Source organism: Schistocerca nitens, chromosome 6, assembly GCF_023898315.1.
Source record: "Schistocerca nitens isolate TAMUIC-IGC-003100 chromosome 6, iqSchNite1.1, whole genome shotgun sequence".
Taxonomy (NCBI): domain Eukaryota; kingdom Metazoa; phylum Arthropoda; class Insecta; order Orthoptera; family Acrididae; genus Schistocerca; species Schistocerca nitens.
In genome coordinates this window covers 405,070,329-405,176,714 of record NC_064619.1, presented here as the reverse complement: position 1 = coordinate 405,176,714, position 106,386 = coordinate 405,070,329, and the positions used below count along the sequence as shown (strand labels likewise).

Here is a 106,386-nt window from a genome sequence, read left to right as displayed (position 1 = left end):
GATAGTATCTCCATTGCTATCGTGCAGAGGAGGCATTGATTGTTTCTTGCCGCTAACATACTTCACATACGACAAGAACCACTTTGTATTTTCTGCCAGGTTTCGAGACATAGTTTCGTTGTGGAAACTGTTATATGCATCTCGCATTGAAGTCCGCACTGAATTTCGAGCTTCTGTAACAGATTTCCAATCTTGTGGATTATGCGTCTGTTTAAATTTGGCATGTTTGTTTCCTTGTTTCTGCAACAGTGTTCTAACCCGTTTTGTGTACCAAGGAGGATCAGCTCCGTCGTTTGTTAATTTATTTGGTATGAATCTCTCAATTGCTGCCAATACAATTTCTTTGAATTTAAGCCACATCTGGTCTACAATTATATTATTAATTTGGAATAAGTGGAGATTGTCTCTCAGGAAGGCACCAAGTGAGTTTTTACCTGCTTTTTTGAATAGGTATATTTTTCGAAGATTTGGAGATTACAGTATTCAATCTCGCTACGACAACCCTGTGTTCACTAATCCCTGAATCGGTTTTTATGCTCGTTATTAACTCAGGATTATTTGTTGCTAAGAGGTAAAGTGTGTTTTCACAACTGTTGTCCATGTCTCGGAGCCAGAAGCGTGATACAGTGGTTTGAGGAGTATTATAGTGAACTCACGTTGATGTCTCAGCAATTCGCCTGATGTAAATCTTATGGAACCCACCTGGTCACTATTGGGCGCTATCACTGTATACGCAAATCAGCATCCCGTTGTTTATGTGAATTACATGACACGTGCATAGACAACTAATGCCACATATTTTCACAAACCTACCAACAAACTGTAGGATTCATGATGTGCAGCATTAGTAATGTCTTTCCTTCCAAAGATGGTCAAACTAGCTATTAAGCAGGTGGTCATAATGTTTTGGCTCATCAGTGTATATCTACATCCATACTCTGAAAAACACTGTGAAGTGCATGGGAGAGGATACATACTTACTGTACCAGTTATTAGGGCTTCTTCCTGTTCCATTCACCTATGGAGTACGGGAAGAATGACTGTCATTGCCTCTGTGCACATTAACTAATAAAATCGTAGTCTCACGATCCATATGGGAGATCAAACCTAGTGGTGTTGTTGCAACATTGCAAAAAGTGGTAGTAATTACTGTGCCATAAATATGTAAGATGCTTAGGAGCTGAAGGTGTCATTGAACTGTCTACAATAATCTACAATGCACAAAAAAGTATCACTTTTTCAAAACCACAGAAAAAGTGCCGACACCATTTCTCTGTAATGGTGCTGAAGTGTGGCGCCCTGTGACATCACCCTAGGGCTTGGCAGTGTTTCGAACAACAAGGTGTAGGCATATGTTAAAAAAACCCACAGCTCAGAAGATCATGTGAGGTGTTAAGTGGGTTAATTATGCCACGTTGGCCCCAAATTTCACCAGTGTTATACCCAACGCCGTCGTGGACTTGCCACGCGATGGGAAGGTCGTCACACTCCCTCTTACACACATTTCACTCTTTTTTCTGACGCCTCTGGGATGAAGGTCAGAACCGCGGCACCCAGCATTGAAATCACGCAGTTTTCTTATGGGTAGCCGAGGAAGGCATTTCAGACTCATCACTGCTCGTAATTGACACTAAAAGACCTTAGGAGGTGACATAAAGGTCATCAATGTAACCACCCATTCCCTTGAGGAGTTGATTCCCACACATTTCATTGTCGAACCATTCCATTGAGGAGTTGATTCCCACACATTTTATTGTCGAAAACGTCATTCGCAGAGTGTGGGCAATAGGACGACATTCTTGACAACGTTCGATACTGCTGACCCCCCCTGAACGATTCTATACTACTCTAAGGACATGGTGAGGTTGCAACCCTACTGAAGGTGATCTGACTATCGTGGACTGTAGTTCGACCGCAATGTTTGCCCTAGTATACGGGGTGGAACCACTAGAGACCATTCAAGACCTTTTTGATGAAACTTGAACATGATCTGAAGCTGCAAGGGTGTTTATGCTTTTCCAGTCCTCCTGTTTTGCATCCTACTGTGGCGTGATCATGGAGGGATGTAACATTGACATGTGCGTGAATAAAACAGCAAATGATCCTGTCAGAGACTTTGAACGGATTGCCTGCTCTCAGGTGCTAGAGCCGCCGAGAGACACCACTCGTGTCGAAGTCTTTGACAGGACATTTTTAACGCGCTTAACTAATGTCTGTCAGTGGCACTGAGGGTGTTTGCGAACTGGGGTCTCTTACAGGTATTATTTGCACTTTAATTCGAACTCATGTCAATGTTGCATGTCTCCACGATCAAGCTACAGAAGGGTGCTAAATGGGTTGAAAATGAGTTGAAATGAGTTGAAAAAGCATAAAAATCATTTGCTACCTTGGGTCACTTTCAAATTTCGTCAAATGTTTTTGAACTGTCCCTAGTGGTTCCACCCCGTACGAAGGGCAGTCGAAAAGTTCCTTGCCAGAGATAGTTACCGTAACGTCTCGCACAAACAACAACACCTACTTTTATGGTGACCCTTTGTGGGTATGCAAGTCAAATTACGCGGCTCAAGCTTCGTTAGTTTTGCCGCTAGTACGCGTTGTATACCGTAGTGCAAGCAAAATGGCGAATATCGAGAGAATCAAGAACTGTGCTGGGACTGAATATTTTCATTTGAAGGGAATGACTCCCAAGAAAACTGTGGAGGACAAGCGGAATGCACTTAAGGACAGTACTCCGTCTTATGCAACAGTGAAAAACGGGATGTCCGACTTCAAACGTGGAAGAACGGGTGTGGAAGATGCGCCATAGAGCGGAAGGCTTGTCACTGTTGCCACTGATGAAACAGTGACTTCAATTCACGACACGATTTTACAAGATCGTCGAACAACGTTGCAGCACATTGAAGCCACAATTGGAGCCTCCCATGGGCGTGCTCATGAAGTTGTTGTGGATATTTGGAAAATTCAGGAAGTTTCATATCGGTGGGTCCCGAAAGACTTGAATGCAGATCAGAGCTGGGAGTGTGTGCAGTGTTGTGAAGAAATCGTCCGCCAATTGAAAGGGGATGAAGATGGCTTTCTTGCAAGGTATGTGACAATGGACGACAAGTGGGTTCACCATTTTGATATTGAAACAAAAAAACAGTCACAATAATGGAAACATCTTTCATCCCCCACACCAAAAAAATTCTGGATGCAAAAATCAGTCGGTAAGGTGATGGCACCGATCTTCAGAGATGCAGACGGAGTAATTATGGTGGGTTAGTTGCAAAAGAGTGTAACTGTCAGTGTATCATACTATTGTACCCTCTTGCTCCGTTTGAGAGAAGAGACTGCGGGTTCAAATTGTTAAGACGTTCACCATATTCTTCAGATTTGGCTCCACCAGACATTCTTCTTTTCCCAAACCTAAAAAAAGACTTCAAAGGACGACAATTTGACAATGATGATGCAGTGACTGATGCTGTGCACACTTGATTGGACTCGAAAACGAAGATCTTTTATTTGAATGGTTTGCAGAAGGTATTTGAGCATGCCTGCAATTGTATTAGTATACACAGGTATTATACTGAAAAATAAATTGGTATTATGAAATTTCTGTCATTCTTTAATTGTTAGGCTAGAAACTTTTCGATCCCTCCCTCTCCCTCCCCCCACCATATACAAGAGCAAAAATTGAGGTTGCATTACACTCCAAAGGGGTCAGATCGCATTCAGTGGGGTTGCAGTTTCACAAAGTCTTTAGACTAGGGTTGATTCGTCTATGTGGTGTAAAGCTGCGTCGAATGTTGTCAAGAATGCCGTCCTATAGATCATCGCAATGCGAGCTGTCGTTTTTGACAGCGAAATGTGTGGGAATCAACAGCCCAAGGACAGGGGTGGTTTCATTGATGCCCTTTATGTCGTATCCTGAGAGCTTTTCGTTTCAGTCACGAGAGGTGGTATGTCTGAAATGTTTTCATCGGCCACCCATAAGAAGGCTGCATGTTTTCAACGCTGGATGTCACTCTTCTGACGTTTACTGCAGAGATGCTACAGAAGGGGTGAAATGTGGGTAATATGGGTATGTGGCGACCTTCCTATCGTGTAGCTCGTCCATGATGGCGTTATGCAGAATTGTGGTGAAATTTGGTGGCAATGTGATATAATTAATTCATCTTATACTCCACATAAACTTCTGAGTTGTGGTCTTTATTCCGCTTACGTCGACTCCTTGCTGTTTGAAACGTCACCGAGCCCTAGGGTGACGTCACGCAATTGGCCACGCTTTTGCACCATTACAGTAGAAGGTTTTAGACACCTTTGAGCCAAATTTCAAACCTATGCATCACAGTGGGGGACAATTACAGGGTTTCAAAAAAGTGATACTTCTTTTTGCACAGTGTATACATGGAAAAGCAACATATTATAATTGTGGGTACATACAGACATATGTTTCTAGCTGATCTCTATCAACTGCTTGTAGAGATAGACAGTAAATATTATGGGAAAAATGACTGGATGAATATAATAATAGCTGATGACATTAATATTGACACACTGTCCAATAATTCCGCCACAAAAAGTTTGCATTTCTTATTACATGAATTCCATTTAAATTTACTAAGGAACTCTCTAGAGAGAAAGGTGACACTATGATATTCTCACTCACACAGATAAGTTTACTTATAAGACAGCTGTCCTCAAAATTGCAATCTCTGACCATCATGCCCTGGAATTTTTAATTTCTGTCTAATATAAACCCTCTATAAAGTAAAATGAAAAGACATATAACAAAAACACATAACAAATAGAACACTACATAATGAGAATTCGAAAAACCTCAGCCACATTTTAGGAGATGTAGCATGGATGGAAATTTTTGATAGCAAGTTCTTCTACTGTTTTAACATCATAGGCCCAGTAAAAATAATAACATTGAAAAATAATCAAAATATGTAGGAAAGTACTTGGATATATGGGGAAATTGTACAAGAAAGGGAAATTTTAACACTATTCCATTATAAAATAATAGAAAAATATAAAAATGTTGAGCTGAAAGGACCATTTAGTAGACATGAGGACTATTATAAGGACTTATTAGTACTCACAAGAAGCAAACATGTAGTTCACACATTATACACTCCTGGAAATGGAAAAAAGAACACATTGACACCGGTGTGTCAGACCCACCATACTTGCTCCGGACACTGCGAGAGGGCTGTACAAGCAATGATCACACGCACGGCACAGCGGACACACCAGGAACCGCGGTGTTGGCCGTCGAATGGCGCTAGCTGCGCAGCATTTGTGCACCGCCGCCGTCAGTGTCAGCCAGTTTGCCGTGGCATACGGAGCTCCATCGCAGTCTGTAACACTGGTAGCATGCCGCGACAGCGTGGACGTGAACCGTATGTGCAGTTGACGGACGTTGAGCGAGGGCGTACAGTGTTCATGCGGGAGGCCGGGTGGACGTACCGCCGAATTGCTCAACACGTGGGGCGTGAGGTCTCCACAGTACATCGATGTTGTCGCCAGTGGTCGGCGGAAGGTGCACGTGCCCGTCGACCTGGGACCGGACCGCAGCGACGCACGGATGCACGCCAAGACCGTAGGATCAAAATGGTTCAAATGGCTCTGAGCACTATGGGACTCAACTGCTGTGGTCATAAGTCCCCTAGAACTTAGAACTACTTAAACCTAACTAACCTAAGGACATCACACACATCCATGCCCGAGGCAGGATTCGAACCTGCGACCGTAGCGGTCGTGCGGTTCCAGACTGTAGCGCCTTTAACCGCTCGGCCACTCCGGCCGGCCCGTAGGATCCTACGCAGTGCCGTAGGGGACCGCACCGCCACTTCCCAGCAAATTAGGGACACTGTTGCTCCTGGGATATCGGCGAGGACCATTCTCAACCGTCTCCATGAAGCTGGGCTACGGTCCCGCACACCGTTAGGCCGTCTTACGCTCACGCCCCAACATCGTGCAGCCCGCCTCCAGTGGTGTCGCGACAGGCGTGAATGGAGGGACGAATGGAGACGTGTCGTCTTCAGCGATGAGAGTCGCTTCTGCCTTGGTGCCAATGATGGTCGTATGCGTGTTTGGCGCCGTGCAGGTGAGCGCCACAATCAGGACTGCATACGACCGAGGCACACAGGGCCAACACCCGGCATCATGGTGTGGGGAGCGATCTCCTACACTGGCCGTACACCACTGGTGATCGTCGAGGGGACACTGAATAGTGCACGGTACATCCAAACCGTCATCGAACCCATCGTTCTACCATTCCTAGACCGGCAAGGGAACTTGCTGTTCCAACAGGACAATGCACGTCCGCATGTATCCCGTGCCACCCAACGTGCTCTAGAAGGTGTAAGTCAACTACCCTGGCCAGCAAGATCTCCGGATCTGTCCCCCATTGAGCATGTTTGGGACTGGATGAAGCGTCGTCTCACGCGGTCTGCACGTCCAGCACGAACGCTGGTCCAACTGAGGCGCCAGGTGGAAATGGCATGGCAAGCTGTTCCACAGGACTACATCCAGCATCTCTACGATCGTCTCCATGGGAGAATAGCAGCCTGCATTGCTGCGAAAGGTGGATATACACTGTACTAGTGCCGACATTGTGCATGCTCTGTTGCCTGTGTCTATGTGCCTGTGGTTCTGTCAGTGTGATCATGTGATGTATCTGACCCCAGGAATGTGTCAATAAAGTTTCCCCTTCCTCGGACAATGAATTCACGGTGTTCTTATTTCAATTTCCAGGAGTGTATAATGGAAACAATGTTACTGCTAGCATTTAGAATGTTATAAATAGCTTTTGAATTAGAAGGGTAACTTCATTAATGACCTCACAATAAACCACAGTCGTACTATATTAGAATACCAACAGAATATTTCAAATATCTTTAATGACTATTTCTCTTTTGTTGGTAAATCTATCAACTATAAGTTCAGTAACCATAAATATAACTTTACAAGTAGAGATTGTACATACAGCAAGTAACTCACCCCAACAGACAGCACTGAAACAGAAAGGGTAATAAGGGCATTATGAAATTCTAAGTCTATGAGATACGATGTGCTATATTATCATACTCAAATCTTGCACTGACAATATATAGTGTTGTAACATTAGGAAGTTTTACTGACCCATTGAAAAGAACCCAGGTAACTCCTACCTTCAAGAAATGTGACACTCAGGACATAGGAAACTATAGACTAAATTCTGTCTTTCCTGACATATGTCGAAACAAACATAATCTAATCTTTGAAAATCCGAATGATTTCATTAAAAACACACAGTTTATTATAGGATAATAATTGCTATCAAGAACAATGAATATATTACAATCATATTTCTTGACCTTTAAGGGACATTTGATTGTATCTCCATAACAATACTACTCGAGAAATTATGGGACATAGCCATCAGATCATTGTTCATGATCCAAAAAATCTTATCTAACTATACTGCTATGGATGGTGAGTGGCACACAGAGATCTAGCATTGCCAATATGAAATACAGGGTTCACCAGGGCTTGGTACCAGTACCCCAACTTTTCTTGCATTGTGCAAGTGACATAACATACTGCTTCCGAAATTCAAAGATAACTCTGCACCCTGATAATATATCTATTGTGTGCAAGCATGAAGATTATGAGCAGTGAGAAATATTATGCAATCATATCACAAATGGAACAGTTCAGAGCTTCAATGAAAGTCATCTCAGCCTCAGCACCAAGAGAAAAGCAGTAATAGATTTTAACCTCACAAGACAGACAGATTTTAAAATTTAGTTGTGCATTGGAACTAACAGTGACATAAAAAAGACTATGTAATATGCTGGGAATAAAAGTATAAGATACACTTCAGTAGGATAAGCATGTTCACCCTCTGGCTAACGAAAAAGCAGAAACATATATTTGCAATAAACATGATTAGCAAATATGCAATGAAACACATATGCTATGGACAGTTTAACTTGCATTGATGTCAACCAATGTAAATGATAGGAGTACGGGGTACCATAAAACAAGCCTTTAAGCATTTAAAAGTACAGAGGAAGACTCCGTTAATAGAAACTGGAAAGTACAGTGATACCCATGGGAAACGTTAATTTAAAACAAAATATGGCAGACATTCTAATTAAAAGAAACTAATTAACACATTGTCCCCTGTTTATTAAGAAAGCATGCTTTACAAATATCTATTAACTTGTTAGTGTATTTTGTGTATAAGAGCACTTAGTTATTTTAGTAATTTGTTAATTTTTCTATATTAGTGAATCTTTGACAGATCCTGAATTTTGTTTTTTGTTTCGCATGACAGTCTGTAACATGAAGACTCTCACAGAAACTTATGCAACAGTTTCATGCATATGCGTTCTAGGTTTTTACGCAGTGGTACAGATTAGTCTAGAATATGATCCCCTATTTTTAATTAGGAACCTGATACACAGGTGGGACAAATGACAATCTTTGTAATTACCGTTAACTTCCTGACATCTATGATTTCGATGCTGTACCATGTTGCAAACGTAACTAGACTTAAAGAACGCCCTATTTAATACCGTAATATTATTATTTTACACAAAATTACGAATTATATATGGTTATAGAAGACATGATGTTTTTAACCAACTTAAAAATATTCACGCCATATGTACAAAAGTTTTGACTGGAATAACCTGTTCAACTTTTGTCAAAGATTCAGAGAGAATGTTACTAATACGGTTCACAAAGGAATGAAGATGTAAATTGACTTTTTCTATACTAATGAAATATACGTCTATAATTTTCTATATAAAATGTTTTTCTGTCTAAATTATACTTTTATGAAACTTGTAACACATTTACAGTAAAAAAACTATCATATTTATAATTTTTGACAGTTATGCCTAATTTAGTCTGATTTTAGTTTGTGTTAAGTCAACATGGAGTTTGTGTTAGTTGTTGCCAGAAATGTGTATAGTAATGTGTTTATATCAGTGTAATAAATGAAGGTTAATCTAAAAAAGTCTTAGGTTAATCATTGCAACAACCACATATCCAGACGAGTGATTGAGTTACACTTGCCAAGTTCAGCAAATTTTATTGATATTTTATTTGTGCATTTGCCATCCGAACTTCTATTTTTCACTGATGTGTACTGGCAGTTGCTCTAGTTGAAACACCTGTAGTTTTACAAAGTGCACTATTGGCAATGATTATGATGTTTATAACTACGATAATTTTCTAATGGTCAATCTCACAAATGATGCAGTTGAGCTGGTGTTGTAAGTAATTGTTAACAACCTAATACATAGAAGGGAGAACTGATAGAGATACTCAGAGTACCATCCACCACGCACTGTCAGGTGGCTTGCAGAGTATGGGTGTAGATGTAGATACTAAATTTTGAAGCACATTTATGTACAATTTAATAATGATAATTTGGAAAAAATTGAGCATCTACAAGATTAATTACAAACTCAAAATTGAAGAAATGATCTGAAGTGGTGCAAAGTATGCTGCCAACTGTTTTCAAAAATTAAAACGAATATCTGAAATAGAAAAAGTGTAACACTAACGGAATGGAGCTAGGACACTGAAATAATTGAGTATAAAAACTTTTATTTTCCTTTTGTTATGGTTGTTGTACAAAAACATTGTGTGTTACGAAATTTTTATCATGATGCTTCGAACTATTAGCATATTCTATAATGTCGAAAATGAATACAGATTTAAGACAGAACAGTAGGAAAAACAGTTTTGGGCTAGAAATAAATATGGAACATTTTGGTAAAGAAAGTGATGAAATAAGTAAGGAATTGAGTGATAAAATACACAGAATGTAACCAGTTTTATAACTGACTGTTCTAAAAGCGTTTTAAACCTGTTTTCATGTGGGATATTTGTTTTAGAGACAGTACTTCAAACTTGAAAAGCTAGTCTATTTGGGAGCGTTCATCAAAATTTTGTGTTCAGCAGAAATTAGACTGGTGGAGTCATATACAAATAAAGTTTGCAATCAGCTTAAAAACAATAGGAGATACGTTTCCAGTGTCTGCATGAGTGATGTAGATTTACACAATACTTTAGAATCAGGTAAGGAATTATATAGCTTTGAAGTACCAACCTATACTGTTCAGAAATTACGTTATAAAATACATAAAAAAAACTTATGGCAGTACTAAAGATGTCACTGTCATCCAGAATAGTCGCAGTTCTGATGTAAAACATATTGGTTTTGACCTGTCATGTGTCTTGAATGAGAGGGTAACAGTGTTTTGTAAGTTTATTGATTAATTGTTTTCTTGATCTGTTTCATCGTTTTTGTATATAGTACAAACTGGTATTAGACAAGTCAATTTTTGTAAGATGATGAGATGAGACAACATGAATTAATGAGATGGTTATGAATTGTATATCTAATACAATATAAATAAGTTTACATGCATAAAACTGTAAGAAAATGTATGCATACAGATTATGTCTTCGTGCTCTTCTCAAGAAATTATCATAGTTTCATAGTTAAAAATCAGGAGGATTTTTACTAATTTTTACAAAACTGTGTTGATCATGGCTTACAATTTTTTTATAATCATTAAAAAAGCAGAATAGCATTTACAGTTTTGTGCCATCTTCATGACTATAGTTTACAGCTTTTGCATTTGATCAAAATACACAAATTTAAAGATTGGATAATATTTAAAGGTTATATGACATACACTAAAGCTCATTAGTTTACTGACATAAATATTCTAAAGTATCTCATTCAGATTTTGGAAGCAGCTAGCTTCACTAGGTTGCACACAGTTTAAGATTGTATATATTCATCAACATTATAATACAGTTTATTTAAAATATACATTTTAGAGCTATTTTAAAATGCTGTAAATTTTTTTGCGTCTTAAAGTGGTGCAGTAACTTGCTGGAAATTATTTTCCCTGCTAGTAGAGGCCCATCCTGTCTACGTTTTTGCATATTCACTAAGCTGATACATTTTTATCATATATTGTACTAATGAACTGTTTCATTTTTTTTTACAATAGTTGGTCTTCAGTGTCTGTTATTTTCTTAATGGAACATGAAACTTCCAGAATGTATAAGCGAGGTACCAATAGAAGAATTTCTAATTTCTTTAACAGTGGCCTGCATGAGCTTCTACTAGTTACATTTCCTATCGTCCTTCAATTCCTTTTTGGACAAAAAAGCAGCTTCTGATGACAGGTGAGTTGCCCCAAAACATTATGACATATCTCAACAGCGATTCAACTTGTGTGTAATATGTAACAGCAGGTGTCACATAATTTCTTATTGATGAAGCTTAGATGTTTGTCCCACTTTAGGTTCCCCTGAATCCATATTCAAAGAAATTTAGTGCTGTTTACAGTTTATAATTGTTTGCAAGATAACATCATGATTGGTCTTCAGGGGTGTATGCTTTTAGTCACATGTAAATGTTGTCTTTTCTGCATTTATAATAATATTCTTTATGGAGAACTTATCACTTATGTGTAACATACATACTTTGATTTCATTCTCTAGTTCCTCTACAGTCTTCTCTTTTATCAAAATGTTTGTGTCATCTCCAAATTTTATACATACCTGGGAAGTGGTTTCTGACTTTAAGTCGTTTATTAACAGCAGTAACAAGATTGGACCTAGGATGGAACGTTGGGGTGCAACATATTCAATATTCTGTTACCTTGACTGATGATAATGTATATTGTTTTCTTCTTGATATTTAAGTCCACTATTTGTTGTCTGTTGCTCAGAATTGTATCCATTTGTGTCTCAGTCCCCTGACATAATTGTTCCAATTTTGAGAGTAGTAGTTTATGGTTTATGACATCAGAACCTTTGGTGAGGTCCAAAAATATGTCAGGTAAGTGTTGTTTATAGTCTACTGAGGTCAGGGCCTAATTTACGAAATCAAAGATGGCTATTTCTGTGGATCTACATTTATGGAAGCTATGGTGTGATTTTAAGAAGAGGTTAATTTCTTCTATAAAATGATCAGAATCTTATTAAATATTTTAGAAAAGCCAGACAGTAGAGAGCTCTGCCCGCCCCATTTGAAGGAACTTTCCAGGCAACAAGACCATTGTGTGTGTGAGAGAGAGAGAGAGAGATAGAGAGAGAGAGACAGTAGAGAGACTGGTATGTAATTTTTTATTTCTTTGACACTTTTTAAATAGAGGCCTCACTTTTGCTATTTTCAACTATTCAGAAAAACTCTCAGTAACCAGTGAGGAATTACAATCATCTGCAAAGGGTTTTGTTTACTGCTGAGGATTTCTGTAAAGTACCATCAGGGATGTTATCAATGGCAGATTTTAGTCCTCTAATGACATTTGATACTACTCTCTCATTGACTGGATATAAAAAAAGTCACTTATTTAAACTGTCTGGAAATTGTTCTTTCCTAGCATTGGGTGTATGTATTCCAAGATACTACTCCAAGTGGGTGTAAAATGAATATGCGCAATGGAAATACTGAAAGTGAAAATGAAGAAATGGTCCTGTTTGACTACTTGAAGTAGATCTTAGGATCTCTTAATGGTGATTATCTCCTCCTTCTTGCACTTTAACATATAACTTACACCATAAACATAAATGAATGATTAAGGGAACTATTAACTACAAAATGGTAAATGCTGTTTGCGCTTATACATTTATTGTAGATTAACACCCCTTTATATTACAAATGTTTATATATCAATGTCCAATGGACATAAAGAAATGCAAATGAATTTCTTAACCAATAAAATTGATCAGTTGCCCAAATCTGCCCCTTTTATGTCCACGTGATCTAATATAAATAACGTGAGACGACTGACATCATCTATGTACCAAACAATAGAAGACACTACTTTCAAAGATAATCTACAGTGGTGTGCAACCTCAGTGGAAATAAAATTTACGTAATCGCAGCTGTTTAGCTTTATAGGCCTAATAAGCAAAAGCAATTAGCAATATCACTGTATGTATTGCATCCGTTGCATCGGAGTGATAGTTCTCGTACACATCTGCAATGACAGAAGAACTACAGCCACAAAACATAAAAAAGTCATTCAAAGACTAGGATGGCACAAGACGGTCATCTGACTAGTATAATCTAATACTGTTTCCTCCTCTCTGTGTTCTACAGACAAGAAACGCGAACTCCCAGCCACAAGGACAGAGTACAGATAACGTCTCAACATGGGTATAGGCAGAAGAAGTGCTCTCAATCACTGAACATGGCATACTCAACGACGACTCCAAACCCAGAGGCGAAGTCCAGAATCGTATAAGTTCGCAACAGTACAGTGCCTAACCGTTCTAACTATAAAAATCTCCTGAGAACAAAGACAGCAAGTCCGTCTGTACCATCAAAAGCGGATACTGAGCGACCGTCCAATGTGAGCGCTCAAAACGGAAGACCTCGCCTCTCCACCGCTGGCTTCCCACCAAAACTCTGTTCCCCTCCCTCACAACTGCAGAGGGCGAATCATATTCTCGAAACCACAGAATATTCTCCATCTCTACAGTTTCTTCCCAACGCTGACCAACCATATTTTAGTCTTTTGTCGTCCAGTGCGGACAGTTTGCGAAGAAATACCTATACTCACACAATGGTACGCTTCTCAGAGTAAAAATCCTCGGAAATAACCCAGCCTGCTTGATTTCCAAGGTAATGCTTCCTCGTTCCTCTATGCTGCATCCAAGATTTTCAGAGTTTCCAAAGTATTATCCGGTTATCCTTCTGGCCCCACTAGAACACCGGCCAGCCACCACTGTATTGTGCTTCCACGCTCAGGTGCCCAGACCATCCGTCTTGGCACTTCTTGTGTGAAGCAGGACCAACACCCAGGCTTTCCCACCCAAGGCTTGAGTTACGCCTGCTGTTTCATATTCACTGGCGTTCCGACTCTACTGGTATAGGCAATCACTCATTACGTCATTTTGATAATAAAGACGCTCTGTCACCTTTCATGCAATAAGCATTAATAATTATTTACAAGGTGTACATGAAAATGTCAGTCTTCTTTAAATATTCAGATATACGATGTACAACCTATCAAACGATACATAATTCCAGTTGTGAATCACGGCAAACTATGTAGATGAGTGCTTGAAAGTTGCGAAATTATAGCCACCTTACAATACTTCCACCTAAAGCACTATTTTGTACAAGGATGGGGTAATTCTTATAGTAATGTCTCATCCAGTACAAAATATTATAACCATCAATTGTCTGTACAAGTGAACTAATAAGAATATGAGGGCAGAGGAACAATTGAATCGTGATATATTCTTCTACAGTCATTCTGCGTTCATTAATGGTCTTACTGGCATAAATTTATTTACTACATGTTTATTTTAATCTGTCTGCTCCTTATGTTTGGAACATTGTTTTGTGACATAACAACTGGAATATACAATAACACACAAAGTAACCCATGTTATCAAAGGAAATTTAACATTACACATTTTTTTGCTCTTTCAAAAATGGCAGTTCCCATCTTTCTTTAGACTTAAGGGCCATGCTCTCTGTCATTCATCCATCCTTAAGAGATAGATTGAAGCAAGAAATATTAACGTAAAATATCCTAATCTTTTCAAAGTGGTTGTCCAATAAATTACATGTGAAACTTCCTAGCTGATTAAAACTGTGGCCGGACCGAAACTCGAACTCGGGACCTTTGCCTTTCATGGGCAAGTGCTCTACCATCTGAGCTACCCAAGCACGACTCACGCCCCGTCCTCACACCTTTAATTCCGCCAGTACCTCGTCTCCTACCTTCCAAACTTCACAGAAGTGCACACTCAGCTATAGAGTGAAAAATTTCATTCTAGAAACATCCCCCATGCTGTGGCTAAGCCATCTCTCCGCAATATCCTTTCTTCCAGCAGTGCTAGTTCTACAAGATTCGCAGGAGAGCTTCTGTGAAGTTTGGAAGGCGGGAGACGAGGTACTGGCCGAATTAAAGCTGTGAGGGTGGGGCGTGAGTCATGCTTGGATAGCTCAGATTGTAGAGCACTTGCCCGCGAAAGGAAAAGGTCTCGAGTTCGAGTCTCGGTCTGGCACACAGTTTTAATCTGTCAGGATGTTTCATATCAGCACACACTCCGATGTAGAGTGAAAATTTCATTCTAGAAATTACATGTGCTTCATTTAGCCATTAATGTGCAAAACAAGCAGCTATGTCAATTATTCTAGAGGTTATCTATTGGTCATTGTACAATTACATAAAATTATGTGAAACAGCTTGTGTAATTTTTTCTTGGTCATATTTATGCTCTTGGCTTACATTTAGAAACATCGGTTCACAAAATCATTGTCGAAGTCTAGTGTTCCCTAACGTGTATACTCTTTAAACATTTCAAAAATCTAATGTTCTAAAGCGTTATTTGACAAACTGCATTTACATTAACTGTGAAAACTAATATTTATAATAACAGTTCAGATCAACTGCCAATTTCAACTAATGTTCTTGTTCACAGTGTATACAAATGTAGTACATTAAAACATTAAATCCATAGCATCTTTATCAAAGAAAATGACAAACAATAATTTTACATAAAGAAAAACACAAATAAAATTCTGCAAATGCACAAATATTTAAAAACAGTGAAGGACATAGCATCATTATCTAAGAGAATGACATACAATAATTTTTCATGAGTAAATACACAAATGTTTTCTTAAGACTACCCTGAAAAATAAGTAAAAGGTGCTTACAAAAACGATAATTATCGGAAACTGTTAGTTTGTGGATGTAACAGTTCAGCGTTCATTACATTATACACCTTTTTTGTCAAGAATCACACATTGATTCGGATTTCACAACATGGTTTCATCTTAATTTGTGAATGGGGATGGAAGCTACAGTTTTTGTGAAGTTTAGGAAGTGAAGATTGATTGAGATCGGTCTTGGTGGCTTTGCAAATCGGTCTTTGGACCCGAAGCCCATTGTTGATGCCATTAGGTTACAAGTCTCTCGCAGAGTTGATGATATGGAAGGATCCTTGGAATATACAGCAAGGTAAATTGGTGTATGTTTTGATACAGTCCAGTTATCGTCGAATTTCCACACAGTATGAGGGATGTACAGTCAGGTAGTATATTTATAGGTCACCTAAAATTCTTGTGCATTAGCTAAGGGAAGTGTAGTGGTACCTAGTCTTCAGTTCTTCATGTTTCTTCTTTTTTCTATGTTTGTATTCCTACTCTTCTGTTCTTCATGTCATTTCTTTATCTTGACATAAATATTACATTTTGGATAAGGATATCTATAATTCTGGACAGGTAGGTTATCTGTTTGGTGCATTATACATAGAACTTGAGTTGTTGTGTGTGACTCAGATTCCTCAGGAGTCAGTGCCAGGTGACTGCTACAGATTATGATGTTTATCAGTCTCTGTCTGGCAGAGAACAGCAGAAGGAAAAGCAAATAGACTTCACAGTTCCGTACAGCTACTAGCAATTGCACTCTAGGCTTAACTGACTGTCTTATGTATGCAATTTGTTTAACTTGTCTCCATAATGTAGTACAACAGTGGAGACAAGTCATTAGTGGGCCGTTTCAACACCCATCTTGACCCGACCCAGCAGGGATATTGCGGATGGCCGTTTGCTACCTACTCTGTTATTGCTGCGTGAGGTCTTCATTAGCCGTGTTTGAATAGCACAGCTATTTACCCACATCTGCGACATGGCTTTGTCTTAATGACGGCATCCCTTGCAAACCCTATGCTGCCTGATGTTTTCATTTAGCCGTGTTTGAATAGCCCAGCTGTTTCCCCACATCAGCGACATGGCTTTGTCTTAGCGACGGCGTCCCTTGCATCTGCTATTCTTTGCAGCTATGCTGTTAACCTCCTGTTCCATCCGCACATCATGTTGTTGCTTCCAGTGTGTCTCAAAAAAAATTCTTTTTCCGACACCTAATCCCATTAATACATACAATTAGTTTCCAATTTACACAAATACCATACAATACATAACACAAAATCATTGACATGTTTCAGTTATGAAATATGAATTTTTAAGATGCTTTCATTAGTGAGGTCATTTATCTTTACATTTATTATTGTTCTACTTGTACAATCAGCCAAGACACTCACTTATTTACTCTTATTATTCTGATCAAAATTTCATGTACAAAGTTAATATTAATTATAAAGGAACATATTCCTCAACCTGGGTAATTTAATTATTAATTATCTGTCGGCACCTGTGTAACTATAAAAAATACATGTTCATTAGTTATCCATACAACAGTAGAATTATAATCCTCACCAGATCCCAATGTTAATAATTGAAAATATTATTTCTTAAACTACTCGTTAAGCTACTGGTCAGTAGGATGTTTACACTAGTCTAAAGCACAACCCCTATTCAAAGTACTACACTGTTGTTGGGTATCACAAGATCGTCCGCTCTCATGGATCTTGGTTTTGTCATGAATATCATCAATGAAGTGCATGTCTGCACAAAACATACTTGAATGAATGATTAGGCGGGCCTCTTCTTCATTCCTATGGACAATCAAAAAATACATAGCAAGTTTAGTACAAAATTACTGATAATTTCCTTAATCACACTGACACATACCTTCTTTCATGTTTTTACATAGTAATACCTTATCTGTCTCTGTTCTTTTTCTGGAGCTACAGCCATTACCTTTATGTGTCATTAACTCTTCCTGTTAGTTTATTATAGATACTTTTTATTTTACTAGTGGTACCTGCAAATATAAAGATTTTAGTATGTTATATAAAATCACTGCTCATCAACACAGCTGCCATGCCCTTATGTATGACTCACACTGTCATGTGGTTTGAACAAATAGTATTTCTTACTAAAGTAATTTGCGGACCTCACATCCTACAGTTTCTTACTTTCCTTTATTAATTTTTACATGTCTATATCCTCCTGTTGCACTTCAATTTCCTGTCGCTATAACACTCAAACAATATTTCGGTGCCCCCATACAGTATTCCGCTGTACTGGCCACCATGTACACAATTATTCTGTCTCTCTGAACAGTACAAAAATACAACGTTTCCATATACAAATAACGGTGCGCCCTCGCGTAGCCATGTGGAGTAGGCCACCTAGTGATCTCTTGTTTCTCTGAATGGAGACAAATCATACTTGGACAGCACACCTGCGTGTCACTACAAACCACTACTAGCAAGTCACTCATTTGTGACCCCATTGCTAAACATAGAAAATAGACACTCATTTCATGAAGTAGTTCTAAAATTTTTTTAAACTGCTGTCGTTCTCTGCTAATACATTTCACATCAATTGGGTAAAAAATTTACCTATTCACAGATCTTTACGAAATTTTTGCAGTAACATACGTTTCTCATTTTTACTTTATTCCATCATGGACAGACAGTACATGTTAAACTTTAAACACCTTTTAATGTGTATGCTCAGCTTTCTGAGCACATAGTTATAGCCTACACAAAGAAACATACCCTAATATTCTCACCCTCGACATCCTGCCCTTTTTTATGCACTGTAGTACCTCTTTTAACATGATAATAGCACAGAAAATATTGATAAATATACATATCCCTTCAGTGTAATAACTTAACCTAATTGCTAACTATATACAATATACTCTACTTTCGTCATACAAGCTCATTTTAATACTTCCTACTTATTCTGTAAATGGCTTGAGATGGCTCACATGATGGAGCCCTAAAGAGTTTCCTGATTTGACAGACTCAATTTCAACTGCATTTGTGTGCGCTAGTCTTCTTATACATACAGGGCCGTTGTGTCTCTTGAAGAACTTTCGACATAGCTTCATTTGTTAATTGGACAACCTATAAGACTTAACTAAGACTTTTTGTCCAACTAAAAATTCCTTTACGTGCGCCTTTTGGTCAGTGCGCACATTGCGCTTCTCTCCAGCGACCCAAATATTGCGCAAAGCCTCCTACACCATAACTTTATGTTGTCGGCGCGTCCTTTGTGGAAAAATAAATTACCCAAATCTTTCATCATTGTTTCCGCAGGGTTCCAACTCAGATGGAATCTACTGATAAATATGGACGTTATTTTATACCTTCTTAGTGTTCTTTTCCATACCTCAGATTTATATTGAGGTCCATATCTGGATAATACAATCCACACTTCCCACTTAGTTTATGAAATCTCTGCACAAGTCTCTACCCACAGTTGCATCAGTTGCCATTTTTAGTGGTGTCAACATCACAAATTTGGATGTCAGCTCCAGTACTACCAATATATATTGATGGCCCCACGGTGTGTTGAGTAATGGTCCCATTAAATCGCTGGTATATGCTTTAGTTTCTCAGGAATAATCTGACATACATTAGCCTGGGTCTCTACAGTTGTGGATTTCGCCTTTTGGTAGTTTTTACAGATGGCTATTACTTTCCTTATATGTTTCTCCATGTTTTTAAAATAGCAGACACTCCTCATTTTCATAAAAGATTTTCATGGACCGAAATGTGTGTAACTTAGGTATATATACCATATAAGCTTATTTATTAACTCATTTGGTATGCCCACCACCCACAACGAATCATTAACGTTTGTCGTATAAAACAGAATCCCTTTTCTCAAGACGTAGTGCTGTCTTATGCGGGCCTGCATCCGATCCTTCAGTTTTTTCTATATTTTGACTAAATCTGGGTTCTTGTCCTGTTCATTTTGAATATTCTGCATCGTTACATTGACGAAGTTTTCAAATGCAACCGCTTTGAGGTAGAACAACGAAACGTGCTCTTGATCTAGTGCTTCAGCTGTCTCTTCTGTTATACCAATAGGTGAGTGGGACAGGGCGCCAGCAATTTCGTTTGTTGGACCAGGTGCATAGACTGTTGAAAACTGGTATTCTTGAAGACAGGTACCCACCTCGCTAGCCTTCCATGTGGAAGTTTGGCGGTGAGGAGAAATTCTAGGGCCCTATGGCCCATATAGACTTTTATTTTTCTACCAAACAGAAAGTATCTAAACTTTTTAAATCCCCATACCATTGCCATGGCCCCAAGTTCGGTCACAGAGTAATTCCTTTCACTTTTGGATAGTACCCTGCTACCAAAGGCGATTGTTCTGTGTCCTAATTTGCCATCTTGTTCAAACTCCTGAAACAACATAACTCCCAAACTGGTCTTCGCGCTGTCAGTGGCCATACAAAAATCCTGTGATAAGTCAGGATGTGATAAAATAGGAACATTGAAGAGTGCCGCCTTCAAATTATTGATTTCTCGTCGTGCACACTCGTCCCACGCCCAGGGTGTTCCTTTTCCTGTCAGTTGGCAGAGTCGTGGACTAGCTAATGTTTCTACATAGATAAACTTTTTATAAAAATTTATTATCCCTAGAAACCCTCTCAGTTGTTTTCTGGTTGTAGAAGTGTCAAACTTTGCAATTGCTCACATCCTCTTTGGGTCAGGACTAATCCCTTCTCCTGTTATCACATGTCCCAGAAAGCTAACCCTACTGCTCCCAAAACAAGAGTTATCAATATTTGCAGTCCCACATACCTTTTCAAACTGCCTAACACTTCCCCTAAGAGTTTGTTATATCTATCCCAAGTATTTTCTGCTATCAGTATATCGTCTACATAACACATGAGCTTCTGCTTTAACTGGTTCAAATGGCTCTAAGCACTATGGGACTTAATCTTTTAACTCCTCAGTCAATATTTTGCTAAAACCTCTGATAAATGCAGCTGAAGATATATTCAATCCAAAAGAGAGCCTTTTGAATTGAAAACACCTTCCGAAGGCAATAAATTCCGTGTATTTTCGGCAGTCAGGATCGAGCTCTATCTGCCAAAAGCTCTATCGTAAATCAAGTGAGGAAAACACCGAAACCCCGTGAAATCCTTGAAGGCGCTCCTCAAGCCTTTCAGGGTGATCTGTCTCTGGCCCAGTAATGGTATTTATTTGGCGTGAGTCTAACACCAGTCGAATTCCGCTGTCCTTTTCTTCTACTATGCGTAGTAGACTATTATACTCAGATCTCGTGGCCTCAATTACACTTTCGTCCTCCATTCTTCGTAGTTCACCTAGGACCCTCTCCTGGGATGACCATGGGATGGCATAAGGAGCCACCCGTTTGGCTTGTAAGTAACTGCAAGCATATCACCTTGCTGTCGGTGACCTGTGAACGTGTCTTGACCATGAGTATTAAAGAATTTGCTACAGCCGCAACAGTATTCTTGGAGCAGGGCAAGAGCACTTAGAGGAAGAGGAGGATGGTTGTAATAGCGAGTTCAGAGTGAGATATGGTTGGAAATGGCACCTAGACAGTGTGTTGTAGGAAGTCAATCTTACTTTGGATGTCGCTAGGATTCTGAAGGTTGGAATCATGGCTCTCGATTAAGGTATGAATGTGGGCACAGTATGCATCCCAGTCTGCATGGGAATAATCCTGGATATGTGGGTGTTGATGATTAGGAGTGGTGCGAGTTGGGTTGGGTACACTGTACGAGATATGAAGAAGGGCAGGTAGGTGATCACTCTGAGTTGGATCTAAGACTTCTACTGTGGTGCACCTCAAGAGGTTGGGAGAGACAATAATGATATTGGGGTGGTATCTGTGTCAGAGTGGGTGTGCACAGAGAAAATGATATCATGACCATTGAGGATGTTGCTAAACTGACACCACCGCCATTGTTCGACGTTGTGCGGGATTGAAGGTTAAGGCCAGATGTCATTATGTATGTGGTAAAGGTTTGGTCTACATTGGTCAGGTAATCTTAGGGGATGCGATGCGTAAGGTGGATGTAGATATTGGCAAGGGCTACTGTTAGTTTTGGGAGAAAGATGGTGAGGATGAGGTGCTCAGTTGGATCACTGCGGAGTGGTTGGGGAGTAGAAGAGATATTTCAGAGATGGGCGATGGCTATTCCACCATGGGCAATAGGACAGGGATTATCAGTGAGATGTAAGATGTAAGGAGACATGCTGATGGAATGGTCAGGATCGAGAGATGTTTCGTTGAGGAGGAGGAAGGCGTGGATTTTATGTGTTGGAAGGTATGGATAAGAAGATGTTTATTAAAATGGAGGGAACGGATATTTTGGTAGTGGATGCTGTATTCTGCTGCCCTATTTTCAGTAAAACAAGGAGTTTGAGGGGTACGTTAGACTAGTGTTTCGAGACGACTGGAAATGAAATGCACTTGATTTTGGGAGTTTGTGATGTAGGTATTGAGATGGAAGATGGTGCCTATGGCGAGGGTTATTTGTTGTAGGATGTGGGGGTCTTTCAAAAGGATGAATGTTCTGGAGGATTAATGCTATTAAACGGATTATATATTTGACAGTGGGTGGAGGATGGAGGGAGTTGTTTCTCTTCATAAGGGGGTGGTGAGTTCAGGCCTTTGCAGAGAGGACTTGGATTTTTCGAGTGGTGTTTTTGAAGGTTGTTTAGCTTGCAAAGATCTTAGCATCGTGCACTAACATTTTATCTACACCGTCTTCCGACAGAATCAGTAGATTTCATTTAAACACTGTATTTCTAGATGGTCATTAGCAGAGCGTTTACAAGTAAAAGATGAAGTCGGTAAAATTTAGTTTGGGAACCAACTTCGTTTGTTTCAGTACACCCTTTTCTACAGAAAACTTTAGAAGTATAACAACTACACTGAAGAGCCAAAGAAACTGGTACACCTGCCTAATACTGTGTAGAACCCCCGCGAGCACACAGAAGTGCCGCAACACGACGTGGCATGGACTCGAATAAATGTCTTAAGTAGTGTTGGAGGGAACTGACATCATGAATCCTGCAGGGCTGTCCATAAATCCGTAACAGTACATGGGGGTGGTGATCTCTTCTGAACAGTACGTAGCAAGGCATTCCAGATATGCTCAATAATGTTCATGTCTGGGGTGTTTGGTGGCCAGTGGAAGAGTATTCCTGCATCAATTCTGTAGCAGTTCGGGCGTGTGTGGTGTCGCATTGTCCTGCTGGGATTGTCCAAGTCCGTCGGAATTCACAATGGACATAAATGTATGCATGTGATCAGACATGATGTTTATGTATGTGTCACCTTTTAGAGTTGTATCTGGACATATCAGGAGTCCCGTATCACTCCAGTTGCACATACCCCACACCATTAAGCAGCCTCCACCTGTTTTAACAGCCCCCTGCTGAAATGCAGGGCCCATGGATTCATGAGATTGTTTCCATACCCACACACGTCCATCCACTTGATACAATTGAAAAAGAGAATTTGCGACCAGACAAGATGTTTCCAGTTGTCAATAGTCCAATGTCAGCGTTGATAGGCCCAAGCGAGGCGTAAAGCTTTGTTTGTACAGTCATCAAGGGTACACGTGTGGACCTTCAGCTCCGAAAGCCTATATTGATGATGTTTTGTTGAATGGTTCACATGCTGACACATGTTGATGGCCCAGTAGTGAAATCTACAGCAATTTGCGGAAGGGCTGCACTTCTGTCACGTTGAACAATTCTCTTCCATCATCGTTGGTCCCGTTCTTGCAAGATCTTTTTCTGACCGCAGCGATGTCGAAGATTTGATGTTTTACTGGATTCCTAATATTCACGGTACACTCGTGAAATGGTCGTTTAGGAAAATCTCCCCTTTACCGCCTCAAAGAGGCTGTGTCCAATCGCTTGTGCATAGACTGTAACACCATATTCAAACTCACCTAAATCTTGATAACCTGCTATTGTAGCAGCAGTAGCCAATCTAACAATTGTACCATACACTTGTTGTCTTATATAGGTGTTGCCAACCGCAGTGCCATATTCTGCCTGTTTACACTTCTCTGTATTTGAATACCCTTGCCTAGACCAGTTTCTTTGGCGCTTTAGTGTATGTAAGGGAAAAACGTTCTACTAAAATATTACAGTATTCTCGATCGCATGTATTGTTAGTTTGACATTCAAAGCGAAAACTCTGTTGCACCGAGCTGGAAGAAACCACCCCCCCCCCCCCTAGAGTGTATATTATGCCCTAAGCCATGCAGGCAGTCGAATATGTAATGAAGTTTTTGGTTGACCATAAGTTTATTAAAACAACAGCCAATATAGTACCTTGTCTTCCTCATAAATCAGATTACTCTGCTTAATATAGGTACAAATAGAGCCAAATGTTGCAAAGTTATGAAGTAGACTCCACTTACATTTTTCTTAGTTTATCTGTGATGTATGCGCATAACTACATCAATACACTTGGAGACTTGCCTATTCTCTAAGATGTATTTTTTGAATTTACCTTGCAGTTTTAGTTTTTATGACGAAACATGCGTTAAATATAGAAAAGGGCTGAAAGTATACATTAGGCTTTGTTACAGGTCAGTCTCACCAGAACCAAGATTTAAGGGGAGTGTGGGGGGGGGGGGGGGGGGGGAGGTGAGAGTGTGGTTGTCCAACGTAGCACTTTAGCCCCATGATTAATCTTCTATATTTCGATTTCTAAGACTCAATATCAGATTAATTTACCCCTTGCACATTATATCTTATCTACATGGTCATTAGAAGTTATAATTTAAAATATGTAATTACCTGTTGTAGATCCAAACTTTAAAAAATGGCTATCCTTATATAAAATCACACTGTAGTGATAATGGAAAATTAACTTGCTGCAAAGTGCTGCTTATCAAATAAGTTTATGAGCTGCTACAGCGTGTTTCAAAAATGACCGGTATATTTGAAACGGCAATAAAAACTAAACGAGCAGCGATAGAAATACACCGTTTGTTGCAATATGCTTGGGACAACAGTACATTTTCAGGCAGACAAACTTTCGAAATTACAGTAGTTACAATTTTCAACAACAGATGGCGCTGCGGTCTGGGAAACTCTATAGTACGATATTTTCCACATATCCACCAAGCGTAGCAATAATATGGCGTTGTCTCTGAATGAAATTACCCGAAACCTTTGACAACGTGTCTGGCGGAATGGCTTCACATGCAGATGAGATGTACTGCTTCAGCTGTTCAATTGTTTCTGGATTCTGGCGGTACACCTGGTCTTTCAAGTGTCCCCACAGAAAGAAGTCACAGGGGTTCATGTCTAGCGAATAGGGAGGCCAATCCACGCCGCCTCCTGTATGTTTCGGATAGCCCAAAGCAATCACACGATCATCGAAATATTCATTCAGGAAATTAAAGACGTCGGCCGTGCGATGTGGCCGGGCACCATCTTGCATAAACCACGAGGTGTTCGCAGTGTCATCTAAGGCAGTTTGTACCGCCACAAATTCACGAAGAATGTCCAGATAGCGTGATGCAGTAATCGTTTCGGATCTGAAAAATGGGCCAATGATTCCTTTGGAAGAAATGGCGGCCCAGACCAGTACTTTTTGAGGATGCAGGGACGATGGGACTGCAACATGGGGCTTTTCGGTTCCCCATATGCGCCAGTTCTGTTTATTGACGAAGCCGTCCAGGTAAAAATAAGCTTCGTCAGTAAACCAAATGCTGCCCACATGCATATCGCCGTCATCAATCCTGTGCACTATATCGTTAGCGAATGTCTCTCGTGCAGCAATGGTAGCGGCGCTGAGGGGTTGCTGCGTTTGAATTTTGTATGGATAGAGGTGTGAACTCTGGCGCATGAGACGATACGTGGACGTTGGCGTCATTTGGACCACAGCTGCAACACGGCGAACTGAAACCCGAGGCCACCGTTGGATCACCTGGTGCACTAGCTGCGCGTTGCCCTCTGTGGTTGCCGTACGCGGTCGCCCTACCTTTCCAGCACGTTCATCCGTCACGTTCCCAGTCCGTTGAAATTTTTCAAACAGATCCTTTATTGTATCGCTTTTCGGACCTTTGGTTACATTAAACCTCCGTTGAAAACTTCGTCTTGTTGCAACAACACTGTGTTCTAGGCGGTGGAATTCCAACACCAGAAAAATCCTCTGTTCTAAGGAATAAACCATGTTGTCTACAGCACACTTGCACATTGTGAACAGCACACGCTTACAGCAGAAAGACGACGTACAGAATGGCGCACCCACAGACTGTGTTGTCTTCTATATCTTTCACATCACTTGCAGCGCCATCTGTTGTTGAAAATTGTAACTACTGTAATTTCGAAAGTTTGTCCGCCTGAAAATGTACTGTTGACCCAAGCATATTGCAACAAACGGTGTATTTCTATCGCTGCTCGTTTAGTTTTTATTGCCGTTTCAAATATACCGGTCATTTTTGAAACACCCTGTATGTAGTCATAGTGTTGTTTATTCTTTGTTTTTACTTTTGGTTTGCTACGTGTAACCAGTGATGTATTTTACAGATTGTCTCTGTAGTTGCACTTCGTAAATGTTTGAATAAATTTTGTTAAATACCCAACATTTAGTGGTGACTCTGACGTGATCACCCCGCCTAACGAGTTAAACGACCACATCGACTACAGTGTATGCGTAAACCTTCTGTAAACATATAACAACTGCACAAGCCGCACTGTGTACTTCTCACACAACTTACAGAGGAGCCATACTGTACTCATGTCGGAACCAGGACCACAAGCAAGATGCCAACGATGCCAGCAGTCAGCCACATATCCGTGAAACTGCCTCTCTTGTGGCAACAAAGCCCAATACTTCGGTTTGCTCAATTGGAGAGCCAGTTTGTGTTGGTGAATGTCACCGCCAATGAGACGAAGTACAGCTATGTCGTTGTGGCACTAAATGAAGAGATGGCTAGTGGAGTACAGGATATCCTAGCCATGTCCCCACCCCTGGAACGGTAGCAACAATTAAAAGTGCACTAATCAAATGCCTGTCATGGTCTGAGACCAAGAGACTGAAGAAACTGTTGCGAACAGAAGAGCTCCATGATCGCAAGTCGTCGCAATAATTACGTCGTCTGTGCACTTTGGCAAATAGTGCAGTCAGTGATGACATACTGAGGAGCATCTGGATGTCACACCCCTCTGTAGAAGCACAAAAGATATAGTTTCTGCAGGAGATTTAGATGTGCTTGCACGGACAGCCAAATGTATAGTGGAAATGTGTCCATGTGCAAATGTAGGAGTTGTCGTACCACAACCAGAGTCCTGCCACAGCAACATTTGCATCAGTATAGGCAGAGTTTACAGCATAGGTCGCAGATCTGTATGCGAGTACCAACCGATGTCGACGACGTATCTCACCAAAGGGTCATAGCCGCTCACCATGAACCATGAGGGTATGCTGGTACCACAGACGATTCAGTATGGAGGCCAAGGAGTGTAACTTGCCATGTGAAATGGGAAGCAACGACAAGGGCCCAATGGTGATGGCAACTGACTCAGATAACAGCCGCTGCCTTTTCGTCGCCTAGCAATACATGAAAGAGCTGTTCTTGGTAGACACTGGAGCAGATGTGTCAGTTTACCTGCCTAAATGTCTACCTCGCTGTAGTCGTGACGACTGTCACCTGTTTGCCACTAATGGCTCCACCATTCAAACACATGGACAGGTGCTTCATAGTCGCTGATGTAGTGCATCCGATATAAGGAGCAGACTTCTTGTCATACTTTGGACTACTTCCAAACCTCAGACACCGCTGTCTTCTGGACACGAAACCCAACCTAAGCAGCAAGGGTCGATTTCATCATAATGACTGTGCCAGAATACGAACAGCAATGGGTGATTCACTGTATATCGCACTATTTCAGCAGTATTCAGAGATTATGTGGCAGTTACCCAGACTTGCCCCAGTACAACACAATATGGTGCACTATGTATTAACAACTTCTGGTCCACTGATCCACGCACAACCAAGGCATTTGAAAACAGTAAGTTTGAAGCAGCAAAATGGGAGTTTGCCTTCATGGTGGTACAGGAAATCTGCTGACCATCTAGTAGCAGCTTGTCTTCGCTCCTCCACTTCATACTAAAGAAAATGGATGGCACTCCAAGTGATGTGATCAAGGCCTCGGACTTTGTTACGAAACTGCGGTCGCACATATAGCAACTGCGCCCGGTGGCACCGAGAGAATGGCAGTCCCATCATTCATTTGTATTCCGCAAGTTGTCACATACGAGTGCAGGCGCCACGCAGCAGAGGTCAACCAGCGGTGCTAGTGACGCTGTAAGAAGCGAAAGTAAGTGGTTACGAGGTCAGGGCGTCGTGTGCAGTTCAACCGACGGTACTGTTGACACTGGGAGGGCGAGAGGGGAGGGTGAATCTTACAGTGATAATGGAATTTTATCTTGCTGCATAGTGCCGCTTCTGAAAGAAATGTATGAGACGTTATGTAGTCATAGTGTTCTATGTTCTCTGGTTTTACTAACGGTTGTTACGTGTAGCCAGAAGTGTATTTTACTCATTGTCTCTATAGTGGCGCTTCGTAAATGTTGTAATAAATCTTGTCAAATCCTCGACAATGCCAAGATTGGTTCACAGAATAATTTGTGCTCTATACTTAGCATATAAAGGGCAACTATTATAATTTGAAATTATAATTTAAAACGTAGTATATGTTCTCAGGGAATTACAGATTTTTCCTGCAGTAAACAATACCTTCTAATATGAAAGCATACTTCACTTAGGTTCCAGAAAGCAACAAAAACAGTCATTGGTGTAATGCCTATTGCAACTGTCAAAAAAAGAATCATAAAAAAAATCGAACATACCTCCCAACTAGCAACGAAGTTTTCCATTATAAAGAAAGCTTACGATCTTACGGTGCTTACGTTTCGGAAACGTTACAAAGTATGATGCGGGTCTTTGGTAGCTTCTCCATCGTCACAAAATTCTTGGATTATCGTATAGATGAAACAATCTTTATTACCCAAGTAAGCAAATACATCATTGTACACAAAACACAGCACAGTTACAGAATACATTCTGTAAGAATAATTACATCTATCTTCAATCTTTTTTCTCGATATGTGCGTCTTTTTTTTCTCTGAGCACGCGGCAGCGATGATTCCGAAAAGAAACTCAGCAACTGTATAGCTCACAAAACCGTACACGAACTCTCTCGCTTTCCAAAAAAGCGCAGAATGACCTCTCGTCCCCGCCATAGGAGCTACTAGTACGGCGTGGCACTGCAGGCAGTGCTGAATAACGTGTCACAGTCTCTCTATGTATTCCCTGTCTCCTTTTGTTGTGGTGTTACCCGTAAAGATAGGACGTCTACACTCTGTTTTTGTGCATATCTTGTGGAAGATCATTGGTCAGTGTTTACCTGAGGTTACTGTTTGACGTATTTTGTTGTTGTTGTTGTTGTGAGAAGCAGAAGAGGAGGGAAAAGGTGTCAGCTGATCGAATAATATGTGTATGAAAAGGTACGAGTAAAATGGATTATTAACGAAATTGAAGAGGAAGCATAAGACCCGAATTTACGTTTTGTTTACGAGCTGTTGCTCTCTACCTGTTGACTGTTCGGTAGCTGGTTAAGTTTGAATCCAAGTTACTGTTATCCAAAGAGGTACTTATTTTATAAAAATGAACTGATTATGTGTTGTCCATTGGCGAAAGTGAATGATTTGAAATTAGGTTTACTGATGAGAACTATATTCAAAACGTATACCGATTTGAGACTTTACCTTTGTTGCTTTTACAAGTATATTTTCCAAATCAGCGTACCTTAACCGATGTCTTATGCATCAACACCAGGCAACCTCAGATCCAGATAGACCCTTTTATGGTGGCACGGACGACCACATCTGAAATAATTTATAGATACCGTCACAATATTTTGGTACTATAATCAGTAGGCTGCTATGCAGCAGCATGTGTAATATTCGAAACATTTGCAACTAATGAAAACCTGGAACAAAATAGAGGTAAATTAATGAGCAGTTTTACCATTCCGTCATTTTTGAGACATACATGGGTTGGTGCTGTGGTCGAACACCATCCAAGAAAGGCATTTGTGTTGATTTTGAGTTTTGTTGTCGGTACCGCTGTGAACATGTTGGGGTATACAATAGCCATTGTACCCTGTGTTATTTCTGTCATATTAGTCGGTCTACGGAACAACGCGAGCCATCGATATATTCTTGTATTAATAAGAAAGACGTTATACGTTGTGTACGTGGCGCCTTTTTACGTTGTAAATGAAATTGTATTTACGGTTGTATGTTTTGTTTATAATACATTGGTTAATCTAGTAGGTGGTGGCTTTAATTTTGTTTGCTGGACCTACATAGGTCTGTTGGATATAGATAACCATTGAGAAGGACGACGTTTTGGATTTTTTTTAATTTTACGGTACTCGAAAGACATTTCTTATGAGTCTGCAATGACATATGGTATAATATTTTGGGGGTAACTCTTCAAGTCAAACAAAAGTTTTCAGAGTCCAAAAGCGTATAATACGTATTATTTGTGGAGTAAATTCACGGACGTCCTGTAGAAACCTCTTCAAAGAACTGGGTATACTAACTACTGCCTCTCAGTATATTTACTCATTAATGAAATTTGTCCTAAAAAATATATCTCTTTTTCCAACAAACATCTCAGTTCATACATACAATACCAGGAACAAAAATGATCTGCACAAGGACTTAAAAGCACTTACTTTAGTTCAAAAAGGGGTCCATTACTCAGGAACACTCATCTTCAATAATTTGCCAGTAAACATAGAAAATTTAGTTACAAACAAAGATCAGTTTAAAAGGAGCCTGAAAGACTTACTAGTGGCCAACTCCTTCTACTCCATTGACGAATTTTTTAATAGAAACAAATGATGTGTTGTATATATTCATACTATTAGTATTGTTATTTCAGTATTAGTATTTGACATGTTCCACATCCACGAGGATCTCCTCAGCACGGATCTATGGAACGAAAACTAATCTAATCTAATCTAACGTCATCGCTCCATGAACGAGGTATCACATTGTTAAGCAGTTCACAATAGTTCCTCTATCTTCTATCGATTGTGTTGTAGATGGCGATATCATGGTGGATTAATTGGCTTGTTCGATCCCGCTTTGCGGACTCACAACGAAACTGTCACCTTTTAGACTATTCAAGGCCTCTGGCTACACTGCACTGGAGAGGAGTATGTTACCTTATTATAAGATTTGTGCGAGCAATGTCAAAGAAAGTAGGCCCATGGTAGATTTACTGTTGAGATAAGGCCTATAGTTACTCAACTGAAAATTCCTGTTGAATCATTAAGTATAACCAAACAGTAGTACAATTTTGTGATGAACATTCACGTTCTTGGCTCTGTGAAAATATATGCGTTCTTCTGAAGTTTAAGTCTATTCACTGCATTTTTATGTATGAAATCAGGTACGCATGTATGCGTATTTTTTCAAAAATCAGTTTGACAAGAGAAAATAGAATACTTGCTTTAAATTAGATAAAAGTAAAGAAGAGAGCATATGCACCTGCAGATGATGTACCAGTATGCCCATTTGGAAAATAGGCTGTCAGAATGTATCAAAGAAATAAGTGCAAATTAAGGGAAAAATTGTGGTGGCTGAGTGTGCATAAGAAAGAAATGAAATGAACACCCACTCAGTTACTAATTGCTACCATTTTAATGTAAGGGTACTAGTCACCACTGCAATTTAGAAAATAAATAGCTAAAAATATATATACACATAGAAAATGTAAGTATACTTTTTGAAGATAGAACAGGTGATAGGCATATGATTTCTTTGCAAAAGCATTACAGCATTGTTATGTGAAAAGGTGTTGTAATTATCCCTGTTCATTATGAACCCCTTACTGCGAATTCTCTTCAAGTAATGCTTGATTATGTTATACGCAGTACTTACAAACAACGTTTCAGCTGCCTGATTAAACCGATGTATTTTAGTAATCTTTTTCTTCATGTTGGGCAGTTTATTATATAGCTTTATTCCCTGATGGAAAATGCTGTTGAGTTATTTGTTTGTCCAAGCAAGCTCTAGCTCCATGATTCTGTATATAACGATACGTACAATAGATTAATAGATGTACTCACTTGGTTCCGTTAGTATACTCAATTTTTTTAAAACAGTTCTGTACAATGAGTCTGACTACTACTACATGTAGTTATTATTCATATGGTGTGGTTCTGCAGTTTGAAAATTGTATCCATGTTTTATGCCTTTAGTCCCCAGCAAAGAATCACCTTAGCTGAGAACTGAATGTTTGAAAATAAATAGTTGACTACTCCTGTTGGGGGGTGTGTAAGTTGTGGAGTGACCAGTTTTAGCATAGACAGATGTCTCACTTGAAAATATTGGGGTCAATCCATATGAAGTGGTCCAATGATGGTTGCTTGGCCATTTTTAAATATTTTAATTTTTTATGTATGATCGCCCTATATTTGAGAAGTTCAAAACAGTTTTTTAAAATAACTTATCTTTCACCTTTACTGGATGGCGGCCATTTTTATTTGTAGGCGTGCGACGATTTTTCAATCTTGAGACATTAGCACAAATTTGAATATCTCTGCACTGGGTTGAGTTACAGCATTTCAATTGATGAATTTTTCTCGGGTTATCAGCAGAGTGGTGGTATCATCTTGTCGCAGTGTTTCAATGAGTTTCGAATCCATCATCTTCTGGCGAAGTGTTGGGATGCTGTGTTCTGCATATCTATATAGCTGCTTGGCCGTAATCCCCTTCTGTAGGCTGGCCAATCCCGCTCCTCCTGAAGGGGGTACTGCATTGTTGGTGGTGGGGGACCGCGGCCCGGTGTCGAGACCCGGTGGCTATCGAATCTGTCTGCAGATGCCACTGCCTTCAGATCAGAGTGTTCCTGACATGTCTTATCAATTGCAGGATTCCACGCTTCACTGAACTGAAAACCACTATCCCTGTTTATTAAATTGTTGTGCAGACATATCTCCACTGCCTCTTTGGAGATCGAGTCCCAGAAACTGCAGACGCTGCACAGCTTCTTCATTTTTTTCAAATTCAAAGGTGTGCCCCTCGATAATGCTATGTTCTGCTACCACGGACTTGTTTATCTGTCCTAGTCGTACGTTCCTGATGTGTTCAGTACAGCCTTTGGAGATACATTGTTGTGTCTGCTCGATATATTCCATCCCACAATTACACTCAATACTGTAAATGCCCAGTGTCTGCAACCTCAGCTGGTCTTTGGTTGAGCCAAGTATATCTTTAACTTTTTGCGGTGCCCGAAACATGGTCCTTATTTTGTGCTTCTTTAATATTCTTGCAATCTTGGCTGTCGACGGTCCAGCAAACGGCAGAAACGCCACACGTTTTGCTTCATCTTCTTCTGGTTTCTCCTCCCGCCTCTTGTCTGCAGGCAAGGTGAGTATTATTTGTGTCTTGATGTAGCCGTTCTTTCAGAAGGTTTCCCGCAGATGTGCTAACTCATGCGGCAAACTCTTGCTGTCACAGATTGACCTGGATCTTTGTACCAAGGTCTTTCGTACCGAGTTATGTTCTGATGGATGAAGGCAGCTCCAAGCATAACCGGGAAGAACGTAGCATTATCAAGGGACACACTTTTGAATTCGAGAAAACGAAGAAGCTGTGGAGCGGTGCAGTTTCTGGGACTCGATCTACAAAGAGGCAGTGGAGATATGTCTGCACAACAATTTAATAAACAGGGATAGCGGTTTTTAGCTCAGCGTAGTGTGGAATCCCGCAATTGACAAAATATGTCAGGCACGCTCCGATCTGAAGGCAGCGACGTCTGCAGACAGATTGGCCGTGGTCTCCCACCACCACCGACGCGGTACCCCCTTCTGGAGGAACGTGATTGGGTGGCCTACAGAAGCCAAGCAGTTATATAGATACGCAAAACACAGCAACCTGACACCCATCTAAAACCGGGAATAAAAGTGACAGTTCCCAACTATGTTAGCTACCGTAAATACAGGCCAACCCAAGGCGGAGGAGTGGCCATATACATAAAAAGAGAGATCCCCCCTGCCACCAGGTATTCTTATCAGCTACCAAGAAAATCGAAGCAGTGGCGGTCGAAGTAACCACTGCCACTGGACCCCTAATAAGTTTTGCAATCTACCGAGCCCCCCAAGACAAGATAGGTGAGGGAGACATTACTGCTCTAGGGCAAATTGAAGGCAAACTCATAATAGGAGGAGACTTCAATGCCAAACAACCCGATTGGAACTCTAGAGTAACTCCAGAGCAGGCGCCAAACTGCAACAACTAGCGTGCAACCACCACTTTGAAACCTGAGGTGTGGTCGAGTCCACACATTTTCCAAAAAATGGAGGTAGACACAACATGTTAGACTAGCAATCACTAGGAAGATCACGGGTTTTGTGGCCGCAATGACAATCAACACAATGTCCTCTGACCACAACCCAGTGATTCTAGAGGTCGATGTGGGAGAATGAGTAGCACTGCCACGGTACCAGACATCTTACAAATGTACAGACTGGGAGCAATACTGAGAAACTGTCACCTCTGATATTGCTCGCACTCCGCCACCTACTGCTGAAACAGTAGAACAAGCACTACGAGACCTAACGGGTACCATCTTGCAGGCAGCAGAAGAAGCCATCATCATCCCCCCCCCCCCCCACACCACCATAAAGGGATGGACCGCCCTCACAAATACAGCTCCCGAAACACTTGCTGGCTCAAATTCAACATAAGAACAGAGTGGCAAAACAGTGGAAGATCACCAGAAATCAGACCCCCAGGAGGCCGCTCAATCGTCTGCAGAGAGAGCTGAAGGTAGCACTCAATGAGCACAGAAACCAGCAATGGCAAAACCACATCGGAGCTCTCAAAGTAGACGATCACACACTATGGCAAGCAACCAAGCAATTCACAAAAAGACGTGCTAGGATGCCGCCACTGCACGGCGAGCGGGGTCCGGCCTACAGCCATACTGAAAAGGCCAACGTCCTCGCCGACTCCTTCAAGAAGCAGTTTCAAGCAGCAGAACCCCAGGATGAAGTACATGAAGATTTAGTCCGTCGTCAACTGACTGTCTTTCTCAACGCGAAGGAGGACCCAGAGGATGAACTCACACTTTCTGCCCCCGAAGATGTGGCAAAGGTAAGTAGGTCCCTCCCCACAAAAAAGCCACCAATCAGTTAGGACTAGTTAAAAACCTCCCATCCTTGGCAATCACACACCTCGTGAATGTCTTCAACGAGATTACTCGTTCCCGCGAGTTCCCAGCTTGCTGGCTACAGGCCGTTTAGCCTCTTGCCAACTCTCAGCAAGATATACGAGTGCCTCCTGCTAATGCCCATACAGGAACATTTTACCACAGAGCAACTTCTGCCGGATTTTCAATTCGGATTCCAGCAGAACCACTCTGCCCCACAACAGATCATGAGAATGGTTGAAGCAGCCACAGAGGCTTCTGCGGGATAGTGCTACTAGATGTAGCAAAAGCCATCAACTCAGTATGGCACAGAGGGCTACTCTACAAGTTGTACACACGAGGGTTCCCCAGGAGCATAGTTAAGCAGATCAAAAGCTATCTCGCAGATAGGACTTTCTCTGTCAAAGTAGAAGCCGCCACCTCCACCAAAAGGCGAATCCGTGCTGGGGTGCCACAGGGATTGGTCCTGGGGCCCATTTTGTACAGTCTGTACACTGCGGACACACCTATGGCCCCCCTGGTGCACACCGCACAGTACGCAGATGACACAGCCTTCTACACACTAAATGCGAACAAGGACCAGGTCATCCATAGGCTACAAAGGGTTTTAGATGACACAGTCACTTGCGCCCATCGCTGGCGCACTACCAACTCTGAAAAGACACAGGCTATGCTGATCATCCAGAGACTCGAAAGGTGCAGACCACCTCAATGCCCCCCCGCCCTTCCACCATCACCTAAACTGAACCCAACTCCCCTGGCGCAAAACCGCCAAGTACCTTGGCGTAACCTTGGACTCTCATCTTACATGGAAACCCCACCGAGACGAGGTCCACAGGAAGGTGTATGTGCCAGAATATACATCCTATACCCAGTCCTCAACTCAACCAGCTCCGTTTCCTGCTGTGTAGGTGTGAATGTATATGAGGCCCTGATACGGCCAGTAATGGAATATATGGAATATGCATGCCCTGTCTGGGGATACGTGGCGAAACAGCACCTGGACAAACTCCAGAGGCTGCAGAACTGCGCCCTCAGGAGGGCATTGCATCTACCTGTCGGATTCCATACTGATGATCTGCATGCCGCAGCTGAAATCCCGCTCCTGAAAGAGTGTGTCCAAGACCTGCCAAGGGCCTTCTATGAAGGCTCTTCCAGATCAGGAAAACTCCTCATCCACTCCCTAGGTCAGTATGACGTGTCCCGCGTCAAGCACAAACACCCAATGATGATCTTCGCTGACTGAGTCGAAGAGAAAATCCCCATATCCAATCCCTAATCCTTCACCCTACCCCATAATATCAATCATCCGCCAACCTCAGGCAAGTACCAGACACACACAGAACATTCATCACATTACGCAGACACCCAAAAATTACAGAAATAACCACACATACAAGTAAACACATGGAGTAAAAGCTGAAAGGCTACAAACTCCCCCACACACTTCCCCAAAGAGAGGAACACCGAGAAATACTGCAATCCCGTATAAAACATTGCAATTGACATGATTGTTTTTAGAAAAGTGTCCTCTACAACATTGTCTATTATACAAAATACCCTAAATTCAAAAATAACCAGTCAAAATGATCTCCAAGTTTGGTATCCAAATTTTAAAAAATCAATTTTTTAGGCCCAAAAATAACGAACAAGAAGTGATTTATGAGTCTATTTTTTTCCTATAGTTAGATGTCATACACCACTAGCCTTATATACAGCAAGAACACCTACAGATGTTTCCTTAATTTTTTATGAATTTTTGAAATTTGAAAATTTTCATATTTTGTGAAGTTTGAGGTTAGTTATCTCAGGTGGGATGGAATATAAAAATATGATTTTTGCACAGTTTGTACACCTATATGATAGCAACGTACTGTAAAAATTTCATCATTGATATCTGTGAACAAAGATATGAATTTTTGAAAATGAGGAAATAATTCACATTACTCTACACCTGATCTTACAGCTGTTGCCTATTTAAATGGTTTATTGTTTCGTTGTAATAAAATTTAATTGTGACATATATTTAGTTAACACTATCACCCAGTATTCATTTGGTTTGTTTATTTTTAATAATGCAATATTAAACAATAGGAGCTTTTGCTTTTGTTCTATGGTAATAAAAATGCCCATTTACATTTAGGTTTATTGTCATTAAAGAAGTACATTATTGCTGGGTGTGGCATTGTTGTAGTCTGTCTGTCCTGAAACCCTGTTAGAGTGGATGTACATACTTTACCGAGAGTGTAGAATGTGTTATGTGCTTTGTTCTGTGTAATTTGTAATTAATTTTGAGAGATTAACTGGAATGCAATAACATGGATGAACAGTGCTCTGTTGGACAGATAGCAAGTGAAGTGTGTCACAAAACAGTTTAAGGTTCAGTTTCAAAAAACTTGAAAAATATGAATGACTTTGACGAAGTTAGGCAAACTTTGTTTAAATTTCGAGTAAGTTCTTCTGTATCAGCAGTGTGTGAGTATCATAAGAAGAAATATATTCTGAAATACAACCACATTTTTGGAAGAAAGTGCTGTGATCCACTTAAAGTTCATCAAAAGCCCATTAATAAAGGTTTGAGGGAAATAAAACTTGAACATTTGTCCTTGTTATGTGAGAGTGAAACAGCTTCCCAAGTGAAACATAATGTGATTCCTGGAAATTCCCTGTGCCCAAATTGTTACTCAAAAATATTTGTTGTGAATCCAGAACCAGAATCATGTAACCTTGTTAATGACATTTATATTCCTAATGAGGAAGCTGTTCGCATATTGGATTTTGCTTGTTCTAAGTTAGACATATCTCCTGCTTCGAAAACAATAAAATTAAATAGCAGGAAAAGAAAAGCAGCTATTGAAAATAAGGTACAACAAATTTCAGACAAAATTAGAAAAGACTTGGAATCATGCTTTTTAATAATACAGATACCAACATTATTTCTAAAGAAGCATCATCTGACACTGAATATTTAAGCTTAATAGAGAAATTAAATATTGAGTGTTCAGTGGCATATAAAGAGGAAAAAGTTAAAATTTTAAGTTTGCTCCCTGACTCATGGTCAAAAGAAAAAATAATTCATGAATTCAATGTTTCTCATCGTTTGGTTAAACTAACCCGAAAATTAATGAAAGAGCAAGGCTTTCTTTAGTTTTAGGAAAGAAGAAAGGAGTAGGTATAAGTGAAAAAACAATTAAAAAGGTCCAGCAGTTTTTTGAAGATGATGAAAACAGTAGAATGTGCCCAGGTTGCAAAGATAGCAGAAGAGTTGTTGTAAATGGAGTTAAAGTAACAAAGCAGAAACGACTAGTGCTGTCCAATTTAAATGAACTTTATGTAGATTACAAAAATTCTCATCCTGATTGCAAAATTGTAAGGTCAAAATTTTGTGACCTCTGTTCTAAGTGGTGTATTTTGGCTGGATCCTCAGGGACATACTCCGTATGTCAAACTGATGATTGTGGGTGGAAAACTCAGTGATCTTAACTAAATAGAGTTACTGGATTTAATGGTCTGTGACACTAACAGTTATGACTCCATGATGAGTTTGTGTAATAAGTGCCCTGGTAAGGAAACTGTTATTGAATTGTGTCACGAATATGATGAGGAAATGCCAGACAGTACTACCTTCAAACAGTGGGTCACAACTGACAGGGCAGAAATGATAACAGTAGTTAAATCTCAGGAAGAGTACTTGGAATCTTTAATTGATAACTTACAAAAACTCAAAAGTCACCACTATGTTTCTAAAATTTAAGTTTCTGAAGGACAAAAAAGCACAACTTCATGAAACTGAATGCATAGTGCTAGCTGATTTTGCAGAAAAGTTTACATTTTTGATTCAAGATGCAATACAAGGGTACCACTGGGTCAGTGACCAGGCAACAGTGCATCCATTTACTCTCTACCTTAAAAATGAGAAAGCCGCACGGGATTAGCTGAGCGGTCTAAGGCACTGCAGTCGTGGACTGTGCGGTTGGTCCCAGCGGAGGTTCGAGTCCTCCCTCGGGCATGGATGTGTGCGTTTGTCCTTAGGATAATTTAGGTTAAGTAGTGTGTAAGCTTATGGACTGATGACCTTAGCAGTTAAGTCCCATAAGTTTTCACACACATTTTTTTTTTTTTTTTAATGAGAAAGATGAAGTTTGCAGTTCTTCTATTTGCATTCTAAGCGACTACTTGCAGCACAACACTTCAGGCTGTACACGTGTTTCAAAAGTATGTAATAAATTACATAAAAGGAAAGTTTGCCAAGGTTGAGAAACTGTTATACTTTTCAGATGGAAGTGGTAGTCAGTATAAGAACAAAAAGAATTTTTCAAATCTGTGCAACCACAAAGTAGACTTTGGGTTGGAGGCTGAATGCCACTTTTTTGCATCTTGCAATGGTAAAAATGCATGTGATGGAGTAGGAGGTACAACAACATGTGAAGTAAGTAAAGCCAGCCTACAAAGACCTACCACAGACCAAATTCCCAGTACAGGACATGTATGTCTTTTGCAAGGATAATATTAAAGGCATTACCTATTTTCTGAATAAGAAAGAAGAAGTGGTTCTGCATATGAAAACAACACTTCAAACCAGATTTGAAAACTGTATAGCAATAAAAAGAACAAGGCATTTCCACAAATTCCTTGGCATTGCAGAAACCTTAGTTCAATGCTATGAAACATAGGAAACCGAAATTTATAAGGATCATTGTGTCAGTAAAATTACATCTCTGTCTTTAATGTTGAATGATGTAGTGGCATGTGTGTATGATGGACAGTGGTGGCTTGCAAAGGTTGAAAGAATGAGTTTGGAAAACAAAGATGTTTCTGTGCATTCTTACTACCCTGCTGGCCCAAGAACATCTTTCAAGAAATCTACTAGTGACAAAGTTTGAATACCGATGAAAAATGTTTTAAGGAAACTTTCAGTGCTTGAACTTACCACAGCAACTGGGAGGTCTTATTCTATATCACAGAAGCTATCTGAAGAAATAAGTGTTCTTAACATTCACCACCAGGTGTGGGAACAGTCGCATCTCGAAAGATGTTAATTGAAAATATTTATTTTAAGTATGTCAAAATATATTTAAATGTTAATTTCAGTGATTTTTCCACTTTTTGTATATAATTCAGTACCTTACTTCAATAATTATTGATTATATCCCACCAATATCACACATGAATAGGCAACAGCCATAAGACCAGTTGTAATGTAAATTATCTCCTCATTTTCAAAAATTCATATCTTTGTTCACAGTCAGATATCAATGTTGAAATTTTTGCAGTACGTGCTACCATATAGGTGTACAAACTGTGCAAAAATCATATTTTTATATTCCATCCCACCTGAGATAACTAACCCCAAACTTTACAAAAAATTAAAATTTTTAAATTTCAAAAATTCATAAAAAATTAAGGAAACAGTTGTAAGTATTTTTGCTGTATACGAGGCTAGTAGTGTATGATACCTAACTATAGGAAAAAAATAGACTCTCATAAATCACTCCTTGTTTGTTATTTTTGGGCCTATAAATGGATTTTTGAAAATTTGGGTACCAACTTTGGTGGTCATTTAGACTGGTTATTTTTTAATTTAGGGTATTTTGTGTAATAGACAATGTTGTAGAGGACACTTTTCTAGAAACAATCATGTCAGTTGCAATGTTGTAACTTAACCCAGTGCAGAGATAGTCATATTTTTGCTAACATCTCTAAACTGAAACATCGTCACACACTTACAAACAAAAATGGCTACCATTCAGTAAAGGTGAAATGTAAATATTTTGAAAAACTGTTTTGAACTTCTCAATTATAGGGTAATCACACATAAAAAATTAAAATATTTAAGATTGGTCAATAAACCAACTTAATTTTTATTGGACCATTGATGTTTTATTTGGATTTTTTTTTTTTTTTTGTACCATGCATATTTTTTGAGATGGTTCGTGGTTCCAAATTAAAACAAGCATCTTGCACATTAAGAACAGAATTGGACTTAATACACTACCCTGAGGAAAACCTATATGTTTCTTGTCTAACAACTGCTTTACTAAAAATGTATCATCAGCAGATATGTGAACTATCTGTACCTTGTGCACCCAGTTCTCCAAGTAATACTGAATCCAGTCATTTGCTATTTTTCTAGCGCTTCTGGCTCGGTTAATAGTATTTTATGGTCAGCAGTGTCAGAAGCCTTGGACAAGTATAAGAAAATACCTGTAAGACAGCCATCCTTGTCAAGAGCTTCAAATACCATTTTTGTGAACTCTGTAATGACAGACTTCTCCCACTTCAGAAACTAGATTGTGTTTCATTAATAGGTTGTGTTTATTCATGCAGTTCATTAGTCAGTCTTTCATGATGGATTCAGTTATTCTTGAGGATGCAGACAACAGTGAAACTGGCCTGCAGTTTTCAGTACTATCAACATTACATTACTTTAGTAAGGGCACAACTCGTGCATGCTTTAGGTACTCTGGAAAAATACCTGAACTAAAAGGCTCATCTGTTATCTTTATTAATAGGGCTTGTATGCTCTCTAGGCATGCCTTCAGCATAGAGACCAGGAACTATCTGTGTCTGCTGACTTTTTATTTTTTAATGTCTCTATTGTCTTCCTGACTTCAAGATATGTTGCAGAGAACATCATTGTAATTGTTGTGTAAGTCACTGTGGGTGCTGTGTGTGTTTCACATGTAGGAAGGTTTTGTTACTACAAAATTTACTAATTCCTGGAGATTTTCAGTTATTCTACTACCATCTTTGATTAGTACTTCATTACATTTGAGTCTTTCTTTTCCAGTTCCTTGCTTTATGATGTGGCGCAATTTTTTGCTTTTATTTCTGCATTATATATTATTTTGTTGTTGAATGATATTTTTGCAGCAAGCAGCACCATTTTTTATACCTGGATGATAATCTATGAATCATGGATTAGTGTAGTGCTTGTAAAGAATTGAGAAATTTAAATGTCTGGGAGGACTTTCTAATAGCTGCAGCTGTCTATTATTTTCCTAGGCTGCTGCTGTAGAAGTGGCTTCTTTTGGAAATATCTCCTGAAAAATTAATCCAAACAATATGTAGAATGTAGAGAACTTACCATGTACATGGTTTTCCATTTACAGTTCATCCCAGATTTGATTTGCCAATGCTCTAAAAAAATATATGTATTTTATGTTCCAAGATGAACGGTTTTGCGGGTTTTACGAAGCCAATCTTTAGGTTTATTATCTGACAGCAAAGATCAGAAATGCCAAGATATCTTAAAAATACTTACAGTTTTCCCTATTGATATCTATAAGTACATGGTCCACTGATGCTGAAATTTCTGGTACCCTAGTTGCGGTGCTTACCATTTGTGCCACACCAAAAGTACTGAAAATGTTTAGGAAGTTATTACTAATTCCAGCCTCAACACCTGTGTTAATGTCCATGTTGCTAAATGCTATTATGTTTTGGGGTTGAGACATTTTCCAGGATTCAGTTAATTTGCTAAAAATGTCCACATTACTACAAGATGAGTGGTACACATATAGAGAGATTCACTCCTTAAAGATGTCTGGCTTTGTTATTTTATTGCTGCTAGTTCAAAATGTCTGTCTACTCTAATTGCAATCAGATTTTCTCCAGCTTTAAAATATGTACCATCTGTAGTATACATACATGATCCCCCTCCTTAAGTTAGTTCTACAGCAGCAGCTTGCATATTCAGGTGATGACAGCACTATATGCCACGGTTCATTATCTCTAAACCAGTGCTCCCTAATGCATACCATCTTGCTGTTCAAAGACTGCAATTCAACTTCAAGCTGGTGTACTTATGTTGAATAGACTGCACATTTTGATGAAGAATAGATAATTCCAAGCAAATTTCTATGATGTTTGTGCACTCTGGCCTGGTACATTCTTTTTTCTGTGTACACAATGAAGTAATCTGTAAACAGTTTGAGATACTTTTCATGGAGTGGAATGTGGTGTCATGGTTATTCTGAAAATGATCTGGAGCTCTTTTTCATGGAAACAGCTATTTTACTATTGTGGAGCCACACCCACATGCTGCACTCCGCCTGGTTCCCCTTCCCAGTCCTGTTACGGTGGAGACCATGCTTAATGTAGCCCCATCTCTGAATAGTCACCACTGACACCAGTGCAATGTGCGTCTGGTCAGCACTCATCAGTGCCATCTCCAGCCCCTCATTGATTCACCATACAGCAGTGCCAAGATGAGGCCAGTAATGTCACCAAACAGTTCAGCCATGCTCACATTGGTGCCACCAGTTAGTGAAGCTATTTACTCATGTCTCCACCTACATCGTAAGCCCTGTCCCTATCCAAGCTGTTCGGTTCCCCACCAATGTCACTACCTAATGGCTATAAACCCATGATCTCCTGATGTAGCCCAGCACGTGGTTTCAAAATGTTGGTGACATGATGCTCCTCCCCTAACTTACCTTGTAGTTAAGGCCTTCAACAGTTCCATTACTGATACTTAGAAGCAGTAGTATCTTTTTCTTAACATTTGTGCTTTTCCTATTCTTTCTACTCATGGGTAGAGTCTTCTGCACATTCCCTACTCCTACACCATCTCCTGGCTCACCTCCTCTGAACTCCAGCAACTGGAAACTGTTGCTGGTAGGCAACAAACACTGTCAGACCGCATCCTCCTCCTGCAAGCCCTCGTCCCAGCTGCAAGTTTTGAACCCCCCCTCTCCTGTTATGAGTACTTTCCTTCAGCCTCACTAGCTGTCTCCTAGCTTGGTCCAAATGTGCCTGAAGGACACAGATCTCCCTTCCCTGCTCCTCTGTTAACTTGTTCCTGCTGCATATTTTGCTGTTCCAGAAGAGGGTCTCGGTGCCCTCCATAGAGTTCTCCCCACTGCATTCTCCACAGTGAAGCCATTTACTATAGCTCCCACAATGCATCCCACTACTTACTTTCATAAGAAAACTTCCACAGTTTCCACTCCTGGTCAAATAAAAAGTCTATAGGAAAGCTAAAAAAACTGTAATATGTGAAACTAAAGTAATATTTTGAGATTTATTATGTTCGTTTCACTATAAAAAGAATTTAACCTCAATTAATGTGTTGAGTTTGCTACTCGTGCAAGTTCAATACCGTCAGATGTATGTAAACAAAAATGTTAGACAGAAGTCACACCTAAAAGAATGTCAAAACAACATGATTTCCAAAACATAACTCAGAGATGTCAAATCTTCACTTGTGGGACAAGAAAAAAGTGACTAGTGCATCTGTTCATAGCAAAAGGTATGTATAAAAATACAGGCAGATTTGCAGTTTGTTAAGAGTGTTGCATTTAGTATGTAAACAAAGTCAGATGTAGGTGTCGAGCATAAGAGATTCACTGTACAGGAAAACCATTAATATACCCATCACTGAATAAGCTACAGAAGGTATTCAGAACGCAAAACAGATGGAAAAAAGAAGGAAAAATACAACCCAGGAACATGATCAAAACTTGTGTTTTGATGAACTCTATAATCACACTTTTCACTTGGCCACCATCTTTTAACCATATGTTTCATGCTTAACAGTGCAAGAAATGGCCGCTTCTACCCACCTCTTACGCCAAATCAAATCAGATTGTAGGATATGTTGTACTGCTCGTTAAACCAAGAAAATTTAATGTGAGTGTGACTGAAAATGTGTACTTTCTTGATAAAGGGCACAAGGAAAGGGTTCCATGAGATGGACAATGTATAACTTCGTGCCCATTTACCCTAAGCAGCTATGATGATGTTTCAAAGGTCATCACAGGTTCTTGTTGCATGGCCAGTATAGTTGTATCATATCGACTATTCCTACCTCAACATACATATGGTACTCTGCAAACCGTTGTGAAATGCATGGAATAGGGTACTTAATATGGTACCACATGTTAGGATTTCTTCTGACAAGTAAACCTTTCCTCCTCTGATAACATTTTACCAGAAACCCTTATATTTTCTGAAAGCTTATGTCACAAGTAGAAATCTTAGGGGCAGAGGGACAAGCGTTTAGGAGCAAATATAGGACCCACGAAGCATCAGTAAAGTGTTGGAAATATGAAACCACAAGTTGCTAAAATGCTAATTTCACGTATTTATATAAACAAACAATATGATAAGAAACTTCCTGGCAGATTAAAACTGTGTGCCCGACCGAGACTCGAACTCAGGACCTTTGCCTTTCGCGGGCAAGTGCTCTACCATCTGAGCTACCGAAGCACGACTCACGCCCGGCCTCACAGCTTTACTTCTGCCAGTATCTCGTCTCCTACCTTCCAAACTTTACAGAAGCTCTCCTGCGAACCTTGCAGAACTAGCACTCCTGAAAGAAAGGATATTGCGGAGACATGGCTTAGCCACAGCCTGGGGGATGTTTCCAGAAGTAAAGCTGTGAGGCCGGGCGTGAGTCGTGCTTCGGTAGCTCAGATGGTAGAGCACTTGCCCGCGAAAGGCAAAGGTCCCGAGTTCGAGTCTCGGTCGGGCACACAGTTTTAATCTGCCAGGAAGTTTCATATCAGTGCACACTCCGCTGCAGAGTGAAAATCTCATTCTGGAATATGATAAGAAGTTGGAGATCTCAATATAAAGGAAGAAACAGCTCATTGAAAAGAAACAATATATGTTGAGGTGTTGCAAAGTGACTTAGTATTGATTTCGGAGAAAATCTATTACAAGTGATGGTCAAAGTGCAATTCATCAAATAAACAGTGAGATGGACAGAGAGACAGTTCACAATGGGCACATTTTACAAAAGTGATAGCCTCACACCCATCATTTTTTAATTAATTGAAGCAGTAATCCATTGGCGCAATCCGCATTCCAGGTTCGTTGTCCAAGTATCTACCCTTATAATAAGCACAATTCATCAAGTTCTTGAAATGAGGAGTGATGAACTGATATAGGGAAAAGGACTGCAGGGCCAGAAAACTCTGTACATCCTTCACGTACCAGTTCCTTCTGTAGAACTTTACCATCAGGTACTTTGGAAGCAGACAATGCATGATCTTTGTTAGAACACCATGAATCAACTAAAGGCAGAATTTTCTTCCTGTCATCAGGCATACTTGGCCAAAACATGTCATGATAGAACCGTTTGATGTCTGCTTTTGACATGTTCACTATTTTTCCAGCATACATTCAGAGAATCTGCCAGCATTGCATGTGGGAATTATCCAGATTGCTCAGATACAAGTACATTAATTGGCTACAGTATTTTGCCTTCCATTGAAATCACAGGCATAATCATTAAACCGTGCTGTGTTGCAGAGACTTATCCAACAACAGTGCGAACAACTGTTGGTCCTTTGGTTTGCAGTGTTCAATGCCCATATAAATCTTTGTCAAATCTGCTCCAGACAGCATTGAAGATGTGTCGGTGGAAAGTTTTCTGTGAAAATGAGGTTGTGTCTCTCCGTAACAAAATCATCGCGTGCCTATGACAGATTTGCCTCCTTATCCTGCCAGTCACTGTCGACTGTGTGGTTTATTACTCTGTCAACAAAGTTATTCTGCTACTTGAAGCAATAGACCCCGTAAACAGAAGCTATGAAATTGATTGTATTTTGCGGATTCATCGCTGTCTTGAGTTCCATGGATCACAGTCGCAATGTCCGGTTGTGAATAATTGTTCCTTCTGTTTCTTTCTCTTTGAGTTTCTGAAGGAAAATTTTTGGATCAATGGAGTATTCATTTTTTTCTCCAAATTGCACAGAATGTTGATGTTCATAATTTTCATGAACTGATTCATTACTGACGCGACAGATGTTTTGTTCAAGGTTCACCTGTTGTAGTATCTGTGGTACAGTACACTAAAGTGTGCTGCTTGTAAGCAGTCCAATCCTCTAAACGCTTGGTCCTCTGACCCTAAGATTTCACAGCTATTCTATTTGTTCCATAAGCTTTCAGAAAATATATGAGTTTCTGGAAAACCCATTTCGGAGAGAAGGTTTACTTGATAGAGGACTTTGTGTACTGCAAGGCTTCCCTTAAGCAGTCTGCCCCAATACAGAAAGTCCTATGTATTAAAATAATGCTTCAATGAATTATTTAAGTATCATGAACATTATAATAATATAGATAGAGACAGATGGTCTGGCCAGTACTTACCTTAGCTCAGTACAGCTGACTGTCACACATAACTTACAAAAATAAATAAAACCTATTTTTCAGAAAATTGTTCCTTCATTGGGTAGGAGTGAGGGGGGAGGGAGGAAAAAAAATGGGAAAAGAAGGGTAAGTGGATGCAGCTCACCTAGGTTATGAGTTAACAAGGGAGAGATGAGCAGAGGTAGAGTAAAGAGCATCAAAGGGAAGTCAAATGTAGCACATCATAAGTTCTGTTCCAGGTTCAAAGCATAGGAGATAGATACTAAGGAGTAAAGAGGTATATGTGAGATGAATAATACTAAGTAAGAAGAGAAAGATAATAAAATAAACAATGAAAAGTGAAAAAGTACACACACACACACACACATATATATATATATATATATATATATATATATATATATATATATATATATATATATATATATATATATATATATATTAGAGGGAAACATTCCACGTAGGAAAAATATATCTAAAAACAAAGATGATGTGACTTACCAAATGAAAGTCCTGGCAGGTCGACAGACACACAAACATACATACAAAATTCAAGCTTTCACAACAAACTGTTGCCTCATCAGGAAAGAGGGAAGGAGAAGGAAAGACGAAAGGATGTGGGTTTTAAGGGAGAGGGTAAGGAGTCATTCCAATCCCGGGAGCGGAAAGACTTACCTTAGGGGGAAAAAATGGCGGGTATACACTCGCACACACACACATATCCATCCACACATATACAGACACAAGCAGACACATTTAAAGACCAATGTGTCTGCTTGTGTCTGTATATGTGTGGATGGATATGTGTGTGTGTGCGAGTGTATACCCGTCCTTTTTTCCCCCTAAGGTAAGTCTTTCCGCTCCCGGGATTGGAATGACTCCTTACCCTCTCCCTTAAAACCCACATCCTTTCGTCTTTCCCTCTCCTTCCCTCTTTCCTGATGAGGCAACAGTTTGTTGCGAAAGCTTGAATTTTGTGTGTATGTTTGTGTTTGTTTGTGTGTCTGTCGACCTGCCAGGACTTTCATTTGGTAAGTCACATCATCTTTGTGTGTATATATATATATATATATATATATATATATATATATATATATATATATATATATATATATATATGTGTGTGTGTGTCTGTGTGTGTGACTTACCAAATGAAAGTGCTGCCAGGACTTTCATTTGGTAAGTCACATCATCTTTGTTTATATATATATATATATATATATATATATATATATATATATATATATATATATGTGTGTGTGACTTACCAAATGAAAGTGCTGGCAGGTCGACAGGTGTTTGTTTGTGTGTCTGTCGACCTGCCAGCACTTTCATTTGGTAAGTCACATCATCATTGTTTTTAGATATATTATTCCTACGTGGAATGTTTCCCTCTATTATATATATAATGAAAGTGCTGGCAGGTCGACAGACACACAAACATACACACAAAATTCAAGCTTTCGCAACAAACTGTTGCCTCCTCAGGAAAGAGGGAAGGAGAGGGAAAGACGAAAGGATGTGGGTTTTAAGGGAGAGGGTAAGGAGTCATTCCAATCCCGGGAGCGGAAAGACTTACCTTAGGGGGAAAAAAGGACGGGTATACACTCGCACACACACACATATCCAACCACACATATACAGACACAAGCAGACATATTTAAAGACAAAGAGTTTGGGCAGAGATGTCAGTCGAGGCAGAAGTGCAGAGGCAAAGATGTTGTTGAATGACAGGTGAGGTGTGAGTGGCGGCAACTTGAAATTAGTGGAGATTGAGGCCTGGTGGATAACGGGAAGAGAGGATATATTGAAGAGCAAGTTCCCATCTCCGGAGTTCGGATAGGTTGGTGTTAGTGGGAAGTATCCAGATAACCTGGACGGTGTAACACTGTGCCAAGAGGTGCTGGCCGTGTACCAAGGCATGTTTAGCCACAGGGTGATCCTCATTACCAACAAACTCTGTCTGCCTGTGTACATTCATGCGAATGGACAGTTTGTTGCTGGTCATTCCCACATAGAATGCGTCACAGTGTAGGCAGGTCAGTTGGTAGATCACGTGGGTGCTTTCACACGTGGCTCTGCCTTTGATCGTGTACACCTTCCGGGTTACGGGACTGGAGTAGGTGGTGGTGGGAGGGTGCATGGGACAGGTTTTACACCGGGGGCGGTTACAAGGGTAGGAGCCAGAGGTAGGGAAGGTGGTTTGGGGATTTCATAGTGATGAACTAAGAGGTTACGAAGGTTAGGTGTACGGCGGAAAGACACTCTTGGTGGAGTGGGGAGGATTTAATGAAGGATGGATCTCATTTCAGGGCAGGATTTGAGGAAGTCGTATCCCTGCTGGAGAGCCACATTCAGAATCTGATCCAGTCCCGGAAAGTATCCTGTCACAAGTGGGGCACTTTTGTGGTTCTTCTGTGGGAGGTTCTGGGTTTGAGAGGATGAGGAAGTGGCTCTGGTTATTTGTTTCTCTACCAGGTCGGGAGGGTAGTTGCGGGATGCGAAAGCTGTTGTCAGGTTGTTGGTGTAATGCTTCAGGGATTCCGGACTGGAGCAGATTCGTTTGCCACGAAGACCTAGGCTGTAGGGAAGGGACCGTTTGATGTGGAATGGGTGGCAGCTGTCGTAATGGAGGTACTGTTGCTTGTTGGTGGGTTTGATGTGGACGGACGTGTGAAGCTGGCCATTGGACAGGTGGAGGTCAACATCAAGGAAAGTGGCATGGGATTTGGAGTAGGACCAGGTGAATCTGATGGAACCAAAGGAGTTGAGGTTGGAGAGGAAATTCTGGAGTTCTTCTTCACTGTGAGTCCAGATCATGAAGATGTCATCAATAAATCTGTACCAAACTTTGGGTTGGCAGGCCTGGGTAACAAAGAAGGCTTCCTTTAAGCGACCCATGAATAGGTTGGCGTACGAAGGGGCCATCCTGGTACCCATGGCTGTTCCCTTTAATTGTTGGTATGTCTGGCCTTCAAAAGTGAAGAAGTTGTGGGTCAGGATGAAGCTGGCTAAGGTAATGAGGAAAGAGGTTTTAGTTAGGGTGGCAGGTGATCGGCGTGAAAGGAAGTGCTCCATCGCAGCGAGGCCCTGGACGTGCGGAATATTTGTGTATAAGGAAGTGGCATCAATGGTTACAAGGATGGTTTCTGGGGGTAACAGATTGGGTAAGGATTCCAGGTGTTCGAGAAAGTGGTTGGTGTCTTTGATGAAGGATGGGAGACTGCACGTAATGGGTTGAAGGTGTTGATCTACGTAGGCAGAGATACGTTCTGTGGGGGCTTGGTAACCAACTACAATGGGGCGGCCGGGATGATTGAGTTTGTGAATTTTAGGAAGAAGGTAGCAGGTAGGTGTGCGGGGTGTCGGTGGGGTCAGGAGGTTGATGGAGTCAGGTGAAAGGTTTTGTAGGGGGCCTAAGGTTCTGAGGATTCCTTGAAGCTCCGCCTGGACATCAGGAATGGGATTACCTTGGCAAACTTTGTATGTGGTGTTGTCTGAAAGCTGACGCAGTCCCTCAGCCACATACTCCCGACGATCAAGTACCTCGGTCGTGGAACCCTTGTCCGCCGGAAGAATGACGATGGACTGGTCAGCCTTCAGATCACGGATAGCCTGGGCTTCAGCAGTGGTGATGTTGGGAGAAGGATTAAGGTTTTTTTAAGAAGGATTGAGAGGCAAGGCTGGAAGTCAGAAATTCCTGGAAGGTTTGGAGAGGGTGATTTTGAGGAAGAGGAGGTGGGTCCCGCTGTGACGGAGGACGGAACTGTTGCAGGCAGGGTTCAATTTGGATAGTGTCTTGGGGAGTTGGATCATTAGGGGTAGGATTAGGATCATTTTTCTTCGTGGCAAAGTGATACTTCCAGCAGAGAGTACGAGTGTAGGACAGTAAATCTTTGACGAGGGCTGTTTGGTTGAATCTGGGAGTGGGGCTGAAGGTGAGGCCTTTGGATAGGACAGAGGTTTCGGATTGGGAGAAAGGTTTGGAGGAAAGGTTAGCTACTGAATTAGGGTGTTGTGGTGCCAGATTGTGTTGATTGGAATTTTGAGGTTTTGGAGGGAGTGGAGCTGGAAGTGGGAGACTGAGTAGATGGGAGAGACTGGGTTTGTGTGTAATGAGATGTGGTTGAGGTTTGCTGGAAAGGTTGTGAAGGGTGAGTGAGTTGCCTTTCCGGAGGTGGGAAACCAGGAGATTGGATAGTTTTTTGAGGTGAAGGGTGGCATGCTGTTCTAATTTGCGGTTGGCCTGTAGGAGGATGCTCTGAATAGCCGGTGTGGATGTGGGAGAGGAAAGATTGAGGACTTTTATTAAGGATAGGAGTTGACAGGTGTGTTCATTGGCTGAGTTGATGTGTAGGTGAAGGATTAGGTGGGTGAGGGCAATGGATTGTTCAGTTTGGAACTGGTATAGGGACTGATGGAAAGAAGGGTTGCAGCCAGAGATGGGAACTTTAACTGTGAGGCCTTTGGGGGTTATGCCAAATGTCAGACAAACCTGAGAAAATTAAATATGCGAGCGTAATCTGGCTAGGGTGAAGGCATGTTTATGGAGGGAATGTAAATAAAACTTAATGGGGTCGTTGTGGGGGTGTTGTGAGGGTGACATGGTATTAGAAGGTGGAAAGTGTAACATGAGGTTGAAATGAAAATGAAAGATAAAAATATATGGGGAGAGATAAGGGTGAACTAGAAAGTAACTGGAGATCTGGCATGAAAAAAGGCGAAAAAGTGTTGGTTAAGTTGATCCTGTGGTGAACTTGGGTTGGTAGACAGTGGTGTGCATGAAGGTTAGGTGGTTGTGTTGCCGCTAAAACACATTAAAGGACGGAGAAATTTGGGAAAATTTCGAAAAAACGTGTAAATGTATTAAAGGAGTGGTGTTGTGGTGAAAGATTACGAAAATGGGGCTAACAATTGTAATAATGACGTTAAAACCTGTGGGGAGCGGCTACAAATGATCAGTGATGTGCGAAAAACGGAAGTGGAAATAAAGTGAAAGTTATTAGAACTAGTAGATCAACACCTTCAACCCATTACGTGCAGTCTCCCATCCTTCATCAAAGACACCAACCACTTTCTCGAACGCCTGGAATCCTTACCCAATCCGTTACCCCCAGAAACCATCCTTGTAACCATTGATGCCACTTCCTTATACACAAATATTCCGCACGTCCAGGGCCTCGCTGCGATGGAGCACTTCCTTTCACGCCGATCACCTGCCACCCTACCTAAAACCTCTTTCCTCATTACCTTAGCCAGCTTCATCCTGACCCACAACTTCTTCACTTTTGAAGGCCAGACATACCAACAATTAAAGGGAACAGCCATGGGTACCAGGATGGCCCCTTCGTACGCCAACCTATTCATGGGTCGCTTAAAGGAAGCCTTCTTGGTTACCCAGGCCTGCCAACCCAAAGTTTGATACAGATTTATTGATGACATCTTCATGATCTGGACTCACAGTGAAGAAGAACTCCAGAATTTCCTCTCCAACCTCAACTCCTTTGGTTCCATCAGATTCACCTGGTCCTACTCCAAATCCCATGCCACTTTCCTTGACGTTGACCTCTACCTGTCCAATGGCCAGCTTCACACGTCCGTCCACATCAAACCCACCAACAAGCAACAGTACCTCCATTACGACAGCTGCCACCCATTCCACATCAAACGGTCCCTTCCCTACAGCCTAGGTCTTCGTGGCAAACGAATCTGCTCCAGTCCGGAATCCCTGAAGCATTACACCAACAACCTGACAACAGCTTTCGCATCCCGCAACTACCCTCCCGACCTGGTAGAGAAACAAATAACCAGAGCCACTTCCTCATCCTCTCAAACCCAGAACCTCCCACAGAAGAACCACAAAAGTGCCCCACTTGTGACAGGATACTTTCCGGGACTGGATCAGATTCTGAATGTGGCTCTCCAGCAGGGATACGACTTCCTCAAATCCTGCCCTGAAATGAGATCCATCCTTCATGAAATCCTCCCCACTCCACCAAGAGTGTCTTTCCGCCGTACACCTAACCTTCTTAACCTCTTAGTTCATCCCTATGAAATCCCCAAACCACCTTCCCTACCCTCTGGCTCCTACCCTTGTAACCGCCCCCGGTGTAAAACGTGTCCCATGCACCCTCCCACCACCACCTACTCCAGTCCCGTAACCCGGAAGGTGTACACGATCAAAGGCAGAGCCACGTGTGAAAGCACCCACGTGATCTACCAACTGACCTGCCTACACTGTGACGCATTCTATGTGGGAATGACCAGCAACAAACTGTCCATTCGCATGAATGTACACAGGCAGACAGTGTTTGTTGGTAATGAGGATCACCCTGTGGCTAAACATGCCTTGGTACACGGCCAGCACCTCTTGGCACAGTGTTACACCGTCCAGGTTATCTGGATACTTCCCACTAACACCAACCTATCCGAACTCCGGAGATGGGAACTTGCTCTTCAATATATCCTCTCTTCCCGTTATCCACCAGGCCTCAATCTCCACTAATTTCAAGTTGCCGCCACTCACACCTCACCTGTCATTCAACAACATCTTTGCCTCTGCACTTCTGCCTCGACTGACATCTCTGCCCAAACTCTTTGTCTTTAAATATGTCTGCTTGTGTCTGTATATGTGTGGTTGGATATGTGTGTGTGTGCGAGTGTATACCCGTCCTTTTTTCCCCCTAAGGTAAGTCTTTCCGCTCCCGGGATTGGAATGACTCCTTACCCTCTCCCTTAAAACCCACATCCTTTCGTCTTTCCCTCTCCTTCCCTCTTTCCTGATGAGGCAACAGTTTGTTGCGAAAGCTTGAATTTTGTGTGTATGTTTGTGTTTGTTTGTGTGTCTGTCGACCTGCCAGCACTTTCATTTGGTAAGGCACATCATCTTTGTTTTTAGATATATTTTTCCTACGTGGAATGTTTCCCTCTATTATAACTATATATATATATATATATATATATATATATATAAGATGATGTGACTTACCAAATGAAAGTATATATAAAGTTGGGAAGTTACATCATCTTTGTTTTTAGATATATTTTCCCCACGTGGAATGTTTCCCTCTATATATATATATATATATGTGTGTGTGTGTGTGGAGAGGGAAAAGTATGTAAAAAGTTCCGAGAGACTGGTGTTTGGTGGGAGGATCCAAATGGGTCGTTTGGTGTACTAGGTGCTTAGATCCCTGTAGTTATAATGGAGGGCATGCTTTGCCACTGGGTATTGAGCCTGCCTCAGGTGAACAGTTTTTGTATGTGCACTTGCGTATATACCTGTGTGTGTATGTCTTCTTCACTTTGAAGCTGGCATAGTACTTACAATGCACTTTCCTTTGGCACCTTTTACTCCAGCTATGCTTACCTCCCCTTGTTGCCTCATAACCTAGGTTATGAGTGACCTGCACCCACTCCCCTTCTTTTCATGTTTTTCCCTCTCTCCTCCTCCTTCCTGATAAAAGAACAAGTTTCTGAAAGCTAGTTTTCATTTATTTTCATTGGTTTTGTGTGACTGTCAGCTGTACTGAGCTAAGATAATACTGGCCAACCCATCTGCCTTTTTCTATATTTGTCACATTTCTTTGAGATTTTCCTTTTAACCAAACATTATTATAATATTAAGTACAGACTTGCTTTCTTATTTATATATGACACTGAGGATACAAAAACTTCACGCTTCTAATGCTTATAGGAATAGGCCTGAATTTAATCCCGTAAAAGTTTAAGAGCTTCCCACATCCCATACCAATTGCATATGGAGCATGGAAAGAACGATTGCGTAAATACCTGTGTGTGCTTTATCTAGTCTAATCTTGTCTTCTCTGCCCGTACAAGAGTGATACATAGAGGGTCGAAAAATAGCTCTAGTTTCTTCACTGGACACTGGTTTTTGAAATTGTGTCAGCAAGCTTATTTGGAATATGTGACAGCTATCTTCAAATGTCTGCCGATATTGGCTTTTCAACATTTCCAGGACTCTCCCAAGGGAATCAAATGAACCTGTGACCATTCATGCTGCTCTTCTTTGCACATGTTCAGTATTTCCTGTTAATCATATGTTATATGGTAGAGACAGGAAAATTTCAGGAAAACAATAATGCAAAAGGGGGGGAGGGGGATTTTAATGAAGTAGCGCAAAATTGGTGATTGTTATGAAATTTTGAAAACTTTGGCATTTTCCCGTAAAAAAATATTATAAACCTGAAGACAGCAGTTTTGTAAATATTCGTAAAATTAGATTTTGACTTACTTCTTCTTTGAGGTTGAGGGTCAAGTATTATCTTAGATGGCAGCTTGTTTCCCACATAGTGAACTATGATGTGATGTCTGACAAAAATACTGGTATCATACTTCATACTTTATTGCTGCAACAGTTTTAATCACCAATGTCACAATTTCTGACACTTTTGCCCAACAAATCATACAAAAAGACATATGTTTTGTAGAGATCTTTAATGTGATGTATCAATTAAATTGCATAGCTTCATAGCATGCAAATATAAATAAGAACACTCCCAAATATAGCACTTTATTTCGCAAACTTGCAAGTGAACATGGCATCTGCACAGTTTGCTTCTATCAGCCAAAGTACAGGATAAATGACGCCATGCAAATAGCAGTCATTGTACACAAGTGATGGAAGAACTGAAATCATGCTGCATGAGTAGTACAATTGATCACTTCTTATGGACTCATGTTCATTGGTTTCGTCAACATGCAACCAACTTATGACCTTTCTTCAAAACCTAGACCTTGTGCTTTGCAACTCATCAGGCTTTCTTCACAATCTACATTCACAAAATGGTAAAAATAATGTTGACTAAATATTTTAAAAAAAACATTCTCAGTGATATGTTCTCCTGCAGAAACACATTTGCATGACATCATGTGTCCTGTGGTATGATTAGGTGATAGAAGCAAACCGAGCAGGTGCCATATTGATTTATATGTTTGTGAAGCTCGAGTGCCATATTTGGTGATTTTCGTATTTGTACTTGCGTACTATGAAAATATATAGTTTAATTGATACATCAAATTAATTATCTCTCCAAAATGCGTTATTTTTGTATAATTTGTTGCGCAGAAATATTCGGAAATGTGACATCTGTGACGTCACTGAATAAAGCTGTTACTTCTGTTCTGAATTAAGAGATTCCTTCATTATTGTGGGGAAAGGAATTTTGGTATTAAAAGCAACAAGTTTCTGAAAAACATGTTGCGAATACTTCAGGCAGAGGTGAAGGAAAAACTGAAAAACACCTTCAGATTAGACCAACAGCTCTTACAGCCACATATCCATTCAGGTCTGTTTTCACAGCCCTAAATTCTTGTTACAACTATAGAATGATAATGATTAAATTTGTTAATACCGGCATGGCAAAGAGGACATTAAGTGTAACTGGAATGGGAGGTCCTTAGTCATGTAGATATTGTAAACAGATACAAATTCATTAGTCATTTGGTGGAAAACAGCTTTCCATACTAGCGGGATATGTGAATGTTGGAAAATGTCTTGTGTTGTGCTGAATTCAAATATAGAATGCATGCAGGTGTTTTCACACTATAGTGTGGTGTTGAAATATCGCCAGCATGATGTTTCAGAAAAATGCTTCGTTATGAAACACTTCCCAACTGTGTGCGATTGCAGAGTTATTTTTCCTTTAAATGATCAGATGTAATGTGTTTAACTAAATAATTTTGTCCTTCAATTTAAATAAAGGTGATGAAAATAAGTATAACATAATTGATAGGTATATTTTCACTTTCGCCATAACAATGAAAACAAGTAAGACAAAAAAAAGGAAAATATGGTACTTCAAAAATAAGCAGTTGGAAGCTGCTACAGAAGATGGCAAAGAATTGCACCAATAGTGGCAGCTAACAACACTAAAATTGATTGAAAAACACAAATTTTGTTAAAAAAAATACTGAACTTGACGGAAAAAATAACACTGAAATTGGCCATAAAATAGAATATTTTTTCTCTATTCCTGGGTATGCGTCCCCCTAACTTGAACAATATTCTAAGATGGGATATACAAATGTTGTGTCACCTCCACCATACATATCTGCCGAGTTTGATTCTTTCCATGATATTGTTACTTGAGAAAATCATTCTCATTACATTTTGTAAACCATCTTTGCGTTGTTACAGATGTGTGTATATGGGAGGCTGGTCCTGTTGGAAACAGAATTCCCTAAGGAAGGAAGATTAGGTCATCTAGAGACAAAGCACAAGCTCAAAATCTGGAAGGAAGTAGGCTGTGCTCCTTCAAAACAACCATTGAAGCATTTGCCTTAAGCAGTTTACAGAAATCAGGGAAAACTTAAATCTGGTGGCGGGATGGGAAGATGAATAGCTGCCTCCCTGAAAATAAGTCCGGTGTCTTACCACTGCACTACCTTGCTTTCTAGATGTCCCCTAGGATATAATTGTCACACTGATGAGAACATAATGTTATCCATGAGTCCACTGGGCATCAGCAAGCCAACAATTTTTTCTTTGAAACCTTCACAGTAATTAGAGATCCAGGCTCACATGGTCTCTGTGAAATGGCTGACAGATATTTGTGGAGGTGAAGTGGATGTTTTAAATCTAGTGCACTCAAACCAAGAGACTGAAATACGAGAGCTATTCAGAAAGTAGGGAACGTGTCCTTCTGACGCCACTAGGCATGCGTTGACCTCATATATTTTGGGATGTGCGTGCTCAGCAGCTCAGTCAGCATCCATCCGTGACAGTGGGAACATCTCTGCGCGTCTGGTTTTTTGGATATTCAAATTTGAAATGTGTACTGCAATCGAAAATCCCACCAGTTGCGAGGTGCGTCTGTGATATGGTTATTGTTGGCAAAAATCCTAAAACCTATAGAAATTTATTGTGAACAATGCGAAGTGTACGGAAACAACATAATGGGTGAAAGTTCTGCACGGAAATGTTGCATTCGGTTTAAAAATGGCCGAACCAACATTCATGATGAAGAGAAGAGTGGACGCCCGAGCATTGTGACTGACGATCTCATTGCTGAAGTTGATGATACAATTCGTGAAAACTGCCCCTTCACAATAACAGAGCTTTCGCTTTCTTTTTCCACAAGTTTCACGGACTTTGTTGTTTGAAAGTGTCATTCAAAAGCTAGCCTATCACAAATTTTGTGCACAACGGGTGCCCAAAATGCTTACAGAGCGCCATAAAGAACAGCGAATAGGGGCAACGTTGACATTTCTGGAGGCCTACCACAAACATGGTGATTCATTGCTGGATCGAATCATAACCGGTGATGAGACTTGAGTAAAACACGTCAATTGCGAGGCAAAATTACAGTCCATGGACTTGGGGCACACAAGGTCCCCCCTATAAACCAAGAAAATGTTTGCTAACCTTGTCAGCAAAGAAGGTGATGGCGACAGTGTTTTGGGATAGGCAAGGTGTGCTTCTTATTGATCTTCTCAAACATGGAGCAACCATAAATTCTGCCCAGTGCTGTCAAACTATGCACAGCCTTAGAACAGCAGTTCAAAACAAATGCCGAGATAAGCTGACTTCCAAAATTTTGTTTTTGCACGACAACGCCCGACCTCACATGGCAAACTGCACTAAAGAACTCCTTAGTTCATTTAAATGGGAAATTTTCCCTCATCCACGTTACAGCTGCAATCTTGCACCAAGCAACTTCCACTTGTTTCGCAAGATGAAGAACTGGCTTGCAACGCAGCACTTTGATGACGAAGCGGAACTCCAGGTGGGCGTGACTTTCTGACTGAAGTCTCAGGTGGCAGAATTTTATGATGAAGGTCTTTCAAAGCTTGTCCACCACCTCAATGTGTTTGGTGACCATGTGGAAAAGTAGTATGTCAGTCGCTCTTTCAGATGTATATAATAAAATGCATTTCTTGTACTTAGTTTTTTTTTTTTTTTTAGTGGCAAATTGTTCCCTATTTTCTGAATAGCCCTCGTACAAGAGACTTTACAGTTTGTAAATTACCTTAAAGTTGTATTTTGGTGTCTACCTAAAGATCAACCATGTGGTTTTTTCGGAAGTGTATATTTAGTATGACTGAAGTAGAGGGTCATTTTTTCCTTCCTTGCAACTCCATTAGGCCATTGAAGGTACAGACTTTTCATTTAACTGTCTTAATATTTCTTCTTCTTCTTCTTTTGTTTCACCCTCTTTGGGGAACATTGAATCAATCATTTCTTTGTGCGTTGTTCTTTTCTTAGGGCCCAGTATTTCTTCATACTTTCTGATCTTCTTTTCCTCTTCTTCCGAGATGAAGGGTTTGGGCTTTTGTGTGGATTTGTCTTGGAATGTTTTCATCTTTAGTAATTAATTTAGCTGTTCGGTCCATAAGTGAATTTTCTGGAATCTTTAATTCTACTAGGTCTTTCTCAGTTTCTTTAAACCAGTTGGGTTTCGTTTTGCGGTTATGGAAAAATTCGAAGATTTGTGTTAATCTGTTGGAATTCATTGTGAGAAGATGATCATAAAAATGTATTCTCCTTTTACACATAGTATCTGAAAGTTTTTCAGTTTTCTTTTAGAGTGTTTCATTTTTGATGTACATAATCATATTGCCTGGAAATTTTGATCCTATGATTTTTCAAAAAAAAATTTCTTTCTGTTTAGTGTTTCTGCTGCATACAGCGCTTCTGGCTTAATCACTGTCTTGTAATGTGTGATTTTGGACCACCATGAAAGGGATTTTTTGTTGTAAGTATTTTTTGTTTGTTGGAAGGCCAATTCAAGTTTATATTTTCTGGATTCCATTGCTTTGCTTTCCCCAGCATTCCAACTAATTCATTCTCTGAGATATTTGAATTCTTTTACTATTTCAATCTTTTGTTCTTGAACTTTGAGGTATTTACATGAATGCTTGATGTTTGTCAATATCTTAGTTTTTTCAAAGGAGATGTGAAGACCTATTTTAGTTGCTTGTTTCCTTAGTTCAAGGATTTGCTCCCATGCTTCTTCTATTGTTTCAGGAAACAGGGCTATATCATCTGCAAAAGCAGTGCAATTTACTTTAAGTTTCTTCTTTTTGCAACCCAGTCTTATACCACTCTTAATATTTGTATTCCATTCTCTGACTACTTTCTCAAGTTCACAATTGAACAACAACAGTGAGAGCCCATCCCCCTGTCGCACTGCTCTTTCTATTTCAAAGCGTTCCAATAATTTGCCTATAAATTTAACTTTCGAAAATGTGTTTGTAAGGGTCGCTCTTATAATATTAGTTGTTTTTTTATCCAAACCCATTTCTTCCAGGACTGATGATAAGGATTCTCTGTCAGTCGAATCATATGCTATTTTGAAATAAATGAAGAAGATTGCGTATGACTTTGCCCGTGCTTTTTGGTATGCCATGATGTTTTAAGGTTTAGTACTTGTTCTGAACGTGATCTACCCTTTCTAGAACCTCCCTGGTATTCCCCCATTTGTGAGTCCAATTGCGGCTCTGTCCTGTTCAAAAGAACTTAGAAAGAATCTTGTATATTATATCCAGCAGTGATACTCCTCTGTAATTGTTGGGGGTCTGCCTTCAAACATTTTTTATTGTATGATGAAAGTGTTTTTGATTGTAGATTCTGCATGTAAGTGAAAGCGAACTGTTGAATTTATGAGCAGTATTTTTATAAGCAAACCATGTTGGTGTTATTTGGTGTACTGCCCATGGAGACACAATTTCAATATAACCTTTGTCATGATGATGTACTCAGTGTTGAATTTTATGTTCACAGCTTAAATTTGATAATGAAGCTGGATGTTAAAGTGACAAATTGGCAAGGTGACATATATTTTTGTAAGGTATGAACATCACAAACCCTATAACTGACTGAAAAGATATTAGATTTACAGTGATTTTCTGACTGTACAGTTAGATTCTTGTGTTTTCTCATCAATTTACTAGCTTGGTAGTCCTTCTAAAGGTGGCTGGCACAGCATGGAATTTAACTGAGTGGGATTGTTACAACTCACAAATCCAACTTTATTAGTGTGTGTGTGTGTGTGTGTGTGTGTGTGTGTGTGTGTGTCCTCATTAACATATCTGACAGTCTGACCCAAAGCTTAGTCTGCATAGCTGTGGCGGAAGATGAATTCATGCTGGAAGTGGGTAACATGAATACTGTATGCAATAAAGATACATTATTTTGTAATTAATAAGCAACGATTTATTTGCAGGGTCCACAGCATCCTTCATTAGAACATAACCATCTATAATTGGTTCAAATGCTGTTAAACAATAAAATTTGTACTTTTCTTATCCGGCATCTTGGCAGTTGATACTAAATTACTTTGTGTTTGATGTTTCAGTGAGTTGAGTGGTAGGGGCCAGCCGCCGTCCAGTTGTAGTTCTTTGGAGCACCACATGGTTGCTGTGATGCTTATTCTGTAGGTACGTGCAGCACCTTGTGAAACATAGCTGGCTGCAGGCCGGCAGTACTGCCCTCCCCTTGCAATCTGTCAATCACAGTGTAATCTTAAAGCGAGTATAAACTCACAAATTGTGAGAACTTTTAGACAAATAATGGAAACACTTCCGGGAAAGAGATATTCAGCCTAAGGACAGAGAGTCAGTTCCACTTCCGCCCCAAGCTTCCATTAAAATGATATCTTCCAGTCTGTATTCAAGGATTTTCCAAGGTGGCAGACTTGATTGTGCAGGGCAACATTAGCCTCTGACTGGTAAAGATCGTGTACTGTCACTTAGTATACATTTTTTTCCCCCTGCTGACAGGGAGCCTTATGGTCTCCACACAGTTGCATTAGTGTTGAAGGTACATACCTCAGAAACTTTGATGGGATGTCAACAGTTCTGTGGATAACTATCAAAACCAAAGAGCTGATGGTTGATTTGCTTACAAGAAATGAAGTTAACAACCACCTCCAATTGTATGCGAAAGAGGAATACAACAAGCTGAAAGTGTCAGAGAAGAAACACTTGTCCTTGAATGGTTGGATTACTTTGAACAGGTTGAAAATGTTGCCATGGTGAAAAATATATGAGGTGTGATCAAAAAGTAGTGGGAATTTTTATTTTTCTTAAATAAACTTTATTTATTCATCAACGTGTCAGCACTTTTTCCAATCTTGGAAGCACCTCTGGAACTCACTTTTTGTTACAGTGTTCGCATCCTTCAACGATTCTGTTTTTCTCTAATCAGTCATGGGAAAATAACGTCCTCTGATGGTTCTCTTCAGCTGCGGGAATGAAAAGAAGTCACAGGGGGTCATATCCAGTGAATATGATGACTGAGGCAATGTAATGTTTTTTTTTTATTTTTTGCCAAAATATCACAAATGAGTATCGAGGTGTGAGTGGGAGCATTACTGTGATGCAATTTCTGCAAGTAGTTTTGCATAAATTCTGGTCGTATTCTTTGGATTACTTCACGCAAATGGTGCATAACTTCCAGGTAGGTTTCTTTTTCCCCCAGGCATTTTCCACTGGGACGGTTGGATCTTGGTTTCAACATCATACCCATACACCCATGTTCTGTTACCTATTATAACCTTTGTTAGAAGCTCTGGATCATTGTCAGCTTCATTCCGCAATTCGGTCAAAATTCAGCAGCTGTGGATCAAAGTTATTGCTACCTGTATCATGCCCAATACATTTGAAAAAATTGCTTGTCGTGAGCCAGAGGATATGCTGACATCATCAGCAACCTCTCTGATTGTGATTCTGCAATTTTTCAGATGATTTTCTTTACTTCTTTCACATTGTCATTGGTAGTTGGTGTGCTAGGGCATCCAGGGTGGTCGTCACATTCAACATCTTGTTGACCCTCTTTGAAATGTTTATACCACTCACTCTACCGAGCGAGGTGGCGCAGTGGTTAGCACACTGGACTCGCATTCGGGACGACGATGGTTCAATCCCGTCTCTGGCCATCCTGATTTAGGTTTTCCGTGATTTCCCTAAATCGTTTCAGGCAAATGCCGGGATGGTTCCTTTGAAAGGGCACGCCGATTTCCTTCCCAATCCTCCCCTAACCCGAGCTTGCGCTCCATCTCTAATGACCTCATTGTCGACGGGACGTTAAACACTAACCACCACCACCACTCACTCTTGTTTTATTCATAGTAGATCCATCAAAAACCACAGTCAACATTAATGCATGCTGCACTTTGTTGCATTTTTCAAGCAAAATTTAATGCAGATTCTCTGAACCGTCTTTTTGAAAAGTTAAAATTTGCCAAATACTCAAAAACACACATAACTTTGACTGTCAACAACAAACTAAATATTCAAATCAGCTGAAAATGCAAACATACATCAGGAACACGTGTGCTAACAAGATAAAATAACAATGAAAGTTGGATATATAGCAACCACAAAATTAAAAAAAAAAATCCATTACTTTTTTATCACACCTTGTAAATAGTCCTACCACTCAGAATGAGATTTTCGCTCTGCAGTGGAGTGTGCGCTGATATGAAACTTCCTGGCAGATGAAAACTGTGTGCCCGACAGAGACTCGAACTCGGGACCTTTTCCTTTCACGGGCAAGTGCTCTACCATCTGAGCTACCGAAGCACGACTCACGCCCGGTCCTCACAGCTTTACTTCTGCCAGTATCTCATCTCCTACCTTTCAAACTTTACAGAAGCTCACCTGCGAACCTTGCAGAGTCTCGGTCGGGCACACAGATTTAATCTGCCAGGAAGTTTCAGTCCTACCATTCATTTAAAATCAGTAAAAAGAAAGACTGTTGCATTTGTTGAATTGAAATATGTTATAACTGGTATTGGAGTGATTCACATGGTTGTTCAAGGAAAGACGGTATTTTCCTGCCACTGACTTGACACAACACAAAATCCTGACTGGAGACACACAGCCAGTAGCTCAGAATACTATACCATCTATAGTCGATAGAAGGGAAAATATAAAGCAGCAGCTAAACAGTAGCATAATCTGGCCTTCTCCTATCCTTTGGGCGCAGACCATTGTCATTTTACGTACATAGAGAATCAGAGGGGAAAATACCTATTGCTTATATGTCTACATGCGAGAGGAAACAAAGTTATCATGCCAGATATTTATGCGATACTACGACTAGACAAGGTGGGCAACTGCTTAGGGAATTACAAGCATTTTTTCACCTTATATATGAGCTTAGGATAGAGCCAGAATGGTTTTCTTGGTGCTGTGCAGGTTGTGTGAATGTCTTAGATTGCCTTTTGGACTAAGGAATTCTTCCACTACATTTTAGCGGTTTACTGATTTGTACAATATGTGTCTCAGGTATCTTGATGACATCATTGTTTTTCTCAGTCAGTTGAGGAACAAACATTCTGTCTTGTCCACAGTTTGCGAATTTGAGCTTGAAATTAGAGAAATACTCAATCCCAAAGTTGCAAACTCTGTATCTTGGTCACATTATAAATGCTGCAGGTTTTAAACCAAATCCGTATGTTACAATTGATGATTAAGAAATATAAAAGAGCTGCAATTTTGTGTGTGTGTGTGTGTGTGTGTGTGTGTGTGTGTGTGTGTGTGTGTGTGTGTGTGTGTGTAGGGGGGGGGGAGATCAATAAATAAGTAAAAACAACTTCCATGCTGTAAAATGTAAACTTTCATGGCCGGAAGAGCTACAATTAATAAAATGTTCCGGGCTGTTATGCCGGGGTCAAATGAATTGCACCTTAAGAGCCCAAGGTGAAATCCATTCAACCATGGCGTAATAGCTCGGAACATTTTATTAACTGTAATTTAATTTCAGTGCTGTAAAAAATATAAAATCACTGAGCATACATAGCATGTGAATAAACTATTATTGCATTGCTGAAGTATTGCTGACCTAGCAACAAAGTAACCAGTTATTGGTCAAGTCTTAAAACATAATAAAAACACTTTCTCAATAAATATATTTAAGATTTCTTTAAGTTAGTTTTGTTGTGTGCAGCATCTAAAATAATCTTTTCCAAACTACCATGCTTGCATGCTGTGATACGTTTTTTATGATAACCAACCAGTTTTGTGAAAAGTAGACTTGTAAATATGTTAAGAAAATATGATCACCTCAAATCTTTCATTTTTATACCTGTCTGATAAAAACATTATCACATCATTTTCTTTTTACAGTTTTATTGTGTGTTTTCTAGATTTCATTTAAATCTGCAGTGAGCAATTTATCATCTACATCTACACGACTACTCTGCAATTCACATTTAAGTGCTTGGCAGAGGGTTCATCGAACCACAATCATACTATCTCTCTACCATTCCACTCCCGAACAGCGTGCGGGAAAAACGAACACCTAAACCTTTCTGTTCGAGCTCTGATTTCTCTTATTTTATTTTGATGATCATTCCTACCTATGTAGGTTGGGCTCAACAAAATATTTTCGCATTCGGAAGAGAAAGTTGGTGACTGAAATTTCGTAAATAGATCTCGCCGCGACGAAAAACGTCTTTGCTTTAATGACTTCCATCCCAACTCGCGTATCATATCTGCCACACTCTCTCCCCTATTACGTGATAATACAAAACGAGCTGCCCTTTTTTGCAACCTTTCGATGTCCTCCGTCAATCCCACCTGGTAAGGATCCCACACCGCGCAGCAATATTCTAACAGAGGACGAACAAGTGACTTTGTCCTGGCAGAATATTTTTAATGCATTTAAGTGGTTTGTGCATTTACAAGAGTGTCCACTCACTTGTTACAGCATCTCCCTTCTTCTTCTTCTTCTTCTTCTTCCTCCTTTATGTTCATGGAGCTTCATACTGATGATTAGAATGTATGCATTTAAAAAGCCAGAATTTGAAGTTTCAGTAAATGCTGTAACTTTGAAAAGTTAAGTGCATATTCATCATGTTTCTCAGCGGTTTCCATCTTTCCATACTCAAACCTAACACCTCCGATTTGTGTATACTCGGTTCTCCATTTACACAATCGCCCAAAATATGGTCTAGTTAGAATCCTTCAGATTGTTTTTCCTGGTACTCCCTCAAACTAAAGACTGTGCCCAGTAATTGGAAGAAAGCACAGGTCACACCTGTATGCAAAAAGTGTAGCAGAAGTGATCCACAAAATTACCACACACTCTCATTGGCATCCATCTGTTGAATAATCCTAATCCTAGAACATGTTTACAGGTCAACGTAGTGAGGCATCTCAAGTAGAATGACCTCCTCCATGCCAACCAGCACAGTTTCTGATAATGTCGCTCATGGAAAATCTAACTTGGGCTTTTCTCACATGACATTTGTAAAAGCAAGGATCAAGTCAATCTGCTGGATGTGGTATATCGTGACTTCTGAAAAAAAATTTAACTCAATACCAGAGCGAAGTTTATTAACAAAAGTATGATTATATGGAGTATCAAACAAAATTTGACTCCCATTGAGGATTTCTATATGGTGCAAAGATTGGCAACTTGTTTTAATCATTCAGAAATGCAAAATTGTGCACTTCACAAAATGCAGAAAAGTATCATACGAGAGCAACATCAGTGAGCTACAGTTGGACTCAGTCAGCTCCTACAAATATCTGACTGTAACAATTTTCGGGAATATGAAATGGAACAGTCACTGAGGCTCAGCTGTAGATAATACAGGTGGCAGTACTTAGTTCATTGGTAGGATACTGAGAAATTGCAGTTGGTCTGTAAAGTGAACGGCATACAAATCACTTGTGCATCCCATTATAGAACATTACTCAAATGTAAGGCACACATAACAAATAATAACAGGAGATACTGAGCGTGCACAAAGAAATATGGTGTGAATGGTCACAGGATTGTATGACTCAAGAGAGAGTGTCCCAGAAATGTTGAAAAATCTGAATTGACAGACCCTTGAAGATAGACACCAATTATCTTGGGAAACTGAACTTCAAGTTTCAAGAATTAGTTTTAAGTGAAGGATCTAGAGATATTTTCAGCTTCCTACCAATCATCTCTCTGGGGTTTGTGATGGTAAGATTAAACTATTTACAGCACTCATAGTCATCTTTCCTGCATTTCATATGTTATTGAAATGAGAAGAACCCCTAATTTGGGATATTATTGTGAGTAACGTCTGCCATTCACTTCGTAGTGGTTTGCATACTATTATGTAAAATTATGGCCATTGATGTTTATCATTACCACTTGCGATGCTCTCTTATGGGAGGATCAAGACACAAATCCCTGGCTAGTCATCCTGTTTTGTGTGATCTGTAGTTTCTCTAAATTCCCAGAATTCCTTTAAAAAATCGCATGGTCAGTTTCCTTTCTCATTCTTGATCAGTTTGAGGCTCAAATTCTATCTCTAATGATTTTGTAGTGGACAGAATGTTAAATTCCAATGTTTCTCTTTCCTTCCTTTCCCTGCTACTGTTAAGAGCTTGATTATAATTTCTTTCTGTTTTTTTTAATTATTTACTACAGCAACATTTTTTTTTTTTTTAAATTTGAAAGAGTCTTTTCTCCATTATATTTCCATTGCTTGTTTTACAGTAATATGAGATGTGTAGATTCAGTGACCATTGCAGCAATCCTGTTCTTATTTTTCATCACAATTCTCTTCAGTGATTGTCCATCACGATCACACACATACACACACACACACACACACACACACACACACACACACACACACACTTTTGTCCATATTGTGGCTTAGCATATGGTGTTTTTCCATTTCACTTGTATGTGGTATGAATCTTAGATACAATGCTTTGTGAAACACCAAACACTTTGGCTCCCTTGGTTACAGAAGAATGTGCCATACAAGAACCAACTGTGTTTGAATTTCCTTTTCTCCATTATAATGCACTCCAACATATTGAGGACATAGCACAGGTACCGAGCGAGGTGGCGCAGTGGTTAGACACTGGACTCGCATTCGGGAGGACGACGGTTCAATCCCACGTCCGGCCATCCTGATTTAGGTTTTCCGTGATTTCCCTAAATCACTCCAGGCAAATGCCGGGATGGTTCCTCTGAAAGGGCACGGCCGACTTCCTTCCCCATCCTTCCCTAATCCGAGGAGACCAATAACCACACTGTCTGGTCTCCTTCCCCAAAACAACCAACCATAGCACAGGTGCTGTTTGTGGTAAAATATAAGGCACGACCTGCAGGTTTGGGTAGCATCTACATCTACATCTACATCCATACTCCGCAAGCCACCTGACGGTGTGTGGCGGAGGGTACCTTGAGTACCTCTTTCGGTTCTCCCTTCTATTCCAGTCTCGTATTGTTTGTGGAAAGAAGGATTGTCGGTATGCCTCTGTGTGGGCTCTAATCTCTCTGATTTTATCCTCATGGTCTCTTCGCGAGATATACGCAGGAGTGAGCAATATACTGCTTGACTCCTCGATGAAGGTATGTTCTCGAAACTTCAACAAAAGCCCGTAACGAGCTGCTGAGCATCTCTCCTGCAGAGTCTTCCACTGCATTCTGCATTTATGTCCCAGCATGCATTTCTCACACTGTTTCCATTTTTCATCCACCCTCTTTATATTTGGAGATTCATATTCCATACAAATTATGCAAGGTTGTGATGGTTAAGGTACTGTACTGCCTTTTGGGATTAAGTCACTGTACTACAATTTGGGAAGAGTAGGATTCACATCCCTGTTTATCCATTCAGATTTGTGTCTCCTGAATCACTAAGGCGAATGCTGGGATAGTTCCTTTGAGGATACTGTCTTTTCCTCCCTAATTCATGTGCCATTCAATTTTGTGCTCATTTCTAATGACCATATTCTCCCCAGAATGTTAAATGCTGTTCTTACTGTGCAGACATTCTCAGCTTAGCTTATTTCAGTTTGAAACCGTTGTTTAATCTGTATAGCCTTAGTGATGTCTCTAACATTGTGAGATGAAACTTTTGCCACAGAAACTTGCCTTGGACCTCGGCATAATGCCCATAAAACAAGAATCCTTATTTATTATATTTAGATCTCAGATTCACATGCTCATCTCACATTATTCTCAATCAGCCTTCTTTATCAAGAAGAAAAAAACTGTTATGTGTAATATACATTTCTATTTATCATATAGGCCTATCATAATTTTGACTGTAAATGTCTACTGCTATTTTCCAAAGCCACTTTAAATGATTTCATGTGTATTATATTTTACATTTAACTACCCCCAATTGTCTTTTATAATTTATGTAACTGTTTTCCTGATTACTTAGGTAGCCCCAACGATTGACAGTCAGTGCAAAGATGCCAACGGTAATAGTTGTTGATGTGTCATTGTCGATGACAAGGCCTGTTGCTTTGCCTGAGAGTGGTGAAGTATATACCAGACATAACCTCGCAATTCATGGAATAAACACATTATTGGACTACCTAGCTGTCCATAGTAAACTTGAATTTGTAGCATTGGTAAGAATTATGAACAGAAGTATTGATAATTCATTTTTGCATGACATTTAAGTATATATTGTTATGTATTTACTTTTGTAAGTTGCTTATTAAATTCAGTGCATAAGGCAGTTTTGAAACAGTGCTGTATGATTTACATAATATAAGTTGTTTTAAAGTTCCCAGTTGTTAATTCTTTATTTCTGCCTTGTGTTATGAAGCATATTTGAAGAGTGTGTCTTTAGAGGAATAATTGTTCTGATGGTTTTCATGTTATCGAATGGAAGATAATTGGACTGAATCTTAATGCTTAAGGATTATAAGTTCCATATCATATAAGGTTGTTGGAAGTGATGTTAGGTTTCATGTTCAAACAGTTCACATCATTCCAACTAATAAACTGCTCATCATGATCGATTGCATCAAATGGACATGAAAGTGTGTTAAGCAGCTAATAGCTGTTGACACTACACAAACATTGAGATCACTATAAATTTCTTAGTAAGCTTTAATTTATTGATTTCTTTCTTTCAACATTGTCTGCCAAAATGTAGAGATGACTCCACGCTTCTGTTCTGTCTTTGTGCTTTTCTTATGATAGAAGCGGGCAAAGGATGCTGTATCTTAAGGAGAGAAGTAGAAAGGACTTAAGAGAGATGAAGTGGAAAGAATGGATTACCAGCAGAGTTGTTTAAGAACCTTGGGGGTAGTGGTATGAATGAGTTAATTTAGCCTTGTAATAAGATATATGAAAAAGGTGGATGGCCTGATAAATTTCTCTTCACAGTGATGATACCGATGGAGAAGAAAAGCAATGCCAATAAAAGTGAGGATTTTTAGAACCATGAGTTTGATTTCTCAAGGAGAAATAGTTCTACTAAGAGTGATGAGTATAAGACTTCATGAAAGACTGGATAAAGGTATTGCAGAGGAACAGCATGAATTTAGAAGAGGTAAAGGTATAAGAGATGCAGTTTGGCTGTTGGGAATTATAGGTGAGAGATACATTGAAGGAAGAAGAAAAGTTTTTACTGTTTTCATTGACTTGAAGAAAGCCTTTGATAGAGTACAGTGGACTAAATTAATGGACATTCTAAGAATGAAATCGATTGGAAGGATAGAAGGCTGATTAAGAATCTATACCTAAAACAAAAAATACAAGTACAGCTTGGGAATGAGACAGCAGGGGAAAGCACAATTGCGAGGGTAGTGAGACATTTAATAAGGAGGCTTCTATGTGGGTGCATCGACAGGGACCTGTGAAAGAAATAGTGAAGTGCTTTATATGAAATGTGGCATTACACAGAGCTGTGACATGGTCACTGGGGGGAAACAGGAAGAAAGGAGGACAGAAGCATTTGAAATCTGGCTTAGGAGGAAGATGGAAGGGATAACATGGGTAGACAAAGTGAGAGCTGGGGTGGTGTTTAGAAGAGAGGGTGGGGGGAAGGGAGAGAAATTTTAAAGATAATCAGGAAGAGGTAACAGAATTGGCTTGGATGGATGAGAGAAATTGTTTACTGTTGGATGCTGTAGAAGTAATGGTGAATAGAAGAAGAAGAAAAGGACATAGAAGATACCAGATGGTGGATAGTATAAGGATAGAAAACAGGTATGAGAAGCTGAAGAGGTTAGTGAACGAAGACTACAGGATGATTATTATTATTATTATTATTATTATTATAGTGTGCCACAAAATAACTGGCACCAGACACGATTTGTTAAGGCTATCATTAGTCCCAAGTACTCCACGTAGATCTGAATCTGGATTTATCTGTCACCCATGGAAGACATCACATTCATTGGCTAGCAAAAGTTTTCTACAGATGTGGCCAGCGCTGTGAACCTTCAGGTTTTCATGATGTGTTACTTGGTCCAATCCCTCAAATTTTATAGACCTGTCATGATCCTTGCCCAGAATGAAGTAGATGATCAGACATCAGCCAATGAGACAATGTCGATTTTAATGACTCCATTGGGCCTCCATAGATGTCTCATCACACTACGAAAGATGCTTAGGCCTTTTAGCTACCATGCAGAAACCATCCAGTCTGTATAAGGGCAGCAAAGTGATTCCAACTTTCTCTCTCCCCCCCCCCCCCCCCCCCAACACACACACACACACACACACACACACACACACACACACACACATACACACACACCATTTACAGTAGAATAGAATTGCAGTGGCCACTATACAGTTGCTCAGGTCCAACAACTTGATGGAGCATATTCTGCCGTTCTCATTGAACTGCAAGTGTCAGAATTGTCATATCACCGCCCTTGCATAGGAGATAAACCCCCAATTGATCTGAGGATTTGAATCTTCCCAGTAGCAATATGGTTTTTATTTCAGTCCACCACAGACTACCTGATGTGCTTTGAAATAATAAGATCACTTAATTCCTTAACTTGAGGGATCAAACATCAGTTGGCATATCATATGAGGGGAAGCTACAAAGCACGTTTCGTCCAGCCTTTATTTTTTAATTGGTCCATCCACTTCACATCTGATCGAAGGTGTTGGAATGACTCTTAGTAATCACTGTGTCCAGGGAAGAGCTTGCGAATTGCCTCTACCTCTTTTTCTTCAGATTGTTAGCCCTTGCTGGATCCTTTTCACCAAAATAAAAATTATTTGTCAGCTGCTCAAAAATTTAATTTTCACTTTACTAGCTTCAACAGATTCATATATCATCTTCAGAAGTTTGATACAGGCAGATAGTTAGAAAGCCATCAAGTAATTCCTGCTCTCTATGAGGAAAAGTGGATTCTTTTACCTATTCAGCTTCCATATTAGTTTTTGTGTTGCAAGAGCTCTGATGTAGGGAATATGTATGCCTCATCAACGTCATCGTTATTGATGGTCCCGTGTAACAGTGAGTCTGAAACTAGTAATATAATCAGATGAAATAAATATAAATAAATAAGTTGTAATTGTTACCATTTGGTTGTTGTTGAGGAGGAGGGTATAATTAAGAGTCTGGTCTTGTAAGAGACTAGTAAATAATAATAATAATAATAATAATAATAATAATAATAATAATAATACAGTAGTGGACTCAAACATCCCAGAGCAAACAAACAAAGAACAACATGCATCAATTAAACAATCAGAGGAAAACAAAATCTTAAGACAGCCACCAGAACAAGCACAAATAGAACACGAAGTGACACACATGTTAGATATAGAACAAAAATTTCAGCTGACATATATAGAATACAAAGACACAAATACAGACATTAGACCATTCTTGCATAGACCGCCAAATAACCCACAAGTTGAAACAACAATAAAAACTATCAACACAATCATACACAACAAAATAAATGAAAACACAACTATGGAAGAGTTACAACTACTGGTTTATATAGGAGCACTCACTACACTAAATATACACACTAGGCAGAGATCAGAACCAACCAACACACAGAAGAAACCCACAAAACCAGCATGGCAACACAGGCTACAGATCAGAATAGAAAAACTGAGAAAAGACATCGGACAGCTAACACAATTTATAAGAAATGAAATGTCAGAAAAAAAAACGAAAAAGGTTAGGTAAAATCTCACAACAAGAAGCGATAGAGCAATTAGATGAAAAGAAGCAGAAATTACAAGCATTGGCCAAACGACTTAGAAGATACAAAAGAAGTGAAAATAGAAGGAAACAAAACCAAACATTCAACACAAACCAAAAGAAATTTTACCAGACAATTGATAACACACACATTAAAATAGACAATCCACCAAACATAACAGAAATGGAACACTTCTGGAGCAACATATGGTCAAACCCAGTACAACATAACAGGCATGCACGGTGGATACAAGCAGAAACAGACACATACAAGATGATACCACAAATGCCTGAAGTGATAATTTTGCAACATGAAGTCACCCAAGCAATTAATTCTACTCACAATTGGAAAGCCCCTGGAAAAGATAAAATAGCAAATTTCTGGCTAAAGAAGTTCACCTCAACACATTCACATCTAACTAAATTATTTAACAGTTACATTGCAGACCCATACACATTCCCTGATACGCTTACACAAGGAATAACGTATCTGAAACCTAAAGATCAAGCAGACACAGCAAACCCAGCAAAATATCGTCCCATAACATGCCTACCAATAATATACAAAATATTAACTTCAGTCATTACACAGAAATTAATGACACATACAACACAGAACAAAATTATAAATGAAGAACAAAAAGACTGCTGCAAAGGAGCACGAGGATGTAAAGAGCAGCTGATAATAGATGCAGAGGTGACATATCAAGCTAAAACTAAACAAAGGTCGCTACACTACACATACATTGATTACCAAAAAGCTTTTGATAGCGTACCCCACTCATGGTTACTACAAATATTGGAAATATACAAAGTAGATCCTAAATTGATACAGTTCCTAAACATAGTAATGAAAAATAGTAAAACCACACTTAATATCCAAACAAATTCAAACAATATCACATCACAGCCAATACAGATTAAGCGTGGAATATACCAAGGAGACTCATTAAGTCCTTTCTGGTTCTGCCTTGCTCTGAACCCACTATCCAACATGCTAAATAGTACAAATTATGGATACAATATTACTGGAACATACCCACACAAAATCACACATTTGCTATACATGTATGATCTAAAACTACTGGCAGCAACAAATCAACAACTCAACCAATTACTAAAGATAACAGAAGTATTCAGCAATGATATACATATGGCTTTTGGAACAGACAAATGTAAGAAAAATGACATAGTCAAGGGAAAACACACTAAACAAGAAGATTCCATATTGGATAACCACAGCGACTGCATAGAAGCGATGGAAAAAACAGATACCTATAAATATCTAGTATACAGACAAAAAATAGGAATAGATAATACAAATATTAAAGAAGAACTAAAAGAAAAATATAGACAAAGACTAACAAAAATACTGAAAACAGAATTGACAGCAAGAAACAAGACAAAAGCTATAAATAATTACGCCATACCAATATTGACCTACTCATTTGGAGTAGTGAAATGGAGTAACACAGACCTAGAATCACTCAATACACTTACACGATCACAATGCCACAAATATAGAATACATCACATACATTCAGCAACAGAAAGATTCACATTAAGCAGAAAGGAAGGAGGAGGGGAATTTATCGATATAAAAAACCTACATTATGGACAGGTAGACAATTTAAGAAAATTTTTTCTAGAACGAGCAGAAACTAGCAAAATACACAAAGCAATCACTCATATAAATACATCGGCTACACCACTGCAATTTCATAACCACTTCTATAGCCCTTTAGATCACATAACATCAACAGATACGAAGAAAGTAAATTGGAAAAAGAAAACACTACATGGCAAGCACCCGTATCATCTAACACAGCCACACATCGATCAAGACGCATCCAACACATGGCTAAGAAAAGGCAATATATACAGTGAGATGGAAGGATTCATGATTGCAATACAGGATCAAACAATAAACACCAGATATTACAGCAAGCACATTATTAAAGATCCCAATACCACAACAGATAAATGCAGACTTTGCAAACAACAAATAGAAACAATAGATCACATCACAAACGGATGTACAATACTAGCAAATACAGAATACCCCAGAAGACATGACAATGTAGCAAAAATAATACATCAACAGCTTGCCTTACAACATAAACTTATAAAACAACACGTTCCCACATACAAGTATGCACCACAAAATGTACTGGAGAATGATGAATACAAATTATACTGGAACAGAACCATTATAACAGATAAAACAACACCACATAACAAACCTGACATCATAGTCACCAATAAAAAGAAGAAATTAACACAACTAATAAATATCCATACCCAATACAACAAATATACAAAAGAAAAGAGGAGAAAAAATTGAAAAATACATCCAACTGGCTGAGGAAGTCAAGGACATGTGGCATCAGGATAAAGTTGACATTATACCAATTATACTATCAACTACAGGAGTCATACCACACAATATCCACCAGTACATCAATGCAATACAGCTACATCCAAACTTATATATACAACTACAGAAATCCGTAATTATTGATAAATGTTCAATTACCCGAAAGTTCCTAAATGCAATATAACATATACCGTACAGTTAAAAGGAAGTCACGCTTGATCAATGTCCGCGTCACTTTCCATTTTTGACCAGACATAACGTCTGATAAAAGAAAGAAAGATAATAATAATAGTTGCAGAATGAGAGTTTCACTCTACAGTGGAGTGTGTACTGATATGAAACTTCCTGGCAGATTAAAACTGTGTGCCGGACTGAGATTCGAACTCGGGGCCTTTGCCTTTCACGGGCAAGTGCTCTATCTCGTCTCCTACCTCCCAAACTTCCAGAAGCTCTTCTGCGAACCTTGCAGAACTAGCACTCGTGGAAGAAAGGATATTGCGGAGGCATGGCTGAGCCACAGCCTGAGGGATGTTTCCAGAATGAGATTTTCACACTGCAGCGGAGTGTGTGCTGATATGAAACTTACTGGCAGGTTAAAACCGTGTGCTGGAGTGAGACTCAAACTTGGGACCTTTGCCTTTTGCAGGCAAGTGTTCTACCATCTGAGCTACCCAAGCATGACTCTCGACCCATCCCCACAGTTTCATTTCTGCCAGTATGGCGCAGTAGCTGCAGTAGAGCACTTTCCTGCAAAAGGCAAAGGTCCCGAGTTCGAGTCTTGGTCCGGCACACAGTTTTAATGTGCCAAGTAGTTTCAATTATAATAGATGTTTGTAAATGTGTTCAGGTATTTGTTTGGGTATTACACAACTCCCAAAGAATTTCTTCTAATGATGGCATGGCACTTTGCTAATCCTCATGTTTTTATGTTTTGGGCCATACATGGTGAAGTTCTTCACTGTCTGCTGCAATTGTCAGACCTAGAATCATCTCTTTTTTTTAAATCTCAAAAGCGAAATGTAGCTTAAAATGTTCAGTGGATCTGCTGTAGCTATTATGTTAACAAAACTTATATATCTGAGAAGTGCAGAAATCCCCCAAAAGTTACTCTACATTTGTTTGTGATTAGTTTTTGTACTTATTGGTAACTATCTTTAGTTTGTGCATTAATGTTACATAGTACATAACCATTGTAATTTGTTATTCTTTCTTTGTACAGATTGCATTTTCATCACTTTATGAAATTGTTTCACCTTTTACACGAGATTTTGACACAATAAAATCAAAGCTTCAGCAGCTAGAAGAATTTGATAAGACATGTGTTGAAACAGCTCTTCATGGAGTAAATAGACTTATATTGAGTGAATGGGGAAGTGCAACACCTTGCCAGGTGAGTAAAACAGTATGGCAGAATGTTGTAAATAATTATTATACTGAAAAACAAAACTTAAACAATAGAAAATCCAGGATGAAATGCAACAATACTATGAGAAGGGAAGTTGCTACTCATCATATAGTGGAGATGCTGAGTTGCAGATATGTACAACAAAAAGACTCTCACAGTTAAAGCTTTAGCCCATTAAAGCCTTTGTCAACAAGACACACACACACACACACACACACACACACACACACACACACAAAACTGTAGTCTCATGCAACTGAAACCACACTGCGAGCAGCAGCACCAGTGCATGATGGGAGTGGTGACTGGGTGGTGGTAAGGAGGAGTAAAGGGCGGGGAGGTGGAGGGATACTATGGTGGGGGTGGTGGACAGTGAAATGCTGCAGGTTAGACAGAGGGTAGGGGAGAGATGGGGGGGGGGGAGGACTTAATGGAAAAAGAGAGAAAAAAAGTAATAAAAATACTCGATGTGGTGGTGTAATGACGGCTGTGTAGTGCTGAAATGGAAACAGGGAAGGGGCTGGATGGGTGAGGACAGTGATTAACAAAGATGCAAGATCTGTTAGTTACTGTCCAGCCCCTTCTCTGTTCCCATTCCAACACTACACAGCCGTCATTCAACCACCACACCCAGTCTTTTTATTTCTCTCCCTTTCTTGTTTTCTTCTCATAATATTGAAAAACAAAACTTCATAACCTAAGTACCTATCAGATAGTTGTAGTTGTTGGTAGAACGAATTGTAAATCTAGATGTAGTTAAGATTCTCTAAAAGTAACTAATTTTAGTAAGAGAAGGTAACACATTCAGAAATTCTAAGACACAATGTGTAAAATCTCAAGTTTAACGTTGTACACTTTCAAATGAAATACTTTAGTTATTGTTGTGACTGGTGTTTGTTTCATGTTTCACCTGACCACACAGTATTCTGGAGGTTGCAGAACATATTTTCATTGTTTAGGGTTTGTGGTGTAGAAAATGTATGTGTTGCAAATCTTATGTTTGACTGGTCTTTGTTGGAATTGTCAGATTGACTTGTTTGGCCAAGTTGGCATGGGTTAGTCCAAAATTAAATTGAAAAAGCTGTGCATTTTATGTTACTATGATGGAAGATTTAAGATTTTTGTGTTGTACATTAAAGTATGGTTTAATTATTTAAAGCAGTTCTTATAATTGGAATAAATTAATGCTTGGACTGGGTCCTGTAAGGAGTCCCACTAATTTCTGCTGGACACTATTGTGGTTTGATGAAAAGAATTTTTATAGCCATCAGCTGTTAACATTCAACTTTATTCTTTACCAGTTTTGGTTATTATAATCATCAACACTGGCAGAAAAGCAGTACTTCAGATGGATCAAAAATGCATACCACTCATAAACGAGTCAACAGCAAGCCAAATACAATAATAATCTACAATGGTATGTATAACACACATTATTTGACTAATGTCATAAGTCACACAAGTTGCTTAACCTCCAATAACGACAAAAGTTATGGGATAGTGATGTACATATCATAGGTAAGAAAGTGCAGTGCATTGGTGAAACTGCCATATATAATCATCTGATGCAGGTGAAAGGCTTCTAAGCTGATTATGTCCACAAAACTGGAATTAACAGACTTTGAACATGGAATGGTAGCAGGAGCCTAGTTGCATGGGACATTCCATTTTGGAAATCATAGGGAATTCAATATTCTGAGGTCCACGGTTTCAAGAATACCAAATTTCATGTATTACTTCTCATCACAGACAACACAGTGGCCGAATGGCTTCACTTAATGACCAAGAGCAGCAGTGTTTGCACAGTGCTAACAGACAAACAACACTGTGTGAAGTGACTGCAGAAATCAATGTGAGATGTACAACATGTCCGTTTGGACAGTGTGGCGAAATTTGGCATTAATGGGCTGTGGCAGCAGACGACTAATGTGAGTGCCTTTGCTAACAGTACGACATCACCTGCAGCCCTCTCCTGGGCTCGTGACCATGGATTGGACCTGAGATGACTGGAAAACTGTGGCCTGGTCAGATGAGTCCCAATTTCGGTTGGTAAGAGCTGATGGTAGGGTTAGAGTGTGGCGCAGACCCCAACGATGAGGCCGTGGACCCAAGTTGTCAACAAGGTGCTGTGCAAGCTGGTGGTGGCTCCATGGAATTGACTGTGTCCTCTGTTCCAGCTGAACTGATCACTTGCTGGAAATGATTATGTTCGGCTACTTGGAAACCATTTGCAGCCAATCTTGGACTACATGTTAACAAAAAAACAATGGAATTTTTATGGATGAAAATGCGCCATGTCAGAACATTCTGAATAATTCAAGTGAAAGATTTGGTCACCCAGATTGCCCGACAAGAATGTCATCGAACATTTGTGAGACATATAGAGAGGTAAGTTTGTGCACAAAGTCTTGCACTGGCAACACATTCACATTTACAGGCGGCTACAGATGCAGCATGCCTCAATATTTCTGCAGGGGACTTTCAGTGACTTGAGTCCATGCTACGATGAGTTGCTGCATTATGCCACGCAAAAGGAGGTCCGACATGATATCAGGAGGCATCCCATGACTTTTTTCACCTCAGTTGGTTGGTTGGTTGGTTTGGGGAAGGAGACCAGACAGCGTGGTCATCGGTCTCATCGGATTAGGGAAGGATTGGGAAGGAAGTCGGCCGTGCCCTTTCAGAGGAACCATCCTGGCATTTGCCTGGAGTGATTTAGGGAAATCACGGAAAACCTAAATCAGGATGGCCGGACGCGGGATTGAACCGTCATCCTCCCGAATGCGAGTCCAGTGTTTAACCACTGCGCCACCCCGCTCGGTTTTCACCTCAGTGTGTATTACGATATATGTTGGAGTTAAATCTACCAGTATGATTTATGACATTAGCCAAATTATGTGTATCTTAATGTCAATGTTTGTCGTGCTCCAAGCATTTTTGATCCAACTGATACTTCTTTTCTTCCAGTGATAATGGTTGTAATAATCAAAACTGGTAGATAATAAAGTTGAATATGTACAGCTGATGGCTATAACAATGCTTTTACTCAAATGTTTAGTAAGTGTAGCAAGTTACCTACATAAAATAAGAACTGTTGTTTTTTAAGCTGTGCATCAGAAATAGACTCAAACAATGCCTTTTACAAGCAGTGTACTGCCCTCAAGTATCAGCCACACCTCCTGTATTGCAGAACTGTTATAAGTATGCAGTGCTCTATAACATGTTTTAAACAGTGTTCATAACATTACAATGGAATATTTTATTTATTATCAAGGAAGAAGCCTCTCCAAAGATGGTGGATACTGCAATAGGGCAGTCAGTCACTGGGCAAGTTTTAATAGTGGCTAATTCTTCTGTGAAGCAGCTGCTACACAGCAACAATCAAACATTAAAATGTTACCACAGCACACACATGTAGATCAAAGCAGGGGCATCTTGGTTGGCTTAATTGTTTTTCCTCTCTTTTTTCAGTTCCATGAATTTCATTCTGTAATTCAGTATTTGAATAACAAAACTCTCTCATATTCGCCAGCTCATGGAATTTTCTCCAGCTCATTAACCAGAGAAATGGTTTAAAATGTTGTCAGTGGCAGATAATGGAGGGAGATACTTCAACATAAAATGTTGTCATCTTGCTTTCCATGTTGTATTCTGGCCTCTCTGTTCATGGTTCAGTAGTTGTAATTAACTCTTGTCCTTTCACATAGTGAAGTGCCTGTTCATTATGTCAGTATCTGTCATTCAAATTGGAAAATTCAAACAAAATAACAAGGTGGAAGAGAATGTTGTGGTGGCTACTGCTCACATTATTGAAAGTCAAAGGCAAGGTTTATGAGCAAAGCAAGTTCAACCTATGCCTCTAAAGATCCTTATAATAAACTGAGGCAAAATGAGTATCACAGATATAAATTGCCTTTATTTGCTTGCAGAGTCAAAGTATCAAAACTTTTACATACGCAGTTACATAAAAATATGGAGGATATTTTAATTATCATATTGGTTGACAATGCACTTGCAGTCTGTAGATATTGATTTGAGTGAACACCTCACAATTAGTTAATGTGTAAAAATATAACTAATTATTTTTATCACGATTGTCAATGTTGCTGTTCTTGTCCTCAGTCTGAACCTGGTTTGATGCAGCTCTGTTTGCTAGTCTGTCCTGTGCAAGCTTCTTCATCTCTGCAGATTTACTGTAATCTACATCTTTCTGAATCTGCTTACTGTAGTCAAGCCTTAGCCTCCTGCTAGAATCCCCCCCCCCCCCCCCACACACACACACACACATTATCTTCATTATCAATTCAACAATTGCTTAATACTTGAGAATTTTGTTACATCAATCAATCCCTTTACTTAGTTTTGGTTGAACTGTTTGTTGCCTACATTTCACTTCCGTACAGGCTTGTACTACAGAAAAATGCCTTCAGAAAAGCTTCCCTAATGTTTACGTTTATATTTTATGTTAACAGTAGTCTCTTTTTCAGAAATGCTTTTCTTGTTATTGCCATTCTGCATGTTATAACTCCTCTACTTTGTCCACTGTCACTTAATTTAATGTCCAAATAACAAAACTCTTCTACTATTTTTAATGTCTCAGTTCCTAATCTAATTCTCTCCCTTCTTTTACTTTGGTTGATATTCATCTAGATATTACAATGTCAGTGGCAAACCTCAAAGTTTTAATTTTGTCTACTGAACTATAATTCCATTTCCAAATTTCTTCTTTGTTTCCTTCACAAATTGTACAGTGTACAGATTGGCTAACATCATGAGTAGACTACAGCCTTTTCTCATGCCCCTCACAACTGCTACTTCCCTCTCATATCCTTTGAGTGTTATGGTGGTAGCAGCTGGTGTGGCCAGAGCCATACAGTAGATCTCCTGTGCCTATACTGTGTGGAAACCATGTGAAGTGTGAGGCAGAGGGTACTTCAATTGATTCTGTGTACATTTTGCAGATAACCTTTTGGTCCCTATCTTTGATCCCTGCAACCCTTAGGATTTCCCTCTTATCTTCATCTACTTCCTGTTTCTGAAAGTACTGATCCAAATTGGAGTAGTCTGCAAAAATTGGTGATTTATTTACAACTTGTTTATGGAACAAAATGTAAAATTATAATGGAGGATCAGTGACACCAATTGTTTTAAAATTGAGTGTGGAATGTGACAAGGTTGTAGAAAGTCTCCCAAACTATTCAGAGTGTATGGAGAGTACTTGATTAACCCCTTAAGATATTGATTTTTTTTTTTCAAATTATGTTCCAAAAAATTAATATTTTTTTATTATTATAAAACTTTTATATTAAATGACATCACATACATACATATAAATGCAGCTCATAAAGTTCACAATAAAGAGCTGCAAATTTTTGGAGAGCACCATTAATAAAATTCCAAGTATACTCGTGCACTGGACTTTGACTGAATTATACTGAAACTTCAAGTCATTCTTTAGTTTCTATGAATCTAGGAAGTAAAACCATTTATTTCACAATGGTTACCTGTGAACAGAAGACTTTGAGGAGTTGGGTGGTGTACGATGGCTGTATTTATCTCGGACTACTGGTGAGCACTTGTCAGTCAGATGACGAACTGTTGCCACTTTCAGTCTCTGTTGGAGGAACATCATGTTCTTCTTCTTCATTCATGGAGGACATGAAAGGGCTTCCCAATGAAATTTCTGCAGTGTGGGTGAAACAGCATTGGCAACGTGTGGAGCCACCACACATCCTCCACAGAGTCCTGATCTCACTCCATATGATTTCCACATTTTTATAGCCCTGAAGATTAAAAAGATACTCCTCCCCCATGTGCCTCTTTTGAGCAGTGCATTTGGTCCTGACTTCATTTTTATAGATGACAATGCACAACTTCACTGAACAGCACAGGTGGAGGAGCTCTCTGTATGAGAGGATATTCAGCGAATGGACTGGCCTGCCCGTTTCCCCAATTTAAATCTCATTGAGCATGTGTGGGATGTGTTGGGGGGACGTATTGCAACATGCCCACATGTCAATGACCATCCAACAGTTGTTAGCGACACTGGTGGAGAAGTGGGATGCCCTGCCACAAGAACTCCTTACCAACTTTGTGGCCATTATGGGAGCACATGGCAGTGTATGCATTGCTGTCCATGGTGATCACACGCCTATTAAGAACCATGTCCTGCCTTTTTTAATTTCTGGGGGTCATCATAAATAGTAGTGACTTCTGAGTAATTATTGTCTTTGAATAAAAGTTTATTTCCGTTTGTCTCATTGAGTAGTTCTTGTAGTTACCTTCTGTAGTATACTGCAACATTTCTTTTTGTATATGGTCCGAGTTCCATCGAGCAAAACATGTGAGCTAGTTTTGTCCTTAAGTTTTGCACACCAGTGTATTTTGAATGCTTATAAAGTGTTTGTGTGCCATTTGTTTTCAAGGTAGTTTTAGTTGTGTCTAATGTAATTTGAACTACACAAAAACTGATTTCAGACAATATTAGAACTTTTTCCTTCTTTTTGAAAAAGTCAATAAAAATGGGCATATGTTTAAAAGACAAAATTAATCTCATTGTCACCATTGAGGACACATTATTGTATGGTCTAGTGTTGAAAATGTGTAATTTTTCACTGGATGCACCTACATTTCTAAAGACATTTGAATGTATTTAACCAGACTGTCCATCTTCATCCATGTGAATTCACAAATAATATAGGCCTGGCTCAACTTGTGTGTCAGAAAGAGTCAGCTAGGTCTGAACCGTGTGGGCTGAGGTACTAGGTTCACAGGTCGGTGGCTCGATACTGCATCATGGCAGGTGGTGTTCATCCAGGCAGACAACATCATGGTCAACAAGTAGAGGCAGTTTGATAACCCCAAGATGTTCTTCAGAAAACATGTCTTACATAGCACCAGACACCACTGCAGAACCCAGAGTGTAATAGCAGAATGGAGAAGTTGGGTACCATATTTTCCCATGACAGACATATAGTTGTTGATTCAACAGTGACTACAGCAATTATCACTGTTGTTTGTGAAGAAGTATAAACAAGGTCTAACGACTATCATCTGCAGGTGGTTGGGACGTCCTTGCTGTGCCAGTGCAGCTTCTTTACATAACCCATTTCTGCATGATGCAATTTTTATGCTCTGCGTTACTGCTCCCCCCCCCCCCCCCCCAACCCCTTCCTCCTCTACCTTCTTCTACCTGTTTTCACTCAAGCTCCACTTCAGGTGCAAAGAGAAACAAAGCAACCACTGCACAGAATTTCTTTGAGGTCACTAGTTCAAGTTTTGCTAATATCACAGAATGGTAAGGTGCATTATCCATTACAAACACTTTTGTAACATTAAGCTGTTTTAAACCACTGCAGAAATCATGGGTGGTCCATACCATCATGGCAGTCACCGGTTTTTCTCGATTGAAAAGCTTAGTCCTTCATGCACAAAACGATTTGAAAAACTTGCATGAGCCACAATTAATTGGGATCCTCTTCCTGTTGGCTGATGACTGCTGCTATTCAGAGTATCGTCTGTCCAACATTTATCAGCTGCTTCTCCAGCATTGTCTCAGGTTTCATATAACTGTGTAATTGTATATGTATCCTTTTTCTGCAATTTTATTTAAGGAAACATTATGAGCTGCAACAACACGAGCTTTGTTGAGCAACAGTTTTTGCCTGTCTAACTGTTTAAAATGAAAGCCAATACTTTTTAACACATTTTTAATTGATGTTTTCATGCCCGAGAAAAGTTCACATTCTTTTAAAGAAATTGGAAATTTGCTTTTGTTGGTTGATTTTTCCTATTATAATATCCAAACATACCAATAAAGTGCATCAGTTTGGTAATCAAAATTTGTAACTGAAGGAGGCTGCTTTTTTTTTCTATCCAGTAGTCCTTAAAAATACACTGTTTTATCCACAAGGGTATTTGCTCCACACGATTTACTTCAAAATCTTGCAAGTCTTGAAGTAGCACCCCTTTCCTTGTAGCAGTTAATTGACTGAATCCTGGAGTTTTCAAGGTAAATTCTAAAACTTTTATTAACAGGTATCGATACATGCCCATGAACAGAAACAAATTCTTTTTCTTGCTCATACAACTTATACGTTGTTCATAGCAATTCCAAAGCCGGATTATTTAATGGTACTCTACAATGCAACAAGTTGTCACTTGGTGAACAATGTCATTTTTGTGACATTCTTCAGTAAACAGAAACTGTAGTCTAGGCAGTAACACAGCATAACTATATAGAAGCAGGTAGTCGCACGTTAACACACAATGTTTACACAGAAGCTGGCAACATGGTAGTGTCGGTGCTGGAACCAGCTTTTGTTGCTGTGCTGTAATTAGTTCAGAAGATGCAGCACATCGAGTTCCTTGTTTGTTCGTCAATCATATTCCAATTTTACGGCACTTGTAGAGTGATTTGAAGCAACATGTTTCAGTGGCCCAGGTACAGGTAGTTCCATTCTGCCATCCACCCATAGTATTTATCCTATTCCTTTTAGAATCCAACCATGGAAATTGGGTCTAAATGACCATGTATGTGGATTATTTGTCTCCCCATTGTCTGGTAGTGCTTTTTGACACTTTGCTAATTTTGGCCACATAACCCTCAATCTACACAGTATGCCACATGGTCAGTTATGACTTAGTGTGCCCATAGAAACTGACCGAGCAGGGTGGCGCAGTGGTTAAACACTGGACTCTCATTCGGGAGGACGACGGTCAATCCCGCGTCCGGCCATCCTGATTTAGGTTTTCCGTGATTTCCCTAAATCACTCCAGGCAAATGCCGGGATGGTTCCTCTGAAAGGGCACAGCTGACTTCCTTCCCAATCCTTCCCTAATCCGATGAGACCAATGACCACGCTGTCTGGTCTCCTTCCCCAAACCAACCAACCAACCAACCATAGAAACTGTCTGGAGAATTCCCTTCTGCAAGTTTATAAATGTTTTAATGCTGAACTTATTATGGACTTACTGGTACTTCCAATTGCATGCAATTTGCATTGTGGTAGGCCCTTACAATCAGCTCCATGTATTCTATGACAAAGTATGGGCACTTATGATCCTGTGTTCAAGAACAATTTACATTCTTGCCCTTTATAACACAGAATTACGCTGCCCCTTTAGTAATACGGAATTATGCTGCTGTAGTTCGCAGTGAGCAGTGGCAGCTACATTTATGGGTAGTGCTGGCCTGAGTGCCAGTTTAGAAGAATGTGTGATCACAAGCTGCTCTAAGATTGTAGCAGAAAGAGTGCTTAAACCAGACTGCAGTGTGTACTTAAGACATTGTTGATATGCTGCTGCCGGCAGTGAAAAGTGTTCGTACTGTTGAACGTTTCCTCCACCGTGCACGAACAGCTGATGACGTCACAATAAATCATTGTCCCTTGTTATGCAAAACATCGCTCGTTAAGTGAGAGTCATTTTTTTAATAATTTGTTTTTCTCATCATGCAAATTGTATGTTTCAGGGAGGTGCTCATTAAGTGAAGTTCCACTGTACTGTGTTCCCTCTGTGTGTGACTTGTGTACTTACCTCTGTTGCATACTCTTTCTTAACCTGGAATGCTTTACAGCTTTGATTTCTGCCAAAGCTGGAGTGGTGAATTTGTGACCTGTAGTATCTTTGGGAATTCAGATCTTACTGTGTGGGACAAGTCTGCTGGTAGGCCTTAAAAGGAAAAAAGTCAAGAATTCCTTGTCCTGCTTCATGCGTGATAGCTGTGTTTAACATTATCGGCACTGTTCGAATTTCCTGGCATCATATAGAAATTCTGTGATCCCTGTAATGTTCCTTAACTCCTCCTTATAGTACCGACATTTGCTTTTAGATCTGTAATACTGTTACAGCCCTTCATGTAACTGTAACAGTAACTTTTGTCAATGAGAGATGAGGAACATCCACACACCATCTGCTAGGTTAAAAGGAGCCATGCACTTGAGCTAATCATTGCTCCAATGCAGCTGCCAGTTTCAAATTAAAGAAAAAAATATAAACTTGCTCCTCAGGCTTAAGTTACATATTTAACTACTAAAGTTACGGCCTCCCCACAATGCTGATACAGCTGTTTAGTTACCTCAGTATAACTCAGTTTTGCATGGTGCAATACTTATCCTCTGGGGCACTTCAAAGTATTGGATGGACTACCTTTACTCAAGCAGGAAGTAATCATTTTTTTTAAATTATTCATTATCTATTTATCAAAAAATAATGAAGTATAAAAAGCATTTGGAACTGATGATGAATTGTGTTTTTTGTATATATTTCCAAAATTAAATCACCTGGGTGTTTTTTTTTTTTTTTAGACAGAAAATTGTCATACCTATGAACAAGCTGCGACATTGTCGCGAAAAACAGTGACCTGTATATGTAATAAGTTTCCTTTAATTTACGTCTATGGTCACAAACTTTTCAGTTTTTAAGAAAAGCTTCTCTTTCAGGTTGTGCTTGTTACTGATGGCAGCCCTGGTGTAGGACCATTGTCCTTGAAGCATTCACTGAGCACTTTGGGACAACGAGATTTTGCTACACCGTTCCCGTTGCCGTTTTCGTTTCCATGTAAACTGAGTGTCATGTGCATTGCTCCGCCTGATGATCCATCATTACAGTTAGGCCTTCCTCTGTATAGTCGTCTTGTTGAATTGGCAGGCCTTGATAGCTGTGTTCATGTACCTGAAGCAGCACTTACTATCTCTTCAGTTCAGGCAATGTTCCAGAAACTGGCAGAGGCAAATTTTGCATCCTTTCAGGGCACACTGAAGTGTGGCAATTTGGGTTCCCGCATTATTCTCTCACCTGCCCCTCAGGTATGACATAATCTTACATTAAGTAGGTCTACATTGATCATTATTTTTATCTTGTGTGTTTACACAAAAGTATTAGTAAAGCAAACTTAAACTATAAGAAATGTGCAGCTCAAATCCTTAGACATATTAACTGTAATTCTATAGTTATAATGAAAACAATAATGTCTATTGTGAAATGCAGGTAAAAATAGTCAAGAGTTTGGACAGCAGCTTCTGGAGATATTGATTTTCAGTATAATATTAATTGTACTAATAACTTACCGTGTGATTTACTGGACATGAAGATCAGAGTACAAAAAAGACCATGAATATTAAAATTATGGAACTGCAAGCCAAATATAGTCACACTCTTCTTTCATTATTGATGTAGGCTTTGATTTTGTGTTACAGTTATGTAAATTGAAGACACTCACTCATGTATTTGTGGCAGTGTTGTAAAAACTGAGATGGTTGATCGGAGACTGTGATCAACCCAGAGTAAATAATTAAATGAATGTGTGAGAAACGCAAAGAAAATTTTTAGCCTAGGAAAAGAGTGACAGAAGATTTTCGAAGAGTACAGAAGCATGAGCGTTAACACGGTAACAGCTGTAACACTGACCATGCAAAAAATGAGAGCCGATGTAAAAAAGCAAGAAATTGCTTGAAAATATTTTTGTTAACCAGATGGGCAATGAAAAGCTTTACTACTTTGTAGCTCCAGCTCACAGAGTGATAAAATTGTCTCAGTTATTGCGGCACTGTAACTACACTGAAAAATTTTATATGTCACTACCATAGAATGCACCTGTAACATGTCAGAAAGACACTTCAGTCTTGAACTCATCGTGACTGAAAGTTTTGCCTTTTTTGTTGGTTGCATTTAAGATTAAAAAAGATATGGAGATACCCAGTTGTACATTTTGAACTGCATAGGGGATTGTTTGACACTTTTCACTGGACACTTGTGAACAACCCTCTGATGACATTTTTCACAAACCCCAGTGCTGGTTCTGACCAGTTGAACAGAAAAATTTATCATGATCTTCCCTATTATTTTATAAGGAGAATTTTTTGTGTTTGTCCATAGCTAATATAGAGGGTTGCCCAGAAAGTAATGCACCACATTTTTTTTTCTTCGACAATTCTTTATTGAACATAATGAGAATTACACACTTGAAAGAATGATGTTTTATCGACACACCCTATTTTTCCAGTCTCCATCCCATTATATGGCCTTCGACCAGTGCGAAACAAGGGCATGTATGTCCAGTTGGTACCAATCCTTGTTCTGATGGCGGAGCCAGCACTTTACTGTGTGAATCACCTCCTCATCGTCCTCAAAACGTGTTCCACGAATGGCATCCTTTAATCGCCAAAAAAAGTGGAAGATTCAGTGCTGAGCATGTCAGGTGTGACAGCCGTGGGTGGTCTCCCCAACTGCTGCAAATCGTGGAGCTCTGCCGAACCGCCTTCTGATGACCTCACCCTCCGTGCCCAGCAACTAATTGTACTTCTGTCGACAGCAGATGCTCCATAGACTTTACACAAGTGTTTGTGAATATTCCCCACAGTTTCTTTTTCTACATTGAGAAATTCAATGAGGGCGCGTTGCTTCATCACATACAGATGCCATTTTGAAACTCTCCTGCAGCTACGCTAGCTGTTGAATGTGACGGAAACTTGGCACACTCACTCAGGAGACTTCAAATAATACATATGTAACGTTTCGCATTTGTAGCATTGTTTTTGGCTGAGAAAATAAGGGGGTGCATGACTTTCTGGGCAACCGTCATAGTACGAGGGGTGTTCAATAAGTAATGCAACACATTTTTTTTCTGCAAGCAGGTTGGTGTTATTCAGGATTCCAATAATCATATTATTCCCCACCCTTTTGTCTACAAAACCCTATTTTTCAACATAATCTCTAGTCAGTGCAATGGCCTTATGACACCCTACTGCGATGCCCTATGAAGGGGGATATCAAACTCCCTCAGAATCCCTGAAGACTGTCACCATGACTTTACCAGCTGAAGGTGTGGCTTTGAAATTTTTCTTTGGAGGAGACATGGTTCGGGGTCACCCTATGGATTGCTGTTTTGTTTCTGGTTAGAAGTGATGAACCCATGTTTCATCGCTGCGAAGATGTTTGACAAAGAATTATCTCGATGAGCCTCGTAATGCACAAGCAATTCTGCACGAGTGGTCCTTCGTTGCTTTTTATGATCTCTTGTTAGGCAGTGAGGAATCCAGTGAGTGAATCCTGTGAGTACCCCAGCTGGTGGATGTGTATGTCAATACTATCAACAGAAATGTCCAGTTGTGCAGCAAGGTGTTGCTTTGTGATTCGTCAATCACCTCACATTAGTGTGTCCACACATTCCAACATTGCAGGAGTCAAAGCTGTGTGGGACCGGCTGGCACATGGGAGAGTGGACAGGCTTGCACGACCTTGTCATGATGATGATAGATGCCGTGCACAATGACTCACCATGCTTTTGTTCAATGCCAAGTCTCCAAAGACATTCTGCAAGTGCCTATGAAGACCTGTGATGCTCTGGTTTTCCACCAAGAGAAACTAAGTGACGATTCTCTGCTTGGAATGCACCTCTACTACAGATGCTATTTTGAAAACTATGCATAGAACCACCACCTATCAAACCTTCATGAAACTATAGAGTCTGAAGTGGGAATATTACCACTTCAGCCCTTCAACAAATTATGCATTTTTTCCACCGAAATTAGTCAAGGAAAAATAATGTTTTGCATTACTTATTGAACATCCCAAGTATATTCTTTTGGGGGTAACAGTTCACAGCTGCATTGTTTTATTTCTTTGTTCATTACTAGTTTTGGGGTAACAGTTCCATTTCAAGTGCTCATTATCATTCAAATCAGTCACACTGTCATGCCATGTTACAGCATGATATCTTGTCTGAATTGAACAAGAGTGAGCAATTCAGAGAATGATCTGTGCCCCCTGAACTATTAGTGAAAAAAGGTTGCTGTGGAACATGTAGTTCCATGGCACAGAGGAATCAAAATTTATCAGAGAGACATGAAATCAGAAAGGAGAAGGCCTTGTAAGTCTCACAACACAAAAGCTGCTTTCTTGTTGAAATTCAGGTTTTGAAATCTTTTGGTGCTCTTGACAATGTTGTTGGTTCTTGAGGCTCTTAAACAGACACAATTTACTTTTGAGTTGGGAACTCAAACCCACACATCATGTCTGGTATGAGCTGAAACTAGTGTAATCATTATGTCACATTGCCAAATGACTATGAGGGGGATGGGGAAGGCTGAAGATTAAGTTCAATGTTGTGAACACATGCATACCTTTGCAATTGAGACACAAATTTCGCTGTGTCATTAAGAGGCCCATTGAGTATTTTATTAGTCTTAAGAGACCAGAAACAATCCAGTCATTAAAAAGTTTTTATGAAGACGTGGGAATAAGAAGTGGCCATGCGAACTGCTCAACCACACAAACAAGCTGTTTAACTGATAGGTGATTGGAATTGAGTTTTGAGATAGGAACAGAATTGAACAGGTTCAACAATAAACTTTTGAAATGTGGAGCTTGTGAGAGAGAGTTTTGGTCTTAAAAGGGAAAGAAGATATACAAATGGTGATATTTCCTGTAAATTTGAAATTAACAGAGAGTTGGGCATTTCACTGCTTGGTCCCTTCTCATTTGAATCAAACACAATTTAGAATTGAAATTACTTGGGATGAACGGAAAAATTCAACAAATTCTGTTCTTATTCCACTTCTTTGTTTAGCCTGAAGGTCATTCTCACAGTTCTTTTTTAACTAAAACTTTTTTTGGCCTCTTTGGATACATCCTTTATGTGCTACTGCAATTGAATATCCTGTCTAAACCACTGTTGGTGTGAAGATGTGCCATTTGATTGTGAACTGCAGAAAATTTTGTCTTTATATGTGGGAGCTAATACTCTTAAGTGTTTAGTTGGCCCAGTTTTCAAGGGAAAGCAACAAAAGAATGCCAGTCCGTAATTCTAAAATTGAGAGTTCCTTACCTTGTGCCATGCTACCTTGTTTATCTCCGTGGTCCAAGCTACTAATTGCTGTGCTAATTCTCTCTTGTGTTGCTAAAAACTGTAATACCTCATACGTATGCTTTTTTCCCCCTACAGCCTTTCAATAAAGCCACTGATTTTGAGTATATCAAAAGGAATATATCAGATACTATTGAAGTATGCGGATTTATTGATGTTGCTGATGTTGGAAGCCCTATGGCTATTTCACGTCATCTGGTGCTACCTCATGGTTCAGGGAAAATGGAGGAGGCAGATGGTTCGTTATTGTTTACTTGTAAGATACAGATACCAGTTTCAAAAATAAAAAATAATAAAATAAAAATATTTTTACAGGTATTTCCTCTGTCATGAAGTCAGAAGGAGACTCTGATGATGATTCAGGTGTAGATGAAGGAAAAGTCGCCTCATTTTGTGTACTACTTCATGGTGCACTTAAAGTGGAAAACATGGCTGCCTTGTGTCTTTTAGCCAAGGACTGGTTTGGCTTTGTTTACTCTTGGGCTGACAGCAAGAAGAAATCAAATTTAATGTTAACAGTGTTGGAACCTGGAACGAATGTTGTGCCATGGCTGGGAAATTTAAATAACTTAGGTTCTTTGGAAGATTTTCGCGCAGTGAATGGTGAGGGAGATCCGCCACCGCAGTTTCCAGTTCGTCCTCTAGAAAAAAGAAGTTACTCACAAAATTGTGTGGTTTGGATAAGACAGGCAGGATTACAGTCTGATATACAAAAGATCTTGCGGCATGCTCGCAAACTTCCAGACAAAACACAACAGTTTTATAAGGTGTGTAATGAATTAGTTTTGTGCATTTTATTTAAATAGCAGACAATATAGGCAACATTTAAAATTTATTTCAATATTTTCCTCAAAGAGAATGCATGATAAAATTCTCACACTTTAAAATACATATTATCATATCCCAGAAAAATAATTGGAACTTTGTTAAGACTTTGATGTGCTAACATGTTATTGACTGCACTGTGCACTGGTAGTAAGCATATTCTTTCAGACAATTAATACTTCTTTAACTGTTGCAGGAGTTAAACAGGTTGAAAAGAGCTGCAATATCATTTGGATTCATTGAACTGCTGGATGGTTTAGCAGCAATATTCGAGAGGGAGTGCACTCTACTCCCTGGAGGTGCCCATCCAGATTGTGCATTACAACTTACACATGCAGCAGGAGTTTTACGCAGGCCTTACTGTCGTGATATCAAGTTCAATGTGGCACCTCTGTTAACAAAATTCCAAATTTGTGAATAACTCTACCTCTGTGATATGTGAAGTCCCACCAAATATATTTTTTTAAATATCAGTAATTGTTCATAAATGAATATCCATTCTCTTAACAGAATGTGGGCATCAGATCTTGGAATGAATAACCCCTTTGCATCTACTGATCATTCCAGCAACCGTAGATATACTTTAGTTTCAATGTGATGATGATCTCGTTATGCTTAAACATCCTTGGTTACTTAAGATGATGCTCTGAATTTTGAATGTATCATCTACGGATGATTTGTGGTTTGGTCTGTGCCACGTATGTCATTAAGAATGATACTTATTATTTGTTTTATTCCTCTGGCAAGCTCTAGTGCTGAGTAAGGCTTATTTAAATCAGGTACATGAATAAAGAGTGTTCGGGAATCATCAATGCTTAATGAGGAATAGTACGTGAACTCGCATAGATACCTGGAAAAGAAAATGAAAAACTTAGGATTTATGTAACTGAGCTTTTCATAAACACTTGACACTGAAGCATACACAAAAATTAAAATCACAAAAAAGTAGAAAATACTCACCAGCTGACAGCTGACATAGGCCCAGGCAAAAGAGGAAAAAAAGGGTGTTGTAGATAGAAGTATTGACTATTGTAAACAGAGAAGATAGAGTTGGCAGAAACAAAATAATCAGGTTAGATGATACTTCTTCATCTTGGATATTGTGAAAGAAGAGCACAGCAGGTTCAGAGGAAAATCAATAATGAAATGCTAACAACAGGTAACAGAAGTGTGTGGCTACATTATATAAATGAGATGAATATAGTTGGTTGGTTGGTACCAAGTATCTGCTATAAGGGAAATTTATATTTGTAAAAAACTACAAGGGAGAAAAACATTGTATATATGAAGTAGGTGCCAAGGCTAGCATGCTTAAGTGTGTGCTGTGCGATTGTATTTTCTGTGTGTGTTAACTCATCTTCTGGTTTCCTGTATCACCTGTTCACAGTATTTCATCAGTGATTCCCTGTCATTCTGCAGTGTCCAGCTAAAAGTAACTTAAATGGGGTTGTAGATGATTTTCATACTTAACCTTAGAATAATATTGCTTTCTCAACCCTTTTCTTTCCTTTCCTTCCCTTTCCTGTTGATTGACCTCTGACTTGGAGAGTGTATCACCTTTTTTTGTGTCTGTGCCTAGCTGCTTCTTGGCAAGTAGGATTTTTTTCTAAAACCATAAATCTGACAATAACTTAATATCACGAAGGTTAAAAATAAGGCAAATTGTAGATAATTAGGGCAACATTTTTTTACAATGTTACAGCCATTCTTAATGGTAATCGTTTTTAAATTGAGAATATTATAAAAATCCTCTTTTACTCCTTTGAAATTAGATACATGCACGAACAAGAACTTAAGTCTAACTTTTGTTTCTTCAACACCAAATTGTTGCATCAAAGATGAAGTAAGAAGTATAACTGTGTAAGTTAATTTTTCAAATCTCCTTCAGAAAATTTTTTTCTTGGAATGTGCAAAGATATCTGGACATTATCTGCTGGAGCTGTTGAGGGACATGCATATGCAAGATAACTTATCTTTGTGTATGCAGGGATAGTAGCATATTGTGAGGATACAGAGGCAAACTTCTGCCTACAAGGAGGAACTTTCTTTGGTGTGATATTCTTATCCTCTCTTCTGCCCATTCCATATCCTGCACATTCACCTCAGCATCTTGACTACGATTTCGGCTGTAGCTCAGAGACATTGTAGCTTTGGTTTCTATATGTGTGTTTGCACACTGAAAAGGAGCATATGTTCATATGTTGAGATGCTACATTCAGATTCTTGTTTATGGGGCTATTCCATTACTCATGGTCTTCATTTCACTGTTTGTGTCCTGATCAGCCATGATTTGCCAATTGCCTGACAATATGCTCAAAGAGCCTGTTCCAGTTTCACAGTCTTGCCATCGTTCATAGCACAATTGTAATGCAACAATAGACAGGGAAGGGTACAACTTGTAATTTCATGTTGATCACAAAGCACTCACTTAGTAGTCAACTCAGTTTAGCAAGTACCAGTAAATTTTTAAATAATGTAAATGTTCTATTAAATATAATTATTTAACTTCAATGGCACTAGCTTTTGTTCATTTGAAATGTCAAGTATATATCATTTTGTTATGTTCTTCCATGCCCTATGATGCACTATGGTCAAGATCGAACAGTAAGACTAGGAAAAACATTTTTTTTATTACTGTTATCAATATTAGGGAAGGAAAGTTGCTACTCACCATATAGCGGAGATGCTGAGTCGCGATAGGCGCAACAAAAAGATTCACACAATTACAGCTTTAGGTCATTAAGGCCTTAGTCAGCAAACACACACACACACACACACACACACACACACACACACACACAAATGCAACTTGCACACACGTCTGCTGTCTCAGACAACTCTGTTCTCTGAGACAGCAGACGTGTGTGCAAGTTGTGTTTGCATGAGTGTGTGTGTATGTGTATGTGTATCTATTGCTGACAAAGCCCTACATGGCCGAAAGCTATAATTATGTGAATCTTTTTGTTGTGCCTATCGCGACTCAGCGTCTCCGCTATATGGTGAGTAGCAACTTTCCTCCCCTAATATTGTTACATTCCATTCTGGTTTTCTATTACTGTTCTCATGTACCTATGCTTCTACTCTTATTTGTGTATGGTGAGAGCCAAACTACACACTTAACCTTAGTACTTTATTTACCAGAGATTTGAAAGATAGCATTTTCCCCACATTTGCAGCACTGTTTCAGCCTATGTGAAACCTTCTCTTAGTTCCTACACATATACCCTTCACTTTTTGAGCATGCTTGCACCACCTTACGACATTTGGGAAATTTAAGAGATGGCCCAAAATCAGATGTTTCAGTATGTCACTGAATTTATATTACCGATTGTGGAATGTTCAGTCATATGTCACTATTAGTGTGTCAATACACTATTATGAAAGGAGTTGCAGAAATATTTTAAAAAGTGTTTAAACCATAAGAGATGATCATCCAAAACTCTCATATTCCTCCCCATCCCTCAGGCTGTTTGGGAGGGGGGGATGAAAATATCAGTAATTTTTGATAACATAAATGCAGTATTTCATCATACATAAAGGAAACTTAATACAGTATTTCATCATACGTAAAGGAAACTTAATACAGGTCTCAGAGTTCACAGAGAAACTAGCATTCCGATTTCAGTAGTAAACACATTACAACTACTCAGCTCAAAAACAAAGCACCAATCTCATATATAAATAATAATAATAATGTGCTCTCTCTCTCTCTCACACACATACATACACACACACGCACACACACACACCTTAAATTTTCGGAAGTGATCACTGGGGTAGATAGCACATCATCATCATGTCTTGAACTTGTTTTCGGTCTACAACTGCAATGATATTTGTGTCTGCAATTAAGGAAAAAAAACTTTTAATGCTTTTGTAAATGAAATATTAAAAAGAAATGCAAATTCACCTTCCTGCATTTGATGAAACAGAAGAAGTAAGTCCACATTCGCTTTCATTCAGTTTACAGCATATCTGCTCAACATCCAATGAGGAACAAGCTTCATCGCTGCAACCAAGGCAACATTCGCCTTCTGCTGGTAACTGGCCAAAAATATCAGCTTTTTTGTATCCTGATCTGTGTGCCACTTTCTCAAGAGTTATTTTGTCTGCCAGACCAGATACACCAACATGGATAACTAACTGTAATGTATACCACAAGTTCAATCAGTAAATAAACACTGTGAACAGCTGGAAGCTAAAAGACTGTGGGTGCTAAGATTCTTGATGCCTTAAAAATGTTCTGAGCTTGGAATGTGTTACTTATGCAGTATTTGGAAGTAAGAGAATACCACACTATAGTAAGCACAAAATACCTCAGGGGTCTGATATAATACATACGAAGATTTTCTGAGTTATCAACATTCAGTATGGCTATATTTTAACCACGTAACGTATGATTTATGTCCCAATGGCTCAGGCCCAAAATATAAACACTGCTGCCTGGCCTTCAAACCATTTCTTCGTTCGGCAAATTGGTTCCACCAATCATGCACAACTTACGCAATGTAAGTACATATGTAAGATCCAGCTGGATTAATTTTGTGAAATACCTGATACATAATCATAATCTTAATCTCATGTAATAATAGTGTTAGAAATACCACAAAATATTTATCATCAATTAATACAATATAATATAAATCAATACCATTTGTATCCAATTCTTGTAAATATAAACAGTTTTAAAAAATGCAACAACACAAATCAATAATCCACTGGGGTGTTCTATCATTCAAAACATATGGGTACATGTAATGGAACTTTGCATCTTTTGCAGACCCACATTGTTTCACTACTTTTTTTTATTCTTTGCGCAAACTTTACCTGATCAACATACAAAAGGCCTTGCTCGTACAATTTACATTTTGACTGACCAATGTACCACCAGCCAGGTTTGTGATAGTCACATTTAGCCCAAATACTGAACCACTAGTCTCGCACATGGTTGTAGGTTAAGGGGTTAAGGAATCGGATATTAGAAATAACCAAGTTCAAAAATTATATTTTTAAATTAACATTTGTTATTGTTTGTTTGTTCTGCTAACACAGAATTAAAGCTAATTGACTAATCCCACAAACAAAATTAGTACTTATCTAAACCTAAATTGTTAACAGCACAACAAAGAAAATGGCACACCCTCATAAACATAATAAAATGTGATAAAGAGATACTTAGTAGGCATTGCTCATACCCATCTTTGAAACACAATATTCTTCAATTTTTTTTTATCTCAAAGTGCAAGTCCTACCATATTTTATTGATGCAGCCAGCTGATACTGTCATGTAAAATATAGACTGCTGAGCAGTTGGCTAAAAGAAATTTTGTGGGCCTCACACTTTCAGGTACAGTAGCAGACCAAAGGGCCATCTCATCTTACAAGGAAAGGCTACAGCTTTATGAAGCAGTTATTTTAAAGCTTTCACAAAGAAATATCAGAGGATGTCTTTAAGGTACAGAGAAAAAAAGAAGTATGACTTTGTAACTTGCATGATAGTTGCCTTGTCTTGAATAATTAAAAAAACATATTGAAATTCTTGGTGACAAGTGGCCAATATTATCTTACATTTTACCATCAAAGTGCAGACCAATCTAACAACATTTCAACTGTAACAATGAGTCAGTCTCTCTCTTTCAGTGAAAATTCCCCTCACCGCCACATATGAGAGAGAGAGAGAGAGAGAGAGAGAGAGAGAGAGAGAGAGAGAGAGAGAGAAGGGGCTACTTTATCCTGGTGCTGTGAGACAGGAATGAGAGGGGTTGTAGCAAATGGAGTGTGGGCGAGAAGAGCAAAGACAGAGTGATGGGAAAGAGGGGCATCAGCAAGGGAACAGATCAGGAGTGTGACAGTGGGTGTGTGTGTTTTAGTTAGCTTTACTCTTTCCAGCAGATTTTATTCCAACTAAGACTTTCCAGTGTCCATTAGTTGCCACAATAATTACTGCAAGTAAGCAAATTATATGCTTCAACAAAAATAATCAATTTTTGAAAATATAATTGGATACATAAAAAAATTCTCACCAAACAGCGGCAGCAGACACAAAAATAAAAAAGTATTACGTATGCGAGCTTTTGGAGCCAGTGGCCTCTTCTTCAAGCAGGAGGGTGAAGGGGAAGGAAGAGGGGTGAAGTCGCCCAGAATCACAGATCTGGGGAGACTTACCACACCCTGGGGTTCTGGGTGACCTTTCTGAAGTCCATCCCTTCTCCTAAACCTCACCAATCCTTTTTCTTCACCCCTCATCCTTCCTATTCAACCCTTCTGCCAGAAGAAGGAGCTATTGGCTCCAAAAGCTCGCATACTTAATATCCTTTTTGTGTGTGTTTACCTGCCACTGCTTGATGAGTAGATTTTTTAACCATCCAAGTACTTAACATTATATACTTTATTATTTTGCTAATTTCTAACTAGAAATTCATATGCATCTGCAGCTGACTGCAACTTTTTCTCTCTTTCATTTGGAGTCAAATGTACACGGAAAAAGACGCGAGACGAAACACTGTACTGTAAAACGCTACCAACTTGTATCATTCAACATAACATTATAAATAATTTTAATTTTTTGTACTGGATATAATTTAGATGGTGTAGTAGTTACTGACATGCATCATCATTTTTCTCCCACAAGTGTATCAACTAAATCACATCTTCAGCAACAATAAATGCAACACTTTTGTGGAAAATCAGAACATTTTTATATCATGCTCCATTATCCACACTATATACAACAATGTGTTACTAACATCAAAGAAGAGATTTTAATCAGCAAGAAGAGTCTCAAATGAAATTATATGGTTCTAGAGACCTTTTCAAGTCTCAAATGTTTATTATGTATATATGCAGTTTGAAGCGACAAATGAAAGTTTGCACCAAGGCTGGGATTCAATCCTGGATCTCCTGCTCACTAGGCAAGATGCGCTACCCCTACGCCACCCTGGCACAGTGGCTTTACACAACAGCCCAGACTACCCTAGCATGCCACCCTCGTCAGTCCAGGTCAATCGGATGAGGTGTGAATGGGCATTTGGAAATACTTAATTTTAAAATACTTAATATTTTAACGTGTGTTATATGAATATTATTCCATATAAATTACCAATGTTTAAAAACTGCTTATGGCTGGTATAGTTGAACTGAGAGGAAAGAAAAGTAGTTATCGTGGTATGCTGCCCCCTCTCCTCCCACACCCCAACTGGAATCCTCAACAAATTTTTTTCCCAAGTCTGAGTAGCCATTCTGGTGAAGATATTATAGTAGCTGAGATAGAAACAAAGTCAACAACCACTATAGCAGCACAAGTTTATATGCCAACTAGTTTTGTAAATGATAAAGAAATAGAAAAAAAAAAGTATGATGAGATAAGAGAAATCCTACAGAGAGCTAAGGGAGAGGAAAATTTAACTGTGATGGGTGACTGAAATTTGGTAGTAGGAAGAGTAGGAAAAATAATAGGAGAATGTGGACTGGAGGATGGGAATGAAAGAGGAAGCTGCCTGGTGTAATTCTAAGAAACACAAAAAAATGTTGTAAATGTGGAAGAGACATGGAGAGACATTGCTGGATTCCAGATTGATTACATAATGGTAAAACAGAGATTTTGGAACCAGATTTTAAACTGTAAGATGTTTCCAGGGGCATATGTGGACTCTGACAATAATTTATTGGTTATGAACTGAAGAATTTACAAAACGGTAGGAAATTGAAGAGATTGGACCTGGATAGATTGAAAGAAACAGGTGTTATTGACGATTTCAAAGGGAGCATTGGGCAATGTTGGACTGAAAAAAGGGCAAAAAGAGTACAATAGAAGAATAGGTAGCTTTGAGAGATGTAAGAGAAGGCAACAGAGGATCAATCGCATAAAAAGGTCTATTAAAATTCTCTGGATAACAGAAGATATTGAATTTGATTGGCAAGAGGAGGAAGTATGAAAATGCAACAAATGAGGCAGGTGAAAGGGAATGCAGGCATCTAAAAAATGAGGTTGACAGGAAATGCAAAATGGCAAAGCAGGAAAAGCTAGGCCTACAATACAAATGCAAGACTATAGAAGCATGTATAACTGGGGATAAAATAGATGCTGTTTATAGAAAAGAGAAGCAGCAGTTTGAATATCTAGATCTCAGATGGCAACCATGCTCAGCAATGAAGGGAAAAGTGGAAAACATATACAGAAAAGCTGTACAAGGGAAATGAACTAGGAAGGCAATAATTTACAAAGGGAAGAGGAATTAGATGAAGCTGAGGTACGAGATATGATGCTACAAAAGAATCTGACAGAGCAGTGGAAGACCTAAGTTGAAACAGACACTTAGAGTAGATGGCTTTCCCTCAGAATAACTGAGATCTTTGGGAGAGCCAGCCATGACTAAATTATTCCATATGACACACGTGACATACCTTTAGACTTCAAGAAGAATGTAATAATTTTAATTCCAGAAGAAAGATGCTGACAGGTCTGAATTCTGAACCATCAGTTTAGAAAGTAATGCAAAATGATGAGGCAAATTATTTACAGCAAAAGGAAAAACTGTCGTTATGTTGTAATATTAAACACAACCCAATAGTTTTACCATCTGGTATTTTAACCCATACAAGTAGCTGATTTTTTTAAAAAAAATTCTGTTCAACTGTGTATAAGATCTGGGGAAAAGTATAACAGGGTAGCTTGCAATAAAATTGAATTCTTTGTCATGGTGTGTTAAGCATGTGCCTATTTCTCATCTTTTAAGTGTGTCCTCACAATATCAAAAGTTCCATGAAAACTGCTCAACTCAGTGTCAGTGGATGAGCTGTATACCACAGATGTGTTCATGCTCTGCTGGAAAGTATTGCCTATAAAACAAAAGAAATGAGACTGATGCTGAAGCTTTTGTCCATGGATGACTGCATTCCCCCCACTGCTTGTTCAAAGCATTTCTGTGTTCATTTTCCTTAAGGTTAATCAACGTAACCATCCCAGCATTTTCCTTAAGCGGTTTCGGGAGCCAATGGAAGACCTAAATCATAATGTCCGAATCCTACATCATGATGGCCTAATGAAGATCTGAACTGCTAGCCTGAAAGTGAGTCAAATATCGTAGCACTGCTCTATATCACTCGGTGGAAGCTTACAAATAGTCTGATGAACAAAAAGAAATTTAGTTAATGCATTGAGACTAATACTCACATGACAATAGCAATCTAGCAGTTGCTGATACTGATTACAAACTTGAGATGACCCCCAACTAAATTTTGAACAAAAGAATGGGAATGGGCTGTGATATAAAAGAAGAAATTTACAATAACTGTCTTGTCAGTTACAGGATAATGACACAGGCTTCAAGAGTGATGAAAAAGAGAAAACAAATCAATTTCAGTGACAGAAATCAGTTTGTGAAATGCCTCCATCATACATAGTCAGATATTTTTAGTATCAGTTGGGTCTCTGCATTCTGACATTAGAGTTTGTGTGTGTGTGTGTGTGTGTGTGTGTGTGTGTGTGTGTGTGTGTGTGTGTTTTAGTTCTAAGGAAGAACGCTGCCCAAAAGTTTAGCTACATGTGAAATGTTGATTACATGCCTGTCTATCAAACAAAGCCTCAACTATATGGTGGATGGTTATCTTTATACTCTTTCCATTGGTTGTATTCCATCCAGCAAGTTACAACAGAATAGAAACATTACCATTACACTTACAAACTGTTATATTTCATCACACCAGAAACAGGTAATGTGCCTCTATTTTTTTTAACAATCTGACTCACAGGATTTCACCCTATTTTCTTGTGAGTTTGCAAAGGTGTGGAACTTGCAGAAAATAAGATTTCTGGCAGATACACTAACAAACTGCAACATAATTAAACTGACACACAGATATAATAGATACTGCATTAGTTATAGCAATTTTATCATCCCTTTGTCAAATATTGGAATTGCCACATTCAACAGTTACCGTATAAGGCTGTCACTTTTAAATGTTTTAACAAAGGCATGAAAATTACATATGCAGATGTTGCATAGTGAATCACATTATCTTCCAGTTTCACTGGTCAAGATTCATTGTGATTGTAGCTTGCAAATGTGTCCTCCCCATCATGTGTTATATGGTAGATCCAACTGTCACTTACAAGGAACACCGGTTTTCAAATGCAATAATATCTTGGCATAAAGTATAAGGAACCTCCAGCAATAGTTCTGGCATAGAACAGAGAACTGAAACACGCCAGCAACTGTACGTTCAAAAAGCACAGCCACTGTCCTGAGATCGATATGAAAATTCAATATTAAAAAAATCTCAGCACATTACAAACATTTATCATTGCTAAAATATTTAAAAAAACACAGTATCTTGTCCAAAAGGCCATGTCCATATACATATTGCTTACAGGTGCTTGCTACATGGTACAAATACGTAAGCAATATGTATATGGATATGGCCTTTTGAGCAAGATGCTGTGTGTTTTTAAATATTTTAGCGATGATAAATGTTTAAAATGTGCCGAGTTTTATCCACCTCGTATTCTGTGCATATGGTTAGTGTAATAAGAACACTGTGAGTGACATGAACAACATGTCCGCCCCAATATCTGTGTGGTCAGCGTGACGGAATGCCATGCTAAGGGGCCCAGGTTCGATTCCCAGCTGGGTCGGAGATTTTCTCTGCTCAGGGACTGGATGTTGTGTTGTCTTTATCATCATCATCATCATCATCATCATCATCATCATCATCTCATCCCCATTGACGTGCAAGTCACCAAAGTGGCGTCAACTCAAAAGACTTGCACCGGCGACCAGTCTACCCAACGGGAGACCCTAGCCACATTCATTTCATCTTTTATAACAACATGAGGCAAAAGACGCAATTTTTGTTGGATGCCAATCAGTGTATTGTTGAGCTATTATTTTTGTTGGTTGGTTGGTAAAGGGGAGTGGGCCAAACAGTGAGGTCATTGGTCCCATCAGCCTAGGGAAGGATGGGGAAGGAAGTTGGCAGTGCCCTTTCAAAGGAACTGTCCTGGCATTTGCCTGAAGTGATATAGGGCAATCACAGAAAACTGGGTTTCACCTGTCATCCTGCCGAATGAGAGTCCAGTGTGCTAACCACTGTGCCCTCAGTATTATTTCGGTAACTGCTTTGATTTACTTAAGTATTGCAGTGGAAGTTTCCTGTAAGGTAAGTGTTTTGTAAGTCACAGATGGACATTCTATGAGACCAGAAAGACTGTAAATCCAAAACTATTTGTATCAATTATAGTTGCTGGGAGAAATCTATGTTTACCTATGTCAGTGTATAATACGGAAGACTAGTGAGGATAATATCTGGAGATAATTTATTGTCAGTATATATAGTGTCTGCAAGTGAGGTATCAAAAATAGATTAGTACATTATTGATCCTGCGTTTGAAATAGCTAGTAAACGGCTTTGCTCCCCTTATTTAATGCTGAATCTCTTACCAACGGAAGTTAACCCTGAAAGCAGCATACAAAAAACAAGTATAACGATGACCATATCACTTACGAACCATTGGTTTGTGTTCTGTCCAAATTGCTGGGATCATTTTAACAACATCTTCGTACGCAACAGGAAGCTTCATTACTATCAGTTTCACTCCAAGTTGTTCTTCAGATTCGAGTTCTGGCAAAAGTTTCACCGCCTCCCAGCTTGCATTGATGTCGTGGCCTTGAAAAGGCCCAAAACCGGTGACAACAACACATTCCTCAATGGTTCCGGGCATACCTGCACAAAATTGGACCACTATTATTTGCAAAAATTTGGAAACTAATGTCAACTTACGGTTGACAAGTACCAGTATCGTAGTGAGTGCTGAAAAGTTTATGCTGAGGTTTTTTGTGGGCTATCGTCCTTTAAGACTTCGCAAGAATAACGAAAAGGCTAAATCAATGTTTTAAATCTGGAATAAATTCACATTTACGTGCGTCTAACGGATTTAACTACAGAACATGCGGCAAGGTAGGGCAAGAAAGTATGTGTGTATGTATTGTAATTATTGTTTACATTATCACGGATAATATTACGAATAGAATACCTGGTACCTATTATTCACAGGTTTACCTATCCATATGAGCGCGATAAACAATAATCCCTGTCACGAGATCACATTGTCCACTTTATAAGTTCCAACATGTTGCCAACTTACACTTGAATACCGGCGAGAAAAAGAGTTCTGTTTCATTTCGATAAATATTATTGGACTAAATCTAGGAAGAATGATTGCTTATAAATTTATAACATGTTTCGCTTTATTTGTGCCGAAATGTATTATACAATTCCATACCGTGTCAGCAGAGAATATCTACTTGCAGCATATAAACCTAGGCGTTTCACTGATCAGGTTTAGAAATACTGTAGGATTCGGCACGTAATAGCTGATAGTGTATGTGTGTTTTTTCAGCGTTTTTTGGTTGACTAGGTAGGTACTGGTCAGCTGCCTGGGGCCCACACGCGAAATAATACACGCACAAAACAGACATTTCGTGTCTATTTATTTATAGAAGCGCCTCAAAATTGTATCAACAAATAAAAAAGTATATAGGCCTACATATTTTTAACATCTTACGTTAGTTAAAGTGCGTACATCTAAAGAGCGATTACGGTACTGATTTTGAATATTCAGAAATTCCTGCGCAGCGACAAAATGACTTACTAGAAATACGTTTAGTTTGATCTTGAAAACTGATTCAAGCGATTTTCTTCTGGTGTTATATTGCACCGTATGACGCAGTGAATTACATTATTCTCATAGGATGATGTTCTGGCAAAAGTTGGCAGGTATTTGATTGACTGTCGGTACAGTAATTGCATACAGGGCAGCACAAAAGACAGGGTAACTATTACTCAGTACAGTGAACAGGCACCAGTGAATGAACAAAGAAGATATAAATTTAATAACTGCGCTTTAAGAACCCCCCCCCCCCCCCCCCAAATTCGATGAACTTAATTTTCTTACGATGTGGTCACACTGGCCCGATATCGGTGGATTCCATCGACGACGGCCGGTCGTTTCAAATCAGTACGCCACTACGTGCGCGGTCACAATGTAGCCGACCTCGTCGTCCGAACGTAAGGCCTACATATTTCGTACGACAACCGGCGAAATTCATATCAATTTTTTTTCGGTCATAATAGCCGACACGACAAGAAACATTAGCTGCGAGAAATTGATAAGTTTAGTCAAAGTCGGAGTTTGTGGCATCCCGAGCATAAAAAATATCATAACCTGGACACAGTTCGGAATCTATGGACTGAAATTGCAGGTTTATTGGAAACCACATGAAGGCAAAATCTTTATCAGAAATTTTAGGTGTGGATTGTAAACTGTAAAAATTGAAAAATTATTTGTTCAGGTGACAGCGATAGCTTATCTTTTACTTAAAGTTACTGTAATGAATCTTTTGGGTTGTGGAAGGTGGACATCAGCTGTCCATAGATTGTTACTACTGCTTACTGCAGTAGGTTGGTGATTGAGTTACGTGAAGTGGTTTGCAAATGTAGTGCTTTAGGTGTTCAAAGTATCTTACAGTAAACTTTATGTTTGTATTTTACATATATATTGAATAATGCTTGCACAACGACAATAAATTCAGCAAAACAGATTTCGAGTATGCCCCTACTCGTAGAGGTGTGATTCGAGATCTAGTAAAAAATCCAATTCTCACTTTAAAGATGCAGTTTTGGTTCAAGTAAAACCAGAAGTGACACATTGATATTTGCCATCTGTTGATTACGTCTTTCTAATAATTACACCTATACTACTTTCTGAAAAGTAAAGCTTCAAAGTTTTTGTGTGATATATTAGATGTTATTTACGACACTGTAAATACTAATTTAAAATCTAATATTTTCGCTCTTGTACCTGAATTATTTATACTATGAAATTTTTAATTTTTTCTATACTGAATTTTGGAGCTGTGCAAGTACACTAAAAGTTTACCATATTGTTGATTTTCTTTATTAAAAGCAACAATAAATCTAAAATAATACTG

The 106,386-nt window shown here is 39.4% G+C and overlaps 2 protein-coding genes across 9 annotated transcripts; one reads left to right on the top strand and one right to left on the bottom strand.

Annotated features, from left to right (window-relative positions):
• The first annotated feature begins 29,045 nt into the window (after positions 1 to 29,045).
• Positions 29,046 to 92,871, top strand: LOC126263731 (integrator complex subunit 14). Of its 4 annotated transcripts, XM_049960895.1 has the most exons (9): positions 29,047 to 29,206; positions 60,775 to 60,841; positions 61,349 to 61,430; positions 69,170 to 69,362; positions 76,522 to 76,692; positions 87,150 to 87,515; positions 91,652 to 91,811; positions 91,889 to 92,340; positions 92,595 to 92,871. In XM_049960895.1, exons 4-9 carry the CDS (start codon positions 69,201 to 69,203, stop codon positions 92,817 to 92,819), a joined length of 1,536 nt encoding a protein of 511 aa, XP_049816852.1. In that variant the 5' UTR covers positions 29,047 to 29,206; positions 60,775 to 60,841; positions 61,349 to 61,430; positions 69,170 to 69,200; the 3' UTR covers positions 92,820 to 92,871. The 4 variants fall into 4 exon arrangements, with proteins under 4 accessions (XP_049816854.1, XP_049816853.1, XP_049816852.1 ...); XM_049960897.1 differs by lacking the exon at positions 61,349 to 61,430 and having other exon boundaries at positions 29,046 to 29,206; XM_049960893.1 differs by lacking the exon at positions 60,775 to 60,841.
• Positions 92,389 to 105,209, bottom strand: LOC126263732 (pyroglutamyl-peptidase 1). Of its 5 annotated transcripts, none has more exons than XM_049960901.1 (4): positions 105,048 to 105,209; positions 103,905 to 104,119; positions 96,309 to 96,541; positions 92,389 to 93,248 (listed from the first exon to the last, which is right to left on the bottom strand). In XM_049960901.1, exons 2-4 carry the CDS (start codon positions 104,115 to 104,117, stop codon positions 93,065 to 93,067), a joined length of 630 nt encoding a protein of 209 aa, XP_049816858.1. In that variant the 5' UTR covers positions 104,118 to 104,119; positions 105,048 to 105,209; the 3' UTR covers positions 92,389 to 93,064. The 5 variants fall into 5 exon arrangements, with proteins under 5 accessions (XP_049816858.1, XP_049816857.1, XP_049816856.1 ...); XM_049960900.1 differs by lacking the exon at positions 105,048 to 105,209 and adding an exon at positions 104,679 to 104,792; XM_049960899.1 differs by lacking the exon at positions 105,048 to 105,209 and adding an exon at positions 104,437 to 104,581.
• Between the last annotated feature and the right edge of the window lie 1,177 nt (positions 105,210 to 106,386).

Coding starts and splice junctions, on each gene's coding strand:
- LOC126263731 (XM_049960896.1), top strand. CDS start 69,201: ATGCCAACGGTAATAGTTGTTGATGTGTCATTGTCGATGACAAGGCCT. Junction 69,363..76,521: donor AACTTGAATTTGTAGCATTG/GTAAGAATTATG, acceptor TTCTTTGTACAG/ATTGCATTTTCATCACTTTA. Junction 76,693..87,149: donor GAAGTGCAACACCTTGCCAG/GTGAGTAAAACA, acceptor CTTCTCTTTCAG/GTTGTGCTTGTTACTGATGG.
- LOC126263732 (XM_049960901.1), bottom strand. CDS start 104,117: ATGCCCGGAACCATTGAGGAATGTGTTGTTGTCACCGGTTTTGGGCCT. Junction 96,542..103,904: donor GGACAGAACACAAACCAATG/GTTCGTAAGTGA, acceptor TATACATTACAG/TTAGTTATCCATGTTGGTGT. Junction 93,249..96,308: donor GTTTCATCAAATGCAGGAAG/GTGAATTTGCAT, acceptor TTTCTTTTCCAG/GTATCTATGCGAGTTCACGT.